The following is a 119219-nucleotide window of genomic DNA, read 5'->3' on the forward strand; positions in this document are numbered from 1 at the left end:
ACTGGCTTAGTCAAAGTTTGTCAGATGGCGGCAGAAAATGATTGGCTGGCGAAATTATTTTTCGTTAATGGTAGGCCTAAACATATTGTGATTCATCCGTTTATTTCAGATAGGTTGTTATTAAAAACCATTAACAAAAAATAATTGTTCATCGATGTTGAAAAACGGTCAGTAAATTAAATTGAGATAAGATTCTGTTTTTCGCTCCTGCCAAGATGTGAACACGGGTCTCCGGCGCTGCAGACAGGGGTGTTAACGCTGCGCCACTTGACATTGTACTAAAACTGTGTTAGGATAGGTATTTGACTTGACGTAACTCAGTCAGTCCAGCAAATATGTAAGAAAATGCTTATACATTAGTCTGAGCTTTAAAAGATAGCCTACAAATAGAAGATAAGATATACAACTATATACAACAATGAATGTACGTAGTCATACGCGCCCTACGTACATAAATAGGCTACGACGAAAATATGTTTTACACCTGTAGGCCTGTCGCAACGTTTTCAAAACAAACTCGCATTTTACCACTGTAAATCGCCTCCATAGACTATGCCATGTAAATGAAAAATAGTTATTAAAACAAAGCACATATATAATACATATTGCACATATATAAACGATATGTTTTATGGTAAAATATTATTCTCATGCCCGACTGACAGGAAATCCTTGCGACATCTGCTGTGAGAAAAGAGAATAGCAGCCTGGACAAAAATGGCCGAACGCGAGACAACATAGTGTTGTCACATAAGTGAGCGCAAAATAGCTCTAAACTAGCTTGTACCGGTGTGCTTTTGATCATGTAAAAATTCTGGGTGACAAAACACGCGTATTTAGGAAAAGTCGTGAACGTAGGGTCCTGGAATTTAATCGAGTGAAAATATTTTTTTTTTTTGTAATCGCTGCGGTCAAATGACCGCAGCCCGGCAGTTCTAGGTATATCTAGGTCAAACCCACACGGCGCTTCTAGGAATACGCGTCAGCGGTCAAATGACCGGCGCTTGGCGCTTCTAGTGTTAACAGCAGGCAAAAACTCCAAAAAGCTATATCTACTGATAAGGTAATGTTTCACGATTCCCGCGAGATGTCTTGTCGTTGACTTCTTGAAGTTGCATGATTTTCTTGTTAGCGACGTGCTATGGCCATGCTGTATGGCTATGTTAGGTAAATGATTCCCCTATTCCAAGTTTGTTTGCCATCAAATTGGCTTAGTAAAGGTTATATTAATGTGAACATCTTGCATAGTGTATCTTTATATTGTAACTGTATTTAAGAACAGTTACTCATATTTTGTATTTTGAATATGTAATCCTGTTATATGTATTTCGGTACTTCCCAACGCTGTTCATTCCATGTAGGACAAAGTGATTAATTGGTATCATACATTGGTTTATAGTAGGGCTGGGCAAGGTAACGCGTTACGATCAAGAAACGCCGATAATTATTTTATCGCGCATTAATGCGGCGTTTTTTTTAATATATATATATATACTGTAAAAGTCTGTTGCTCACAGGCTGGTAAAAGTATGTTGCTAACTGCTGCCTTGCTTACAGGAACTGGGAAAGGAAAACAATAGGCTATTGGCAGATAAACAAACCAACAAACATGGAGCAGGGTAGACCAACGGAACTTTTACATGGCCATTTTCATTTCAAAGTTCTTTCAGACGGCGCAATCGACAGAAGCAAAGTTATTTGTAATCACTGCAAACTAGAATTTCTTATCACCGGAGTAGGGTGACCAGACGTCCCGAAAAATATCGGAATAGTCATGACAAGCAGTTGTCCCGAATCCTGCCCTAATTGTCCCGAAAATTATAGTCTACTATAGCAGAGTCTCAAGTAGCCTAGTTATTGCCTGATACATTACAAACTGTTAATTCAAGGCTGCTCATTGCCTGTATGTGTGTTATGGGGGAAATGTGTGTAGCATAGCCTACTCGCGCGAATTGATAATAAGCTAATTTTCATTCATTGTTGACATGGAGGCTCAGGCAGCCCCGGGACCTGATGAACATGCCGCTAAAAAGCACAAATGAGTGCACAAGTTGCAGCCGTGAGGACAGGGAGCAGCCACGAGAAGTGATTGGTCGTATAAAATGAAAGTTGCTGATGTCTGGGTTACACAAACAACAACTCATTGGTTATGTTTTCTTAATGACCTATAGGCCTAAATAAAAAATAATTTTGACATTATACCAGGCTAGGCTTATTACAACAAGTATTATGGAAAGATCTGACTACACGTTACAGGCTTTACCAAAAAAGTGCGTGTACAATCAGCTTTACATTTTATTTGTTTTGATTACATTGTTTAAATTGAGATTTACACTAAATCATTTATATAACTGCTACTGTATAAACAAAATGCTGATGTTTAATGTTTGCAGAAAAAATGCTATGGCACTTTCATTCATATGGCAGCACATTTAAAATAAAAATGTGCTATACTACTTTTGAATTCATTATTGAGTTTTGTGTATAATAATGCGATTAATCATGATTAAACAGGGAAAACATGAGATTAATTGTGATTAAAATTCTTAATCGTTGCCCAGCCCTAGTTTATAGACAATACTGTACTCACAATTATCTTTATCTGCTATTATTTATTGTTAAGAGAGAGTTTATTTTGGTTAGTAATCAAGGATCTTTGGTTTAATTACTATTATTTTTTTTTTAAAGATTGGAGATGGATTAAGACCTTTGGCAGTTGCAAGTGTGCTTTTGAGCTGGCCAAGCAGCAGAGCTGCCCAAGCATACTGAGGGTTTCAACCCTTTTCTGTATGCTGTGATTTAAATGCTGTGCTCTAAAGCTTTGCCAAGAACTGCCAAGAATTAGTTGAACTACCAAGGCAGTCATTTTGACTGTTGGAATTTAAACTCAAAATTTCATTTAAAAAAGGCACCCATCAAGGCCTTTCTAGTGTTAATAGATGCATTCAAGTTCCGTCATCATGTAAAACAGGGTTGTTCTTATTGCTTTCACACAGTGACATTTTGTACTTCCATAGTACATGTTTTAGTAACTTATTTATGCAAATGTTAATATTTTGTGGGCCGCATGAGCCTTTTCTTTCCCCTGGTCTATAAATCAATTAATTTCTTCCCTCTGGCATGCACTGTCCACTATCAATTGTTTTGGCACACTCTTTTTTGCTGGGGCCCATTGGCCCCACTGTAGTCCTATAGGAATAATAATATCTTCACAAATATGTCCCCTAGCCTCCCCAAATTTTCCAGGATGGAAGATCAACTCATAATAAGCATGTGTAAACAATTTAAAGTCTGTACTAAATGTCTCTTGACTTTTGAAAGGGCCCTAGACTTTGGAAAAATGTGCATTAAGTATGATATTGAGGGTATGGAAAAAAACCTGTTAATGTTTTTCACTTGGTACCATTTTCTATTAGAATACATCAATATATTAATGTTTTCCCACAATCTGAAAAAAAATCTATTTTTTTATTGTAAATGTAAATTATTTTGGTGTTCTCAAAACACCTGTAACTACAACTATTTATTCTGTGAATGGGACTCAGTACAATATTGATACTTTACACACTAAATGTCCATATACTTCACATAAAATGTCATGGTCCTACTACCTACCCCACATAGCATTTCAGGTGCATGAAAATGACAAAAAAATACAAACACGTTTTGTTTTATCCTTATTATTGTCATGACCATTCGTTTTGGAGACTTCATGTTTTCAGACAACATTAACAAAGGATTATATTTCTAGAGAAAATACTCAGTGATGGCAGGTGTGTCCCATATAAAGAGTTTTGAGACCCTCAATATCACTTTTTTTGCATGTTTTTTTTCAGAAACGAGGGACTTCTATACAACCAATGAGACTGTGGTACAAACTTTTAATCATTGAATCTTACTGAGAACATGCTTGTCTTCCATTCTGTAAAGTTTAGTCAGGCTAGGAATAATCCTTTTTACAATATGAATGTCCAAACATGGCCTCCAAGATAAGGTCATTTAGAGAGTGTAAAAAAGCAAGGGCAAAAAGACAAAGAACAAAAATATTTCACAGGTTTTAGTTATGGAACCTAAACATGGTGTAGAAACACTTTGAAGAAAATCGAGTCGGTGCTGCAACCATTTTCCTGAATTTTGCCTGATTTCACACGGAATGACTCATTTAGCATGCTTTAGGTGAGGTGGTGTGGCCTGGCATATCCCAATTCTGATTGTGGTATTTGCTACTGACAATAAAAATTGTCCTTTTGCAGCTATCTAGGCCCTCAACCCAAGGACGATGACCACAAGCCCATGGGACTTCTAACAACAGACCTCTAAGATCACAAAAGCACTCAGAAATGTACATGTTTTTAAGACCACCATTCTGTTTTCAGACAGCCTCACAAACTACTCATAGTTTATTTTTATATGTAGTCCATTGGGCTAGTCCACTATATTGTAACAATTCTCTTCACTGTTCCTTTTGTATAAGTTACTTCAAGTATTCACATGTCGGACCACCTTTACATTGTCATTAACACTGGTGATGCTATGTGTAAGCTCATATGTTCTGTCTTGATTCTATTGGCTGTAATGTTGAGTTGTAATCAACTGACAAGTTGTACGCAAGCATTTTCTTTCCTTATATTTTGTGTTGTTTTTAAACTTTTATTTTGCCTTATGTAGCTGTACTTGCTGGAATTATGAATAGTATGTAAATTGTCTTGCATACCAAATGCAACATGCTGCACTGGTCTTGAATTTCAGTGGTATGAATGTACTGTTGAGAGGCACCTCACAAGAATCAGCTATTTTCTTTTACCTGAAAGGACTCTAACTTTACATTGATATTGTCTTCTGAAACAAATGGAGCCCAATGACGCAAAGGCTGAAGTCTGTGGATTATCCCAGTTAAGGTAATCTTAAATAAAGCATTTTCATTACCTATAGACTTCTGAATAACAGTGTCCTACCAAATCTATTGAAATGTAACATTTAGAGGCTACAAAAAGAAACTCCTCTTTGTTTTGGTCATCTGTAGCAGCAGTAACTGCTGAATCTCATATTGCTTGCAAAGATACAGTAGATCAGATGATCTAGCAAATATTTTTCGATAGTTGGTTCCTTTTGTAATGAGCAGCATTTGAAAAATAATTGTTGCTGGAATTATCATACAGGTACATCTGAAGTGGAATGTTCTAGAATTATTGCACATAAAGTGAACTGTTTCAAGCCTTTTTATGTTTTAATATGTAAGGGATAACGTCCGACGAGGTGACCTGTTGATGGAAATATATATGTATAATTTTTCAGGAGCTGTAACACCTAATCGAGATTAAAACAAAAAAGGCTTGAAATATGTCACTTTATATGTAATGAATCTAGAATATATCCAAGTTTCACTTTTTGAAATAAACTGTGGGGGAATTTTACTTTTCCACGATATTCCAAGCTTGAGATACATCTGTATTTGTTTTATTATTGAAATTAGATCCAGGGATATGAAATGGGAACTAAGTATAATCTCAATACTTGCCATTGTGTCTGATGCAGGTAACCATTGAAGCCACACTGAAGTTCTTCCATAATGCTGTTTTTATTTCTGTTTTTCTCTTGGTCTTGCAGGTGCTTTTGATCCATATGAAATGACTTACCTGAAACAGTACTAGAATTGTCGCCTTCTTTGATCGACTTAATGTATTCTAGAGGAATTCCTGTGAACAATCTGGGATATTCTTTAAGGTGAAGTTCATTGTAGCCTGCTCCAGTGCTGGAAATGCTAGTTTTGTAGACTGTCTAAATGGTCTAGGTACTCTTAAGGGTATAAAACAACAAAATGGAATCTGGTAGTTATAGAGTCTAAAAAGCAAAGCTCTACATGTTATCTGTTCACTTTTTATTATAATGCTGGCGAAGCCAAGCGCTATATTGTCATCCCTTGAATTACTACCCTCGCCCCCTAGTGAGGGTAAGAGAGTATTGTAATCGCCTCCGTCCATCTGTCTGTCTGGGTGCTTCTTAATAGGAAGCACATGTTTGTTCTCCTGTTCTGTTCCTGGAGTTTGAACTAGAAAAACTCAACCTTTTTTGAAACAGCAATCTTACACACTTCCTAACCATTCGAAAGCAGCATTCCATTCATTCAAAGGGAGGATTTTTTTATTCAGTATTCGAGTGAGGAAAGGGGACAAATGGATCTAGTGTTACTCATGTAATTTTGATTAAATATGACTCTATTCATCTAAATATAAAGACTGAATTCATTTCTGTCTATTAAATCCAATTTGTGGGAAATAATTGTAGTTATAGTGAACAAAGTATTAGGCAGGACAGCATGCATTCAAATGCGTTCTGTCGTTCTGTAATATTTTACTAAACAAGTCAACGGCAACCTTGATTAAAAAAAGAAAAAACTTGAATTGGGAACATTTCTTAATATTATATAGCCTATGTTCTTGACCCAGTCTTGAATTGAAACCGTAGTTTGTTTGTGATTGTGAATGTTTCACAATTGTTGTCCGATTCACCAGAAAGGCATGATGGGAAATGCTGTGTGTGCGTGTTGGTATGTATGTCTGTGTCTGTATTTCAATAACAAGCAATGATTGTTAGCCTCTCTCTAGCTGGGTTTCCATTACTCTGCACAAAACTGAACAGATATTTTTAACAAGTCGATAAAAACTGTGAATGCTTGTTGTTTTTATGAAGTAATACAATGCATTAAATATGAGTTTCATCTTCTTGTGATAGTCATTTCAGGTAGTTTTGGTAATGGATCGCCCCAAATCTAACAAGTTTGGGAGTTTAATTTCAATTGCATCCAGGCTCCAGTTCTACAGTAGGTAACAAAGGAACTTTTACTTTCCAGTGTTTCCATATTTTTCTAGCAGTGGTGCTGTTAGTTGCAGACAGTTGGTAACCCAGCTAAGCTAGCGGGATCCAGGGGCATGATCCTCTATTAGAAAAGTTTGAAAAATCACCCTGAAATGATCACTTCTGGTGAGTTTTGTGGAAAGAAATGGATGGGTTTAGTTAGACTTACAAATACACCTCTGTCTAAAAGTATTAGAACACATGCTTAAAGTTAAATATAAAATCATCTTTTGGAAATGTATCTTAATGCTTTAAATGAAACAATGAGGAAATATTCAACCTTTAAGGACATTAATTTTCTTTGTGAATGAATAATGTATTGTAAATAAATAAATGTTTTCCTTAAAATACAGGGGGTCATAAGTATTGGAACGTCCATGTTAAATTCCCATAGAGGATTTTTGTTTTGCCATTTATTTCATGGATCCAGGACACTTAACATACTAAGAGTTTGGCATGCTTTATGTCAGTTATTAGCTGTTAGCTAATTAGCTGATTTGAATTGCATTGAGCTCAATGAGAATGAAACCAGCTAATTAGCTAACAGCTAATAACTGACATAAAGCATGCCAAACTCTTAAGATAGTTCCTCATTGTTTCATTTAAGGCATTAAGATAAATTTCCAAAAGATGAATTTATATTTAACTTTAAGCATGTGTTCTAATACTTTTGGACAGAGGTGTATAACATAACAATCAACAGATTTAATAGTGCATTCGTTTATGGTTTAAAGGTTGGGTATGGAATTCGCAAAATGGCCGGCAGATTTTGAAAAATCACAACCCAAATGGTTCCTCCCCCCGAACTTGGACGCACATTTAAGCACGTCTGTACAGCACTATCTCCATACAATCGCTCACATCACGCTGTGAAAAAAAAGTTGCCTATCACAAAGTATGATTATTGCAGCACTTACTTTGAACAGATCACAAGCGAAAGCTTAGTATCATTTTGGACAGGATTAGTCATATTTCATTACACCAATCAGTACTGATGTGGTAAAATATTGGAAAACAGCACTGTCTGGGAAAGCATACCTGTATTAAACAAATGGCCCATGTTGCAGTGTTACAAAAGTGAAGGCTTACTTCAAAGTTGTCAGAAAAAAAACTAACTGAGGCACTCCTGTATTATTTTTTATATATATATATAGATCACCTACCGTTTCCCAGAGGGCAGCAAAGTCTTCAGAAAATATAGCAGCTGCTGTGCCTTCTTGACTAGAGAGGTAATTTGTTGTTCTTTATCAGCCCCACATAAAACATGCTCCCAATACCAAAGATACAGGAATATACTTTGACTTTACATGTGTAGTACACATTGTGTGCATACTAGAAGCACAATAAATATGCGTTCACATTTACATGATAATCCACTCATTTAACCAGACAGTGAAATCAAGGAAACATTGGCCCTGAATTTAACAGTTCACCAGGTCTCCCTTTGGACGGTGTTTAAGCCATGCAATGTAATAAAATCATGAATTTAAATCAAAGTATATCATATTTACAGTCTATATTGCTCTGCGTTCACCCACGCAGCCACTGCTCTCGCTTGAATTACTCCGGGACCAGGCATCGCACAGACATGACACGCATATCAAATGAAAGAGGAGAAACAGAGCTTTCCATTGTTATAAAAACAGACGAAGTGCATGTCAGATAAAAGAGGAGAGCTAGAGCTATCCACATACACCAAATACAACATTCTAGGCCATAAAACAGACCAAGTGACAGCAAAATAATAACTTAATTTAGCTCCACTTAGTCCGCGAATGATGAGGCAGAGAATAATGGACTTATATCTATGAAAACTGCTGGCTTTGGGCGATTTTACTTATTTATTTTCCGGGGATGTATTCAATGCGGGAGGTGTTGTACTGTAGGCTACTGTCAAGGCCGCGCCTAAAGAGCTGGGGGGAAACCCTATATGTCATGCAGTCATCCTAAGTTTGATACCACATGTCAGTTTTTATACGTTTCCCTAGAGTTTATTGGGGGAAACAATCCCCTTTGGGTTCAGGGCTAAAAGTTGTTTTTATTCTTACCAGTAGGCAGTCTACTACTGAATAGGTTGAACTGTGTGCGTAGTGCGACGAGAAATGTTCGTATTGCTGAAATAACTTTTAATGACCAACCGTGTCCATTACGAACTACAGATATTTATAGGCTATTGTTTTATTTTAGTGTTTTTTGTCCACTACCCATGGCAAACATAGTTTAAATGTTCGCCATTACTTAGGCCTATTTCTTTTCGGCTTTCACAAGATACAGCTGCGCCGATGGTTACCATGAAAACTTGCCATGTCTACACAGAACTGCTTTCACTTCCCCGATTTGCGCACGCAACAGACACATAACCATATCAAGAAGTCTTCACCATGACATTTTAAATGTGAATCTTTGTTATTTTACACAATTGGATATAGTTATGACATTAATAGCCTATTAATGACCTCATGTCGGAATGGCACGTTGTTTGGAAAAAAAAAGTTAAATACCGCCACTGCGACCATGAAAAAATAAAATGTCGGAGTGATGGGACTTTTTCCCATAAAGAGACATGCCTCCACTACGACAATTGGACGTCAATGTCGGAGTGCTGGTATGTCAATTTGGCTCAATTTGAAGAAGGAGCTTACTGTGGAGACTAACCATTTCGGTTAACTGCATAGCATGGTCAAATGAGAATTTACCTTCTATGTTTCATAAGTAGGCCTACCGATCTCAATCTAGGCTATGCAATAAGGTTTCACAGGGCACAGTCAATGAATGAAATCGAATCAAAGCGCCTCCCGCAAACAGCGGGTGGAAATCCCTTTCAACGACATGAAACTTAATAGTGAACCTTCAAATACCCCCCATATTTCAGTGTCCATCAGTCTCAACATTTAGCAACATCACCAAACACTCCAAAAGTAAATTAAACCCCAAACTAAACCGAAAACTAGATCTACTGCTTTTAATAGCCGGTGCCGCTAGAAATAAAACGCATGTCTCGCTGGTTTCACAATAAAACGTACGTAACAAATAGGTCCTGCCTGGAAATCTGCCTCAAATAAATGCCTTTGCTTTGCACAGCTTAAGTAGCCTAAATAAAGACCATAATTGAGGGTTGATGGTACGATCTATATAGCCTGACTCTCGCCAGACTCCTGTAGTTCCGCCATGCTCCACCAGAGGCGTTTCGCTGAGCTCCACACAAGGGTCTGCGCTCGAGGGCAATCCAAACTCCTTCCAGGGAGCAAAAAATGATGAACCAATCAGGAGCGCCGAAGCTTGTTGTTGATTCAAACAACAATGGCGGCACGCAGCGAGGAGTCTAGTGCTGACATTGATTCTGCTATTTCAACTTTTTTGTCGAATCTATCGAGTATTCATTCTTTAAAAGATGAACAGAGAATGGTTTTGAAGACATTTATTGGTGGCAAGGATGTTTTCACTCTTCTTCCGACCGGGTTTGGCAAGAGCTTGAAGTAGCCTAGCACGTCATTCAAGATAACGGACAAGTGGTTTATCAAATCACATGCAAGGATGTTTTACAAGGCCCCGCCTTCAGAAATACGTCTCCTATCTAGAAGTCCCAGATCCTTGCGTGACGCTCAGCGAACTACAAGGATCTGTCGAGAGTCAGGTTACGATCTATAGGCCCTACCGTGCGTTAGGCTAATTATTTTACGAATACTCGTTCTTTGTTACTTAAGCAACTGTTATCTTGTAGCCTTTATTGTAGCCTACTGTGTACGTTGTAATAAATCCAAACTAGCCAACAGTGTGTGTGTGTGTGTGTGTGTGTGTCGGTTTATGAAGCGTAAGAGGTCACCTATCTAGCTATCCGGTTTAGTCTACCGTAAAACCATGTCCCTTACGAGATCAGACTAACAAGCACTAAATGCGCCCTCTAGTGGGTGATTTGAATTTCCTTGAAGACACAGCAATTGAGATCAAGGTAAAATGCAGCAGCAGGTTAAACCATAGGTGCATATGACACAGCAATGGAACTTAAGTCGTCACGTGACTTCTTGCGTCACCACCGAGTTTAAAACCGTGTTAAACTCCAAACTGGCGACAGAGCAATTGCCCCTGAAAGTCTAGACAGGGTTTATACATACTGTTGGGAATAACAGGTAAAACTGGTCCTTACTGGTCTTGCATTAGAGCTGAGGTATCGTGCATGGTTGATCTTTTAATATACCTAAAAAAATAGCCTGCATATAATGTCACAGTTTATTTCAGTTTTGAGATACTGCACCTAGTTTTACAGGATTCTTTCTGAGGAACAGTGGACAACATACCCTTCTCCCCTACATATTTACACACCTTAAAGATGCCTACCTTCTAATTCTGGATTTAGGGTGTGTGATTTTTTTTAAGGCAGGCCTATTTCTTCCCACTTCCTATTAGCCAGAATTGTAAATGTCAGGTGGAAGAGGTAGAGACTGAAAGCAGGACTGCCTACACATAGTTTTGTATGAGTCAGCTACACACACCCATGCATACACTCTTCCATTTATCCCCACCCCTGTCACCTCACAGAAGGATTGAACTTTGGATCCAGTTAAGTTCAAACTGCACAACATAGAGGACTGATTTCTCATATCAGCAGAACAACGTCAATGACTTCCTAAACGTTTCAGAAAAAAGGATTAACAGAAGGCCAACTTTTGATTTTCAAGTGGGATTCGTACACACAGGTGACTATCAATAAACCTTATTTATAAGATTTTCATAGTATTTCTTATATGTTTGGTCTGTCCCAGTGTGAATGCAGCCTGTCACTTGGTTTAATCTCAGTAGCTTGCCTTGGCTCTTACTGTAAAGTGTTGATACTGGAGTAGATGACCGACAACCACCAATGGCTCAAATCCATGTCTGTGTCGTATTGTTGAAATGGTCTGATGAAAGGCTTAAGAAAGTTTCCTCATTTGTGTGTGTATAGATATTTGTATGTAATTTGTGTTCTCCTCTCCCATACATAATAGGCAGAGTGTCTTTGTGGCTTGTATGTGTATGTCCCGGGGAAATTCACATGGCATCTTGAATAACCTGTTCAGTTTTCCACAGGTGTGTCCTTGAGAGGTATTGTGTTAAATCAAAAGCACAATGCTTCTGACATTATTTCACCCTACGTGCATTTAGGTGAGAATATTAGCAGCCACACCTGACCATGTCATTTTGTAGTGCCTAATGTCTTTGTTTTTCCTCTAATTTACCAGCAAAATCTAAAGTAGAATATTGTCAAAAAGAAGAAAAAATAAGACATAATATGAATGACAGTAGTTATAGTTATAATTATAATTATTATAATGTTATAGGCTACAGGCCAATCTGGCTATCATACAAAATATGAATAATCACTGATCTCAACTAAAGCTGCTTCAACATTATGATTCATGACCAATTTAGTTTATCTTAGCATCTTAAGGTCAATGAGAAATGTTGCACACATTTATCATAGGAAATTGGTTGAGAAGGTGAGGTGTTCTGAAAAATAGAATGAAAGCATGCAGCTGTACATTTCACGTTCAATTATATTTTGTAGAGGATATGTGTCCTCTTTGGCATGTCATTGACCAGATGTTTTACCGTGCTGTGGATCATGGATCACCATGCAGACACAATGCCATCATTGAGTAGCTGTGGGGTGTCCTACGAAGCTCGATTAGTTGCTTAGCGAGGTATGTTGCGCTCAAAACCAGGGTATGCTGTCATACGAAAGTGGATTTGTTTTAGCGTCGCTGTATCACCATGGTATCTTATGCTCGCAACCAAACCTGCTCGGGAGCGGGTTATGTGCTTAGTTATAGCTCAAATCGTGAAATATCACCGCCCTCTGACCAATTCTAACCAATCCATTATCTTGACAAACGAAGTTATCTCACGTGTGCTAATCTGTCAAACTTCTAACAGGTTCAGCCCCGCCTCTGCAAACATTTTGAATCTCGAAGGCGCTTTTAACTATGTTGTGCGTGCAAATATGTCACTACTATGGACATGCATGCCATACAATATCTGATGACCATCGACTTTTTGATGTTATAGGTTAGACACTAAAAAAGACCACCCTAGATTTCGCTACCGCTCATAAATGCGGAAGTAATCGTTTTTAAACCTAGGCTGTCTTGTGCGTCTCCACGTTTCCCGATTGGTCAAAATCACCCCAACCACGAGAACGCGCACAGATCTGAGCTGAAAGCCTAGTTTGACACATTTATCACATACCTGCTGTCGTAGGATCACTTAACTTAATACCCGAGTTGAGGCTTTGTGCAGCCTCGATATGTCTAGATAACCTAGATTTGTCTAACTTGCTTCGTAGGACACCCCACTGGTGGAGGTTGCGTGTTTGTTTACCTAATACCGCCATGGACAATAATATATTAGCTCTGTGACTAGTGGAATATTGGACTGTTATTGCGTGAGGAGCCAGACTAGCACGCAATAAGTTCAGGCTTAAACAAAGCTGACTGTATTGTTTGGTGGTTGCTACACCACTCCCCTCAGTGTTGTATTTGTGTCTAAGCACTTGTGAAGATGCGTATGCGTATTCTGATGTGAGTATTTGTTTATGTCTTTTCAGTCATAGCACATGTTGCACAATTCAATTCAAAAACACTTTGGCCTACCTGGCTCCTCTACCTTAGCTTCAGTATTCCACAATCACAATTTCAAACCATCTACAATACTATAGATTCTGCCTTTCAACTTTGGTCTGCTAGTGGCATATTATCTATTAAGGATCTCTATGACAATGGGACCTACATTGTCTTTCTCTGATCTGTCTGCTAAATTTAAGCACAATTTAAGTCATCTGACCTTTTCAATTTTTTCCCCCCAACTTAAGCATTTTGTTCAGAAACATCCTAATATTCAATCTCTACCCACAGACATTACTAGACACTCTTCTCAAATTATTCGGTTAGAATGTTTGATACTCTTCAAATGGCCTATGATTTTGTGGCAGATCCACATCCCTTCTCTGCACTTTTTGGTATTACATGAATATTCAAATTCCAACAATACCCTATCAGCTAAGGCACAACATTCCTTTTCCTTCTGCACTCTAGTCAGGCGATGGATCAATGGATGAAGGGCGTTTTAATCTAAAGTATAAGTATATATACTTTTTTGATCCCGTGAGGGAAATTCGGTCTCTGCATTTATCCCAATTTATGAATTAGTGAACACACACAGCATGCAGTGAATACACAGTGAGGTGAAGCACACACTAACCTAGATGGGTGAGCTGCCTGCCCAACAGCGGTGCTCTGGGAGCAGTGAGGAGTTGGGTGCCTAGCTCAAGGGCACTTCAGCTGTGGACTGGTCGGGGATCGAATCGGCAACCCTCCGGATACAAGCTCGAAGCCCTAACCAGTAGGCCAAAGCTGCCTCTAAAGTTGGAAAGGCTGAGATTTTTCCTAAGGGGCTCTCTATAGAGATTTGATCAACCTTTTACTTAGGAAAAATATTGCAATTTTGAGCATTGTTATTATGTCATTCTGCTGTCCCATTGTGGATATTTTGTATTGTTACTGATGCTCAATAAAGAAAATAGCCCCAGCTATTACCCCATATTGGCCCGTATTAGGATGATTGGGTCACACTATGGAGCTAGGGAAACTCTAAACTTAACAATATAAAACAACAAAAAAGCATATGAACACAATGTACTGTACTGTATAAACCAACATTTATAAGAAACAACCAAAGGAATGGCACATTTTCAAAATAGTTTTCTTTGAGAATGTTGATTAACTAGTGACATGGCCTACTATTGCCCTTTTTCATTTTTATTGTAATATATAGAGTTCAATGATGGTCTTTGAAATATTGTTGAGTGCTGATCAAATGGCACAGGCCTATGTTTGCACTGACTCCTTTACATTTTCATTGGCTAGCCTAATTATATAGTAATTTTACTACTTGTCTTTGAAAACTGAAAAAAAAAACATGAAAAAAAGATTTTTGAGAATGAGGATTAAATGTTGTAACTGAAACCATATGACTTAGTTAATTTTATACAAGAACAGAATAGAATTGAACAGAATTGAGTTCGGCGTTTTGGGTCCTCAACAGTCCCAGTTTCTCATGTGGCCCCTTGGGGAAGTTAGTTTCCTACCCTAGCTTTACATTTTCTGCCTATCAACATGCATTAAACTATCTGTCTATCAACAACTTTAAAACAATCTGTCTATCAACATTAATTTAATATGGAACACCTAATTTTGGGGTGTTTTGCCCGCATTGCACATCATCTACTCAGGAGGGCACTAATGGGTGAGTCGTGAGCGGCACCCCGATCCATAACCGGTGCAGTAGGCAAAATGTGTTTGATCATATTTACTGAAACCGACCGTAGACTATATGCTCCAACAGCATAACAACATAAATCAGATGGTTTTGGGGGGGGGTAAAACATGCTTCTACCTCCACCTAGACTAGAGCCTGTTATTTTTTTGCAAAAATCCACCACTCCCAGTTCTTCTGGTCCAATACCTCTGAAGCTTGCCAACAAAAAGGAGCCAAAGCTGCCATCTTTGCCTATATAAGGAGATCCGGGTGTTAATTGAAGCTAACTACCTACAGTATGGCAAGTTGCATTGTAAGTTAGCTCTGGGCTGGCGAAGATGAAAGTGTGCCGTCTTCACGTACCAAAGATCACAGTATCCACTCGAGGGATGAGGACGGGCAGCCGTGGTGTACTGGTTAGCGCATCGGGCTTGTAACCGGAGGGTTGCCGGTTCGATCCCCGACCAGTCCACCACGGCTGAAGTGCCCTTGAGCAAGGCACCTAACCCCTCACTGCTCCCCGAGCGCCGCTGGTTGGGCAGGCAGCTCACTGCTCTGGGTTGTGTGATTCACCTCACTGTGTGTTCACTGTGTGCTGTGTGTTCACTAATTCGGTTAAATTGGGTTAAATGCAGAGAACTGAATTTCCCTCACGGGATCAAAAAAGTATATATTCTATTCTATTCTATTCAAAACTGTGTAGAGCTAAACAGCTGCATTTCCAAGAATTTAACAGGTGTGCTAATTCAAAATTCTCCTGTTATTTTCCCATAGAAAAAAATCTTAAGAAACCAGATCTCCTTATTTGGGCACAGATGGTAGCTTTTTTGTAGGCGAACTTCAGAGGTCTGTAAGGGCAGGACCATGGAGGTATTATAAGAACTGGAGAAAGTGAACAAGTCCCGCCCCCATTCATTTCAATGGGAATGCTAGGCTAGTGAAATTGCCAAAATTGAACGATTTTTCCAGGCTTCAACATGGCGTTTCAAGGGGCTTGTTTCCAGTGCCTTTTTACTTAGCCAACTTAGCCTACAGTGCCAGGTTACTGATTGACGTAAGGTACAGAAGGAGAGCTTGTGCCCACACTAAGCTCGTGCATTAGCTGAGAGTGGAACAGCCACCAATCAGCATGAGGAAAACGGCACCGGACATGATATTTCTGGAAAATGATGACGAGGAAGTGCCTTGCTAATTGGCGAAGCTAATCAGTCAAATCCAATATTTCAATATTTCCCCCTAAAATGTCCCGTATTTGAATACTTTCATAACATTAGCCCTACCATCGGACCTGTCAGTCTCTGTACTGTTGTCCTGTTGCTACCCCCTTGCCCTTCCAGCGAAACAGATGTTTTCCAAGCATCGTTTTGCTTGCTTGAAGGCAGGGCCGGTTCTTCCTACAGGCCACAAGGCGACCGCCTAGGGCGCCAATTGGTTGGAGGGCGCCCTAAAGCATCTTTCTTTCTTTTAACAACATTGATGAAAAAAATAAGAAACGCTGGAAACGACAACAAAAGTGTGGTCTCATTAATTATAGCCCAATAACTAAACCCATGTAGAAAGACGCGTCCGGCCTATGATTTCGACAGGCTAATGTGTGTGTGAGCGTGTGTCAGTCCATCGTAACAGTCTGCATAATCTTTGCAACGTTACATTGGTAAACATTGTTGCAATGTCATATCTGCCTCGTTTTAACGTTTAGCTATATGTTACTACAATGCTGAAGAGAAAGTCATTGTAGGTCCGGTTCCAATAAACGAGTCCTATGGCTGAAGCGTGTTCTTATAAAAAGTCTTGTCTTCCAGTTAATGTTCTTGAATGTTTATTGTAACAAACAGCACAGTTCATACTCATAAAATTGACACGACCAACACGGCTAGAAAAACCGTGGAACTCCTAGTCCTAACATCTCATGCCGTGCATCATATTCAATCACGTTCTTAACCAAAAACTAAAACGTCTTAAAGTGACATGCACCTGATTAAACAACATGTCACCTTGGGCCTACAGTGTAATCACACTAACTAAAGTTACACCAAATTATATCCTGACATCAAATAAAATGTATGCATTTACATAACAGTATTTAATAAATTTTCTCGGCGGTAACACCCCCCAGTGGGCATTTGATATCAATTTGACATCAATATGACATCGAACATTGACGTCAAAATTACGTCACGAAATAGGTCTAGAATGAAAGTCATATTGACGTCAATGTACTGATGTCAATTTGATGTCAAGATTTTGACCTCTGCTGATGTCATTTTGATGTTATTTTGATGTCATGTTTTGTCGGGATTTGATGTCAATTCAACATGTATTTGATGTCATGATGGTTGATTACGTTTTGATGCTATTTTGATATCATTCAATATCAGGCTTTGATGTCAATTCAACATTTATTTGACATCAAGATGTCATGATGTTGATGTCATTTCCATGTCAAGTTTTGTTGGCATTTGATGTCAATTCAACATTTATGTGATGTCAAGATGTCATGATGTTGATGCATAGGAAGACAATGTTTTAATGCTATTTTGCTATCATTCAATATCAAGCTTCGCTGTCAATTCAACATAAATCAGAAATCAAACATTGATGACAAAAGTATGAACATTTATTGACAAATTTTGATATAATTTCAATGTCAAGAATCACTCAGGACAGGATAAGAAAGCGTAGACCCCCAAACCAGACTGGAGCCACTTGTGAATAACCTGTAACACAGATACATAAATGTACATTTCATTAGAGAGCTTTTCGGTAGAGGGTAGGTTTTATTACAGCAGACAAAGGCATTTAAGCATGTTGACATTTACCTTCACTTCGTCCTGAACTAGTAACACCAGTTACAGAGGCATATGGTTATTTTTATTATTAATGTTTAGACCAAAAGTCAAATAAATCAAATGTAAAACTGTTTAGCTTACTTCACTTGGGTGGCAGGACAGGATGAGAAAGTGTAGACCCCCAAACCAAACTGGAGCCACTTGTGAATAACCTGTAACGCAGATACATAAATGTACATTTCATTAGAGAGCTTTGAGGTAGAGGGTAGGTTTTATTACAGCAGACAAAGGAATTTAAGCATGTTGACATTTACCTTCACTTCGTCCTGACTAGTAACACCAGTTACAGAGGCATATGGTTATTTTTTATTATTAATTTTTAGACCAAAAGTCAAATAAATCAAATGTAAAACTGTATAGCTTACTTCACTTGGGTGGCAGGACAGGATGAGAAAGCGTAGACCCCCAAACCAGACTGGAGCCACTTGTGAATAACCTGTAACGCAGATACATAAATGTACATTTCATTAGAGAGCTTTTGAGGTAGAGGGTAGGTTTTATTACAGCAGACAAAGGCATTTAAGCATGTTGACATTTACCTTCACTTCGTCCTGAACTAGTAACACCAGTTACAGAGGCATATGGTTATTTTCTATTATTAATGTTTAGACCAAAAGTCAAATAAATCAAATGTAAAACTGTAAAGCTTACTTTACTTGGATGGCAGAACCCCCAAACCAGACTGGAGCCACTTGTGAATGACCTGCAACACAGATACATAAATATGCATTACGTTTATCATCAGAAAGAAATGGCCAAATATTTATCATAACCAATAATACACCCCATTAAAAAATGCATTATATTGGGATCCACAGAATATGGTGCTGATCATTTTAGCTCCTCTTCCCATATATTCTAAACATTCACCACAAAGTGTCTGGTCTGTGCCAAGGCAAAGCAAGGACATACATGAAGTCAACAACTGCCTCTTCTATTTTGCCTCTTCTCAGTTAAATCTTACTCCAAGGAACGTTCAATGTCATTAAATGAACTCGTAGACAGACAGTATTTCTACGTGAAAATTTAAAACAAATAGCCTCGTGCCCTTTGTGCATTTATATTTCGTAAAAGTTAGAGAGTAATCTCTAGCAGCTACAGTTCAATCTAAAAAGTCACCAGGAAACACGTCTGGAAACCGGACTTTTTAGATTGAATAGTAGGCCTGTTTGCTGGTTTCTAACGTGTACAAAATATAAGCACGAGTCCCAAAGCTATTTGTTGTTGCCAGCAGAGAATGTCGAGCTATGACGTATGTGTTTGAGCATGCGGCAGCTGGTTAGCGCTACCTTATTAGAACTAGCAGGCTACTGCTAACGTCATTCATAATTTAAAACCATTAGCTAGCAGCTAACGTTATCCCGGACTGGTGAACAATGTGAAATCAGCCTCCCTCCCAGAAAGAAATGATGTTTAGACACATCCGAATTGGCCTTTGTTTTCTTAAAGACTCCCGAGTCCAACATCTAAGCTTTCATAACGTTAACAAAAACTAGTTTTCCTGTAACTTTAATGCTATCGTTAGCTAACAAGCTAACGCTAGCTAACGCAAGCCAACTTTTGTTGTTCACAAACACAAAGTTAGCGTTAAACCAAATTAAACGTTGCTCATTTTAAACTCAGTTCTGAGTTTAGCTTTCATTAAAAGGGTAACAAAGCCCTAGTTGGACAGGATTTAGCCCTGTCTAAAGTGGGCTAAATTAGCTTGCGAAAGCTAGCAGCTAGACCGTAGCTGGTGTGTAAATATGAGCAATATCTGCAGACCAGCAAATTTTCGGATAATATCAGCAAATAAAGCTAGATAAGTAGGTTACTTGTGTTATGGAAGTACTTTTTCAGTGGATAGACTCGGTAGCTGCATAAATAAAGCATATAGGAGCATACTTACAGTGGGCCTTCAGACGCCGCTGTTTCGTCTTCCACTTCATCAACGAGAAATTTGAAAACTGAAGGAGCCGTTAGGACTGGAAAGGGCGCTTCGATGTGCGTATCCGCACGGAGTCCGCCGCAGAGGGTCCGTTTTGGAACCCTCTGCTGTGTGGGTCAGGATGTTGAAAAACTCGCGTCGATTTACAATGAGTAGGCTAATAATATACCTTTTCAGACATTTTAACAGACGTTGTTTTGACATAAATTTCACATCAATTTGACGTCTTATTTCCTGACATCAAATCAACGTTGATTTAATGTCAATAATATAGACCTGAGATGTAGGGACCAGAAAAAACATGTTAGATTGATACCTTTGTTGGGCCTCTTTACAACCACAAGGAAATCATTACAAAATATAATGAAATTATGCATATTTATGCACGTCATACATGTTGGTCAAAATCTTGACTACTTGTTGATGTCAAATTGACGTCAGGATGCCAGCTGGGCCCCGAACACCCGATACGCGCAAAATCTCAGTATCGCCTAGGGCAGCCAATGGGCTAGAGCCGGCCCTGCTTGAAGGCAACCTTAGAGTGATGCTGGCCTTTTTTTAGATATCACCAGCGTGGTGGTTGTGAGTGCACGATTTGACGCCAATCTATGAGCAAAGTCACGTTAGACCTAGCTTTACAACTCGCTTAGTTAATGCAGCAGTTATGTCGAGGGGCGGCACCAAACATGCGTTTGAAAATCTCACAGCACGCAATTGGATAACACTACAACCAATTACTCTGACTGATTCTGGACTTTGACGCAATTGGATAACTACGACCAAAGCCGAAAGTTGTAGCGCTGTCATCATCAGTTCAGCTCGCCTTTGTCCCGCCACGCCGATTTGAAATGTGCATCATTGCTCGTGGCCAGAATATCTTGCAGACACAATTCAAATTGTGTTCTCGCGAGAATTCTGGATTTCCAGGGTAGTATTTTGGGTAGGTAACCCGGAAAATTTCCCTTTTTTTCAATGTTCAATGTTGACAGCTATGGTCAACATCCATTATTAGCCGTTTACTGACTGCACAGATAGCCGGCGATGCACGGGCTTCTAGCCGGCTAGTCCCGATTGTACTCACTGATAGCCGGCTAATCGCCGAGGTGATTTACGCTGCCAATTGTCCTCCCCTGAGGGTACACATATTGCCGGTGCGACTGCAGTGAGCACGCGAGCCGGCTATGCGGCGGCTAGCTGAGACATGGGCGGAGCTGTCAACAACGAGAGTTGTGCACACAGTGCTGAAAGACTTAAAATCAGCAAACAGCTGACTGACTGTATGCTGAGCACAGCTGTCAGATCATCATCATACTGTTCACATATTAACACTGGTCCTTGTGGTCCATCTAGCACACTGTTCTTTCAAATGTCAATTAAATCGCCAAACATCTCAGCATTTATTTATTAATTGCTAACATATTGGGAAAACATAGCCTATCCTGCTTTATCTACAGCCAGGATAAATTAGCTAGACCTTGGCTAGCTTGCTCAAATAACCATTGACAACGTATTTCGTTAAAGCATGTAGGCCAGGCCTATATCATACCCACCCTAAGGTTTAAGAAACATAACGTTGTCCAATTTTAGTTTAATGCATTTTTCTGAATTGGAGAGGTCTCCTTATGAGGGTAGGCTCTGCATTTTAAATGGCTAATCGCTAATCGCGATTAGCATCGTTGGTTTAAACTTTGCAGAGCTGTTTTGTTGTTATCACAAAAATACTGATTGTAACTGCTGTTAGGAAGACAGTTTGGAACCTGGCAGACGTGAGGCAGTGAAAGGTATAATGCATAGTCCACGCGGAATGAGTGGAGAGTTGATATTGTGACGAGGCAAGAATTACTCTGTTAGGAAATGTTTATTACCAGATGAATATGAGGAATGACATTACATGGAAGTGGCCTGTTTAAGATCCCCGTGGCTATATCCCACAACATGGGTGGCATCCCGTAACATAAACCCCTTATCCCACAACACATCAGCTGACTTGTCTAGTACACCTATATAATGCGTAACCGTCAACTATCTTATGACAACAGGCTGCTTAACCATCTTAGCCGTAGGCTACATCTCCCCCTTGCATGAAGGTAACACAAGCATATCCGAGCCGCGCTACAATATTGTGTCACATCGAGCTAGCAAGTCTAGCTAGCCACAAACAACAGTGCATACCAGACTGTATAGAACAGGTGCATACTGCATAGGCTACTAATGACACTTTTTTACGGTCAGTGAATAGCACCGAGTGAAAATCAATGTTTGCTTTATATCTAGTGACAGTGGTGATGTCGTCAGTTTGGATAAGTAGAGTAAACTTAGTCAGAAGATCTAGAAATATCAAACGGAGGAGCAGAGAACTTGACAGAGAGCTGCACCGCTGTTTTGAGAATTGTGTGTTCACACCGCGGGCGACTTGAGCTTCCAAAGATTCCGGAAGTCATTCGTTTTCAATGGAAGCCGGCTTCTCTCAGCTGCCAGCAGCGACCAATCTGTCGGCGTCGCGTTTTGGGCGTCTTGAGCGACTAGAGAAAGTTGAAAGTGGTTTAACTTTATGGTAATGAGCTATGACGCGGTTCAGCGACCAAACGACTTTCAACGAACATAGAATGCTACTACGTCAGAGCGGCCAGGAGCGGCCAAAGCTTCCCAGCTTCCCACGGCGTCCTTTACAGGGCGTCCAGGGCGATTTTGGAAGCTCAAGTCGCTCTTGGTCTGAACACACAGTGACAGTAGTGTCACGAGACTTCGACGCCTATGTTGTTGTACGTCACTGTTCAACTTCACACCCAGTTCTTACATGTTTACGCCTACACCGAGGCGGCTTTGGAATATCGCGCCTCTTGTCCTCACTGACCTAGCCGGGGAATGGCCGGTTAAACCTAGCCGCGGATGAGGCGGCGTTCAGTCAGTTAACGGCTATTATTTGTCTATCAACATTCATTAAACTATCTATCTGTCATCCATTGAATTATCTGCCTATCAACATCCATTAAACATTCTCTCCGTCAACATCCTTTCAACTATGGATATATCCAATTCTAGGGAGTTTTTCCTTGCCCCTGTTGCTCATGGGCTCTCTTTGAAGGTTTGACGCTCAGTGAAGCGCCTTGAGACATGTGTAATGTTTTGGCGCTCTATAAATAAAATTGAATTGAATTGAATTGAACTATCTGTCAATCAACCTCCATTCAACTATTTGCCTATTGCATTAAGTCAGTCAACAACTACATTCAACTTTTGAACAATCTACTTTTAAATGATCAACATTCATTAAATTATATATCAATGACTTTTAAACTGTCTACTTTTATAGGCTTTTGTCAATTTCATAGATATATACAGTGTGGAGCACATGTACAGCGCCCTCCACAATTATTGCCACCCCTGGTTAAGATGTGTTCTTTAGCTTCTAATATATATTTTTTTCCAAATAATATAGGACCACAATGAAAAAAAGCGTAAAATCCAACCTTTAATACAAGTGCATTTATTTAGAAGGAAAAAAATCCCACATTAAGAAATAATTATTCTTCATAAAATCACCTGTTCCACAATTATTGGCACCCCTAACAATTCCTAGGAAATAAATGTAATTAAAGTATTTCTGTCATTTCTGTCATTTCTACAGTAGTTTACAAAGTCAATCAGAGTGTGTAGGAACATTTAATTAGTAATTCTTAACATCCTGTTTCCCTGGGCTATCAATATGACGTGACACAGAGGCCATTTCTCTTCAACATGGGAAAGACAAAGGAACACACTGTTCAAGTAAGGCAGATGTGTGTCGACCTTCACAAGTAAGGCAATGGCTATAAGAAAATAGCCACTCGCACACCTGCCCATATCTATGGTCAGAGGAATCGTTAAGAAGTTTAAAACAACTGGAACAGTGGTAAACAAGCCTGGAAGAGGACGCAAGTTTATTTTGCCACCACGCACAGTGAGGAGGATGGTAAGAGAAATAAAAAAATCTCCAAAACTCACTGTTACAGAATTGCATCAAATGGTTGCATCTTGGGGTCACAAAGTCTCCAAAACAACCATCAGGCACTATCTACATGCCAACAAGTTGTTTGGTAGGCATGCACGGAAAACAACCTTTCTCACTCAAAATCATAAGCACAAACGTCTGGAGCGGTACTGGGCCTTCAACTGGGACCGTGTGCTTTGGTCAGATGAGACAAAGTTAGAGCTTTTTGGCAACAAACACTGTAAGTGGGTCTGGCGTAACAAAAAGATGAGTATGCAGAACAGCACCTCATGCCCACTGTGAAGTATGGGGGAGGATCGGTGATGCTGTGGGCCTGTTTCTCTTCCAAAGGGCCTGGGAACCTTGTTAGGGTGCATGGCATCATGACTGCTTTGAAATACCAGGACATTTTAAATCAAATCGGTGGCCTCTGCCCGAAAGCTGAAGATGGATCGTCACTGGGTCTTTCAGCAAGATAATGACCCTAAAAATATGGCCAAGTCTACACAGAAATGGTTCACCAGACACCGTATCAAGCTCCTACCATGGCCATCTCAGTTCCCAGACCTCAACCCCATTGAAAACCTGTGGGGTGAGTTGAAGAGGAGAGTGCAGAGGAGAGAACCCAGGTTGTTGGATGATTTGGAGATTTTGTGCAAAGAGGAATGGTCGAAGATCCCTCTTTCTGTTTTCTCTAATCTTGTGTAACATTATAAAACAAGATTAGGTGCTGTTTTATTAGCAAATGGGGGTTGTACAAAGCATTTACATCAGGGGTGCCAATAATTGTGGCACACATGATTTGATGAAAAATAATTATATCTTAATGTGGGATTTTTTTCTTTCTAAATAAATGCACTTGTATTAAAGGTTGCATTTTACGCTTGTTTTCATTGTGGTCCTATATTATTTGGAAAAAAAATGAATTTATCAGAAGCTAAAGAACACATCTTAACCAGGGGTGCCAATAATTGTGGAGGGCGCTGTATATGATACCATGCTAAAACATGAATATAAAATCATCATTTGACAATTGATCTTAATGCCTTAATTCAAAAAATGAGTAAAATTCAAGCCAAGGACAACTTTTTCCAGTAGGCCCATTAGCCTGTTTGATTTGCATTGAGCTCAATGAGTATCAAACAGGCTAATAGGCCTACTGGAAAAAGCACCATGCCAATCTCTAACTATGGTGAAGGGTATGTGATGATGTGGGGCTATTTTAATTCCAAAGACCAAGGGAACTTTATCAGGATGCATAATATCCGGGGTCCATGAAATAGCTGGCCTTAAAAAATAAAAATCTACCTGCCCCTATGTTAGGTTAGGTTTACTTTGTTAACCCTATATGTGTTAAATTCCCATAGGGTTACATAGGGGTTCAAATACTTCCTTCCGTCTAGCATTTAGGAAGAACATTTATTTATTTACGATACATTCTTCAATCACAAAGCAAATTGGTGTACTTAGCGGTTTTATTTTTACTCATTTCTTGAATTAAGACATTAAGATCAATTGTCAAATGATGATTTTCTATTCCTCTTTTTAGGTAACTTTCTCCTCACTTAATAGATATATAGTCTATATATACAGTATATATATCAGGCCTAGCTCAGATTTGACTGGGGAAAGTCCATTTTTCACAATTTGTAAGTGTTTTTAATAAAGGAAAACATCTGAGATGAAGTCCATATCCTTTAACGGAACGACTCCTAGAGATCAATCCTCTAGTCAATTTATGATATTTTTGGATAATACAATTTTATCAATAGAGTGGTAGAATGCCAAGAAGCTAAACTAGCAGTAGAGCAATTGCTCCATACTCTTTAACTAATACAGAAGCATTACAGTGGGCTCACTTTACAGATGTCCTAAATAATTTCATATTACAGTGGGATGCCTCATCCCCCCTGTATGTTCTTGAAACGTTTCTTAGCCTTTATTCTAACAAAGTAAACCTTTGACAGAAACCTCATCACTCAGTCAATGGAGCTGTTATCTATGGTCCCTTACACACCTGAATTTTATTACCTCACATGGACTTTGCTCGAAAAAAGACACATTTCCCCTCCCTTTTATTGGTCTCATAAAACTAGCATCATCTTTTTTTATGAGGAGTGATGGTCATGTGCTGTTAACCTAGTGTTGCTGAGTGTTTGCTACACATTTGAACAAATAAAGGATCAGCGGTGGGTGTGTTCAGTTAACATGGTAAATGCTCCACAGGGAGTTGATGCACACCCAGGGGCAGTATCTCATATGGGCAATATGGGCAGTTGCCCAAGGCACAGGGATCCCACAGGCCATGGACTTTCTGTTTCTGTTCTATTCCAGACATTGGCTCAGAAGTCTTGTTTCATTGGTTTGATTTGCATTGAGAGATGATCTTATGGAAAGTACCCCATGCCAATCTCTAGGTATGGTGAAGGATATGTGATGTGCGATGCGATGTGGGGCTATTTTAATTCCAAGGCCAAGGGCACTTTGTCAGGATGCATAGTATCCTGGATCCATGAAATAGCTGGCCTTTAAAAATAAAAATCTGCCTGTCTCTATGGCAGTTTAACATAGGGGGGTGTACAGTATTTATTTATGCCCCCTGTATTTTAGGGAAGAACATTTATTTATTTTTTATTTTTTTTTATATTTAAGATACATTTTTCAAAAGATTATTGTCAACTTTAGCATGGGTTCATAGACATAGACACAACTGTATATTACAGATGGTCTGTGGCAAAATGACCCCACATTACCACGGAAAACTAATTCTATCTGAATAAAGTACCCTCAATCTTTTTCAGTCTGCATTTCTACTGCACAAGAGGCATGATCAAATTGCATAGTTCAAATGACTGTACACTTGGATAGTCCTTCAACCAAGCAGACCCATCGGGTGCGCTTGATGGATAAGTTAGTTGTGATTGGTTCCAGCAAACGTGGACAGGAAGAATGTGCAGGTTTCCAGCCTGAGCTGCAGGGCAAAATCCAATCGCTGGCAGATCAGGCAGGGTTTACCCAGTCTAATCTGAATTGTTTTCTCTGAAGTTGTGTCCAGGTTACGCAGGCTGATGTTTACTGGTGACATTGTGGTAAGGCTACGCAGGCCTGCCTATGTTTACTGGTGACGTTGTGGTAAGGTTACGCAGGCCTGCCTATGTTTACTGGTGACGTTGTGGTAAGGTTACGCAGACCTGCCTATGTTTAATGGTGAAGTTGTGTTCAGGTTACGCAGGCCTGCCTATGTTTACTGGTGATGTTGTGGTAAGGTTAAGCAGACCTGCCTATGTTTACTGGTGACGTTGTGGTAAGGTTACGCAGGCCTGCCTATGTTTACTGGTGATGTTGTGGTAAGGTTACGCAGGCCTGCCTATGTTTACTGGTGACGTTGTGGTAAGGTTACGCAGACCTGCCTATGTTTAATGGTGAAGTTGTGTTCAGGTTACGCAGGCCTGCCTATATTTACTGGTGATGTTGTGGTAAGGTTACGCAGGCCTGCCTATGTTTACTGGTGTGTGTCCCTTGTTCCTTTGTTTTGGCCTGGTGTTTAAGCTGCTTTCAATTTTGTTCAGATGTCACTTTAGCATGACTGACTAATTAGCCTTGCAATGATCATCATGTGAAACACCGGATCCCCCTTTGAGAATCACTGTCTGAGAAATCATTTTCCCAGCAGAAATAAGTATGCTTATTAAGGTGGGATGGTTTACAGTAACATAAATTAACTATACGTGCAGTGTATTAGCATTGACCTTGTAGGAGCGGAATAGATATGGATATGCAGTTATGTGCAGTGTAGTAGCATAATATTAGTAAATATTAGTAAAAGTAATATTGATACATTTTGTTAGAAAAACAAAATAAATAGGAATATTCAGTATAATCATAAAGGCAGATATGTACGGTATGTCAGGTGTGCAGTGTAGTAACAGTACCATTGCAGTGTAACAGTAACATTATATAGGAGTAGTAATAATAGCTCAGAAATTCGGTTGAGAATTCAGAAGCCTCCTTTGAACCTGCAGTTTTGGGTGCAGAGAGACTTGTCAGGTCAATCGATGTCAGGTTCATGGCCGCAGCCATATTGACATGGGGGAAACAAAACATCTCCGCCATGCAGCGCCATAGGAACCCATTCATTTTTTAGTGAAGATCCACCGGTCTTCAGGTACCTCGTACGGGCATCTCGTATAATCCAAACCGACCTAATTCGATTTGTGTATATATCAGGCCTTAGTCTCTCCAGATAATGACTCAAAGTATAAAAATGACATGTTAATTAAAAGTTTGACTTATACCTTTTGACGCTAAATTGAATGGGTTCCTATGGCGGAGACGATTTTCTTTCCCCCATTCCAATATGGCGGAGGACTGTGACGTAGGAACCTGACATTGAGAATAGTGCACAATCCCTATGTTCCCACGGCCCTATGCTCCCAGGGTCCTATGTTCCCCAGATTAACATGGTACTGTAGGTAATAGGAACATGAAAAAGGGTCCTATTTTCCCAGGGTGTCGCTTTGACTACTGGTTTTCACATCAAATACACAATAATCGGATCCTTAACCAGTCTGCATTCAAAGAGACATTTCAGATATGGCACATTTGCCAGTTGTTCTTATGGATTAATGCAATTCTTTCAGACTAATAAAGATGAACAAAAACAGTACTTTATAATATATAGTATATATTAGTTGTCTCTCCTGCTCCAACTCCCCTTATTTATCGCCTCCCTACTACCCCAATGTGTTTATTTGGCCCTATTATCCTTATACTACTACAAATGTGGCATGAGAACTTTGCTGTATTCTAAAGTATATACAACAATAAAAAAAAAGCTTGAAACTCAGTGGAAGCACTATAAGCAAACGTGAACACTGCCTGCCTTCTGCATGTAAGCTTGGCATTCATTAGCTTGGTGTCACAATTGAGTCCAAGAAAAGTTTTTTTCTGAGCAGATGTAAGAGAAGCTGGAGAGCTGGCCACCAGAAGCCAATTATCCAGAAAAAGTTCAATATAAATTCCCTTGTGTGAGAGGGGTGAGAGATGTGTGTGTGCACTTCAAGAATGTTCATAGAGAAAGTAGCTGAAATGGTAGAGAACTCTCAAACTTTGTTCTTGAATGTGACCTGCAGAACTGTGTGTGTGTGTGTGTGTGTGTGTCTGTGTGTCTGTGTGTGTGTGTGTGTGTGTGTGTGTATGTGTGTGAGAGAGAGAGAGACAGGTCACTTTAGGAGAACATTGTCCTACAGATGCATGTGTCCACTCTCAGCTATCCAGGTACCATGATTTCCAGCTTACTTATGCTACTTTGTCTTCAACAGGTGTTGCAGTGAACTAGGTTGAATTTAACTTCACAGTTATGGAGAATAAAGAGACAAGTTATCATCGTTCTTCGGTCATCACGCCAAGGGTAACCACCCAGTTCAATCAGTTCCTGCCTTCCAAAGACAAAACATCAGGGTATGTTCCAGCTCCTCTGCGAAAAAAACGTGCTGAACGAAATGAAGACAACAGACGAAGCTGGGTCCGCCCTGGGACAGAAGAGCAAACGATGTTCAGGTAGACATTAGCCTCCTTTTCCCAACATAAATTTATATACCAAGATAAAGTAAGGTGTGGTCGAGGGAAATACCTTGCCTGTATGGAAGTGAAGAACAATCTGATAACTGAGACATCTGGTCAGATGTCTCATACCTCCAGTGAAATCCTTCCACTGGTCTGCAAGACATGGCAAATCTTTAGGTACCTGTAGCTTTTCAGGAAGTATCACATGTGTCCCAGGTTTTATGTTTTTTTCCCTAAGAGCATGGTTAGTCCCATAGTTAGGACTATACCACAGCAAAATTATATACTATACACCTAGTCAATAAACTATCATTTTATTTGTTTTCAAATCAATAATTTAAATCCAAACCACTGGTACTGTATTTAGCAGGTGAATATAAACTACTTGAAATAACATCAAGAATCAGCAAATTCAGCAGTTACAAATCAATTATGTCAAACCATGTATAACCCCAAATTATACGTTTCTTAATTTATTTATGTTGTTAAGGATAGAATGGGCCAACAAAGCAGTGTAACTTGTTAGGTGCAAACCAAACCATGTAAGCCAATAAGTTTCAGGTTGGAATACAGTTGTTGTCTTTCTTTCTGTAACTGCACTGCACTGCACTGTGATTCTGACTGCACTGAGCTGTGAAAATTAAAGTATCATCCTAGCAACAGTAATGGGTTTTAAGCTAGCCATCTCACTGAAATAAATCAATTCAGTAAAGAATTCAGTTATGTTGATTAAATCTTTGTCTCTATCATTTCAAGCTGAAACATTCAAATAAAACATTTGGTTTGTGCAACTAGAAATATTTCTTTCTTTATTCATGGGATAGGAGTAAATCAATGACTGACATCCCAGTGGAGCAGAATTCAAGACCAAGGTATGAGGAGCTGCAGAATATGCGTCAAAAATTGAAGGAGAGTGAAAATCACTGGCAAGATGTAAGTATGTCCTCATCAGTGACACTAAATACAAATAACATATTGACCGTAGGTATGTTGATAAAAAAAAAAAAAAAAAAACGGTAACACTTTACTTGACGGGTTCATTCATAACATATTCATAACAGCTGTCACGAACTGCACACGAAGCATTCATGACCGATTCATGAAACATGACTCAACATTCATACCAACCCTTTCATGAATGTGGAAGACAAAACGACGAAAACTTGTCAAAATAAAAGTCCAACAATCTAGTAATCCATATACAGGGTATTATGAATCCTCTCCGGCGTTTGTAAACATCTCATGAATATTTTGTGAAGTCTACTTCAAATGTCACTTTACTCTACCAGTTGTGAAGTATTCATCATACTGAAGTGAACTGACCATCTGTGGACCTCTGAATGGTTGGACATTCCTGTTTTATATATCTATACAGTCATTGGTGAGGACAATTATCAGAGGTTACTATCATAAAATAAACAGACAAACAAAAAACTAAATTCTCCTGGACTTCCCTGTTGACTAAGATGTGACATGATCAGGTTGGCTAAAACAAAAAAGACAGCTGCTTTGCGATTGTTGGACTTCTATTTTGACGAAGGCGAATACGTTTTTGACGTTTTGTCTTCCACATTCATGAAAGGGTTGGTATGAATGTTGAGTCATGTTTCATGAAACAGTCATGAATGCTTCATGTGCAGTTCATGACAGCTGTTATGAATGTGTTATGAACGAACCCGTCAAGTAAGTGTTACCATAAAAACTAACATGTAGAGAGTATGGTAAGTCTAATCAGTCCAAGTCCAAGCTGAGTGATACAGTATATCAGATGATTATTAAATCCAAGAATTTACTAGACTTCAAGCAGCTGCTGCCAGCTGAAGTAGCAACACACAGAGAGGTTGAGCTGTTGGAAAGGAGGACAACAACTATTATGCTGTGGGAGGGCAGTTAGTGCTGAATGCTGATGCAACAGCTGAGATGGACTGCAAACACTGAGATGTGTAGAACTAGGGGGAAATAAACATTCTCAGGACAATAGGATTCCTTACAATGCATAGAGGCATAGGCACACATCATACTACACAGTGTATAGAAGGCCAAATGCATAGTATAGTAACGAAGTAGAACTAAAGTACTCTACTTAAGTACTGAAATGCTGTATCTGTACTTTACTGGAGTATTATTTTTTTCTCCTACTTCTACTTTTACTTCACTATATATTTTCGATGAGTTCAGCATACTTTTACTCCGATACATTTTTTATGTGCTCCATCGTTACTCATTAGTGGTGTGTCGGTCACGAAAAAATCCTTTCCGTATTGCTCACGAAGTTCTAGTCACACTGATGCGTGTCACTTGTTGACAGCACGATCTTAGCTTTCCGATGGTATTAAATACTGTAGTTGCTGTAATTAGGGTTCGCGAGAAAATCAATGTGAATTTAGGCTACATGAGAAGCATTAATTTGTACAATAAGCCATTCTCGAGTAATCCCGTTTTTAAATTGCAACACATTTCTTCTTGGTCTCCGACTTCAGTCTGTGCAGCACCCCACAATAACTAGCCTACTACTTGAATATTGTGTTCTTCCACTTGTTTGGTTTAAGAACATTTATTTAAATTACATAAATTACATAGAAAACACTAGAAAAGCACTCCGAGAGCACAGACCTCCGCCAAGCGCCTTAGTTCCCCCTACATTTGTGGTTTGCACCAAAAATAATAAACACTTTTATGCAATCACCTTTCTTCAAGCCGTTCTAGAGATATAATGCGCAAAGCAATAGATATGGCTGTGACTTTTATTTTGACACACTTCAACAGGATGTGTAGTTCAGGGAGAGCCAGATTGTATGCTTAGAAGCTTAGAAGCTGAGACTAGAGCGGTAGATAAAACAGAGTGGCGATACTCCCATAGACCTCCATAGGAAAAAATGGCAGTGCTTTTTCCAGGCTATTTCCTCGCTATGGGACTTTTGGAACTGTTTACAGCCAATCTCTTGGTAAGTAGTTAATGAGTTAATTGATTACACCTTCCAGCATCTAGAAGTACATCCCACCCTCCTGCAATTCAGCCATTCAGCGCAGGTTTTTTGGAACTTTTGATTGCGTGGCGGCGACATCAAAGCGTGTCGCAACTCTCTCTCTCTATAGCCCTTTTTCCATTAAAAAGTTAATTCGCTTAAAAACGATGCGCGTCAAAAGTTAGAGCGACAAATGTGATGGAAAATGGCTTATATCGCTCTAACCTCGGTTTTGTCGTGATAAGTTAATTCGCTCGCCAGAGGTGGTTTAAGGAGAGTTAAATCGATATAAATGTGATGGAAAAGGTTTAAGTTACTGTGACGCCTGCTCAGAATGTTCACAAAGTCGGCGCAAAAAATTGAGTTCTGTCTCGCGCATATAAAGACGGTCCTCACAATGGTGTACCACTCGCTACCTTTGATTAATTCGCTAGAAGTGTTCCATTCGCTACAACTGCTGATGGAAAACCATCTAGCGCAGTAGAAATATGCGCATTAACAGGGCTCTGATGACATCATTTTGATTCGCTAGAATTGTTCTTTTGAATGGAAAACCGTCTTGGCGCTTCTTATGTCGCTAAAACATAATTCGCTTTAAGAGTTAATGCGCTTGAAAATCTGATGGAAAAAGGACTTATGGCTCTGGCTGAGACCATTGGATTCACAGGTGTTCTGATTAGCCTGGGAACTACTCTGGGAGCTTAACGAGCACAGCTGCCTAGGCCATTATGACATCACAGCCTCCACTCCAAGTCTATGGGGGAAGATATAACAGCCTTATCACGCAATGTTAATAAAGAATCCTTTAATTTAAAAGAATCCTGTATCCATATCACTTCCAAATGTAATGGTGACTTCCTTGGGTCATTTCAGACCTTCCCTGAAAATTTCATCGAAATCCATCTATCACTTTTTGAGTTATCTTGCTAACAAACAGACAAACAAACAGACAGACAGACAAACAAACAAACATACGCCGGTCCCCGATGAAAACATAACCTCCTTGTCGGAGGTAATAAGCATCGCTTCCACATATTCCTATGCATTATGCCTATTCTAGACTAGCCGGATAACCTGACTGAGGCCTTATTACTCTCACATAGACCCCGAAGCCGCCGCCAGGCGCCGCCATTTGCGCCATTTAGAATTTCAGCCGCAGCCAGCCAATAATTTCGTAAGCCAAATTGAGCCGCCATCTGATAAACTTTGGCTGAGCCGGTTAGAATTTGCATCAAATAATAATGATATCATATAGACACACACATACGAAATAATTAAAAATAACGAGCGATTGCTACACGAGATATAGACTAGAACTAATTTCCCCCATTGGATTCATCACCACAGTCCTGTGCTGGTTGCTACGATACCGAGACTCAAAGTGAATTGACGACCAATTAAAACTGCACGTCTTCCACGCGATGGACTCATGGATGGACCTCACGTAGATAGATTCTAGTGGATTATTTATCGTGCTCACTCAGATGAAAATGGCGGAAAGAAGCAAGCAAGGTAAATGTAATCTCACGTTTCACATTCACACACTTTGCTAATTCCTACATAGGCATACTCAAACCTTTGTTGAATCTTCAGGGCCTGGTTGCACAAACACCCGAAGTTCCCGAACTAAAGATTGATGATATGAACCAAATATTTTGGAACGGAGGGATTTATATTGACTGCGATATTATTCCACCGTTTACAGATTGCTGCGTTGCTAGTTCACGACGCATGCTTCAGTGTACATTGAAATGAAATGTGCCGAACGTTGTGCAAAATAATATAATAACAATGTGTGCTTCAATTAACTATGAAGTTGGGCAGCGAATTGTATGTCATAAATAGATGCAATGCAAAACGTTATTCCGTGAAGTTTAAGACGTGTGCATATATTTCTTACACAGCAGCAGGGATATTTATGTTAGGCTACTACGGTGCCAATTGAATGCGCCTAGCACTATAGCTAATATTGGCAAATAGCTCAAGTAGATTAGTTCTAGCTATAAATCTTCACTTTAGGTGTTTCGTGCAACCATTCTTGGAAGTATGAATGGCTTTTTTTGTCAGGACTAGAATGCCATTGTTTCAGGACTAGTGTTTTATGGATATTTTTGTTCTCTTTTAGGACGCGGACTTAACAAATATATCAGCACACCACGAACACATCTTCTTAAGGATTCTGGTGTAACATGGAGGCCTCACAGTGTTGATTCTGCTCGTAGCCTTCGTTCACATTTTTGGACTTATATGGGCGATCTGTATGTGAACAACAATCGCATTGATGAGAAACTCTACTGCAAACTCTGCTTTGAAGCTGAAATGAAAAAAGATCATGGAATGCTATCAAAAGTGTACAGCTTGGGAGAAAAAACATCAAGTGGAAACTTCCTTGCTCATGCAAAAGCTGCACACAAGGAGAGTGCAATATTTCTCAAAGACCAATCGAGCAAACTGACTAACTGGATCCAAACTGTGCCTAAAGGAAGCCCAGCTACTTCCCAGTTTGATGTTAATCGTGACATCGTGTTGTGGCTGTGCCAAGACCTGCTTCCTTTTGAATTATTAGAAAAGGAAGGTTTCCAAGCTTTCAACAAGAAAAATGTCCATCTGAATTTGCCAACCAGTAGAGCCCTTGCAACAACAGCCCTGCCTGATGTCTACATGGGTTTGAAGTCCAAAGTCAAAGAACAACTGGCAGACATGGTCAGTGGTACTATAATGTTAGATGGCTGGACTGATGCACACCATCGATACCCATATGTTGGTGTGAGAATCTGCACTGTAGATGCAAACTGGAATTTCCCTCTGTTTACACTTTGTGTTAAACCTGTAGAAAGTCACACATCAGAAAACCTTACAGTGTTTGTAAGGGAATTACTTGATGAATTCCTCCCCAATGACAGAAATGTGTTGCTCTTTGACACAACAGATGGGGCAGCAAATATGATTAAATTGTCTCGGTTACTGGGCCATGAGAGAGTAACATGTGTAGCACACTGTTTACACAACTTACTCATAACAGACACTCTTACGAAAATCCCTGAAGCGCAAGTCTTAATTTCTCAATGCAAAGACATTGTCAGTGCACTGCACTTCAAGGCACATCTAATAGAGGAATTTAGGTTGGAGCAGAAAGAAGCAGACACATTTGCCAAGATTCAAGACCTGCAGCATGAAATTGATGCAGATTCCAATGATCCAATTGATGAGATGGATGATGCAGATGATTGGCAGCTGGGAACTAAGAATTCAAAACAGGGCCCACAGACACACAAAACACTGAAGACCACAGTGCCAACACGTTGGAACAGTGTCCTGAACATGATCAGAAGCCTCGTCAGCTTGGAGACAGAAGTCACTGAAATCCTGAAGAGGATAGGAAAGCCCTTGTTATGCCCCCTTCCTGATGACATCGAGCTACTTGGTAACTTAGTTAGCTTTTTGGAAGACTTTGAGAAATTCACACTGATTTTAAGTGAAGTCAGTCCAAACCTGAGTGCCATACCACTAATCAGGGCTCGAATCAAGAAAATCTGTACAGTGACTCCCAGAGATCCACCACTAATGAAGAGAATCAAAGAACGAATAATGAAGAATATGGACAAACGAATCCCCATGTCAGATCTGGTTAGAGCCGCTGCAGTGTTTGATCCAGCTGTCAGAGATATCGCTATGACGAAGGATGAAAGCAGGGAACTGCTGCAGAATCTCCATGAGAAACTGAACTCCTCCAGGTGACATTGACATTTCAGTGTACTTGCTAACCACATACTTTCTTTTCTTATGTGTTTGATTTTGCATTTGCCTTATGCATATATTTCACTTTTCAGATTCAGTTCAACTGTGTTTGGGGTTGGAGATGAGACGACTACGGATGGTGGTTCTGGTGGCCCTTCTGGCGGGGATGGTGACCACGATGTGGGAGGCAGAGCAAAACGCCTGCGACTAGAATTGTTAGCAGAGGCGCAAGAAGATGCAGAAGCTCATTCTTCAAATTGTATCCTTGACCAAGAGATAGATGCTTTTCTGGCCATGAGAACAAGAGACCAAGGAGCACTGGACTTTTGGCGAACCCATAGCAATACTTTCCCCATACTGTCCGCTATGGCCAGGTGCTACCTCTCCATTTCACCAGGGAGTGTGCCGGTAGAATGCATGTTTAGTTCCACTGGCCTTCTGCTCAATGGTAAACGATCATCACTTGCTCCTTCAAGGTGTAATATGATAAGCTTCATCCATGATAATGCCAAGTTATTGTATACAACTTAGCTTAATTACATTTAGCCCAAACACAACACATTGTAGGCTACTTGAAAGTTAATAATGAAAATGTAGTAGCATACATGTAACTAAATAAATATGTACATAATTTGTGAAAGTACAATCTGGTGAGGTTTTTTTATTACATTGTATTGCATTTTGTAGAAATATGGAGAAAGTCATGCATTGCTTGGAAATATTGAGATCTAGTAAATCAGTATAACATAGACTGATCTGTAGACATGAAGTGGCAGCTTAAGCCATTTGCAGCCATGAACATTTTGGCGGCTGCAGCAGCCATTTAGGTTTTGGCTGAGCCGGCTAGCCAGCCAATAACTTCATCAGCCAGCCGTTATTCTCAAAACAAATGGCTTCGGGGTCTACTCTCACATTCTTTTAAAGTGACAGGCACTCAATTAGACAGTTGACATTAAAGATTTATGTAAGTCAATATGACAATCATGTAAAATGTGTCAAAATAAAAAATCAATATCAAATAGTCAACATACTATGTATTTTAACTAATTGTGCAGATCATAAATAGGCCTAATGTAAACTTTATCTAAATTTCAAGATGTTTGAAATACAAACATATGATATGAAGCCACCTTTTCACTGAGTGTGTTTGGGGAAGTATGCCTTGTAATGTCTGGTCTCCACTGGTGTGGTAGGGCTCCCAAATCAAATCAAGAAAGTATCAAAATTCTTAACTTATCTTAAAACAATTGTGACACTATAGTATTATCATGCATTTTTCAGATTTTTCATGCTATCGCTCCTGACTGATGCATTAGATAGATAGATAGATAGATAGATAGATTGGCTACAGACGATCAATGATTCTGTATACTGTACCTGTTATTGTATTGAATGTGAGTTGTATCGGTCATAACCTCCCTACAAATGACATTTGGAAACCCTTACAGTTATATTTATTCACCTTGTTTAACTACTACCACATGTTTATAGCCTAGGGCCTAGGCTATGGCCCCCGTGTGTCTACCAAGGGCCCTGCACTAAAAGATTGTGCTGATACCTTTTGCACCCATCTCGTTCGCAAATCAGCTAATTACACAATACTTGTACTTTTACTTGTAGTACTTGAGTAGTATTTTTTAAAATAAACTATTTGCAATACTTAAGTACAAAACATGTTTAATACTTTAGTACTTCCACTTAAGTACGGTTTTTAAAGAGCATTTCTACTTCTACTCAAGTCACTTTTTTGATAGAGCACTTGTACTTCTACTCAAATCTGGATCTCTAGTACTTTATACATCACTGGCCAAATGTAATATCAGTAATAACAGTAATCTTTTGTGCTGCATGAGTAAATAATAAGAAATACAGTGTTTTTTCTTTTTTTTCTTATATGATACATTTTCTCCTGTGATATGAAACACTTAACATATTCCCTCCACCCCATTCCATTCTTAACCACACAATCACTGAAGTTGTCATGGTTGCATTGTATTTCATTTAGGATAAGCTATATCAAAGCAGGTAGAAGTAACTGTAGTCACTTGACATTTCTGAGGATTTACATATTTCCACCAGGGCAGTGGTATAGAAATTCTTCAGTGGAGGCACCACACTAGTTAATCACGCTATCAACATCTTCTTACCTTTTCTTCTGTTATTACTATTCTTTAACTTTATGGTAGACAGTGAGTCCAGCAAATCGAGTACCTAGGATCCTGTTTATGTTTATGAATGTGACTCCAGTATATGTTGAGACGTAAGGGTGGAAAGAGGGGTTACATTTATATAATGCAAATGATTATGTTAACAATGTCATTGAATATGTTGTACAAACAAGAAGAACGAAATGGTAAACTTTTACGAAATCATTATCCACATCATAGTTTGATGCTGTCTGGGGTTATGGACTTGACAGTTTTGCATGGAATTGCCCATACAGTATATCCATATATATATATATATATATATATATATATATATATATATATATATATAAAGATTTGACACATTGCAGTTTTTTAATGCTGGGGTTATTTATAAATCAAAGAATTATGGGTAGATGTGGGTGAACTGTGCAACATGCAGTTTGTGGACAAGAGGCAGACGTAACAGACAGATATTTGTGTTTGAGGGGGTGGTGTGTATGTGTTTGTGTGAATGTCTTCATTGCTGGTGCCGTTGTGGGTCAACACAGCAACATGCCGTTTGTGGACAAGAGGCAGATGTAACGGACTAACGTTTCTGTTTGAAAGAGTTAACACATTGCAACTTATTCAACAGTGAGTAAACTGCGGATATTCCCGCAAAGCAGAATAGCTATACTCCTAACATTACTCGTATTTGTTCTAGAAACATGCCTAGTTCCCTAGGCTCCCTCCTTCCTTCAGTGGTTACGTGTTTCATGCTGGCTACACGTGAACAACTCATACTTAATTTAACAAAAGGTCTACAGACCTTAGAGATGTAAATTTCATTTCCATACATCAAAGCGTTCGCCCGTGGCAGCCAATCAAATTCGATGGCGAAGCCTCCAAACAGGAAGTGAGGTCAAATCTCGGAAACGCTTTGAGGTGTCAAGACCATATTTCACGGGATGATTTTGGACACCATCCAAAGTAGCCTCTGTAAATTTGGTGTAATTTGGCCACTAGGGGGCGCCGTAATTAGCAAAAATGCATTTAGGCTCATATATCTTTACGTGTTTGGGATGACATCTACATTTTTACATTGGAGGTGCTCTGGGACATACCACTGGTGAACTTAGGCAACCCGTGACGTCAGTGTAAGAATTCGGCAATCGAGGGCAACGCCACCAAACTCGAAGCAGCTTTGCGTCTTAGCCAAACTTTAGCGTTTTGACCTGAGGGCGAGCGGTCGCGTCTCCTGCCGGAGCGCTGTCGCGGCGCGTTGGAGCAAGCACACTTCGCACTTTCCCACCGGGTAATGCAGTCTAGTTTATATTTGAGGGTGCGTGTTTAATCCTGGATGCTCTGGCCCTTGGTTTGGCATGCTTGACAACTAATTTATATAAAAACTATTTCGGGACCTCTGTTCTACAGAGTGACAAAGGTGCTTATTACGCTTCCTTTGTACATCTGCCCTGTTGGGATAACAGCTATGAACATGATAATAGATAAAAGCTCCCCCAAGCACGTTTCTCTCTGCTTTCATTCTTTGTTGAACCCTTTGACAGTTTTGTTTTGTATCCATAAACAGGATCTCACTAAATGGAAGAATCGGCGGAAAAGTGTGAATTGTGACATTGTGAGGAAGAAGGAGGAAAGGGAGAAGATTGAGCTGATCACCACTGGCAGAGGAGTCGAGACATCCACAACATATGAGACGCAGGAGGAAAGGTAGGGCTGCAATGTGTGGATGCATTTAATAAACGTTTAATTAGGGCATGTGTAATATTGGAACAGTATTATAGGGGTCCAAGCAGAGAAACTGAGGGAACTTGTGACGATCTTTTGGACTGTTTATTTGTCTTTATTTCAAAACGTTTGTTGAGGCTATTCCAGATAGTTTGTTATTAAAAACCATTAACGAAACTTAATTGTTCGTTGACGTTGTAAATGGACATTGAATTCTGTCAAAGTAAGCAGCAACCTTTCGAACCCGGGTCGACTGAGTGCTAGACGAGAGATCTAGCGTTGCGCCACTCGCTGCTTCTCACCGCTGCTAGTTTGTTTGGTAAATTTAAATGTGTAAGACAATGCTTATACATTAGTCTGAGCTTCAAAAGACACAACTAGGCTATAGAAGATATACAACTTAGAAGATACTATAAATGTACGTAGCCTAGGCATACTAAGTAAGCCCAAATAAATCCATAAGAGAACTTTGCCCAAGTTGCCCGCAGATGAATGATTTGGCCGATTCAGGCCGAAACTAGGCTAATTTAAATTTGACGAGTTTCATCTGGAAATAATTCATAACAATAGCTTGATTTGGCCAAAACTATAGGCTACGACGAATTTCAGCTGAAAATATTTTTTTACACACGTAGGCCTGCCTAATAGAACAACGTCGCAACGTGTTCAAAGCAAACTTGCATTTTGCCACTGTAAATCGCCTCCATTCATGACTATGCCATGTAAATGAAAAATACTTCACATATATAGTACATATTGCACACATATAAACTATATGTTTATGGTAAAATATTATTATCATGCCTGACTGAGGAAACTTATACGAGTGCGAAACTTATACGAAAAGAGAAGAACAGTCTGAAAAAAACATGGCCGAACGTAAAACTGCAGTGTTGTCACATTAGAAGAGCAAAATAGCTCTAAACTAGCTTGTACCGGTGTGCTTTCGATCGTGTAAAAATTCTGGGTGACAAAACACGCGTATTTAGGAAAAGTCGTGAACGTAGGGTCCTGGAATTTAATCGAGTGAAAAGATTTATTTTTTTTGTAATCGCTGCGGTCAAAAGACCGGCAGTTCTAGGTATATCTAGGTCAAACCCACACGGCGCTTCTAGTAATACGCGTCAGCGGTCAAATGACCGGCGCTTGGCGCTTCTAGTGTTAAAACAGCCTAGGGCTCATAGGGCTAGTGCAGGCGCACACTTTATACATAGGCCTAGTCAAGTCAAGTCAAGTTTATTTATATAGCACATTTCATACACAGAGGTCATTCAATGTGCTTTACATAAACAAAAACCAAACAGTAATAGCAGATAAAAGCATAGATGAGCAAAGAGTAGTAATAATAATAATAATAATAATAATAATAATAATAATAGAATAAAAAAAAAATAAAAAGAAAGCAATAAAGAATAATTAACATAAAAGACTTAAGGTGGAATAACTAGAAGACAGGTCTGTTTTTAACAGATAGACTTTGCCAGGGTCTAATTTAGCAAACCAGTGATAGTGATCCTTCTCAAACACCCAGAGCATTTGCCACTCTTTGGAGATTCGTTGACGTAGGCCCATCTGTGTGCGCACACAATATTTCCTTTCTTACTGGGGAGACCTTAATGTCCAGGGCCGATAGCTCAGCCGTCCCTGACGCTGACTACCACCCAACAAAAACTATCCCCAAACAGGGGCCCTACTCACCTGAATCTCCCTTTGCCCAACCAGGGGCAGAACGTAGTACTTAAAAGGAACAAACCAGTACTACTCACCGTGCAATTCTCCGTCATGTTGAGGGATCACACACATCAGGGCCTACACATAAGACGGTCCATGTGAGCACACTGAATTTAACTACTGTGTCATTATGGCACAAACAGTCAAGTGAACAGCTGCATTTACGTTAATTAGCCTAGCCTAAATCATCATGATGTATTTCTAATAAAGGAACGGCAAATTAGCATGTTACCTTTAGCACAAGAAAATTATTCAATAAATAAATAAATTGATAAAAAATGCCACAAGTTTAACCCCCCCAATGGTAGACCCAAAGTTACGCCCTTGCAGCCGGCTCAACACACAGGGCGAGTTGACCAATCACAGTCTTGTGTACAAAGTTAAAGCAAAAACATAGCCTTAATTCTCAAAATAGTTTTCTTTGTAATGTTGATTAACTACTCACATAGCCCACTATTATCTGTATTTTGTATAGAGTTTATTTAATGACAGTCTTGGTGGCTTTTTTTAGCAGTCTTGTAAACTGAGAAAAAAAGGATAAATAATAATAAAAAAAATGTCAATGTCATTTTTTTTTTTTTTTTTGAGAATGAGGATTAAATAGGCTACTGGACATATATGAAATATTGCCGTTTTAACTTTGTCTTCCTTACATTTTCATCTTTTCTTAGTGGTAACCAAAACCATACGATTTACTTACAGAATACACGTATAGAACTGAACATAATTGAGTTCAGACTTGAGTTTTGGGTCCGGCCCTCCTCAACAGTCCCAGTTTCTCATGTGGCCCCTTGGCAAAATTAATTGCCCACCCCTGCTCTAGAGTAGCAATATATTTATATTTTACTCTGCTGTTGTAAATGGCAAACTTCTTGTGACTTATCTCCCCGTACACAATGAAATGCTTTTGTTGTGGTGGCGAAGTATTAACAACAGGCAAAAGCTCCAATCTCCAAAGGGATATATCTACTGAGAAGGCAATGTTTCACGAATCTCACGAGATTTGTCGGGTCATCGTTCTTGAAGTTGCATGGCTGGTTTTCTCAGTTGCAACTCACTAAGTCCATGCTGTGCTATGATAGCTGAATGATTTGCTTATTACAAGTTTGTTTACCTTCAATTTGGCTTTGTAAAGGTTATATTAAGGCAAACACACACATACAACATGCATGTACAAAAGAAAGCACATTCAAATGTCTCATAGTAGGCAGCGCCTCGCTGCCGTGATGGTGGCTACTCGCCCCGTCACAGACATATGTAGAGCATTTTAATACTTCAAAATAACATTTGATAAATGTTAAACAAGCTTTGGTGTGTGGCTTAGATGTTATAAGCAGTTAGATATAACATCCAGCATGACTGAAATCACGCACAAGGCAGTGTGGGTATACACAGGCTAATCGTTCCCGGACCTTTATTGTTTTTTTATTGTTTTGTTTTGCTTTTTTCAGCCAGGCATAGTGAATAACACAATCACATTGCACAGTTATTTCCTCCACTGTTTTGTTTCAGAGAGAAGGAACAGAAGAGCCCTTTCAACAAAGGATTCAGACGCTCAGCCCCTCAGTCATCAGAGGAAACAAAGCCAATGTCAAAGGGCAGGACTATACCAGACTACAAAGAGACAGACAATGATGTATTTGCCAAGGTCACACCAGTCTCCCTCTCTGATCCAGCCAGAACAACAGATTTATCCAGCTCTTCCACACTGGAATCAGAACCAGCTACCCTGTCCTCTCTGCCCTCTCGAAGCTTAATCCGATCACAAACACTGTCCAGCCTACCAAGTAAAAACAGTCCGAAAGCACAAGATCCCAGCAGTTTCAGCAGTAACAGACCCAATTCAAGTATCACATCTATTGTTAGCAACCCCAAAAGTGTGGCAGTCAAAAGTGGTTGGGAGGATCCAGGGTCGAACAACAGTTCTGATAGCACCATTTTGCCAGAACAGCCCACTTATTCTTTTGGGAAAGCAGCAAAAGATCCCAGTTTAGCCTATTTCAACAAAACTGCGGTATCAACCTCTCTTCCCCCAAATGCTCAAAGATCCAACAGTACAAGACTAACATCTGTGGTTACTCCCCGCCCCTATGGAACTCAGTCTACTGGACTTACTTCCTTACCTAGGAAATCTACTGTGAGTACTGCTAGCCTTATTTGTTCTGTGGAATTTGTAAACATGTTACTTGATACTCATGTCCCCTATTTGGAATCTTTTGAAATTATCTCCCCCCAGCTCCCGATTCCTGAATCTTTAATTTAAATGTAAATACAATAATCAACTCAATGCTGTGACTGCACAGCAACCATAACGACAGCAATAATAATGTCTTGTTCGCATGTGAAGACATTATTATTGCAATACTAAATACATTATTAGTGCGATACAAAATCGTGTACAACTAGTAATATGGAGAAAACACTTGTTTTAAAATGTTGATAAGAAAATAAGAAAATGATGCCTGTAAAATTTACTGCAAGCCAGGTGAAAGAGATTTGCTGATTTTTTTTTTGTCCACCAGGAGGTGAAAACACTGGACCAGGACCACTTTGGTATCAAGCCTTTCACTCGTGTCCCCCAGTTGAACCAACCCATAGTTCCAAGTGATGGGAAATACCAGCAGGAGATGGATAGGAGGATGACACAAGAGGAGTGTAGCTCATCTCTAGTAGGAGACCAAGAAAGGCCAAGGGCAGAGCAGAGGAAGAGTCCTGCACAACAGTTGAGCTTGAAGAATACAGATGAGTTCATGAAAATGAGCATGGAAGATGAGAGCACTGCAGAGATGAAGCATGTGGACGAGATGGAGAAATGTTGGCTGGCAAAGGAAGATGAGGCTACAACACAACAACAACACATCATGCTTCAACCGCAGCAGCAGTGGTTAGACAGGTGTATTATGTATTCTTGAGCTATCAAAAATGTCCATTATTGACTTAATGCCTCCTATGTGTTTAATCTTATGTTCCACCAAGTATTGGTGTGTATGGTATGTATGCACTAGTGATTTTAAAATTCAATTACTTAGTGTAGTCCCTTATAAACACAAACCCTCACAAATTGATGTAACTGAAGCCCAGGCATTATGACATTCATTTGTGATCCTGGTGAAGCTGAGAGAAATGGGCCCATCTGACCAAGCTAACGTTTGATTTGATTTTAGGGCAAAGTCAGAATCCATGCTGGCCATTGATGAAGTTGAAAAACCCAAAGGTTGGTTTATTTCATGTCTGTCTGATTGATTCTGTTCTAATATGCCAATGAGAATTCAGCAAAGTAACATGTGATGACAAACATTTGTATATCACACTTAATGGTTTGTTTGTACTTTGTGTCTGGCTTCTGTTTTTGCTAATACTTAGCTCAGGTTAAAAATAGGGGAATGACTGAATGGCTTCTTGGAGAGGAAATGAAGAGAAAGAGGAATACTGAGGTCCGCAGACAACTGGCTGCTGCAGAGCTGGAGGCTGAAAGGAGAAACATTGTTAATGCTATGAGATATAGACAACCAGAGAAAGGTGTGCCACTGGCCATGCCTAGAATGCAAAGAAATCAGTTGACTTTAACTCAAATCTAAATGTAACAATCAACTTGAACTCAAATCTAAATTGTCTATGTACTGGAATTAATCAATAGGAATGCACCAAATCCTGATTTTTAAGATTCTGCCGAATCCGACACTGAATAACTCCGAAACCCAGTAATTCCTGTGACACATGCATAAATGCAATACACGTCACCAAAAACTGTGAAACTGTTGGGAAAAGATGCCATTTACAACACATGATTATTGAAGCACTTGAATTGGTCACAGACAGGCTTTTTCATGTTTGTCTTGGGAGAACGTGCACCAAAGTCTGTGAGTCCGGACATTAGGATTGGGCCACTCCCTTTTGATCCCGTGAGGGAAATTCGGTCTCTGCATTTATCCAAATCCGTGAATTAGTGAACACAGCACACAGTGAACACACAGTGAGGTGAAGCACACACTAACCGGGTGCGAGTGAGCTGCCTGCTCAAGAGCGGTGCTCGGGGAGCAGTGAGGGTAGGTGCCTTGCTCAAGGGCACAGCTGTGGACTGGTCGAGGATCGAATCGGCAACCCTCCGGTTACAAGCTCGAAGCCCTAACCAGTAGGCCACAGCTGCCCCAGGCCACATCTGCTATTAATTTGTTTAACTTTTTCATTCACATTATTGGAAGAAATTGATATGAAAGAAAAAATATGAAATGGCACAGCATAAAATCGGCCGAATTCTAAGACAACACTTGGATTTCGTACAGTCCTGCCAATCGAATAATTCTCTACATATTCATTGCTTCTCTGATTTTCCATTTTTTTAATTGTGATTCATTTGGTGTTACATTTCTTATTAATCTTAAGTGAATCTGATTTGATAAAATGATTGGCAGTCCCAAAGACATTACAGAAAGCATCCTATGATATGTTAGCCTGAATTTAACCCCGGCCACAAAATTTGAGGTCTGGAAATTCAGTCTGGATTTGACAAGCATCTATGAAAACTTGAGAACTGTACGGAACAATCAAATTGTCTGTGCAGGCTTTATACAGTGATGGATAGATGAGCAATGTTGCCTTTTCATTCACATGACTTAGGCATAGATTGGTTTTCTTTACAGCAATAAGCTTGTCACTAGAGAAGCTAGACGTTTAGGTTGCTGTTGTGTCTGTTGTTGCTATCACCAATTCTTGGGAGTTTTTCCTCACCCCTGTTACTCATGGGCTCTCTCTGAATGTTTAACACTCTGTAAAGGGCCATGAGACATGTGTGATGTAACCAGGTTGTAGTAATAGGGCTGTCTGTGACCAGATGGCAATATGTTCTATTCCAGTGTATTAAGATTAAGGGTGGTAAGCAGTGACGTCAATCAATGAGGCAGAGAGGTTCTAAATATTATACATTTATCCACAATAAAATGGATGAATCTCAATTCATTGGTTGGTTACAAAAACATGTATAAAATGTATGCAACAACAGACAGTTTTGACACTTTAAGGTAAAAAAATGGCATAGTGTCACTTCAACAAAAAAAATGTAAACAAGTTTTTCAGAGATACATATTCTACAAATAAATATTTGTTTTAGGCTGTCTATATCAACTTGGGCCAGGTTTTGTCAGCAATATCTCATAGAGGAATACTATATTGCCAAAATAGCTCACCTGCCTTGACTCACATATAAACTTCAGTCACATCCCAGACTAATGTTCAATCTTAAAGGAACACTTCACCATTGTATCATATTAAACTATGTTATTCGCTTTGTAAAGGAGTGCAAAACAGGTCCCAAACGCGCTAGGGGAGAGCAGGGTCAATTGAAACACTTTTCAGTTTAACGTCTTTTTCAAAACAGGTGAAAGGGATACAAATAATGTTTTCATATGATCAACAACTCACATGTGTCCTCTCTTAGTTACCAGTGTAATTTCATATACACCTTGAGTGATCACGTTGTTTTTTAACTTTGAACGTAAGTTGTCATTTGATTCAATTGACCCGCCCAGTCGGGTCAATTGAAACACATGTGCGGGACGAATGAAACAGCATATTGTAAACAGAAACCATTCACTTTACTCTATGTTTTATGAAACATACCTAACAACATACTTCTGTACTAGTCATGGCTAAAATTTCACCTGATTCTTCAAAATATAAGTAGGTCAAAAAATTTATTTTTCCATTTGCGTCAATGTCGAGATACGCGTTTCGATTAAACTCACATTTCTTCATTTTATACCATGCTGATGACTACATTTCCATCTAATTTACTTATTCCCCGTTGTAAGCCTTGTTGAGGGATTCACAATTGATCTTCCTCTTTTATTTTGAAACATTTTTTTTTTTTTGCATTGATAGTTCGGGACGATTGAAACAACTGTTTCAATCGTCCCGACAGTGCTAACTAACACTTAAACATATTTTGCTTCTAAACCTCAAAATGCTGACATTTAATACTTTCAGACATGTTTAAGTAATGATTAATCTCTCGTATGGTCATGTGATCATTGCATGAAACAATAAACACGAGTTGTGATCACAAAAAAATTACCGCACATAAGATTTTACTTGCCGGTGTCAAAAACAGGTTTGCGGGGATAACGTTGGAATTCGATGACGTCATGGCACGAGATTTCCCGTGGTTGGCAAGTCTTGTGTGTTGAACAAACTGACGACATATGACATTTCAGATGTGCATGGTTTTCGAGGAAATCGCTGTGTTACTTTCGTCCCGCGTTTCAATTGACCCGGCTCTCCCCTACACAAACACGTTGGAAGTTCTCCCATTACTGTACATGCGTGGAGAACAGTGGATCAGTAGGCATGTGTAGTTAAATGGTAATGTTATTAGGAGAAAAAACACAATTTATCTGACTCCATAAGATGAACATTGTACCTCTAATAAATTACCAAATAACTAGTTTGTTATATGGCAGAGTATGGCATGGCACACTAGACTTTAGAGATATGAAAACTGGTGGGAAAATTAACCATGTATTAGGCATTGAGCCTTTGAATGTAAAAGTAAAGTAATCAATAATTATCCTTAAACAAAGGAACAAAAGGAGAAAGTAAACTTAACCTTATAACAAACAATAAACTTAAAACTTAACAGGTTATCAAAAGTTACAATGTTAAATACACCAGATAAGACATTGCATCAAATAATGAAAATAACAAACCATAAAGAAACAAAGAGATAAAAGCCTCTTTCACATTCAGAAACGATACATTAGCGTTTAAGAAATAGCGGGTTCAGGGGATTTCGCAATGTGAAAGGTAGACGTGTTTTGGTCCCGGGGTTGTCTGAAGCCGGTTTCAGAGGCGAGTTATGGGAGGCGTTGCCTAGCAGCATGTCACACGCAATTTGGGAGTGAACAACATAGACAGTAAAAGATATGGACAGAGCTATCACGTAGACGGCAGCAGAGACCGAGGAAGCAAATTTCAACGGTTTTTTTAGGTCTTCTTATTTCGTCATAGGTCTCCTGCGCAGGCTCAGGTGTCGTACATGTGACGTAGGCACGTAGTCTGACCTATGGCGACGCTTTACTCTCGCTGGACGCATGCGCCTTTAACACTTTAGCATTGACTTCGGAAAAACGTTAATTACTCAGCCGATAAGACAGTTACGAGATTATTATGTCAATTTCACAATGTAGTATGTACCCCGACAATAGAAAATGTTCATATAAAGGCTTAAAACGCTTCAGCTCTAACGTAATTTGATGTCAAAGTGGCGCTTACGCCCCATAGGATTCAATGGAATGGCCAGCTAGCCACGGTCTTCTCGTTAGCATGGCGGCCGCCATACTGTCTACACTCTCAGAACGTTCGCTGCCCCCTTGGTGAACAATGACGTTAAGCATGCTTTGGACCCATGCTTGGACCTCGGAGATAAACTGATAAACACAACTGTCATGCTAGTGCTACGTGGTTTAGTTTCCAAATGATGGCGGGCCACTTGTTATGTTATTTGAGAAATTAGGTCCTTTTGTCTGTTGAAGTCATATTTTTGTTGAGTTGTGTTGAGTCCTGAACAACTGATGCTCTGACAGTTAGCTCGTTGGCTAGTTAGCTAGCTTCTAGGCAAACATTCTAAAAAGACGTGCTGGCAGCAGACGGTTTTGGTAACCTAGCAACAATAAACACTGGACCGAAGTGCTGAGAAATGGAGGTTCAGGGAACTCTCTGCATAAAAACGCGATTGTTGGAGTCAGCCATAGATATATGGACACAACAAAGTTGTATTGTCTCTTGTGTGTTTCCTGTATTTTACCCTCCTGCCTTGCCAAATACGTCATCTGTCACACACCCCTAATAGCGGGGTTGACCTCTGTTCCTTTCATATTCAACACGCCTCGGCTCTGATACTACCCCCCGAGACGGGTTCGATTGCCGAGGCGGGTTGACTCCCCACCCCGTGTCGTCAATGTGAAAGGAACAGCCTTAACGTTAAATTTGGCTGATTTAGCGTTAAATTCGGTGAATGTGAAAGGGGCTAAAGAGAGAGAGAAAGGGAAAGGGAGAGAGAGAGAGAGAGAGAGAGAGGAGAAAAGAGATCAGAGTGATCTCTTACCCAGAGCCAAGAAAGAGAAGAAGAGCCCGAGAGGTCAGCGTGACTTCTTGGTGAAGGGTATAGAAGAAGAAGAGAGTGAATGAATTGAAGAGCTTCCCTTTTCATTCATCCCGCCACCCCCGACTCAGCAGGACTTCTTTACCTGAGAGTGGGTGTGGTGTGGGTGTGTCAATGAAATGTGGCAATGAAACCATGATCAGGCTGTTGCCCACATTACAAACTATTAATTGAAGACCAAACATGAATGCATTCATTCACAACATACATTTTACAAGTATCAGAAGTTGTCAATTTGACTTTCACTGTATAGATGGAGGAAGTGGTGATGGCTGCTTGATGGGGTGCCGGCCACAGCCAGCTAAAACAATAGCGAGCTATCAAAGTCTCCCATAGATGTAAATTAGCACCAAAAGGCATTCGTTTCTATTCTGCCTCAAAGGAATGTAAAAACCTGGCCTTACAGCTTAATTAAGACGAGTTGATGCATACCTCTCATGTTTCAATGCGTGCACTCACTGGCTCTGGTGCGCGGCGCAACTTTGATAGCACTTAGCTAACCCAATGCATTCATTAGGATCCAAACAGAGATGAAGTTAAGTGACCAAACACCTCCATGTTTTCCCTATTAAAATACAGTTACACGAGTAATCACACGACCAAGTATGGTGAGACGAAATAAAACGTGGTGCATTTCTAAGCAGGTAAAAGGGATAACTAGGGAATGACGTAGTTTAATATGAAAAAACGGTGAAGTGTTCCTTTAAAAGATAGAGCTTGGTCTGGTGATAGCCAGGCTACCATACAGTTCAGCAATCCAATTAAAGGACTTTGAGGGGCACATTCAAAATAAAACTACATTTCATAATCACATTTGATTGTTCTTTAATTTGCGATTTGTGTTCTTTTCTATAATATCATTGAGTAGTACTCAGTACTAGGTTTTCTGTCTATTAAGTACTAAAATAGCTATTGGCTGAAATCAGAGCACAACTAAAATCTCTATAGTTAAGACAATGATGTAGGATTTTAGTGGATGTCTGCAATATGCCATTCTGAGCTGGTAATTATCCCATGTCATTTTTGGTAATTTCTTCTCACTTTCAATCTTTTAAATTCCAGTGGTGAACAGTGGTGGAGACTCTTGGAATAAGGATCCAAAAAGTGAATTTTCATCCGGCTCCTTGCAGGACAGCTGGAGGCAGCAACAGGCCAGTAGTGCCAGCAAGGAAGCTGTGGACCAAACTAGGAGGTTTGTTCTGTATTGGAAAATGCATTATTACTGGATGACCGTCGCACCGCGAAGTGGCTATAGGTTTAAGAATTCCTGTGACACTGAAAGACCATTGTTTTTCGTTTTGATCTGTCGAAAAATGACCCAGGTACTGTAGTATTACAGTTTTTCACAAATTATTTCATACATGCCCTCAAATTATGTCCAGTTTTAGAAAAAACTTCATGTACTACACTGCAAAAAATGAAATCTAACCAAGTGTAATTATCTTATATTAAGGTCAAAAATCTATTTGGTATTGTTTTAAGTATGAAAATACTTACCTAGCGCTCTCTCAAAAGATAATTTCAATTTAAGAAGACTTTGACTTAATTTAAGGAGTCTTATCAAGATAAATTCACTTATTGCATGGACAGATAATTTTGCTTGTTTTACGACAAATTTACTTACTGCATGGACAGATCATTTTGCTTGTTTTCAGGAAGAATTGACTTAAAATAAGTCAATTAAGTCTTAAATTAAGTCAAACTAGATGTACCGCAAAGCGATACACAATATGACCGCCGCTCAGTCCTGCACATTCTCTCCGCAAAGATCAATGTTTGTTTCCATCACCTACTCCATCCCCTACTGCAACTTTTATGTATGTAAATGAGTGTGTGCATGTGTGCGCTTGCTTTTGTGTATGAGTGCTTCTCTGTCTATGAGTGTGTGTCTGTTTGTGTCTGTGTTTCTATTTGTCTATGTGTATATGTTCACTGTGTTCTCTGCCGTCATTGTGACTCCAATATCAGATAACACACACACACACACACACACTCTCACACACACATTCACACATGCGCGCGCGAGCACACACACACACACACACACACACACACACACACACACACACACAGGCACACACTCACACACACGCACACAAACACACACTCGCACACGCACACACATACACACACACTAGCCTGATTACCATCGACTTTCAAAGGCTCTGCGAGACTTTAGTCTGACCAAGAGCCTGTGCTAACACGGTTTCTCCAAGCGCTGGTTGACCCGCCTCCTTTAAGTGCCTCGATTTGCTACTGGTCGATGTCAGAAGGCGGTTTGCCGAGTTTAAACCAATAACAACACTCTTTCCTCTGCCTTGAACACACCTCTACCCAGAGCCGTTGGAGCTGCTCAAAGTTGATTGGTTTTCGACCAAAGGGGGCAGTTCCGCAGATTTCGGGAACTCAGAAATCCTTCCCGATTAGCAGTTGACCAGACCAGCGACAGCAAAAGCCGAAGGTGTTACGTCACTGGGAGGGCGTGCCAGGCTACACACACACACACACACAGGCACACACTCACAAACACGCACACAAACACACACTCGCACACACACACGCACACACACACAGGCACACACGCACACAAACACACACTCGCACACGCACACACACACACACACACACACATACACAGGCACACACTCACAAACACGCACACAAACACACACTCGCACACGCACACACACACACACACACACACACACACACACACACAGGCACACCCACAGAGAGAGAGAGAGAGAGAAAGAGAACACACAGAATACACACAGATAACACAGAACACACACAGACACAGAGAGAGAGAGAGAAAGAAGGAGAACACACACAGAATACACACAGAACATGCACATTAGATCTTAGATCGGGCCCAAAAAATCAAGCCCGAACCGGCCCGAGCCCGTGCACGTTGTGTCCGAGCCCGGCCCGACATATTAACTGTAATTATGAGCCCGAGCCCGATTTAAACCCGACACTTTTTTAAATGCGTGAGCCTTATAACTGACGTTCTCAACTACAAAATCTGAATTAGGCCTATCTTAATGAATAATGAAACAAGGACTAAGCATGTAAACTTCGTTGTTTGTTTATTCTGAAATGGATCACAAATGGATCCGAATGAAGAAACGCAAATGTCAAAACGAAACGCCAACGCAAATGTTGTCACTGTCCACGACTTGTTCGAAACTCTTCCATACGTCCGACTTTCCTCCAGACTTGCTCAAAGTTAATTCTCCTGATTTAATTTTCTTCTTTATATCGTCCATCTCCATGTTGCGCTTAAGCTAGGCCGCACAATGTTCTACAGCAGAGCAGCAGTGTGATGCGTGCCAGTGGAGGAGACCGTGCGCATAATGCATTTTGTAACTTGCAACTTTGTACACATTTTGTTACTTTAGCCTACTTTGCTAAAAAACATATTTAATATTTCGGATAATGGCATAGTCTCCCCACCCAGTTAGGCTAATAAAGAAATTATATATTTTTTTTAAAAAACACAAATGCTTGATCAAAGGCCCGACCCGGCCCGGCCCGAGGATAGTGGCAGGAAATATCGGCCCGACCCGGCCCGCGGGTCGGGTCGGGCTCGGGTCGGGCTCGGGTCGGGCTCGGGCTCGGGCAGAGAATCTAACCTCTAATGCACATACACACATACACACATATACAGACATGAAAACACAGAAACGCACCCACACACACAGGCTATAGTACAGTGGGTACGGGTTGAGAATGCACCTTCTCCCGCGGGACTCCCGAAGAGATCCCGCAGGCCGTCAAGCCGATTTTTTTCGAGGCTAAGGCAATGTACCCAAACAACCACCAGGTGGCAGAAAGTTTCATCCCGCATTTCAACGGCATTTAATGATGAAGACCGCATATCCGTCAATAGTCGACTCCTTAATCTCATTTAATCATTAAAATGAAGGTGATGACTGGCGAAATTATTCAAACGACGTTTCAATAAACCATTGTTGAAATGAATGAAAATGGTTATAGAAAATCGCCTACAGCCTAACGCCGACACAGCTGATTCTTTGATTGATTCTAAGCTGTTTTGATGTAGGGGATGGGTAAACTGGCGCGCTACAAACATGCAATATTAATCAAATGTAATATTAGTAGGACTAGCCTACTTAGACACTTTAGTCATAGGCAACATTGCCATGTTAATTTGGGCTAGAAGTGCTTGCTTGTGGTGGCGCTCCTGTCCGCTGCTTCTCCCGAATTGTGTGGCAAATTTGTCAACAATCAGCTTAAATGTCAAATCATATTTATTTCTCTTTGTCGTCATGGTTTTGGGGGAAACGCGGAGAAACGAGATGGTCAGTCCTCGTATTTTTTCTTCGCGTTTCGTTATAAGAAATATATAAGTAAAAGTTAAAGTCTTCTTCCGTATTGAACAGATACGGGACGCTCTTTGTTCCGTATTTTAAGGAACTACTCAATGCACACACACTACAATGAAAAACACACAAAGAAAACACTAAACATATAGCCTACAACCTAATGACACTTTAATGCAGTGTTTCTCAAACTATGGCCCGCGAAACGTGGAGACTGCTGCTGGTCCGCGAGACATGGAGTGAAATTAGGTCCGGTGCTTCATCTGATAATTTGCTGCGCAATTGACCAAGCAACCGCGGACCGACAGAAAAAGAAAGCAAACGTTGCTGCTATCGGGAGGAAATGCTTGCTAATTTGATGTGTTTAAACATAGAGCCATACAATTAGGTGTGTCTGTTATTATGATAATTTTCGAGCATAACTGCTTGTCCATAGCTCAGTGACAGGTGTTAATAGCCTTGCCATAAGCACTGCTGTGGAATGCAGGTGCAGGGCTTTTGAATGGGGTGAGAGGACAAATCCTAAGAATGTATTGTTTTTACAAAGTGCCATTATCATTGCCATATTCTCTTAAATCATAGGCTATATATTTGAAAATGAGTTGATTAAAGGTTTCTAATGGTGTTTCTATAATATGATAAAAGCAGAGATTGAGATGTGTGTTTGGAACAGTTTTTCAAATCCCCCGGGGGGTATTTAGACTCCAGGGTGTTAAGCACTCATTCACAACTGTCCCATCGCTAAATGCTCTCTTGTGTTGCGTGATCACACAAGTATACCCAGAGACGGTTTATAAAGCGAGACAAGTCATATGAGGGTCAATTCCGGTTACCCTGTGACGTAGTGCCACTCCCATTTAGGAGGCAAACGGGAGGCAAACGGGATAAATAAACCTTATCTCAGATTATGACCATTCCCTTAGCCCTACATTCAGCAATGCAAGTAACAAACCCATATTCTACAAGGCACACGTCTTTCTAACATTCCCACATTGAAATCGTATTTTCCAGCGTGATAAATACATAATAACTTTGTTCACGACCTGTCCCTCCTGACCTGACCTGTCTCCGCTAATTGCGCGGGCCACCTGTTATCAACGGCACACTGCTTCTGCTGCTTCTACACTGGTCTAAACCGATTACTCGTCACTGATCACGCCCAGATAGGAGGCGGAAGTGGGATGGCGGGCACCATTTCATTCCATTGAAAACCCCGTTTATGATTCATCTTCCTAACTATACGATCTTTGGTATACCTGTCGTAGTGTGCTTTTAATTTGATAGGCCTAATTATTATCTCCGCCAAGGAGGTTGTTCTCATCGGGGCTCAGTGTGAAAGGAACAGGTCAACCCCTTATTTGGCAAGGCTATCATTAGGCTTACTATGCATGGCTGTAGGCAGCTGTGAGGCCACTGAGATCTGGACCTCATCGGTTTTGAGAGCTGGAAATACATGTGTTTGCTAAATATCGGTATATTGTTGTGCATGTTGCGTTCGCGACTCGGGGAAGTGAAAGCAGTTCTGTATAGACATTGCAAGTTTTCGTGGTGATCATCGGCGCAGCTGTAGCTGATTGTGAAAGCCGATTGGAAATACATAAGTTTAGAGCGAACGTTTCAACTATGTTTGCCATGGTAGACAAAAACACTCAAATAAAACAATAGCCTAAAAAATAACTGTAGTGCGTAATGGACACGGCTCTATATCCTAAATAATTTTCGAGGTTCGCCATTTGGTAATATGACCTATCCTTACTGACAATAATTTTTTGGGCACGAATGAATGGGTTTGCCCTTAGTTTAAATGGAGGCCGGGGAGAGCGCGCGGCAGCTATTGTTATGTATGGAGCTGGCTTCACAAAGTTTTGTGCGTTTTATATATATATATATAGAGAGAGAGAGAGAGAGAGATTCATGCATGCTGCATTACCGTGACCCTTAGCCTATACCTTGTGGATGTTTTTTTTCTCATTGGAATACAGCAGGACAGGATGCCTTTTATCTATCAAATGCAAAAGCTGAGATTGTTGGAAGGACTAGGCTACTCAACAAACTTGTTTATCGTTTCTGGGAGATCTCGTTATCGTTTTGGATTGTCGGATTTTATACTTATTGTATATATAGGATGAACAAAGTCTATGGATTTGCTATATTAAATTCAGTAGCCTAATAATTAGGCTATGTGCCACGTCCGATTTCGCAAGTGGTGTAGTAGGCTACATTTAAAAATCGACAGCCGTCTGTGAGATCCATTTCATGAAGAGCAATTGTCCTGGGCGATCATTCCCCCTCCCCCACACTCGTCTAACCAGTTCACTACATTATAGACTACCTATATGCGGCACTGAGGACGACTGCCTCCCTCCCCTCTTCTCTCTCGACACTTGAGCCCGACACTATGTCAATGTAAAAATGTGTGTGAGTGTGCGCTGAACCACGAATTCACATATTAACTTTTCTTTTCAGCAGACATCGCAAACATAAAAGAAATCGCAAAACAGAAAATCTTTCATTTTTTTAATAAAACGATGCCTATTGTCTTGATGGGTTCCGGAGAGGTTCGTGGAGTGGGTTTTGAACCACGGTCGCTGGCGTACGATACATATGCCTCAACTAGTTGCGCCACAGCTCAATCTAATCACTGTCATGCTTAGCCTTGCCAACAAACATACGGGATTCAGTCAGTCGAGTTTATTTATTCGCGGCATGCACTTGAAACGCTGATCAAAAGTTCTGACATGTTAAACTGACGTTAGTTATTAATTCACCACATGATAAAATGCTGTCATATAGCTTGACGCCCAGCAGCCTATGGTAGTCTATGCCTATCTCTGAATCAACATGAACATGCATACGATACATAAGTTGCTAGAAACTTATTTTTGCGGAGCTAGGCCTGCTAGTCGATGGTTACAATGAATCACTGAACTCACTGCCCTATCGCATATCTGACCATCCATTGTTACAATGTTACAAAATGCGCGATCTTCTCCATGCATGTAGCCTACGTTTATAAGTAAAGTGACAAGCATAGGCATGTATTAAGATTACTGTTAAATACATTTTATTTGTCAAAAGTGGTGGGGACAAAATCTGTGATAACAAGTGCTGGGTACATGTAGGCTACCCAGCGTCGCCGGTTAAAATGAACATGACTCCGTTTTAAAATAGCCTATACACATTTCTAAGTATTCCTAGCATGTAAATGTAGCCAAAATGTCCATCTTGTCCATCTCTTTCGTCTTCGCCTTGACATTGACAATAATAGCCTATTCACTAACTAACGTCAGTTTAACATGTCAGAACTTTTGATCGGCGTTTCAAGTCCATGGCGCGAATAAAGCATGACGGTGTTAACAATCGAGCTGTGGCGGGTTTGGTTGGAGCATGTGCAAGGTGCGCCAGCGATCGGAGTTCGAAACCCACTTGAAGAACCTCTCTGGAACTCATCAAGAGAATAGTTGTCGTTTTATTAAAAATCGTGAGATTTTCTGTTTCTGTTCTGTTTTCTGTTTTTCTGTTTTTTTATGTTTGCGATGTCTGCTAAAAAGAAAAGTTAATAGCTTATGTGAATTTGTGGTTCAGCGCACACTCACGCACATTTTTACATCGACATAGTGTCGGACTCAAGTGTCTGTCGAGAGAGAAGAGGGAGAGGCAGTCGTCCTCAGTGCCACATAGGCTATAGGTAGGCTATAATGTAGTGAACTGGTTAGACGAGTGTGGGGGAGGGGGCATGATCGCACAAGACAATTGCTCTTCATGAAACCTGCAGCAGGCCCATTCAAAAGCCCATCCACCTCATTTGCATTTGAAAGAGCCAATCACTAAAGTGACACATTTAGTCTGGAAAAAGTAGCAGGCTAGCCTACTTTATGAGTTTTTTTGACCCCTCTAATAAATTGCCTATAGGCCTACTACGATATGGAGGAAGGGCTGCCTAACTGTTCATTTGTACTGTACAGTTTTTTCATAAGATAAAATGTTTACGCTATTTAAGTTTAGGATTTGGTAGACAAGACAACCTCGGAAAAGTTCTTCAGATAAACATTTTTTTATTGAATTAAAGGAAAGAAAATGTATGTATGGGGTTTCGGGGCTTGCGAAGGCATTCGTTGATCTTATCGATGCAGTCCTTGCGGCCACTTCTCCCCATCGTAGGAAACTTTCTGTTTAGTGTTGACAACACAAAGGCCTTCACGTTGTGTGGCAGTGCTTGCTTGCCCTTCGATCCATCCCAGTTGGTGGTTTTGCACCTGTCCCTGAGTTATAGTCTATATGAGTAAGCGCTTATGCTCTAACCGCATAATAAAAGAAGCACCTGCATTCCACAGCAGTGCTTATGGCAAGGCTATTAACACCTGTCACTGAGCTATGGACAAGCAGTTATGCTCGAAAATTATCATAATAACAGACACACCTAATTGTATGGCTCTATGTTTAAACACTCTGTATGGCTCTATGTTTAAATTAGCAAGCATTTCCTCCCGATAGCAGCAACGTTTGCTTTCTTTTTCTGTCGGTCCGCGGTTGCTTGGTCAATTGCGCAGCAAATTATCAGATCACCGGACCTAATTTCACTCCATGTCTCGCGGACCAGCAGCAGTCTCCACGTTTCGCGGCCCATAGTTTGAGAAACGCTGCATTAAAGTGTCATTTGGTTGTAGGCTATATGTTTAGCGATTTCTTTGTGTGTTTTTGAGTATTGAGTAGTTCCTTAAAATACGGAACAAAGAGCGTCCCGTAGCCTATCTGTTCAATACGGAAGAAGACTAACTATTACCTATATATTTCTTATAACGAAACGCGAAGAAAAAATACGAGGACTGACCGTCTCGTTTCTCCGCGTTTCCCCCAATACCATGGCGACAAAGAGAAATAAATATGATTTGACATTTAAGCTGATTGCTGACAAATTTGCCACACAATTCGGGAGAAGCAGCGGACAGGAGCGCCACCACAAGCAAGCACTTCTAGCCCAAATTAACATGGCAACGTTGCCTATGACTAAAGTGTCTAAGTAGGCTAGTCCTACTAATATTACATTTGATTGGTAGCATGTTTGTAGCGCGCCAGTTTACCCATCCCCTACATCAAAACAGCTTAGAATCAATCAAAGAATCAGCTGTGTCGGCGTTAGGCTGTAGGCGATTTTCTATAACCATTTTCATTCATTTCAACAATGGTTCATTGAAACGTCGTTTGAATAATTTCGCCAGTCATCACCTTCATTGTAATGATTAAATGAGATTAAGGAGTCGACTATTGACGGATATGCGGTCTTCATCATTTGGAAATGCGGGATGAAACTTTCTGCCACCTGGTGGTTGTTTGGGTACATTGCCTTTGCCTCGAAAAAAATCGGCTTGACGGCCTGCGGGATCTCTTCCGGAGTTCCGCGGGAGAAGGTGCATTCTCAACCCGTACCCACTGTATGTGCTGGTGCGTGTGTGTATTTATGTGTGTGTGTGTTCCTGCATGTTTGTTGCACCCAGAGCAACCATTCTCTTTTAAAACATATACATGTATATTTGGAAACTAGTTGATTAAAGGTTTCTAATGGTGTCACTTATATGTTTCTAGGACAAAAACTAGTAGAGATTGAGATGTTTGGAACTGTTTTTCAAATCCCCAGGGGGTTAAATACCACCATCTACAGGCCGATGGGTATACAGTCCTGAATGTACACATAAATCCATTTATTTTACAGCCCCCCATGGATGAAATTCCACAGAACTTGGCATACTCCCAGAGGGTGTCAGGTTAATCATACACATGAAATTTGGTGCAGTTCATAACATCTCATCTGAAGATAGGGGCAATTAAAGCAATATTACATTGCATTTTCAATTTTTACCATAGGGGTGCAAATCACAAATGACTGAATGGTTATAAGCTAAGTTGATGCGAGCTCTTGAGACCAACATACCATAAACATTTTGTCATCCTCTGTGCCACGGTTCAGGTAGTTATGTAGGAAAATTGTTGGGCTTCAGGCGGGGGCAGCGCAGGGGTGGAGTGACCCCCAGGGACGAAACGAATTTTTTCCGCAGAAGCCTACTGGGGCTACATGCCCACCAAGTTTCATGTGCCCCGGTGTTACGGTGTCCCGGGAATCGTTGACGGAAAATTCAGAATTGATGACGGAATAAAATAAAATAAAAAATAAAAACTTTGACAACAACTATATGACCGCTTCGCTAGCTACGCTGATGATTTCAATGATTTCAAAAGAAAGCACTAGGTTAGTGTATTTGTACTGAAAACAATACCAACTAGAGTAGCAGAGAGCATGGCTACCTCCACCTGCATCGTTCTTCCTAGGTTGTCATACATTTGAACCTAAACTATTCAGATCGCCACCACGTGGCCATACCATGCCATTACACCATGAAGATAAATACATAAACACCTCTGGAATCCCGACAGAATTACGGATCAGTCCCAAAATGTAATTGTTTCTTCCTTGGGTCTAGGGCTGGGCGATATGGACCAAAAGTCATATCCCGATATATTTAGGCTGAATATCGATATACGATATATATCCCGATATTTTTCCCGCAAAGTAGCTGCTAGAACAAAGCACCCTTAAAATTTTATTTAAGGCCCCCTTAACATAAGATCAGTCACACAAACACCTCTAAGTATTCTCCATTTCTCCTTAACATTTTCCCTCATGTATTTGAGTTTTCTCCTTATTATCTTAAGAAATCCCTCAAACCGTTGCACAAATGTCCAGCAGCCTAAAGGAAAACCCATATTATTATCTGAGTCAATGCTGATAAATGTAGTTAATTAACCACTTTTAACAATTGAAAATAAATAAATATTCTGCTAATATTACTCTTCAATCAAATAGGCCTATCAAAAGTTATGTCGTTTATTTAGGCCTAGTGGTAACATAGCTTGCTCAAGTCGTCCTAACTGATAGCCTACCATTATGAGCTTTGGTTTGGTTCACCAGGCAACATGTAACAAAAATGTTTTGGTGCACAAATGGTCTTGCTCTTTGGATGACAGCCAGAGGATAATATCTAACTAGCTAGCTATAGTAGTTAAATTCATGTCTCAGGATTTACTTGATGAATGGATAAATGTCACCGAAAATTATCACGGTAAGATTATAGATCATTAAGCTTCAGGCTATTGTGTTTGGTGGATTGCTTTCTAATTGCATAACTTATTAGCAAGCTAGTTAGTTGCATATGTTGAACGTACCTGTTGAGTTATTTATCGCTAACATTAGCTACTGATAGGTCCATTAGATGTACAGCATAACATCGTGAAATTAACGTCACTGTTCTAAGGTGCGCCGTGTTTGGCTGCGTCACCCGTCAAACTGGTCAAAGTTTATAATCAGATTTGTCGTGTTATTCGCTATACCATTTTATAGACAATATGTGCTCATATCTTGATATTATTTTGGACAGTCAGTCCCGCATTTCACCCTCAGAAAAGCATGCACATATTAGCAAAACGAACAATCTCCGTGGGAACTGGAATTTGTCGTGCCAGAAAATCCCTTTCAATGCAAATGAAAATCTAAATAACTTAACGAATTTCCTTACCTAAGGATACCATTCAAGACATTTTGTGCAACACCCTTAAATAAATTCCTCACATAAGCCTTATGGTTGATAGCCTACTTAAGGGACACAACTTAGGTGCTGTGTGCAACCCCGCTCTGTGTCAGAAAGAGGAGGGGCGGGCGCGGGGAGCAGCGCATAGAGCTCCGGCCAGCGGCTTGCCTGGAGCAATCAAAGCGCAAATTTGAACTATATCGGTATATACGATATGGTCTAATTCCATATCACATTTTAAAAAATATCGATATATCTAAAATATCGATATATCGCCCAGCCCTACTTGGGTCATGTCCGACCTTCCCTGAAAATCTTATCGAAATCCATCCATTACTTTTTGAGTTATCTTGCTAACAGACAGACAGACAAACAAAACAAACAAACAGACAAACGCCGAATGGTCCCCGATGAAAACATATACCTCCTTGGTGGAGGTAAACTAGTTTATTTACCTTGATATAAAATGAAAACACTTGGTTAGATTTTATTAGACAAGCAGTTTTTGCAGTGTAGGGGTGGATGGCACTTTTAAAAACATAGAAAGCACAATTGAAGTTTTGTTTTTCTAACATCAAAACTCAAACTGATTTTATTTGTGTTGGCATTGCAGCAGTGACGTGCAATGAGGTCAATGGCAGGCGAGACACCGGACAGAGAGAAAATAGAGATGCAACTAGGGATGTAACGATTACTGGTGTGACGGTAAACCATGATAAAAATGTTGACGATAACAATTACCGCGTTCATTTCTAATATCATTATTATCACGGTTGATACTACAGTGTGGTAACCGTGTGTTTAATTCCTCCCAGCTTCATCCGAGCCTGTTTTTGACACAAGCTGGTAGGCTACTATGAAACAAAACTTTACCTTACTAATTCTGTTGTCTAACTGATGGATTTAACCACGATTCAGAAAAGGCTACACCTGCTTTTAAAGGGCGCAACATTTTCACCCCAAAATGTGCGCTGTAGGCCTATCATGTAGGCTACTCTGCGTCTTTTTATGTAGGCCTACACGTACACATTAAATCTATTCCACTAACGTTATAAGGAGAATGCTGTGAAGTTTTATGTTGAGAGCTGGGTGTCACTCATTGAATATAACAGATACCAAACTCCAAATCATAAGTTAAGCTATAAGCAGCCAATTTAACATTTCCAACCAAGGAAAAAGTGAGCACAATACACGGTAACCTGCCTACAGTAGGCTATGGAATTTAGTTCATTTAAGCCTACTGTTGTGTTTAATTCAATTTCCGAAAAAAGCCACACAGCCCATTGGCAAACTTTTACATCTTGCGAAAGTTCCATCTAGGTAACTATCCCATTAGCTCACGCGTCATGTCTATCATTAATGTAGCCTAGCCTAGAGCTCACCAAAATCATAGAAGTTAACATTGCAAGACACTTATCTTTTATATGATCCCAGCAATATTTTCTTTGACTTGTTAATTTTTTTGAACATTCATTTTATTCAATGAAAACGGATATCCTTGAACTATGCGTGACTACTTTCCTAAAACCGAATGAACCCGGTTAATATAATTACTTCACGTATCTCTTAAAGTGACAGGCACTCAATTAGACCTACACAACACCCCTGTAATGTCATTAAAGACAAGTGTAATAGTTTGAAAATCAATATGAAGTATTCAAATTACTGAATAGTTTTAGCTATAAGTAATTATGCAGATCCTAAAATATTATAAACTATTAGCAAAATATATAAAGTTTATGAATTCAAAATATGCAATAGAAACAAGACAAGCCATTTTCTGTGTGTGTGGAGGGTTGAGCAGAGACGAGGATTGCCACTGCTGTGAATGATCGGTATCCTGAAGAAGGCAGTAAGGGTTTGCCTATATTTTTAATGTAATAAACACTGTCACACTTTTTTGAAACTATTTCAGCTTGTGTAGGCCTACACCTATCAGTGTTTTCTTATTGTACACACAATTTTTTAAAATACCGCGATAACACCGAAAACCGTGATAATGTTGGTCACTATAACCGTGGGGTTAAATTTTCATACCGTTACGTCCCTAGATGCAACATAAAAATCAATCTCCGCCTAAAGAAAACCAGTTTTTTGAAGTGAATATCAGCTTGGAAACATAACATAGTAGCCTACAAGTTTAAAGCTTGCAGTGCGAGAGTGCAATGCTGCTCAAGTTATAATTACAGTGCATGAAAATGCACTGTACTGTTCTTCCTAGGCTTCTTCTTCTTCTTCTTCTTCTTCTTATTCCGCTGACCAAATTCATTTTTTCTATTCAGCTTGAACCGTTTAACCTAGAAACTTCATTCAAACGTTGCAACGTAGGTCTTCAATAGGGGCATGCTGCTATGTATTTTTCAACTTTGTAACTTTTATACTTTTTAAACTATAAATTAAAAACTATTAAACATTTCCCCATAGACTTAACATTGGCCTCTATGACATCACAGTCGGATCGTTAAGCAATTAGAATCTTATGCCAGGTGGCCAGCCCCACCTGCAGCAGCTCTCTCTCTCTCTCTCAGGCTTTAAGCATACAATCTCTCTGTGAAGACCACATATCCTGTTAACTGTTTCCTCTTTCCACAACAGTTTCAAAATAAAAGTCCTCACTGCAATAATACACTATTAAATCATTGAACCATTGAAACTACTCAACTATTTAACTGTTCAACCATTCCAACTGTCAGTTATCATCAACTATGCCTCCAGTCAACTACATGAGACCTCCATGTACCTAGCAACCAACATAGCAACCATTAAAATTAAGCGTTTATGACCGTTTCCATAGCAACCAACATGATTTTACTACAGTAACTTCTTTATTCCCGATAGTGGCAGCCATGGATACCCTATCAACAAATGTTTCAAAATAGAAGTCCTCAGTAGCAAGTTAGCTAGTTAGCATGGTTAGCATAGTTAACATTGTTAGCATAGTTAGCATTTTTAGTATAGCTGCTAGAAAAGATTAGCTAAGTCAGCTAATCAACCTAGTTAGCATGGCTAGCATAGTTAGCATTGTTAGCATAGTTAGCATTTTTAGCATAGCTGCTAAAAATGATTAGCTAAGTTAGCTAATCAACCTAGTTAGCATTGTTAACATAGTTAGCATTGTTATCATAGTTAGCATTGTTACCATAAATGTTAGAAATGATTAGCTAAGTTAGCTAATCAACCTGGTTTGCATAGTTAGCATTGTTAGCATTTTTAGCATAACTGATAGAAATCATTAGCTAGGTTAGCTAATCAACCTGGTTAACATTGTTAACATAGTTAACATTGTTAGCATTGTTAGCATTTTTACCATAACTGTTAGAAATCATTAGCTAAGTAAACCAATCAACCTGGTTATCATGGTTAACATAGATAACATTTTAACATACCTTTTAGAAATCATTAGTTAAGTTACAACTGGAATGTTTAAGCTTTAAACTGTCTACCTTCACACATCAACTGTCTTTAAACTATGCAACCACCATGATTACCCTAGCTACACCTTAGTAACCATATCTACATTATCTATCTATATATTTTTGCATTTTCATGCACTGGTAATTCCTTGGAATTGCATTTCTAGTTCAAGGTAGAATTCTCAATAGTGGCCTTTGGTTCTATTTACAGTGCATGCAAATGCACTGTTCTGTTCTTCCTGGGCTGCTTCTTCTTATTAGAGTGCATGGAAATGCACTCTACTGTTCTTCTGTTTCTTCTTATTATTACAGTGCATCAAAATGCACTGTACTGTTCTTCCTAGGCTTCTTATTACTCCGCTTACCAAATTCATTTTTTCTATTCAGCTTGAACCGTTTAACCTAGAAACTTCATTCAAACGTTGCAACGTAAGTCTTCAATACGGGAATGCTGCTATGTATTTTTCAACTTTGTAACTTTTATACTTTTTAAACTATAAATTAAAAACTATTAAAAATGTCCCCATAGACTTATTGGCCTCTATGACATCACAATCGGGTCGTTAAGCAATTAGAATCTTATGCCAGGTGGCCAGCCCCAGAGCCATATAAAGAGAGAGTTGCGACAACCCGGATACAGAAAATTCGGTTTGTGACGTGGCTCGTGTAACTTCAAGTAGTTCAAATCATATTCAAATAGTTCCCGGAAGCGATTTTGACTGTTCGTTAGAATCATAAAATAACCGTCTTTTACTGTCGGTTAACAAGTGTTCGATCCTAACTTCCGGGAACTATTGCTGAGAAAATATGGAACATTAGCGTCAATGGAGTTGTCGCAACTCTCTCTTTATATGGCTCTGGCCAGCCCCACATGCAGCAGCCCTCTCTCTCTCAGGCTTTAAGCATACAATCTCTCTGTGAAGACTACATATCCTGTTAAACTCTATCCTCTTTCCACAACTGTTTCAAAATAAAAGTCCCCACTGCAATAATACACTATTAAATCATTTAATCATTGAAACTACTCAACTATTTAACTGTTCAACCATTCCAACTGTCAGTTATCATCAACTATGCCTCCAGTCAACTATATGAAACCTCCATGTACCTAGCAACCAACATAGCAACCATTAAAATTACGCGTTTATGACAGTTTCCATAGCAACCAACATGATTTTACTACAGTAACTTCTTTATTCCTGATAGTGGCAGCCATGGATACCCTAGCAACAAATGTTTCAAAATAAATGTCCTCACTAGCAAGTTAGCTAGTTAGCATGGTTAGCATAGTTAACGCAAGCACCTGCTAATCCGTTCACTATCAAAACGCTACGTTCACTAATACAGGCTAAAGGGCCATGCCATTAAAGGAGGGGCCGCTCATCTATCCCCCTACATTTCTGTAATAGACTTGACCTAGCAAACGTATTTGCGATTCCCAGGAGGCTTTGCTGTTCTATTTTGAATTTATTTGTGACCAAAAGAGTTAAGAAACACTTTAATAATATATGAACAATTAAATCAAGACACCCAAAGGCTACATACCAATGCACTAATGAGAGAGAACTGAGATGAATAGGCCTGTAATTATATAAGGTAACCATGACTAAGGTATATATCGCAACTGAATGGTTTATATAGTGGTTGGCTTCCTCACGTTGAAAATTGAACTTTGGGTGACTTCTTAGGGGACTGAAGTTCGACCAACAAACTCTTATGATAGTAAAAAAAATGCAGGGCTACTAGCGGCCGCTCAGGCCCGTCATGGGCCAAATGAAATGCAACGTAGGCCGGCCGGCCTGGCGGGAAATGTCCCGAATCTCCCGATTACCACTCCGCCCCTGATATGGACCACTCCTCATAGGACCCTTACAATAAAGTTGGTTAATCCGAATTAATATATAGTAATATAGGCCTAATAGCCATCAGCGTTGGGCCCGGCCCCTTATAATAAAGTTGGTTAAGCTTAATATATATTAGTAATATATAACAATCAGTATGGGGGACCCACAGTTTGATAGACATTTTAGTAGCAATTTATAAATATTAACAAATGGTTAGGTAATGACTAGTTTGCTGTTTATTATGGCACCTTATTATAGTGTTACTCTTTACAGATAGTGGAGATTGATTGTGAAGAGTGACTAATCAGCCAATTATCACTATTCACCAACAAACCTTGTAGTCTGTCTAAGGAGAGGGTAGATTTAGCGTAGATGTAGCGTATCTTTAGCGTATCTAAATAATTTATCGAACACCTTCAGTGAAGCAGTATGAGCTATCTCAAGTCTCCTGTTCTTCTATTATCATTTTTACATGTACGTGTCAGACATAATGGCAGTGTTAAAATTGTGAGATTTACAGTAATTTAAAACAACCAGATTTGTTACTTATGCACACATTACGAGAACAACTGGCTTTTATGCAGAAGTGTCTTCTAATTGTTAGGCTATACATGATTTCATGCTACAAAAGTTTTCATCATGATTCAGCTGTAAGAGTAATTTTTCCCAAAGGTTGTGTCTGCACCTTACCAGATATTAACGGGTAAATACTAGTCATTAGCCAGGTTTTTTTCTCCTCATCAACACTCTTCTTATTTGTGACATAGGTCAGTCAGTGGCAAGAAAATCTGTTCATTCTGTCAGAACCCCCTTGGCAAAGGAGCAGCCATGATCATAGAGTCACTGGCGCTGTGTTATCATTTGACTTGTTTCAAGGTGAGAGGTCAGACTGCTTTGAACACATTTTCACATTCATATATCTCTGAGATGTTTTGCTATTCACCACTGATGCTCCACTGACCATCACTCCCCTTTTTCATTACAGTGCAACAATTGCCAGTTTGAACTTGGTGGATCAGAAGCTGGGACTGAGGTCAGAATAAAGAATGGACAGCTCTACTGTAGCTCATGCTATGTGCAACTAAAAGGTAAGCCTCTTGTTGATTATTTGAGAACATCTTTAACAAGATGGCTTGCATCCCTCTTACTGTTCTTACACACACACACACACACACACAGACACATATATATATACTGTATGTATGTGTGTGTATATACTGTACATAATAGGGGTGTGCACGGATGATCACTTAGTCGGTTATGCTAGAAGTATACTCGACGCGCCTGACCTGTCCATAGACCTAAAAGAAATGGACAAACAGACTCCGTTGTTCTCAATGGGAGGGGGCTGAAACAAAAATCCGTTTACTTTCCATCGAACTGCGCAGACTCGTACTCATTTTGTGACGTTAGCCATCCTGTACATTGCTGTAACTCGTCTGATAGACCGGATTTCCGAACAACTGTCAATCCATTATTAACGTTTGTTTTTAATATTATTATTATGTTTACTTGCCTCTAGGTAATGCTTTACCCTATCAAACAGTAGGCTAACGTAGGCTACACGCTTTTTCCCTGATCTTGCGAATGACTTTCAGTCATGGTTTTCGTGCAGGCTGGACTGAGCTTCTTATCCAAACATTACGGGGAATCTCCTGTCGAACGTTAGCTTCCCTCCAACCGACATGCTAACTATACTTCATTACGGGAAACCAACGTTATATATGGGGAAGTAGTGAATTAGTTTTGCCTTCGATACCCTATATAGAATACACAGAAGCTATAAGGGCGACACAGGGCACATGTTACATGAAGTTATGGGATCGCAAAAAAATCTGCAATCTATGGCCGTCCATGGGAGTTAGCAGACTGTTGATCACCAGCTCATTTCGTGTCTCTACTTCCGGGAATATGCCTGTCCCCTTGGACCTGTCGCGCGACAATGTGACGCAAAATTTACGTAATTTCCTGTGTCGTGCGCCAGATTTGAGCCTTGCGCCGACGTGTCTTGCACGGAAGACTTGAAGTCAACGGCGCGCGCCAACCTTGGCTTGCACGACAACTAGGAAGAGATTGAAGCCAAGCTCACGGAGCCAGTGTCCTTCTACAGTCATCAACCACATAAACCACATTCAGCCATTATCATATAGCCTATCCCACATCTTAAATAGCCTAATCCCATTCATTTTTAAAACGACTGTAGTCATGAAGTTTGAGTGCGAGTGTGACGAGTGACACTTGCCTGTGCTTTTCATTGAAAGCATCCTGTCAGAAAATGTCTAATAAGATATCCTGCTCATGAAAGAAAATGTCAGGTGAAAGGGAACATTGGATCAATGATGTCAGACTGTGCCAAAACTTACCGATGAAGGTAATTTATTAACAACATAAGGTACAGATGGTACGGGTTGAGAATGCTCCTTTCTTTCCCGCACATCGGGACTCCCGAAGCATCGGGACTTTGTAATTAAAACTGCAACCGCAGGGGGGCAACATAGACCGCCCTAATAATATGAAGGTTCGGCTCATGGAAAAACCTGAGGACGCCGCGCTGGTGACAAGCGGAGAAAAGAGACATGACGCTCGGCATGTTAGATTGCAGTTGCAGAGTTTTCGAATGTTTTACAGCCTACCTAACAGCTCTCTCACTCGACGTAGCCTATAACTTAGTCAGTCCAGCAGAGATGCCAGAGCAACGTTTTGGTCAATGGAGAGGGAGAGAAATGCTCCGCATATCCGTCTCATTTAATCATTAAAATGAAAGTGATGACTGGCGAAATTAATCAAACGACGTTTCAATAAACCATTGTTGAAATGAATGAAAATGGTTTTAGAAAATCGCCTATAGGCCTATCAGAAGGAAATAGCCTTCAATTCAACCTGAAATACTCGAAAGGCAACCTTAGATTAATTCATGAATTCATTACGGTTACAAGACCGCATTTCCATGAATAGGCTATTATTGTCAATGTCAAGGCGAAGACGAAAGAGATGGACAAGATGGACATGTTGGCTACATTTACATGCTAGGAATACTTAGAAATGTGTATAGGCCAGGGCTGTACACTGCGAGCACCTCGTCGCAAATGCGAGGAAATATATATTAGTACTAATTGAAAATATGAAATGGGAGCACAGGTGCGAGTACTGAATTCAACCCTTTTATTCGCATTTTGCTCCTAAAAATCCACACCAAGTGGATCAAAGGCTAGTACAATTTTCACGCATCATACAAATTTCATAGTTGACAACTCTAACGCTCCTGGCTGGAAACTCACGCTTTCAGCATCAACCTCGCTGTCTCTCACACACGCAAGAAATGTCACTCCAAAACGGTCCGTTTCTTTTTCTTCAATCTGTTCGTTATCAGTTGGTGACTTTGTAGCGATTAGCCTACCGTTGAAACGGCAAACCATGATAAGAATGTTGACTATACAGCCTACAATTACCGTGTTCATTTCAAATATTGTTATCACGGTTGATAAACACGGTGTGGAAACCGTGTTAGCTTCACCCCAGCCTGCATTTGACATAGGCCTGGTTGACTTCTATGAGAGAAATCCGACTGATTCTATTGTCTAAATTATGGATTTAACCACGATTTGGTGTAGGCTACACCTGCTTTAAAAAGGCGGAACATTTTCATTGGAAATGTGCGCATCATATAGCCACTCTGCGTCTTTGTATGGAGGTTACATTCACATTAATTCCATTCCACTAACGTTATCAGGAGAATACCGTAACGTTTTATTTTGAGCTCTGGTTGTCACTCATTGGATATAACAGATATAGCCTACCAAACTCCAAGACGAGTCATGGTAGAGTAAGTTAAGCACCCAGCCAATTAAACATGACCAAGGAAAAAGTGACAACTCACGATGCCATGCCATGGTAGGCTACCTAAATCATAGAAGTTAACGTTACTGGACAGTGGACACTCATCTTTTCTATTACACCAGAAATATTTGTCTTTACCTTTGTTCGTTTTTTGAACATTTATTTAATGAAAACATGATGTATCCTTGAACTATGCTTGACTCTTTTCCTAAAACCGAATGAAACCTAATTATGTTCACGTACATCTTAAAGTGACAGGCACTCAATTAGACCTACACACCACCCCTGTAATATCATTACAGTGTAATCAATATGAAGTATTCAGTTTACTAAATATTTTAAGCTATAAGTAATTATGCAGATCCTAAAATGCTATAAATTGATAACAAAATGTATACAAATTCTGAATTCAAAATATGAAATAGAAACAAGACAAGCCATTTGCTGTGTGTGTAGGGTTTGAGCAGAGACTATGATTGCCACTGCTGTGAATGATCTGTATCCTGCTTAAGGCAAGAAGGTTTTCAAGGAAATTTCATAGTGCTCCTAAAATTTTTTCTGTGCTCCTAAACTTTTTCATTTAGGAGCACCTGTGTTCCTAGTGAAAAAGCTTAGCGTACAGCCCTGGTATAGGCTATTTTAAAACGGAGGCATGTTCATTTTAGCCGGCGACGCTGGGTAGCCTACATGTACCCAGCACTTGTTATCACAGATTTTGTCCCCACCACTTTTGACGACTGAAAATAAAATGTATTTTCATTTTGATGTCTATAAACGATGTGCTTCTGACCATCCGTTTTTGATCGCCAAAAGAGGGACCATAATCCTCAAAAGGGAAATTCCATTTTAAAACATTGCGTTACATTCATGAAGTCCACTCTATCTAAAACATCCCTACTGAAAAAAATAGCAAGAAACCAATTTATGTTGGTAGCTGGTTTTAGCTGTTTTTTGCTGGTTTTCCTCCACCTATTGATGGTCTTTGCTGGTATAACTGGTTAGGCCACCATGTGGACATGCTGGCGTGACCATCTAAGGAAGCTGGTCATGCTGTTGTGACCAGCCTGTCGTGTGGGATACAGCTGGTGTGAGATGGTCATGCGGGTGACCAGCCTACCAAGCTTGACATTGTAGGTGTAAGATGGCCATGCTGGTTTGCTAGAATGACCAACATAAGCTGGCATGACCAGTAAAAACCAGCAATGTTTTACTTATTAATTTAGACTGGCAAACTCAAGAAAGCTTAGGAATCAGGTTTTATTCTTACAAGCAGAGAGGGTAACATTAGCTTTAGCGCTAGTCTGAGGAGGCCATGGGCCCTTGGATTGAACCAAAGACCCATGGCCTGCAGCATGTCTTCCTTCTACAAAAGTCAATCTCTCCTTTTTCTTCTTCTTCTAATTCATCACATTTATAAACTTTTGAACAAAGGGGACAGGGCGCCAAAAACAAGGCAAGGTCATTGGTTCACTTAGATGGCTTCAGTCACACCTAGTCACACCTCCTCACTCTGATTAGGCTTACATGTGGAGGGATATCATATATGTCACTTACAGAATATTCCAAACATTCTTACACTAGAATCATTACAATCCTTACACCAAGACTATCATACCAGACATGAATACATTTACATTTCATGACATAGATATATTACATCAAGGTAGAATCCTTTGTCTTAGGGCAAGTTGGTCTAACATTTCAAAGGAATGTTGGCAATTAGCATTTCACAGGGGGGAAGGGAAAGTTACAACAACATTGTGTGTTGTTCTGGCTTGAAAAGAAAGGGCTCCTTGGTTGGGGCTCAGAATAGTATAAAACTCAAAATAATACTCATAAATTATTACCATCAGTTCCTAGACGCTAGCGGGAGTGGATGGGATTTTCTTTTAGAAAAAATATATCTCGGCCCAGGATGGGAAGTTGGGAACTTAGTTAAATGCCTTCAATATGCTATGCATTTAGGTCTGCTCTATTGCTTCTAGTGGTCATACTTTATTTTTTAGGATCAGTTTAATTGTTTTGAGTTTGTTTGTAATATGGTGATAACGAACTACAGTAGCTACAGTAGCATTTGAGGTCACCAGTTTGGGCACTTCATCTCCAACTGATCAAAACGGCAATTTGCTTAAAGGGATATTACGCCATTTTTGGAAATACGCTCATTTTCCACCTCCCCTCAAGCAAAACAATCGATATTTACCTTGTTCCCGTTCATCCAGCCATTCTGTGAGTCTGGCGATACAACTTTTAGCTTCAGCCTAGCATAGATCATTGAATCGGATTAGACCATTATCTTCTCGCCTGCTAGCTTCATGTTTAAAAGTGACTAAGATTTCTGATAATTTTCCCATTTAAAACGTGTCTCCTCTCAAGTTAGAAAGTGCAATAAGACCAACTGAAAATGAAACCTGGCGTTTTTCTAGGCTGATTTGACATGGAACTACACTCTCATCTGGCGTAATAATCAAGGCAACTTGCAGGCGCAGTGATATCGTACGCAGCATCTGAAAATAGTCCCCATAGACAACAAGCAGTAGTAGTGCCAGTAGTTTGCACTTGTAGTTGTAGTCCATTTATGAAATGAAACGAGCAATTACGTTTTTTTTTAAAAAATAAGGCGAAATAGGGTCTGATATTTTCACAGTTAGTAGATTATTACAGTATGCAGACTGAAAAATATTTTTGGTGGATAAGATCGCTGTTATAGCTGCGTAGTATTTATTTGAAAAGTCGGTCTATGGGACTTAACATTGGAGCTGCTCTTCGCAACCGCTTGGGGCGCTGGTTTTCACTTTCCCTCCCTATACAACGTTCCCCGTGACGTCATATTGTCGCACGACAACGACGCCTTTAGCCGTTCAAGACATGCTAGTGGAATATGACTATCCCTTGGATTCTAAAATGCACAGGATGGAAGGAAATGGGCTCCCATAGCATGACATGGCGTGGCATGTAGCATAGAAGTCTTGTTATTATTGTTGAAGCACTAGCACGTCATTGTTAAGTAAGTTAGAACTTTTAAGTGGATCTGAGACATTTCCCATTTTTCATTGCTGTGTTGTATTTGAGTAGCCAACACAACAGAGAAATGAGCAGAAATTAGAAGGGAGACCACTGAATTCACAGACTAATGAAGGAAAGGCTTTGCACTGCATTGCTAGAGAAACTGTACGTCGTTGCACCATAGCAAAAAGGTGCTATCCACCTTATGTTCTAATCTAATGCACTCTCAAAGGAGCAGTGGTATCGGTGTGAATAACCGAATTCAGTTATTCAAATATTTGAAATGTAATAATGCCATCATTGTTTCCTGGTAACTGATGAGACTGTCTGCATTATTCTTTTACAATGGTCATTCTGGATCCCCTATAGCTGGTCATCCCACTGCCATGTGATGTTCTTCGCGGAATGCTGTTTCAGGAGGAACCAGTTCAAGAAAAAAACCCATATGAACCCTGGCTTTAACTTTATTGATTTTATAGTTGATAATGGTCATTGGGCCAAATGGTGGTACAACAACAATGTGATGCTTTTGGATGTTGGATGTTGATCAGCTTCAGGAAATGTAATACCGTTATATTAGCCTTCAAGGGATTTGTTATCATTTTGACTTCCATCCAACTCATTCTTAAGCACATTCATGCAATTTGTCTACAAAAAACAAATTTCAAATATTTCCAGTCAGGAGTTCAATGGTAACTAGATAGTGTCAGATAGATTTCAATGGGCTGGATTCTTTTGATAATTTGATTTATGTTGCCTTACTTTTGCAATTTAACGTTTTCTGAATGAGAGTGAGGTGTATGAAAGTGTTAAAGTTGCTTGTACATAATATAGGATGGGCGCATGCACCTGCAGACATTGTTTCAGTGCAGCACAATGTCTGCCAGTTGTATTGCCTGTTGTTATCACTAACATTTATTATTTCTCTGTTTTGACTTTAAAAAAATGCATAACCCTAGAAATAAGAGGGTCTATAATAATGTTTGCTTTAATATGAGATGAATATGAGGGTTAATTACTGTGTTGTGACTGGTGTGGTCTTCTAAAGCAAGTTGATCCTCCATTCACATTCAGTACAGCATTATGAATTCAACCAAGTGCACTCATACATATCTTTTTGGGTAACACCTTATAATAACTACACACAATTCATCATCTATTTGGCATTTGTAAACTATTAGTTAATGGTTTGTTCATCATTAGTAATTCATTGTTCATGCATAATTTATCATCAATTAAGCATTTGTTCACAAAGTTATGATTGGTTTGTTCATAGTGAATAAGCCTATTTCTAACATATGTATAAATTGTTGCTAATACTATATCATGCAATAATATTTTGTTAAGGAAGTACTATTATCATTATTTAACAGTTGTTATTATGCACTAATGATTAGTAAGGATGTGAATACATATTTTATAAATCACTTCCTAATGCTATAATTCATGATTAACTCAGGAGTTAGAAGTGGTTAGTTAATGATATTTTGTGGCCTCATCTAAAGTGAGGACTTTTTATGCCTTGCTACACATTTGCAAATGAGTTGTAAATGCTACATTCACATTTAATAATTAAGCTGCCAATTTTATCTAGAGTGACATACACATGTCAATTAAACACAAACCACAGAAGCTGGGAATCAAACCCCCAACTGAACAGGCTACAGAGTGATAGCCCTGCTCCTTAACCGCTACACTACCTCTGCTATTATTCTGAAATAGATGAGATCTACTTTTAGCTGTTTTAAGAGAACTACTTTCCTGTTATGCATATGACTACATTTGATGTAGCACTAAGCAGCACATTGATACAATAGTTAGAGAGTGATAGTATGCAAGTAATTGTCTGACGTATACTGAAGTGAAGTTAACCTAATAAGGACATTGTCACTTTACTCTGGTGTTTATTGATTGTTTGTTGTGAAGTGAAGAACACAACATCTGCTCAGTTAAAAACACATAAAACTATGCAAGAGTGTCTTCTACTACACACTGTTAAGCATGTTATTAAATGCTGTGGGTTTTTTTTTAAAGCATAATTCCTAAATTAACTCTCATCTGTAAATGATGCATATACACAATTTGTTTTTAGTAAACACGCGCAGTAGTGTATAGTGGATAAGGCACTGGGCTAGCATGCTGTAAGCCCAGGAGTTGGGGGTTCAATCCCCAGATGCTACCATTGTGGCCTTGCTCTTTAATTTCATTGATAGTGTAAGTCTCTTTGGATGAAAGTGTCTGCTAAATGAATAAATGCTACTGCAACCTTTATAACTCATTTGTAAATGTGTAGCAAGGCATATACAGTCCTCACTTTAGATGAGCTCTCAAATATCATTAACTAACCACTAACCACTCCTGAGTTAATCATGAATTACAGTATGAGAATTAACATACATAACAAGGAGTAATACTTTACAAATGATTATCAAAGCATTTATTAAACGTTTGTAACTGGTTGAATGATTTCATTTATAAATGGTTGTTTCATTATTTATAAGGTATAAACAAACATTTGTTCTATTTACTATGAACAAACCATTCATAGCTATGTGAACAAATGCTTTACTGATGATGCATTATGCATGAACAATAAATTACTAATGATGAACAAACCATAAACTAATAAGTAACAAATGCTTAATAAATGATAAATTGTGTGTAGTTATTATAAAGAGTTATTTGTATTCTCCTACAGAGGTAAAGGAGTATGGAATCATTTAGCTAGTTGACAACGAATCAGTTTTCTCTCTAGAGCCTTTAAAACTACTTTGGGAACCAGTGACATTTATGAAATTGACCATTGTTTTTATTTCAGAGCCATTCGATTTAATTTTACTTTCATTTGCACTCTGTCAAACAACAGACATACTTTGGGAGATGGGAAATAGGCTTTAAGCAATCTTAACCCTATGAGTTGGAATATTGTCAGATGTAAAGATCAAAAGATGTTCGTTGTTCGATGAAAATGTGTTCATCATTAAAAAAAAAGAAGAAAACCTCTGTGGTGTCACTTTATTTGTTAAGATAAACAAGAGTGAACCATGAAGGAACCAAGGTTACATATTGATGTAAGAATATATGTAAGTTGAAAGTGCACAGTGTTTCAGTGTTTCAAGTCTGATGTGGATGTCCGCTAAATTATACACTTTTATGCAACAGTATTCCTACCTTGTATGGGGTAACCTAGCAGTAAACCATCTCAACACATACATGTGTCTAAATTTGAAATATTGATTAGACTTGCATAATATCACATAAGCATCTGAGTGAGTTTAGTCCTGAAAAGGTGCATGCGGAGATTGGGCCCATTATAAGAATTTATGGCAGGCTTGGAATCCTTCGGGATCCAGGGATTACTTTCCCAGGCACATCTTTCAAATTTGGACTGCAATGCACCATTTTCATGCAGTGAGACAGAAAAAGTAATCCTAAATGGAGAGCCACATCTCTGACTCCTATGAGCATTACCCAATATGGTTATTATGGTCATGCTTATGATATTTAGCAGACACTTTTGTCCAAAGTGACATACAGATAACAAAAATACATAAACAATTTAAAAGATGGTAATAGGCTACTACAAGAATTTCAGCAATAAACAATAATGCCTATTCAATAATGAAAATAACTACTGTAAATTGTATTCAATTCAATCACTTTGTTTATCTCCGAAGGGCAATTTATTCATGGTCTTTGTAACATTTAGCTCCAAAAAGGAGCTATCACACCACTCCACAAACTCACTGAGGACAGGCCCTTGGTCTTGGACAGAACCAGACAACAGGGAAAGGAGAACATTCTCAAAGGAGAACTAGATTCACAGCAAACTTCACTAGATGACGATCAGCATGGCGGCTTCTACAGTCACCTGTGTACAAGATGAAAAGCAGTGGTGAGAGGACACAACCCTGGTGTGAGCCAGTGGACGTGTATCTGATGACCGAGAACCTCTTGTTGACCAGCACCTTCTGTGTTCTTTGGGTGAGAAAGTCTGTGATCCACAGAATTGGCTGATGATCCAAGTTGCAACAATTCATACAATGCATCATACAATGCATGTGCTATGTGTATATAATTATTCTCATATTTTTGTGTCAGAATAACAGTTGGTATGATGCAAGCTGAGTAGTGCAGTAGTTTTAAGTAGTGTCCTCTTAAAATTATTTTTGAGTAAAATACACATTGTTATACTGTTGACAAAGAAGGGAAAGTTATTACTGTCAAGGTATTACAGAATGCCTGTGTCATATTACATAACATTACATTACATTTGGCTGACGCTTTTTAACCAAAGCGACTTACAACATGGTAAGAACATTTAAATTCTAACAACAATTAGAAACCACAATAAGAACATCAATGAGTGTAGTAAGTGCATCAATGAGTGCAATTGAGAGGAAATGTTCTCTGAAGAGCTGGTATGTTCCTACTCCAGTAGGAACAGGTAGTGCGTTCCACCAACGAGGGACGACAGATGAGAAAACTTTGGATTGGCCTGAGTGTGCGGTGGAAGAGCTAGATTGTTGCTCGGCTGTTGCTCGGCTGAGGAGTGCAGCGGTCGTGTGGTGGCATATGCCTGCATGAGGGCATTCAAATGCCAGAGAGTACTTTGTAGGCAAGCGTTGGAGTTTTGAATTTGATGCGGCCGGCCAACGGTTGCCAGTGTAGCTGGATGAGCAATGGGGTGACATTTTGGGTTAGTTGTAGAACAAGCGTGCTGCTGCATTCTGGATTCAGGGGTTTCACTGTGCAGGCTGGGAGACCTGTCAGGAGGGCATTACAAGTCAAGAGATGACTATTACCTGTACCAGGAGTTGGGTAGCATCTTGAGTCAAGTAGGTCCTGATTTTCCGTATGTTGTAGTGCATAGCGGCATAACCTGGCTACTGAGGCTACATGATCGGAGAAGGTTAGTTGGTTGTCGAGAACGACTCCTAAATTTCTTGCAGTCCTGGTAGGTGCAACAGACAAGGAGTCGATTTTGATGTTGATGTCATGATATATTGTAGGTTTGGCTGGGTGGACCAACAATTCTGTTTTGGAGAGGTTTAGCTGGAGGGGGTGTGCCAGAGATGCCCATGTTTGAGAGTATAGAGAGAAGGCTGCTGTGATTTGTCGTGTCAAGCAGAATGAGTACTGATGACTGAGCGGTCGCCCTGGCCTCCTTTAAGGCTTCTGTTACAGACAGCAGAGCTGTTTCAGTGGAGTGGCTGCTTTTGAACCCAGATTGATTTGGACCCAGAAGATTGTTCTGTGAAAGGAATTCAGAGACTTGTTTGGAAACTGCTCGCTCTATACCTTTGGATAGGAAAAGCAGTAGTTCTCAACCTGGGCCGCTTTGAACGCTGCTGGGAACGTGCCAGATGTTAGGGACAGGGCAATGAAGTCCGCTGAGCCTGGAGCGTCTAAGTGGATGACCAGCACATAGAGTTTCTCTTGGGCGGTCATCGTGATGGCATGGTATTCAAACGAGTCATATTTGTTTGAAGGCAGCAGCGGAGTGAATGTCCATTTGTTGGAAATTAGCAGCCCGTCCCACCTTCTCGTCCAGTCATAGCAAAGCGGCAAGTCCAGATGGTATGAGCCCCAGCGTCCTGGAGGCATGTAAAACTGGTATGAATGCAATACAACATCACACAAACTCATCAGAAAGCATTGAATAGCATGTTAAAATATTAATTTGGGCATGGCATAGTTCTGATGATTATTTTGATAGGACAGGCAACAAATTAAATGGCGGCATCTGTCAGATACTAAGCAGAATATGGAAATAAATGCGAAGCAGTTAAGGCACCAAGGTCATAGTGGCCTGTGAACTTCTGATTTTTAAAAGGGCATGAAGCTTACGCAAGCAGAGTTTCCCTTTTAGGAGTCTTTAAAAAGTGTTAAAAGTAATTACAATGATACTTGTACTCTCACACAAGGACTGCACTCACTGATGCTTCAGAAACAGTTCCTTTTGAAACTGTACAGTATGACTTGATTGCATGTGGCTGACTTCTTCCTTTGGCTTAGCTAAACAAAGCAAACAAAATGTTTCACAGTAATGTCATTAATACAAACTAAATTATTATTTTTTTTTAGATTATTAATAAATCAAATCAGATTATCCAGATTATCCTTTATTAACTAGCAGCTGATGTTCATGTTCTTCGGGTTCAGTGGTTGGTAAGATGGGTTTGGTTAAACTACAGAAGGACACACTGCCCTTGGGAGCTTTTTCTTGATTCTTTGTCCATAGGAGCCTTTTTGTCCTTCTCTCTTCTCCTCATCCTGGACTCTGCCTTGCACACATGTGATTTGAGAAGCTTCTGCTGTCTGCATGTCACCCAGCACATCTCTGCTGCACCACAGACTCTACAGTAAGGCCTGTCATCCTTGGAAACTGAAGCTTTTCGAAAGCACTGGCATTTCAAACCTACATGTGAGCAAACACATACATATTGGCAATCATTCTCATATATGTCAGGACTGTAAGGCACTGAGTTTGATGCCTCTGGAGACCCACTGGGTTTTTGGTAGTCTGACATGTATGGCTCAGTCTCATCAGGAGAGTGTTTCATGGCTGGAGAAGTCTTCACTGATTCTGACAGAAGTTCTGTCATAGGGTGGGAAGTCTGTTCATTTGAAGCGCTCTTTGTGGAGGTCTTCATCTGCATCATCACCTGTCTCTGTTCTTCTTTGCTATTTATTTGTTGTCCTTTATCTGTTTGGACTGGTGGTGGATTCTTACTTGAATTAGCATTGTTTGAAGCTCTAGCCATTCTGCGTCTCGGGGGGACCTCTTCACATAGTTCTGCCATAAGGTCCTGCCTTCTCTTGAGATGTGCTTGTCTTTCTGCATTCATATGCTTTGCCTTTCTTATTTGTCGTCCCCGGAATCGCACCAACCTTCTAGCACTGCCCTGGGATATTCCTGACAGCTGCACCAGTTGCCGCATTGTGCAGCGGTTAAGGTCAAATGCTCCCCTCTTCTTGTGAACCATACCTCCACAAAGTAGAGGGAAGAGCAGTCAGTGAACCCGGAAGACTAGGAGAACAATTCACAAAACCACCTGAAAGCTAGACAACAGAGCATTGTGACATCATTGACTTAGACCATATCAATGTTCCATTTTGCATCATAAACATACATTGCATTCTTTATTTTATAAATCAGAATAATTTTATTTTTTTCCACACAAGTAAAATAAAACAATGAATTTGACTTGGTGCAATGGTGCAGGACTCAAACAAAGTATCTAAAAGGGACTAGTGGAGATATTTATGGCTATGGTTATGATATTTGGCAGATGCTTGCATTTTGTCGTTTATGAACACTACATTAGTTTAAAATAATGTTTTCAAATAAAGGTGAAAACTACATTAAGCATAACATTAGTAATAATAATGATGTCTCACTACAGTCTAAAATAATGCATTCATTTTGATTAACCTTAGGCCTATCAGTAAGTGCCATTCACACATGCGGCCTACTTTTTTTCTTTTTTCCCCCCAGTAGGGTTAGAATAGAATAGAATAGAATAGAATAGAATAGAATAGAATATATACGTTTTTGATCCCGTGAGGGAAATCCGCTTCTCTGCATTTAACCCAATTTAACCGAATTAGTGAACACAGCACACAGTGAACTCGGAGCAGCTGCCCAACCAGCGGCGCTCGGGGAGTAGTGAGGGTTAGGTGCCTTGCTCAAGGGCACTTCAGCCGTAGACTAGTCGGGGATCGAACCGGCAAACCTCCAGTCACAAGCCGATACCCTAACCAGTAGGACACGGCTGCCCCAAGTACAAGTTCAAGTCTATTGTCATGTACTCCAAAAAATTATTTATAAGTAATGAAATTCCTTGTACTCAAGTGTCCATTCAACTTAAAATAAAATAAATAAATAAATAGACACTATACAAAAAAGAGGGGTTGGGGAGCACCAAGGGACACCCAGGAGCAACAGGGGCAAGGAAAAACTCCCTTGTTCAGGAAGAAACCTTGGGCAGATCCACGGCTCAAGGGGCCAACCCAACTGCCTGGGGTCATGCTAGTAGAGGGAGCATGTAAGTGTGTGTGTGTGTGTGTGTGTGTGTGTGAGGGCAAGGGAAACCTAAGGGCAGGCATGAGTGATGTCTAGTGGTGTAGGCCTACTGTATGTAGGGGTTGGAGGGTTAAGGGGCAGTGTATGTGTGTACTAGGGTACCCAGATCTATCACCATTTGATCTATTAATACTTGCACTGATTTTATTTTTAAATAATAAAAAGACAAAAAAGCATCACACTTTTTGACATGTAACTCACCATAGCAAGCCACCAGCTGGACATGCCTTTCATATGTGTGTAGCATGGAAATAAGAACCAGCCAAATGCTGGCTGTCCTCATACAATGTTAAATGTTAAATACAGTATATCCAGATATCTATAAATATTAAAAGCAGAAGATGTAGGCTACACAGTATAGTCAGATAAAGTTGGATAGCTCCAGAACCCAGACCAATGGATTGTGTCTTAAAGGAGCCACACTATAGCATGAGCGCTGTTCTTTTGAACTTTAGTTGTGTTGCTACATTGGTGGTAGGTCTAGAGAAAAAAACATGTTGCAATAATACTGATAATTATGATCATTTCAAGTGTACATCAAGTATAGGCTATTGGGATATATGTCAGAGTGGTGAGGTATGGTGCTTTGCACATCTAATGAAAGCTAAGATATCACCAGAGCCCGTCTACGGAGAGCCTTGCCACTCGCTATTAAGTCCCATTGTAACGACTTTTGGTTGCAGTTCCACCAAAATTCCACTGGGGGCGGTCGTCGGAGTGCAGAATGAATGGGAGCCTATAGAGCTCCCCAGTCCCGCCCAGAGCCTTGTCCGGAAGTAAAAATCCAATACAATTTCTCCATTGACAATTGGAGAATAAGCCATAACATCGTAACCGTCCATGGTAGACTTAAAACCAGCTACGATGTGACTAAGCGATTCTACCTGCTCATATAGATGTCAAAAGTTAATGGGGGCATCAACCTTGTTTTGAGAAAACAATGCTTTATTCACGATTTAACGAGAGAGTACTACACTACCCGACACCCTAACGTGTAAAACTCATAGACTGTATACAGTCTATGGTAAAACTGGTGAAAGCAGAGCCTTTGATTGGTAGAGATCGCCGTTGCCATGGCAATGCCAAACAAACTGTACTCAGCTTTTCCCGCGCCTATCGTCCAGCTTCGTCTCGCTGGAACTTCAAACTTAAAATGGCTGCAGGGCTGATCAGGACCGATGTGTGGTCTTCCGAAAAATAACGGTTTTCTCATCTTGAAGGTTGAATTTACTCAATGGAAACGGTAGGAAGTAATCATCTTCTTTTCTCAGATTAATATGGAACCATGTTAAACTATCTTTAGGCTGCAAATGTTGGAAATGTGTGTACGTTTGCAAAGCATCCTGGGATTTGAGTTCTCTATCTCGGAATTTAAGATATGTACACAGTCTTGTACCTTTCGCTTTTTTTAAATTTTCTGTTCATTTTTTCACTCGAAATTATAAGTTATATGCTTATGAGTCACATCGTAGCTGGTTAGCCTAAGGCATGGTCTAAAACTCTTTATATCCGAATTTTTCCAGAAGTCAATGGGCGAAATGAATGAGAATTTTACTTCCGGACAAGCACCTCTCTCGGAGGAGGGGCGGGACTGGGGAGCTCTATGGAGCTAGACGGCTAAATTTGGCTCTTTCACCCAATTGTCGTTGAGAGATCTCAGATTTGATTGTAGTTTTTGCAAGTTCAACATAGGTTATAGGTCAAAAGTTTAATGAACGAGTACTTAAGTCCTTCCGATTTCTTACAGGTTGAGTTGTTGCCCATACCACGGTAGCATTCTGCTAATAGACCTCTGAAGTTCGCCTACAAAAAGGATCCAAAGCTGCCATCTTTGCCCATATAAGGAGATCCGGGAGTTAATTGAAGCTAACTGCCTATGGTTAGTTGCATTGTAAGTTAGCTCTGGGGTAGCAAAGATCAAAGTGTGCCGTCTTCACCTGCCGAAGATCACAGTATCCACTAGACGGCAGTGGACAAAACTGTGTAGTGAAAAACGTCTGCATTTCCAATGTCATCATCCCCGCAAGAGTTTAACAGGGGCGATAATTGAAAATCCCCATGTTATTTTCCCATAGAAAAAATCTCAAGATACCGGATCTCCTTATTTGGGCAAAGATGGTGGCTTTCTTGTAGGCGAACTTCAGAGGTCTATGAAGCTTGAGTGTATGACGTCATTTACATTTTAAAAGACGTTTTAAAGCAAACAAGTGACTCTAAAAAATCAAACACCACACAATGCGTAATTTCTTTGCATCCCCTTTCGAGAACAACATTCAAATTCATTGACAAAAAGTGGATTTTGAGGGGTATTGCTCCATAGACCTCCATGCATTCTGCACTCAAAATGTGAGCGCCTCTAATGGAACCAGCGTGGAACTGCAACCATTTCAAAACCGGAAGTATAACGACAGTGGCAGTTCTCCCCTTATTAGACATTCTCTGATATCACTTTGTTCAGATCTCCAATCTCTGATTATGTTGAGGACATCAGTGTCCCTCAGGTAAAATGGCAAATTGGACCCATATTTTAAACTATCAGCTATTTACTATTTGTCTCTAATTAGTTTGTAGGCCCTATATTGTTTCATTAAGGTATTACAAAAGATACTTCTGGTATTACGATTTTAAATGTGAAAACTTATAGACACAGTGTCGGGAGCATTTTCTGGTGGCCAAGAAATACATCAGCTGTTGGACCCGAAGTGGCCGAAACACAGTACAATGGCGCAATCTAGCGGACATAGCAGCAAGATAGTTTGTTTAGAAGCGCAAGGGGGGAACTTGCAACTCCTACCAACTCCAGTCGATTGTGTTTTTCTTTTCCAGTGCTGTTCCTTTATACATTGCGTTTTTTAAAGTTCTAACATTCGACATTTGTTGATCAGAAATCTGACATTTGCTTTGGAAATAATCGTTTTCGAGATGAATGGGAGTCAATGGGAGCCGTAAATCTGCGACTATCGGTGACCAACAAATATTTTGCCGGATAGCGTACGAATGACGGCCATGATTGTTGATATTATTGTCGCTGGCCCTGTGCTATGTCTACACAGCATTCTCTCGATATAACGTTTAACCAGGGAAAAGGAACCGTGCTGCTAATTTCAAAGGACAGCATTTGGTAACGTTAACGTCATAACCTGCTTGATGATATGTAAGTCGTTGTGTTGTTTTGCTAGAGATAAGATGATGAGGTTCATTCATTGTATGACTGTACCTGTTTTTGCTAGTAGGCTAACAACGATTTTCTTGGTATAACGTGAAAGCATTCCAACTAACTTGCTGTTTAACTTAGTTGAGTTAACCTCAAATTATGTTTTAGAAGAAAATTACGTTTCGAAACTGATGTGTGAAGTGTGGTTGAAAATGGCAATGTCACGTGACCACGGTTTCGAGAGCAAACTGATGACATTTAGCCAAAGTCCAGAATTGTCTCTGATTTAGCCTACACTTCAATCGTAGTGATGGCCGTGTAGCCTACTTCACAAAAGTAACTCAAAATGAATGTACTTGAAATATATTTCCGAGGTCAGAGGTGTCTTCCTATATTATGTACATTGTGGCCCTTTCCGAAACGGATCCCTACTCACTTCGACTTTTCACTTCCTTTTCAAGTCCACTCGTGGGTGCGGAGAACACTCGCATTTGAAGGGTTAGGGGGTTAAAACAGCGCTACATTTCGGATGCGCTTGAAGGGAGAAGGAAGTTGACGTCATATTCGTTTTCATAGAAATTATGAAGCCAATATATATTAAATCGCCAATTAAGATGTTCTGGACACCCGTAGAAGCCGTCGTCGGAGGCGGCGCGGGAGCAGGCGCGGGCAGCGCGGATAGCCTACATCCCTCTTCTCTCCTTTCATTACTATGAGTGAGGAGTTGCATTTTATGCTTTATTTAACATCAAATTATAAAAGTGCTGTAAATGCGACCTGCACATGTGTTTAAATATTACAGCCTACTTCTGTACGATCTTGCTCATTTTACTGAGTATCAAACTAAACATGAGTTGTTACAATGTAGCTTAAATCACGCTTTTGACTGTAAATGCTGTCATACGGACCAAAAAACAACTGGCATGGACATACGCGAGCTGCACGAACACTTGAAAACGGTTGCACCTGCGTTTCAAGACAGCATCGATGCTGACTTGCTCCTGGAGGCGTGGTAGCCCCTCTCCCTAGGCACTTCACTCGTCTCAAAATTCGTTTCGGATTATACTTAATGTGGCGGACCCTCACGTGAACGCGCAAACGAAGTGGAAGTGTGTAGGACTAGGGTTTAGGGATCCGTTTCGGAAAGGGCCAGTATCTCCAATAGGGCTCGGGATCATGACGTGAAACTTTGCGGGCGCAGCCATATTGGCAGCTTCACTCCTTAAGTTTACTATGGATTTACTCCCGCCTATATTAGTGTGTTCCTGTTACTTAGTTTTTGCCTTGTTGGTCGTATGTTGCTGTGTAGTGGAGGAGTGCCGGAGTAACGGGTGGAGAGCACGGTGTGAGCCCATCGAGGTGGGATGCAGAGGGTTCGCTGGCCAGTCTCTCTGCAGGGCCTATAACATCTTGGGCATCACAGGGGCCAGTAAGCGAAGGGCCATTAAGGAGGTCACAGAGGCAGCAGAAGTTGCCTCAAGGTGGCTGTGGTTAAGGAGAGGAGAACCATGGGTGCGATAACGCTACCTGGACACAAGCTAGGGCCTGATCAACCCCAGCTGGGTCTGGGTGAGAGTGTATGATGCTTGAAAGACCCGAAACACTCTGTGACCCCAGGTAACATCACTGATGATGTGTCCAGTTTGCATCAGTCGATGTATGTTACAAGGCAATACACCGAGGCAGGAACTCCGCTGACACTAAGTGTTGGTGACAGAGGTAGCCATACCGTACTGTATCTCAAGTAATGGCCGGGATTTGTATTTATTGGCTGCGCAATAACTTAACCAACACAGCGCACATTGAATGAATTGACTCCATGCACTAAGGTCTCTACATTTAAAAAAAATTACCGGGTGTACAGATGTTAATTTCAATTTCAATTTTAATTTTACAAAACATTACACATGTCTCATGGCGCTTTACAGAGTGTTAAAGAGAGCCCATGAGTAAAAGGGGCAAGGAAAAACTCCCTAGAATTGGAGATACATATAGGAAGAAACCTCAGACAGATCCACGACTCAAGGGCCCAACCCATCTGCCTAGGGTCAGTTACAGTAGAGTAGTATTTTACCCAGGAGATACACTGTAAAATTACTTTCGTGTAAGCTCAATACTTTCCAAGATACAGCCAGTTGCACAGGGGGAGGGGGTGTGGATTTTATTTTGTTCGGCCTCTTTTTAGTAGCATATATGGAGTCTCAAATGTTACTTGCTGGTACATAAATAGGATAGTATCTAGCAAAATCGTCACGTTTGGTTTGGGTGATCCTGCATGGTCATAGCTGTCCCTCAAAGTTGATCAAAATGTTATTTGAGCTTTTGGCTGGGCTCTTTTTAGGCCTCCAACATAGGCTCTTCAGTTATTTTCCTTATTGAGAAAAGCAATGAACTGAAAATAATGTGCTAGTTTTCATTTAGTGATGAATTGCCTTGCATACTGTATCGTTAATGAGAGGGAAGGTTTCCTCTTTTTGTGTTGTTGTAATGAAGGCTGTCGTGGTTGGAGAGTATGGTTGTGACCTTGGGGCACAAGAGTTTAAGAGTCATTGCACGAGAAAACCAGGCAGAACAAGCAGGAGGTGGGAAGAAGGGGGTCGGCCAAATCGGCTCATACTTTGTATATGTGATAAGTATGTGGAACTATGAACAGCCATATACTTAAAACCCTCCAGCTCTTTTTTGTTATGGAGTTCTGGGACCCCTCTCAGAGACCCTCAAAAATCCAACAATTCATGGATGAAAATGACTGAAATTGCCATTTCTACCCTGATTATCCTGATAAAGATATGAACACGAGCTTTATGTTTCCATAGAGCTTAGGTAGAATAGTTTTAAAGACCAAAAGGTGCACTAGGGGGTTATCTGCACCACTGAAAGCAGAATTTTCATCCCTCTAAAATTGGTCATTTTTAGGAGGCATTATCTCACATTCGCAGTGGCTTTGGTGGATGGTTTTACTGTTGCTGGACAGAGGAACATCTTCTGATTCAAAAACAATGGTCGTCTAATTGGGCCACACATAATGTGCGCCGTGCCAGGAGGGTCTTTCCGGTATTTTTTCCGATTTTGGAGTATAATAAACCAGGTAATAATATCTCACTATAGGGTAATTTATGGTCAATTTTTGTGTCACTGTATGACAAATTGTTAAAGAAAGCTTTAATTAACTAGAAAAGCACTCAAAGAGTGCAGACCTCTGCATGCATTGATGCTCTTGGTTGTCATACATTTGAAACTAGACTATTCAGATCGTCACCGAGTGGCCATACCATGCCATTACATCGCAAACATCTGGCATTAAATCTGTTTGTGATGTAACGCTGGGTTTCCACAGGGCATGTCACCACGCGAAATACGCCTGTTAAAATTTCGCCCGAGGGGGGTGGTCGCACACCTAGCGTTTCGGTTGAGTGACAGGCAGGATACTCGTTGAAAACGGTGGTCAACAGTAGCTCAACAGGTTAGCTTAGTGGTTAGTTAGCGAGACAGTCTAGTGCTTCAGATTATATCCAGTGGTTTATCTAGCCCAAGTATGTTCAAGTGGCATACACACAACAATCCGTTTTAATGTTTTTATGTTGACAACAAGTCATGTTGTACAGAAACACGATAGTAGTTCATTTCAGTGGGCTAGCGATTTAGCTGCTATGTGTTTTCAATGGGTTATAATGGGTCAACTAGCTAACAAGCTAACTCTACCGTTAGAGAGCTTACGTTAACCTACAATGATCTGTGTGTCCTGAACACATTTATGTCGCACATAAACAATAAACCGTATCAAAATAAACCATTTAAAGTGGTCAAGAAACCTTAATTCACATTTAATATTTCCAGTTACGACCCCCGGGCTGCCGCCATTGTTTTCTGATTTTTTTGTAACTCCCGCCTCTGTGTACAACGCAGGCTCCTGATTTGCTCTGAGCGGTTCAAATTTGCATAAAGTTGGGAGATCGCCAACTTTGATTCGCCCCATGAGGCGAATTCGCTTCATTTCGCCCTACTGGAGCGAATTTCGCTTCCCTATTCATTTTCAATGGGCGCGAGGCGAAATTGAACTTGTGTGGAAACCCACCGTAATGCCATGTGATGGCGATCTGAATATGCTTTATCATAGGCCAAAACACGACAAATTCTGCTAAAGACCCTTCTGGCACGGCACACATTATGTGTGGCCCAATTAGACGACAATTGTTTTTGAATCAGTAGATGTTCCTTTCTCCAGCAACAGTAAAACCATCCACCAAAGCCACTGCGAATACGAGATAATGCTTCTTAAAAATGACCGAAATTTAGAGGGGGGGACATTCTGCTTTCAGTGGTGTAGATAACCCCTCGGTGCACCTTTTGGTCTTTAAAACTATGCTACCTAGGCTCTATGGAAATAAACCGCTCACAAAAAGTAAGGAAACTTGACTTTGGCCCATTATATCTCCCCTTTAGTAATACCAACCAGTAAAGTGTTTCATATCATTTTTATCATTGATTTGTCATCTTTACAATGAGGTATAGCTTGTAAGCATAGGGCAATCATGGGATGAGCAACACAAGCAAACGTGTAAGTAGTGCCAACGAAAAATGTGCCAAAATGGCCTGTTATGCTATTGGAATTCACCTTTGTTACTTCAAGCATTGACGATTGCACCCTCCCACAGAAATGAGGAAAACAAAACATGTTAGGCATACATTTGTTCATTTTATACTCAGTGTCAGGGTCCTCAGTAGCGTGTAGAGGATCCATATGCAGCCACAACAGCTTGGCACCTTCTTCTCATGCAGGTCACCAACCTGGCTACATTCTGCTGTGGGGTGACATCTCCCTAACTCGAAAGACAGACCTTGCTATCATTGAAGGCCATCATCATGCAGTTAGATACCGGGATGAGATTCTGGAGCCAGTGGCAATTCCATATCTCCAGAATACGGGACCAATTGTCATCCTCCAGGATGACAACGCTCGCCCCCATAGAGCTGGGATCTACCTCCAGAATTTGGGAGTGGAGAGGATCCAATGGCCTGCCGTGAACACTTGTGGGATCAGCTTGGGCATGCTGTACGTGCCAGAGTCACCAACAAAACCAGGTTGGCTGACTTACAACAGATCCTTATCGAGGAATGGAATGCCATCCCACAGCAGAATGTAGCCAGGTTGGTGACCAGCATGAGAAGAAGGTGCCAAGCTGTTGTGGCTGCATATGGATCCTCTACACGCTACTGAGGACCCTGACACTGAGTATAAAATGAACAAATGTATGCCTAACATGTTTTGTTTTCCTCATTTCTGTGGGAGAGTGCAATCGTCAATGCTTGAAGTAGCAAAGGTGAATTCCAATAGCATAACGGGCCATTTTGGCACATTTTTCGTTGGCACTACTTACACGTTTGCTTGTGTTGCTCATTCCATGATTTTCCTATGCTTACAAGCTATACCTCATTGTAAAGGTGACAAATCAACGATAAAAATTATATGAAACACTTTACTCGTTGGTATTACTAAAAGGGAGATATAATGGGCCAAAGTCAAGTTTCCTTACTTTTTGTGAGCAGTTTATAAAGCTTATGTTCATATCTTTATCAGGATAATCAGGGTAGAAATGGGAATTTCAGTCATTTTCAGCCTTGAATTGTTGGATTTTTGAGGGTCTCTGAGAGGGGTCCCAGAACTCCATAACAAAAAACAGCTGGAGGGTTTTAAGTATATGGCTGTTCATAGTTCCACATACTTATCACATATACAAAGTATGAGCCGATTTGGCCGACCCCCTTCTTCCCACCTCTGCCTGGTTTTCTCATGCAATGACTCTTAACACGAGTCTCCACGCATAAAATGTGACCCGACTTTGCATTCAAGTCATTTTGTCTCAGTAAGATGTCAGGATTTCCAAATATTCCATATGAAGGCGGCATTATAGGCAGTGGCTCACAGAAAAATCCCTGAGACAGGTGATTGTAGATTGGTTCAGATCAATGACCTCATCCAAGAATAACTTCAGAGCAAAATTATTCAGAATGTTTTAAATTAAAATTGTTTTCTAGCTGTTATGTAGTAAAACAACATTTATTAAACAATGAAGAACTTTACAGTCTGTATGAATTAATTGAGTTAATATAAAATACGTTATGATGTGTCTGACGGAGTCAAAATGAAATTATGAAGTAAATAAATATATAGAAAAAGTGTTTTAATATAGAACCTGATCCCTTTTATGTTGTTGGCGCTAAGACCTGAATCTATATACACAGCAATTTTGAATTAAGTAGGATTTAAAAAATATTGAAGACTTAAAAAGTGGTTTTGTCCCTTATCTGAAGAATAAGTTAGATGTTTTCATTCGATTAGATTTCATTTTCACTCCATTAGCCATACCGTTTCAGTGGCAGAAGGTATCCTATTCTGATGATTGTTCCCCAAAGTTATCTGTCCATAGTAGACTGAAGCAACATAAGGCTCCCACCAATCAGAGTTCAGGAAATCGCAGATAGGCTGTTGACTTTAGGCTACTACTGAGCCGGTCGTCATTTATCCTATTCCATCGCTTAAATCAGGTTAGCTTGTGCCTTTTCTAGCATAGCAGCAACTCGAGCTAGGTAAAACAGATCGTTTTCATTTTTTTTCTGTACTGAAATGTTTGAAGGAACAGAGAGTCACAGAGACAAAGCACAAGACTGCATGCAACATGGCACAACAGCAAAACCATCTACAAAGAAGTGTGACAACTCTTGATGAACAAACAAATAAGGAAATAAATATGGTTTTAAATATGTTTTTTTTACACTACTGTAGTTAAAAGTGTTTTTAACCTGCAAGTTTCTATTAGATGTGTTCTTTTAACCCTTTTCTTCTTTTCTTTTCAGATTGCGACATGTCATTCACAATGACCTCGGATTCCCCTGCTTTGGGTGTCACAGTTGGTGGGAATGTGCAGAAATATAGCAACAAAAAGAAGAAGATTCTCAGTGCAGAAGAGTATGAAGTCTTTGAGCTGACTCAGGCAGCTGGTATTATTTTGGACCAGGAGGTCTTTAAGTAAGTAACATTTGAGTCACTAGATTAGCCTCATTGTCATAAAATGCAAAGTAACAGTGCATTTACAGATTACATTGTTGAAAACATGCAGTCAATTGTACGAAGCAAACATTTTCTTTCAAAATGACTTGGCTTTATTTTACTGTTAATAGTTTAAAAGTTTATTTATATAGCACATTTCAAACACAGGAGTCATTCAATGTGCTTTCACAAAAGCAAAGAGTAACTGTAAACTAGAAAATGTAATTCCATGGATGAAATTACCATTGCATGTAAATGCAAAAAGGTTGCTGTGTAAAACATTGCATTAGTTAAAAAGACAACATATTGTATGACACAGTAAAGAATAGATACATAACAATAACCCAATTAGGCTACAGTTCCACTGAAATTACTTGGAACCCCACATTTAAAAAGTGATTTATGAAAATGCATTAAGATTGTGGATAGTAGCCTATTTTGGAAAATAGCCAAGGCAAACTCTTCATTTATTAGAATAAAAGACTGAGATGAAGTTGCCAACTTACTTGCAAGCGCTGACACTCTGACACTGTTTAGTAGCCTATGAAGTTCAACTACAGTGGTAGGATAGCTTGCATAGGTAGCCTACATATCTACACTTTAATGCAGGTAAAAAGTAGGATAACCGATAGGCTTAGATCCCATTGGAATAGCCTACGGAATACAATCTCAAACAACGTCAATCAACGATGATGCAGCAACAGGTAGGATATTATCTAGCAAATGTAACGTTAGCTTACAATAGGCCTAGGATATTTTATGTAGGCTAGGCTACACAATACATTACAGGATGACCTAGTATTTAGGTTCTTCGAAGTGTTTCCAAGTGTATGACTATCCTAGGAATGTAGGCTACAATAACAAAGGTTTTTAATTTGTGAATGATATCGAAAGCTTTAAATGATTGCCTGGCTGTCGCTATGTGAACGTTAGGTTTGACTGTCTTTAGCTATTGATATATCGTTAGCTAACCGGTTACGGTGACGACAAGCAAATCAAGTAGCCTAGACTATGGCAGGAGACAAGACGATAATGTCCCGCAGCTGTGGCATGGTAGAATGTTTTCACAGCTGTTACAGCTTAATGAGCACCGACGTAACAATCCATCTCTGCCGCCAAAGCGTCTCAACTTTAACTCTATGGGAGATTTTAATTATTTTATCGTAAATATCTTAAAAAGTATAAAGTTCACAAAATGTGAAAAATACATTTAGCAAATCTCCATTTCAAGACCTTTGTAGGAGTGCTTGAATGACGTCAAACGGTTCAGTGGTTCTAGAGCCTTTGATCGTTGATTTTGGTCGGAAGAAGAATAACTATAATTTTAAGAAGAACAGTGATAACAGTACATTGCATTGACATGCAATGTAATAATAATACAATGTAAATAATAATACAATGTAAAAAAATACGTATTGAAAAGAAAACATAAGACACAAGATAGAATGATTAAAAGACAGATTCATAATTTGTAACTCGGTGATAACAGGGAATGCATTTGATCAATCAGCTCAGGGATTCCCAAATTGTGGTACGCGCATCAAGCTAGGTCTTGATTGCAGCATTGAGTTGCCATGGTTACTCCGGCCTAACTGCTGGGCCCCTTATTGCTGCTTGCAGCTACAGCGCCCTCCACAATTATTGGCACCCCTGGTTAAGATGCGTTAAAAGCCTTAAAATAAATACATTTTTTATTGTAGAAGCATACTCTCACACTGAAAATTGTAGAAAAATGTAACCTTCAACTCAAGAGAATTTTAAGGTGGGAAAAAAATCCCTGACTGAGAAATAATTATTCTTCATAAAATCACCTGTTCCACAATTATTGGCACCCCTAACAATTCCTAGGAAATAAATGTAATTAAAGTATTTCTGTCATTTCTGTCATTTCTACAGTAGTTTACAAAGTCAATCAGAGTATGTAGGAACATTTAATTAGTAATAGGGATGGGAATTGATAAGATTTTTCCGATTCCGATTCCATTTTCGATTCTGCGAAACGATTCGGTTCTTTATCGATTCTCTTATCGATTCTCTCATTTGGAGAAAATAACAAATCGATCAAGTAGCATCAACTTTAGTTCAGTTCAGAAGTGAAAAGAGAGGCTAGAGGTAGACTAAAGCCTACCTTACACTGACAAGATTTGGGAAAGATTCTTGAAAGACTGTAGTCTTTTGAGTAAAGTCTGAATGAGGGGCATTAGTTAAAAGACTACAATCTTTCAAGAATCTTTCCCAAATCTTGTCAGTGTAAGGTAGGCTTAAGACATGTACTGCCAGCCTCTGAGCCAGTCTGCCCCTTGTCACAGTCATCTTCTAAATTAAATGCATGAGATGGTTGCGTTCATTTAATGTTAACGGTTAAATAGCAGGTGCTACAACTAGGCAAATGGCACATGAACGGTGAAACAGAAAAAAAGTGTTTGTTTAAAAGTAGGTACTATGCTAAACCAAACCTCTATAGTTTCAAAGGTCTATGCTAAACTATAACCTACCATATATCCTCAAATTATGGCTAGATTATTTTTATTTGCTTAGGCTGCACAAAGCAGAGGACTTTATTTGGGGCAGACGTGCACTGGAGACAGGCCGTCTGCGTGTTTCGTTGTGAGACATAGGCATACCGGTAGGCTATCAAAATCGAAAGATTTTCAATTTGGTTTGGGATTTAATTAATTTTGGACAGTTTGCTTATATTGCTAAATGTTGTGACTGATGACCACTGAAAGCTCGGGGGTATTTGATGCATCACGATTGCGTTTCATGTAGTTGAAACAGTGTCGGTATTTCCACCTGCTGTTTATTACGAGACAGAGCGCCGCTTTCATTCATTCATTGAATGTGGGTGCTGTAGGCTTATGGAAACCTTATTCAGTAGGCATTAGCCAAGTAGCCTATATTGAGTATTTAGGTAGCCTATGCATTATTTAGCCTACTTTTAATTAAATACGTTGGCTTGAATGCCTCCAATTGTGTTTAAATGTCGTCTGCTTCAGCCTCAGAACGGGGCGGCAAGCGAGTGTGTTGGAAACCCATGGTGTACAACGACTTTTAATTGACAACAATATCAAACCAACTAATCAACAATATAAAATATTAAGAAGAGCTCTTATTTATTTCAGTTAAATATAATTTCGGGTCATAATTTAAGGACTGTAAGCAACGTTTGCAATATTATTTTGGCTGCCAACACACGTTGCATAAAGACCGCAAGTTTTATCTGCTTTGCGTTCACGGGCTTAGCCTAAAGCCTACTCATTCCATCAAATAGGTAAAGACACATGATAGAAACAATACCTTTTTTCTTGTTCTGTTGCTTCTTGATTGCCCTTGCACATAGGCCTAGCCTACACAAAGAGACCAAGAGAGGAGGACTTATGGCTATCGCACCAGTCCGCTCAATTTGCCTGTTTCTGCCAAGACGGCTATTCAGCTTTCTTTCTTTGATTCTTTAAATGTAAGCCTTTAGCCTATTACTTATTAGGCTATTATTATTATTATTATTAGGCTATATCATTTATCATAATCATTATGAAGTTTAGCTACTGCTAAACCCTTTTGCAGAGGTGCTGGCGGAGGTTTGCGCCCTCCGAGTGCTTTCAGTTTTGGACTGCATTTGTGCTCTAACGTCAAATGTACTTAGTTTAAATAAGGTTATTAAAGTTAACTTTGAGACTGATTGGGCAATGGGCATTGAACGCTGGTGTATACTTTTCTGCATTAGCCTTATGAAGTTTTGTGTGTTTGTCATGCATCGATAGGCTACATGTCATTGCGCAACCACTGATTGATTTCTTCTTTTGGTTCGGTGTAGCCTACTTACAAAGTCATAGAACTCACTGTAGCCTACGGAAATGTTTCTGCACATTGGTAGTATTTCCTCCTGTTGAAGAAATATCCACTTTGCTTTGTACTTGCCCTGTTGTCATCCTTTCGGGTGTAAACCCATTTGTGCTGCATCCATGGCAGTCAGCTGCGCTGAACTCGACGACGCCACGGACGTCGCCACGACGCCACGACGCGTAAGCTACGCAACCTGCGTGGCAACGTCCTTCGTGCCCATTGGAATCGATAAGGGAATCGTTTGCAAAACTGCCAAGCGATTCCAAGGAATCTAAACATGGGGAACCGGTTCTGAACGAGAACCGGTTTTCGATTCCCATCCCTAATTAGTAATTCTTAACATCCTGTTTCCCTGGGCCATCAATATGACGTGACACAGAGGCCATTTCTCTTCAACATGGGAAAGACAAAGGAACACACTGTTCAAGTAAGGCAGATGTGTGTCGACCTTCACAAGTAAGGCAATGGCTATAAGAAAATAGCCACTCGCACACCTGCCCATATCTATGGTCAGAGGAATCGTTAAGAAGTTTAAAACAACTGGAACAGTGGTAAACAAGCCTGGAAGAGGACGCAAGTTTATTTTGCCACCACGCACAGTGAGGAGGATGGTAAGAGAAGTAAAAAAATCTCCACAACTCACTGTCACAGAATTGCATCAAATGGTTGCATCTTGGGGTCATAAAGTCTCCAAAACAACCATCAGGCACTATCTACATGCCAACAAGTTGTTTGGTAGGCATGCACGGAAAACAACCTTTCTCACTCAAAATCATAAGCACAAACGTCTGGAGCGGTACTGGGCCTTCAACTGGGACCGTGTGCTTTGGTCAGATGAGACAAAGTTAGAGCTTTTGAGCAACAAACACTCTAAGTGGGTCTGGCATAACGAAAAGATGAGTATGCAGAACAGCACCTCATTCCCACTGTGAAGTATGGGGGAGGATCGGTGATGCTGTGGGCCTGTTTCTCTTCCAAAGGGCCTGGGAACCTTGTTAGGGTGCATGGCATCATGAATGAAATACCAGGACATTTTAAATATTATCAAAATCTGGTCGCCTCTGCCCGAAAGCTGAAGATGGGTCGTCACTGGGTCTTTCATCAAGATAATGACCCTAAACATATGGCCAAGTCTACACAGAAATGGTTCACCAGACACCGTATCAAGCTCCTACCATGGCCATCTCAGTTCCCAGACCTCAACCTCATTGAAAACCTGTGGGGTGAGGTGAAGAGGAGAGTGCAGAGGAGAGAACCCAGGTCGTTGGATGATTTGGAGATTTTGTGCAAAGAGGAATGGTCGAAGATCCCTCTTTCTGTTTTCTCTAATCTTGTGAAACATTATAAGACAAGATTAGGTGCTGTTTTATTAGCAAAAGGGGGTTGTACAAAGCATTAACATCAGGGGTGCCAATAATTGTGGCACACATGATTTGATGTCAAATAATTATTTCTTAATGTGGTTGATTTTTGTCCTTCTAAATAAATGCACTTGTATTAAAGGTTGGATTTTACACTTTTTTTCATTGTGGTCCTATATTATTTGGGAAAAAAAATGAATTTATTAGAAGCTAAAGAAAACATCTTAACCAGGGGTGCCAATAATTATGGAGGGCGCTGTATATTTTCAATATTTCTTTCACACACATACTGTACAGTGCCCTCCAAAAGTATTGGAACACATGCTTAAAGTTAAATATAAAATCATCTATTGGAAATGCATCATAATGCCTTAAATGAAACAATGAGGAACTATTCAACCTTTAAGGACATTCATTTTCTTTGCGAATGAATAATGTATTGTAAATAAATAAATGTTTTCCTTAAAATACAGGGGGTCATAAGTATTGATAAAGTCCCCTTGGCCTTTGGAATTCAAATAACCCCATGTCAACACTATACCCTTAACATACTAAGAGTTTGGCATGCTTTATGTCAGTTATTAGCTGTTATAGCTAATTAGCTGGTTTCATTCTCATTGAGCTCAATGCAATTCAAACCAGCTAATTAGCTAACAGCTAAGAACTGACTTAAAGCATGCTTTACTCTTAGTATGTTAAGGGTATAGTGTTGACATGGGGTTATTTGAATTCCAAAGGCCAAGGGGACTTTATCAGGGTGCATAGTGTCCTGGATCCATGAAATAACTGGCCTTTAAAAATAAAAATAAAAATCCTCTATGGGAATTTAACATGGGCGTTCCAATACTTATGACCCCCTGTATTTTAAGGAAAACATTTATTTATTTACAATACATTATTCATTCACAAAGAAAATTAATGTCCTTAAAGGTTGAATAGTTCTTCATTGTTTCATTTAAGGCATTAAGATACATTTCCAAAAGATGATTTTATATTTAACTTTAAGCATGTGTTCTAATACTTTTGGAGGGCACTGTATGTCATTTGCAGGAGTGCAGCTAATCATCTGTTTCTCGCACTCTTGCAAAAGCACCTCTCTCATCCTGACTGCAAATAACTTTCTAAACTTGTTCTCCACGTCTCATGGGACTTCAGTGATAGTTCAGACCTCTAATGTCACTGATGTAACAGTGCTTCAGCTTGAAAAGATCTTTTCAGTACCTCTCTCCACCTTTTATCCTGATCTATTCTGCTCTTTTGCCCTCAGGATAATTTTGGACCTGCTGAAGATGAACGTGGCTCCTCTGGCTGTCTTCCAGACATTAAAAGCCATGTGTGTAGGCCAACGAATCATTGATACTTCAGCTGGAGACACCTCTTCAGCTTCATTCTCCACCACCCACCCTGAGCCCAGAGGTCAGCTCTTAAACAATATACAGTTACATTCATTAGAGCTTGTATAATCATACATTGTGAGTATAGTAATTTGCTGCACTGTGGTCAAAGGCCCATAATAAAATGGTCTAAATACTGTACGCCAGATCAGTAAAACATCTCTTGTAAACTCACATAATTATGGCAAAACTCTTCTGTGAGTGAGTTTTTGTGTCATAACACTACACACAATCATTTGTTCACATCAATCACATAATGCACTGATAGAGCTCAACAGTGACTTCCCACTCCGGTAGGAATCAAATTAATTATAAGCCATGAAATTGTAACCGTCCAATATCCCCTCAAAATTAGACTGATAAAACTGATACATACTTAACATAAGTATAGATTACCCATGTGCACGTGACAATCCACGTGATGGCATCATTTTGTATTTCTGTGTTGCAGTGCGGACCAAAATGGCACAGACTCACACGGAAAAGGGAGGGAGAGATGGCTCCAGTCAGCGGGTACCTCGTCAGTCCAGCACTAGTAGAGGGCTAAAAAATACCAAGAGCCCTGGAAGCAGCAGTTCCTCATAGTACACTATAAATGTGATCATTCTTTCTCACATCAGTTTCTATGTGGATCTGAATGTTGGTTTACTGTATGGTTGGTTTAATGTTTTTGATTTCTGTATTCAGTATTGACAATAAAAAAGTTGTGCTCGGACTGCATTTGTTGTAATGAGATATTCATTCATGGGTTCTAAAATCTGGGTATAAAAGCAACACCATGGAGTTTTTCAACCTTGGTGAACACATGCTGAAGTTGACTATAAAGAGGAATATAAAATCATCTTTTGGAAATTGATCTTAAACAAAAAAAAGAAGAAATATCCAACCTTCCAACATCAGTTTTATGAATAATGTAAATACATAAATATTTTCCTGAAAATACAGGGGTTATAAGTATAAGTGGAATGTTAACCCTATGTGTTAAAATTGCCATAGACACTGCACCTTGATAAAGTTCTAGTAATAATTTCTAGTATTGACTAGAAAGCAAACAGGAATCCTTGGATGAAATTAAGTTCAAAGCACCACATTTCACTAAGGTATAGCCTACCTCATTTGTCAAAATCGGCAGTACAGGTCTAAGGTTTCATGCATTAAAGGAGTAGTTCAGTATTTTACACTTTAAGCCTGTTTTCTTTATTGCCTAGGATGCAAACGAGTGTTTGACACCGAAATTACGACGGTTGATCCTGTTTCTGCATGTAGTCTGGACGGCGTTGCGGGAATGGAATGGAGACAGGGTGATTGGCAAATAGCAAGAGGTTTATTCCTCAAAGGCACAGGCAGTCATCACGGAGGAAAAAGAAAAACAAAAAAAACTCCAAATAATAACTTCAAATCAATAATTAAGGTCTTGAAAATAATACTTCAAACTATCAATAAGCAAACAAAAGCAAAACTGGTCCCAGGCATTCTCTCTAGGTCTTTTCACAGGTATGCACAGGTGCTGTCACTACCTCACCTTAGACCCAACTCCCTTCAGACATCTCCCACCAAGCACTTATTCCCATGGCTCAACCCATTGCACTCTTGCACAAATCAATTATCTCTAAAAATACACATTTTCCTCTCTAATATCTGGGTAGATGACATGACGTGGCTTTTTCACCGTCACAGAAGATAAAACACAATTCATTTCACATTTTCACATTTTCAAATACTGTAAAAGGTTCAACATTTTCTTGCTTTACATGAATTTGTTGTTTTAATACCTGAGTTATTTATCGTTTTTTCAGAACTTTGAGCCAAACCTTAAAATTGTCCTATGGTGTGATGGTAGACAACATAATTATATAAATATTAACTTTTATAAATAGAGGAAATAATGTTTAAAAATGTTAAAGAACGCTCCTGGCATAATTGTGCAAGTGTCTATTTTACTAAGTGGCAATCACTTTTCCCATACATACATTTCTAAAATGGTAGAAACTCCGTAAAGTTCGTCACAGAAAAAAATGTCCTTTGGTGTTATGCAATAACCTGAGGTTAAGTTGGCCAAAATCATGGACAACTACATTTAGTTGAAAGACCCCATTCAAGGTCATGTGACTGAAGACCCCAATGGAGCCCTGGAGCAGTGAACATGGTGAGAATTTCTCTCAGAATTGCTCAAATATTCAACTATGTTTTCAGACCACTGAAGTTGTTAAGTTTTTTTGTCCTTTGGTGTGACACCCCTAAATGCCATTTTTGTATTCAAATTTGTATTTTTAACAGCAGGACCATGTAATATTATGCAAATGCATGATGTCAGTTGCTAATGACAGCTCAGTTAGTATTAGCATGGTCATTAACTGCCACAAAAGCTTAAATGTCCTTTGGTGTGACAGGAAATGTCCTTTGGTGTGACACCTAATAATGACTTAAATTCAAATATTTATTGCTGTTTTAGAGACGACATACAATGTTCTGAAGTGTTACTAAAACAACTATAATATAAAGTACATAAATCTAAAACTTTTTTTTTTTATAACAGAAAGAACCTCCCTGCAGGACCTGTGGCCCAACCTGCCCCGGAACTTCCAGTGTTGCCACCAACGAATAGAATGTCATTGTAGATAATTGTGTCAAGTATGATTAAAAACTGCTCTAACAGCTGAAAAAACAGCCTGACCAGCTTAAGGTGGTTTGCTGGTTGACCAGCTTGTTAACCAGTTTGTTTGGTTAACGATAGATGGTTAACCAGCTATAGACCAGCAAAAGTCTTGCAAAAACATACCTGCAGCTTACAATGGTAATTCTGCTGGTTTTGCTTGTCGTACCATCTCACGCTGGTCATTTTAGTGGGTGTTGCTGGCCTACATTGCTGGTTTTTACTGGTCATGCCAGCTTATGTTGGTCATTCTAGCAAACCAGCATGGCCATCTTACACCTACAATGTCAAGCTTGGTAGGCTGGTCACCAGCATGACCATCTCACACCAGCTGTATCCCACACGACAGGCTGGTCACACCAGCATGACCAGCTTCCTTAGATGGTCACGCCAGCATGTCCACATGGTGGCCTAACCAGTTATACCAGCAAAGACCATCAATAGCTGGAGGAAAACCAGCAAAAAACAGCTAAAACCAGCTACCAACATAAATTGGTTTCTTGCTATTTTTTTCAGTAGGGATGTTTTAGATAGAGTGGACTTCATGAATGTAACACAATGTTTTAAAATGGAATTTCCCTATTGAGGATTATGGTCCCTCTTTTGGCGATCAAAAACGGATGGTCAGAAGCACATCGTTTATAGACATTAAAGGCCTGGCAGTCCATATTCACTAATTTAATGGTGTGATTTTGTCAGGTGCTGGACACAAAAGGGTTGTTCTTATGTCTCTTAATCAGTCATGGGTGTGTTTTGGGCGTAACATCTTTTAAAACAATGAGAATAATATCTATAATTTCCTTTAACAGCAAACAATGCAACTTCACACAGCAGCAAATTTGAAGGAATCTGCATGCACAAAAGACTATATGGAACAGGGATTCCACTAAGCCTTGCTTTACTAAAACCTGTTTGTGACTAGCAGAGTATAGCCTACATGCATCTGCACTCACCTATTATTTGAACTCATAGACAAAGTGAAACTTCACCGTGGTTTCATAGTCGACAAATTAGTTCAACACAGTTAAGTGCTATTACTATTGACTGACAATGGGTTATCATAAAAAAATAGCCTGGAAAAAGCAACACTTATCCAACAAATGTCCTCCTTTATCACTGTTACAATAAACACTACATATATTCTGACTCACCTCATGCAATAACTATCTTTGTCCTTCAGTGTGACATTTTGTCCTATAGTGTGACAAACATAAAACAACAGAAAAACATCCTTAATTTTAAAACATACTTTTAAAAAAGCCAGGTTTGGCATGAGGGGAGCTCCAATAATAGCTCCTCTTAGAGAGGTACAATTTCAAACAGTTTTGTAAGGTTGGCGGAAAAAAATTTATCGACATTCATAGGAAAAAGTCAATCAAGTTCATCTATTCATGGTGAAAATGATTGTAATTAGTACTTTTAGGTGAAAGAAATATAATTTTAAGAAAATAATGATTTAATAATGTGACCAATTCTGTTTCATGTATTTTTTAATGTTATTCAATATCATTTCTTAGTACTTTTTAAATGTCACACCATAGGACACATTCACAGTGCAGATGAGTGTAAACGTGGAAAAAAATATGTGAGGTCATTGACAAAATGAGTGACCACTATTATTTTCAGATACTACAGTTTCCATACTACATAAATATTTGTATTTTTTCTTTAAAAATTATGTTTTCCAAAAAAAGCACTTTTTCTTGGCCAGATGTCAACTACCCATCTATACATACAGTCAATGCAATTTTACTAGCCAGGGGTGCGTTTCCCGTACAACTACGTAGGTTAGCTTTTTACCAACATGGTACGATGCATCGTTCAACTAACCAACATCCAAGTTACGACTGTTTCCCAAAACTGCTCCACCAACATAGTACTTTGTTAGTTTGAACCAAGTTGGTTGCTACCAACATAGTTCGGACTACAGTAGCAGATGTTTTCGGAGCATGTCGGGTCCTGTCGGCTAGAACCGTATGCACATGAAGTCTAAATTGTAGGCTAACATTGCCTGACATGAGTTATGATTTTTGTAGCCTACACTCCTGGGCCCAGCCTAGTTATGATATCATAGGCCTATTATTAACAATAATCATTAAAATAATTTGTAGGCTATTATAAGAGCTAGTATTTTTAATATGCTATATGTTTTCATTATTATTATGGATGATGATGATAATTAGTAATCGCCTAATAGTAATGGGCTAAAATGAATAATAACCCCAGCGTGTATCTTATTCAAAGTAGGCTAGCCTAGGTTACTTAATCAGTGAAGCCTTCAAATCGCCAAACCGAGGAAATGTAAACAAATAAATTACGCATTTATTGAAACACACCGAATACATTGGTCGATAAATCATTAGCCGATTGCACTTCATTAAGTTCCATACGGTGGCGTAAAAGGATAGACACTAACACTATGTATCCTATGGTCATGGGATCAAACCTGGACAATGCTTGCTGCAAAATGATATTGGAATTTTGATTTTCATTCAATAATTAAAAAAGGTCTATTGATTGCAAACTATAGTCCTGGTGTTAACTAATAATTGGAGCCCTAACCATATGCTTAATACCTACCTTATAGGCAAACATGAGCCTAGGTCTGTTGTCCAGGGCCTAGGCTAAATTAAAAAGAAATACATTATGTTCTATTAAAACTGCCATGGTTGGATTAGATTAGATTCAGTTTGATTGTCGTTGAGCAGAGCACAAGTACAAAGACAACCAACTGCAGTTTGCATCTAACCAGAAGTGGGGGAAAAAGCAGAAAATATAGTGTCATAGACAAAGTGTAGGTGGTGCATAGACAGAACAAGAAATATAGTACAGTGTAAACAGTATACAGTTGGTTTACAGAAGGTGGATTAGACTAATATAAAAGAAAATAATATGTGCAGTGTATTAGCAGTAGAGCAGAATAAATATAGTAGAATGTTGAGCATGTGATCACACACAATTATTTTAAATGAACAGATACAATGTTGTATCTATGATTATTATTAATTCAGTTATGAAGTTGTGTGTTGAATCACAACCACAAAATGACTGTAAATATATCACAAATATTAGGCATACTATTGCTCAAAGCGTTGAAGGATCTGTGTCAGGATCTGTGTCAACCAACATAGCCACACACACACACAGCCACACAGCCACACAGCCACACACACACACACACACACACACACACACACACACACACACACACACACACACACACACACACACACACACACACACACACACACACACACACACACACACACACACACACACACACTGTTACTGTATGTGTTGCTGTTGTTGCCTTTCTGCTGCTGAGATAGTAGCAAAGTCTATACTGTTGTTTTCAAAAGCATATCTATATTCCCTGGGTGGACTGACATTTCAACACCTACTTTATTCCATCAACCTCCTATGATAACAATAGCATGTTAACTAAATAGTCCTGAATTCTGAAACCTAGACATGTAACTATGACGATACTGCATATTGTTTGAAGTAGAATAAACCATGTAGTACAGCATAAGATGGGCCCCCAGAAAACAAAACAACAGTGTTTAAGAAATGGATGATGTTACTCCTGTAATGAAACATCTCTGATGTCCCCTTGCCTCCTCCATATAGCTCATAATGATCATTCACAGTCCTGAGACATTAATGTATGGACTACATACATATGACATGACAAGTCATGCCTTTCTTTTTAGAACAGGTGTGTGAAATCAATGAAGGGTAATTGCAATAGGCTACAGTGCAATACATGTTGATCATTATGCACATTATGCTACTGGCAGCTTTTTGGAGGTGTTAGGGCATGGCCTTGGGCTAAGCAAGGCATCAGTCAGTAGAGCTGTGACAGTGGTCACACAGATCCTGTTGCAGCTCACTGACCGGATGACCTTCCCGACTACACCAGACGACATTACCCAAGTCAGTGGTGGGTTTTATGCCATTACTGCACGACATGGCCCTTCAGGATGACGTCCCACTGCCAGATGATGTTGGTGGAAGAGGTCATTCCAGCAGCTATAGTGCAAACCTTCCTGATGGCCTGGAATAGACCCCGAAGCCATTTGTTTTGAGAATAACGGCTGGCTGATGAAGTTATTGGCTGGCTAGCCGGCTCAGCCAAAACCTAAATGGCTGCTGCAGCCGCCAAAATGTTCATGGCTGCAAATGGCTTAAGCTGCCACTTCATGTCTACAGATCAGTCTATGTTATACTGATTTACTAGATCTCAATATTTCCAAGCAATGCATGACTTTCTCCATATTTCTACAAAATGCAATACAATGTAATAAAAAAACCTCACCAGATTGTACTTTCACAAATTATGTACATATTTATTTAGTTACATGTATGCTACTACATTTTCATTATTAACTTTCAAGTAGCCTACAATGTGTTGTGTTTGGGCTAAATGTAATTAAGCTAAGTTGTATACAATAACTTGGCATTATCATGGATGAAGCTTATCATATTACACCTTGAAGGAGCAAGTGATGATCGTTTACCATTGAGCAGAAGGCCAGTGGAACTAAACATGCATTCTACCGGCACACTCCCTGGTGAAATGGAGAGGTAGCACCTGGCCATAGCGGACAGTATGGGGAAAGTATTGCTATGGGTTCGCCAAAAGTCCAGTGCTCCTTGGTCTCTTGTTCTCATGGCCAGAAAAGCATCTATCTCTTGGTCAAGGATACAATTTGAAGAATGAGCTTCTGCATCTTCTTGCGCCTCTGCTAACAATTCTAGTCGCAGGCGTTTTGCTCTGCCTCCCACATCGTGGTCACCATCCCCGCCAGAAGGGCCACCAGAACCACCATCCGTAGTCGTCTCATCTCCAACCCCAAACACAGTTGAACTGAATCTGAAAAGTGAAATATATGCATAAGGCAAATGCAAAATCAAACACATAAGAAAAGAAAGTATGTGGTTAGCAAGTACACTGAAATGTCAATGTCACCTGGAGGAGTTCAGTTTCTCATGGAGATTCTGCAGCAGTTCCCTGCTTTCATCCTTCGTCATAGCGATATCTCTGACAGCTGGATCAAACACTGCAGCGGCTCTAACCAGATCTGACATGGGGATTCGTTTGTCCATATTCTTCATTATTCGTTCTTTGATTCTCTTCATTAGTGGTGGATCTCTGGGAGTCACTGTACAGATTTTCTTGATTCGAGCCCTGATTAGTGGTATGGCACTCAGGTTTGGACTGACTTCACTTAAAATCAGTGTGAATTTCTCAAAGTCTTCCAAAAAGCTAACTAAGTTACCAAGTAGCTCGATGTCATCAGGAAGGGGGCATAACAAGGGCTTTCCTATCCTCTTCAGGATTTCAGTGACTTCTGTCTCCAAGCTGACGAGGCTTCTGATCATGTTCAGGACACTGTTCCAACGTGTTGGCACTGTGGTCTTCAGTGTTTTGTGTGTCTGTGGGCCCTGTTTTGAATTCTTAGTTCCCAGCTGCCAATCATCTGCATCATCCATCTCATCAATTGGATCATTGGAATCTGCATCAATTTCATGCTGCAGGTCTTGAATCTTGGCAAATGTGTCTGCTTCTTTCTGCTCCAACCTAAATTCCTCTATTAGATGTGCCTTGAAGTGCAGTGCACTGACAATGTCTTTGCATTGAGAAATTAAGACTTGCGCTTCAGGGATTTTCGTAAGAGTGTCTGTTATGAGTAAGTTGTGTAAACAGTGTGCTACACATGTTACTCTCTCATGGCCCAGTAACCGAGACAATTTAATCATATTTGCTGCCCCATCTGTTGTGTCAAAGAGCAACACATTTCTGTCATTGGGGAGGAATTCATCAAGTAATTCCCTTACAAACACTGTAAGGTTTTCTGATGTGTGACTTTCTACAGGTTTAACACAAAGTGTAAACAGAGGGAAATTCCAGTTTGCATCTACAGTGCAGATTCTCACACCAACATATGGGTATCGATGGTGTGCATCAGTCCAGCCATCTAACATTATAGTACCACTGACCATGTCTGCCAGTTGTTCTTTGACTTTGGACTTCAAACCCATGTAGACATCAGGCAGGGCTGTTGTTGCAAGGGCTCTACTGGTTGGCAAATTCAGATGGACATTTTTCTTGTTGAAAGCTTGGAAACCTTCCTTTTCTAATAATTCAAAAGGAAGCAGGTCTTGGCACAGCCACAACACGATGTCACGATTAACATCAAACTGGGAAGTAGCTGGGCTTCCTTTAGGCACAGTTTGGATCCAGTTAGTCAGTTTGCTCGATTGGTCTTTGAGAAATATTGCACTCTCCTTGTGTGCAGCTTTTGCATGAGCAAGGAAGTTTCCACTTGATGTTTTTTCTCCCAAGCTGTACACTTTTGATAGCATTCCATGATCTTTTTTCATTTCAGCTTCAAAGCAGAGTTTGCAGTAGAGTTTCTCATCAATGCGATTGTTGTTCACATACAGATCGCCCATATAAGTCCAAAAATGTGAACGAAGGCTACGAGCAGAATCAACACTGTGAGGCCTCCATGTTACACCAGAATCCTTAAGAAGATGTGTTCGTGGTGTGCTGATATATTTGTTAAGTCCGCGTCCTAAAAGAGAACAAAAATATCCATAAAACACTAGTCCTGAAACAATGGCATTCTAGTCCTGACAAAAAAAGCCATTCATACTTCCAAGAATGGTTGCACGAAACACCTAAAGTGAAGATTTATAGCTAGAACTAATCTACTTGAGCTATTTGCCAATATTAGCTATAGTGCTAGGCGCATTCAATTGGCACCGTAGTAGCCTAACATAAATATCCCTGCTGCTGTGTAAGAAATATATGCACACGTCTTAAACTTCACGGAATAACGTTTTGCATTGCATCTATTTATGACATACAATTCGCTGCCCAACTTCATAGTTAATTGAAGCACACATTGTTATTATATTATTTTGCACAACGTTCGGCACATTTCATTTCAATGTACACTGAAGCATGCGTCGTGAACTAGCAACGCAGCAATCTGTAAACGGTGGAATAATATCGCAGTCAATATAAATCCCTCCGTTCCAAAATATTTGGTTCATATCATCAATCTTTAGTTCGGGAACTTCGGGTGTTTGTGCAACCAGGCCCTGAAGATTCAACAAAGGTTTGAGTATGCCTATGTAGGAATTAGCAAAGTGTGTGAATGTGAAACGTGAGATTACATTTACCTTGCTTGCTTCTTTCCGCCATTTTCATCTGAGTGAGCACGATAAATAATCCACTAGAATCTATCTACGTGAGGTCCATCCATGAGTCCATCGCGTGGAAGACGTGCAGTTTTAATTGGTCGTCAATTCACTTTGAGTCTCGGTATCGTAGCAACCAGCACAGGACTGTGGTGATGAATCCAATGGGGGAAATTAGTTCTAGTCTATATCTCGTGTAGCAATCGCTCGTTATTTTTAATTATTTCGTATGTGTGTGTCTATATGATATCATTATTATTTGATGCAAATTCTAACCGGCTCAGCCAAAGTTTATCAGATGGCGGCTCAATTTGGCTTACGAAATTATTGGCTGGCTGCGGCTGAAATTCTAAATGGCGCAAATGGCGGCGCCTGGCGGCGGCTTCGGGGTCTAGCCTGGAAGCATGCCGGGAAATAGTTGCTTACATGTTTGGACCCCTGTTTCACATATGTTCCTCATGAGACATGACATCAAAATACATAGATAGGTCACAAAGCAAAAGCAATTAGTTAAATTAGGGAAATTCATGTCATGTTTTCACACTAACCACTGCAAACTGTTACACACAACTATACACAATATGCTCACTTATCCAACGAGCCTCATAGGCATAAATGAAGTACAATTACTTGAAAGTTGCTCTTTAAAGTTCTCCAAGCGAGAGGCTACTCAAGTTGACAGGTGTGTAGCCTATGTTGTAGCTACATCATTTAATCATTTAAAATAATTTACCTATGTTCAAAGGTCAAAAACGTAGGCTACAGTGATTAAGAGTTTCCCTTCTACACTCTTAGTGGATAATAAGACACCAATAAATCACTATCACTTCACAGACATACTCCACCAGCAGCCTCCGCTTGGGTCTTGAACCTGCAGCCTCGGCCACGTTAGTCTCACGCTCTACTCACTACGCCACCGCAGTCTTTGTCCCAGGAGATAGACTATGTAGATTACACAGACTGTTATTATGTGCTCCATCCAAAGGCACTTAACATACGACTACAATGTAACGTTAACATACGATTACAATGTAACGTTAACTGTTCATAACAATTACAGGCTCACATGACATTTACGTTAGCATTCAAAAGGTCTATCACCCATAGACAGTAAAGATAACGTAAGGTGTTAGAAAGAAACCACGCTAACACATTAGCATTAGGCTACATACAAATTCACGAATAACAACAACACAGTTAACTGCGGTCGCAGTACCTCACCACACACTGTTGTCGTGTAGAAGGCCAACTCCACAACATTTCACTTTCCACTGCACCCCATAATGTTCTCCAGTAATGTTGTGCGCGTATAGCCTCCGGCAATATCCTACAACAGTAAATGTTAGTGGGATCGTTGGCTACTATGATGGCTACATGTCCATCTGTCCGCTGCATGTCATGTCCTTACTAACCACAAGGGCCGACTTACCAAAGGTCGAGAGGTGTAGTTGGAACTACACAACTTTACGATGGTGGTCACGAACGTTCGTTGCTACTATGCTTTTGGGAAACACCCATGTAGGTCAACGATGCATCGTACTATGTAAGTTCCACCACCATAGTTCAGACTAACGTTTTGGGAAACAGTTGTGTCGTACTTACATAGTTTCAACTATGTTAGTTGCTATGTTAGTTAGCAACTATGCTTTTGGGAAACGCACTTCTTCTTCTTCTTCTTCTTCTTCTTCTTATTATTCTTCTTCTAACGCACGCAAATCAGCTTCAACCGCTTAACGTAGAAACTTCATTCAAACTATGTCGCGTAGGTCTTACTTACGCGATGTGGGCTTTGTATTTTTCAACTTTGTAACTTTTATACTTTTTAAACTATTAGTTAAAAACTATTACAATTTCCCCCATAGACTTAACATTGCTCATTATGACATCACGGCAGCAATTAGAATCTTACGCCAGGTGGCCGGCCACCTGGGCACCAACTGTCAGTTTCTCTGGCTTTAAGCATACAGTCTCTCAGAAGACTACACATATCCTGTTAAACTGTTTCCTCTGTCCACAACTGTTTCAAAATAAAAGTCCTCAATGCAATAATACACTATTAAATCATTTAACCATTGAAACTACTCAACTATTGAACTGTTCAACCATTCCAACTGTCAGTTATCATCCACTATGCCTCCAGTCAACTACATGAAACCTCCATGTACCTAGCAACCAACATAGCAACCATTAAAATTAAGTGTTTATGACCGTTTCCATAGCAACCAACATGATTATACTGCAGTAACTTCTTGTTTCTTGATAGTGGCCACCATGGATACCCTAGCAACAAATGTTTCAAAATAAAAGTCCTCACTAGCAAGTTAGCTAGTTAGCATGGTTACCATTGTTAGCATAGTTAGCATTTTTAGCATAACTGCAAAAAATCATCAACTAAGTTAGCTAATCAACCTGGTTAGCATTGTTAGCAAATTTAGCATTGTTAGCATAGTTAGCATTTTTAGCATTACTGCTAGAAATCATCGGTTAAGTTAGCTAATCAACCTGGTTAGCATTGTTAGTAAAGTTAGCATTGCTAGCATAATTAGCATTTTTAGCGTAACTGCTAGAATTCATTAGCTAAGTTAGCTAATCAACATTTTAACATGAATAGAAATCATTAGTTAAGTTAGAACTGGAATGTTTCAGCTTTAAACTGTCTACCTTCACACTATCAACTCTCTGTAAACTACGCAACCACCATGTTTACCCTAGCTACACCTTAGTAACCATATCTACATTATCTATCTTTTTTTGCATTTTAATGCACTGGTAATTCCTTGGAATTGCATTTCTAGTTAAACTTCTTCTTCTAACGCTCGCAATTCAGCTTCAACCGTTTAACGTAGAAACTTCATTCAAACTTTGTTGCGTAGGTCTTGCTTATGCCATATGTGCTTTGTATTTTTCAACTTTGTAACTTTTATACTTTTTAAACTATTAGTTAAAAACTATTACCATTTACCCCATAGACTTAACATTGCTCATTATGACATCACGGCAGCAATTAGAATGTTACGCCAGGTGGCCAGTCCTGGTGCAGCAGCTCTCTCTCTCTCTCTCAGGCTTAAATTGATTACACCTGTATCAACTGTCAGTTTCTCTGGCTTTAAGCATACAATCTCTCTGAAGACTACACATATCCTGTTAAACTGTTTCCTCTGTCCACAACTGTTTCAAAATAAAAGTCCTCACTGCAATAATACACTATTAAACCATTTAACCATTGAAACTACTCAACTATTGAACTGTTCAACCATTCCAACTGTCAGTTATCATCCACTATGCCTCCAGTCAACTACATGAAACCTCCATGTACCTAGCAACCAATATAGCAACCATTAAAATTAAGTGTTTATGGCCGTTTCCATAGCAACCAACATGATTATACTGCAGTAACTTCTTGTTTCCTGATAGTGGCCACCATGGATACCCTAGCAACAAATGTTTCAAAATAAAAGTCCTCACTAGCAAGTTAGCATGGTTAGCATAGTTAGCATTGTTAGCATAGTTAGCATTTTTAGCATAACTGCAAAAAATCATCAACTAAGTTAGCTAATCAACCTGGTTAGCATTGCTAGCAAATGTAGCATTGTTAGCATAGTTAGCATTTTAGCATTACTGCTAGAAATCATCGGTTAAGTTAGCTAATCAACCTGGTTAGCATTGTTAGTAAAGTTAGCATTGCTAGCATAATTAGCATTTTTAACATAACTGCTAGAAATCATTAGCTAAGTTAGCTAATCAACATTTTAACATGAATAAAAATAATTAGTTAAGTTAGAACTGGAATGTTCCATCTTTAAACTGTCTACCTTCACACTATCAACTCTCTGTAAACTATGCAACCACCATGTTTACCCAAGCTACACCTTAGTGACCATATCTACATTATCTATCTATTTTTGCATTTTCATGCACTGGTAATTCCTTGGAATTGCATTTCTAGTTCTTCTTCTAACGCACGCAATTCAGCTTCAACCACTTAACGTAGAAACTCCATTCAAACTATGTCGCGTAGGTCTTACTTACGCGATGTGTGCTTTGTATTTTTCAACTTTGTAACTTTTATACTTTTTAAACTATTAGTTAAAAACTATTACAATTTCCCCCATAGACTTAACATTGCTCATTATGACATCACGGCAGCAATTAGAATCTTACGCCAGGTGGCCGGCCACCTGGGCACCAACTGTCAGTTTCTCTGGCTTTAAGCATACAGTCTCTCAGAAGACTACATATCCTGTTAACTGTTTCCTCTGTCCACAACTGTTTCAAAATAAAAGTCCTCACTGCAATAATACACTATTAAATCATTTAACCATTGAAACTACTCAACTATTGAACTGTTCAACCATTCCAACTGTCAGTTATCATCCACTATGCCTCCAGTCAACTACATGAAACCTCCATGTACCTAGCAACCAACATAGCAACCATTAAAATTAAGTGTTTATGACCGTTTCCATAGCAACCAACATGATTATACTGCAGTAACTTCTTGTTTCCTGATAGTGGCCACCATGGATACCCTAGCAACAAATGTTTCAAAATAAAAGTCCTCACTAGCAAGTTAGCTAGTTAGCATGGTTAGCATTGTTAGCATAGTTAGCATTTTTTAGCATAACTGCAAAAAATCATCAACTAAGTTATCTAATCAACCTGGTTAGCATTGTTAGCATAGTTAGCATTTTTAGCATTACTGCTAGAAATCATCGGTTAAGTTAGCTAATCAACCTGGTTAGCATTGTTAGTAAAGTTAGCATTGCTAGCATAATTAGCATTTTTAACGTAACTGCTAGAAATCATTAGCTAGGTTAGCTAATCAACATTTTAACATGAATAGAAATCATAAGTTAAGTTAGAGCTGGAATGTTTCATCTTTAAACTGTCTACATTCACACTATCAACTCTCTGTAAACTACGCAACCACCATGTTTACCCTAGCTACACCTTAGTAACCATATCTACATTATCTATCTATTTTTGCATTTTCATGCACTGGTAATTCCTTGGAATTGCATTTCTAGTTAAACTTCTTCTTCTAACGCTCGCAATTCAGCTTCAACCATTTAACGTAGAAACTTCATTCAAACTTTGTTGCGTAGGTCTTGCTTATGCCATATGTGCTTTGTATTTTTCAACTTTGTAACTTTTATACTTTTTAAACTATAAGTTAAAAACTATTACAATTTCCCCCATAGACTTAACATTGCTCATTATGACATCACGGCAGCAATTAGAATCTTACGCCAGGTGGCCGGCCACCTGGGCACCAACTGTCAGTTTCTCTCAGGCTTTAAGCATACAATCTCTCTGAAGACTACACATATCCTGTTAAACTGTTTCCTCTGTCCACAACTGTTTCAAAATAAAAGTCCTCACTGCAATAATACACTATTAAATCATTTAACCATTGAAACTACTCAACTATTGAACTGTTCAACCATTCCAACTGTCAGTTATCATCCAATATGCCTCCAGTCAACTACATGAAACCTCCATGTACCTAGCAACCAACATAGCAACCATTAAAATTAAGTCTTTATGACCGTTTCCATAGCAACCAACATGATTATACTGCAGTAACTTCTTGTTTCCTGATAGTGGCCACCATGGATACCCTAGCAACAAATGTTTCAAAATAAAAGTCCTCACTAGCAAGTTAGCTAGTTAGCATGGTTAGCATAGTTAGCATTGTTAACATAGTTAGCATTTTTAACATAACTGCAAAAAATCATCAACTAAGTTAGCTAATCAACCTGGTTAGCATTGTTAGCAAATTTAGCATTACTGCTAGAAATCATCGGTTAAGTTAGCTAATCAACCTGGTTAGCATTGTTAGTAAAGTTAGCATTGCTAGCATAATAAGCATTTTTAGCGTAACTGCTAGAAATCATTAGCTTAGTAAGCTAATCAACATTTTAACATGAATAGAAATCATTAGTTAAGTTAGAACTGGAACGTTTCATCTTTAAAACGTCTACCTTCACACTATCAACTCTCTGTAAACTATGCAACCACCATGTTTACCCTAGCTACACCTTAGTAACCATATCCACATTATCTATCTATTTTTGCATTTTCATGCACTGGTAATTCCTTGGAATTGCATTTCTAGTTATTATTATTCTTCTTCTAACGCACGCAAATCAGCTTCAACCGCTTAACGTAGAAACTCCATTCAAATATTGTCGCGTAGGTCTTACTTACGCGATGTGGGCTTTGTATTTTTCAACTTTGTAACTTTTACACTTTTTAAACTATTAGTTAAAAACTATTACAATTTCCCCCATAGACTTAACATTGCTCATTATCACATCACGGCAGCAATTAGAATCTTACGCCAGGTGGCCGGCCACCTGGGCACCAACTGTCAGTTTCTCTGGCTTTAAGCATACAGTCTCTCAGAAGACTACACATATCGTGTTAAACTGTTTCCTCTGTCCACAACTGTTTCAAAATAAAAGTCCTCAATGCAATAATACACTATTAAATCATTTAACCATTGAAACTACTCAACTATTGAACTGTTCAACCATTCCAACTGTCAGTTATCATCCACTATGCCTCCAGTCAACTACATGAAACCTCCATGTACCTAGCAACCAACATAGCAACCATTAAAACTAGAAATGCAATTCCAAGGAATTACCAGTGCATGAAAATGCAAAAATAGATAGATAATGTAGATATGGTTACTAAGGTGTAGCTAGGGTAAACATGGTGGTTGCATAGTTTACAGAGAGTTGATAGTGTGAAGGTAGACGTTTTAAAGATGAAACGTTCCAGTTCTAACTTAAGTAATGATTTCTATTCATGTTAAAATGTTGATTAGCTAACTTAGCTAATGATTTCTAGCAGTTACGCTAAAAATGCTTATTATGCTAGCAATGCTAACTTTACTAACAATGCTAACCAGGTTGATTAGCTAACTTAACCGATGATTTCTAGCAGTAATGCTAAAAATGCTAACTATGCTAACAATGCTAAATTTGCTAACAATGCTAACTAGGTTGATTAGCTAACTTAGTTGATGATTTTTTGCAGTTATACTAAAAATGTTAACTATGCTAACAATGCTAACCATGCTAACTAGCTAACTTGCTAGTGAGGACTTTTATTTTGAAACATTTGTTGCTAGGGTATCCATGGTGGCCACTATCAGGAAACAAGAAGTTACTGCAGTATAATCATGTTGGTTGCTATGGAAACAGTCATAAACACTTAATTTTAATGGTTGCTATGTTGGTTGCTAGGTACATGGAGGTTTCATGTAGTTGACTGGAGGCATAGTGGATGATAACTGACAGTTGGAATGGTTGAACAGTTCAATAGTTGAGTAGTTTCAATGGTTAAATGATTTAATAGTGTATTATTGCAGTGAGGACCTTTATTTTGAAACAGTTGTGGACAGAGGACGTAGTGAAACAGGATCTGTAGTCTTAATGAGATTGTATGCTTAAAGCCTAAGACAGAAGGTGCCTCTCATATAGCGTTTACGCGTCCTCTCTCGCTCCTCACTGATCTACATAAAGAATGATGGAGCGGCAACAATGGGATAGTCTAGCCCTTCTTCTATCTTTCTTTATGTAGATCATTGAGGATCGAGGAGCGAGGGAGGACATATAAACGCTGCTTGAGAGGGACCCACAGTAAATACTTTAAAAGTTGTATGTAGATAGTCTAATTAATGTTGATAGACAGAATGTTTAATGGATGTTGATAGGCAGATTGTTTAATAGATATTGATTGACAGTTTAATGGGTGGATGAGTGAATGGTCTGAAGAAGATGAATGGATAGAAGGTTGGATGGAATGTGCCTTATATTCTTGTTAAGAGAGACACTGATACAGCTCTCTGAGAGTAGTTGACACAGGTGTAATCAATTTAACTGGCTAGTCTTAAGAGAGCCAGAGTAGCCTACTCTTAAAGCCTGAGACAGAGTAAATAATTTAAAAGTTGAATGTAGATAGTCTAATTAATGTTGATAGACAGAGAGTTTAATGGATGTTGATAGACAGATTGTTTAATAGATGTTGATAGACAGTTTAATGGGTGGATGAGTGAATGGTCTGAAGAAGATGAATGGATAGAATGTTGGATGGAATGTGCCTTATATTCTTGTAGAATGGAGAGACACAGCTCTCTACTGAGAGTAGTGGATACAGATACAGGTGTAATCAATTTAACTGGCTAGTCAGCCTGAGACAGAGTAGATTGTTTAAAAGTTGAATTTAGAGCGTCTAATTGATGTTGATAGGCAGACTGTTTAGAATGGGTGGATGAGTGAATGGTTTGAAGAAGATGAATGGATATAGGCCTAAAGTTGAATGGAATTAGGAGGACTTATTTTGATACTGTTGTGCGCAGAGGATACAGGGGAACACAACAGAAGTCTTCAGAGAGATTGTAAAGCCTGAGAGAAACTGACAGTTGGTGCCCAGGTGGCTGACCAGCTGGGGTAACATTCTAATTGCTGCCGTGATGTCATAATGAGCCATGTTAAGTCTATGGGGGAAATTGTAATAGTTTTTAACTAATAGTTTAAAAAGTATAAAAGTTACAAAGTTGAAAAATACAAAGCCCACATCGCGTAAGTAAGACCTACGCGTCAAAATTTGAATGGAGTTTCTACGTTAAGCGGTTGAAGCTGAATTGCGTGCGTTAGAAGAAGAATAATAACTAGAAATGCAATTCCAAGGAATTACCAGTGCATGAAAATGCAAAAATAGATAGATAATGTAGATATGGTTACTAAGGTGTAGCTAGGGTAAACATGGTGGTTGCATAGTTTACAGAGAGTTGATAGTGTGAAGGTAGACAGTTTAAAGATGAAACATTCCAGTTCTAACTTAACTAATGATTTTTATTCATGTTAAAATGTTGATTAGCTAACTTAGCTAATGATTTCTAGCAGTTACGCTAAAAATGTTAATTATGCTAGCAATGCTAACTTTACTAACAATGCTAACCAGGTTGATTAGCTAGCTTAACCGATGATTTCTAGCAGTAATGCTAAAAATGCTAACTATGCTAACAATGCTAAATATGCTAACAATGCTAACCAGGTTGATTAGCTAACTTAGTTGATGATTTTTTACAGGTATGCTAAAAATGCTAACTATGCTAACAATGCTAACTATGCTAACCATGCTAACTTGCTAGTGAGGACTTTTATTTTGAAACATTTGTTGCTAGGGTATCCATGGTGGCCACTATCAAGAAACAAGAAGTTACTGCAGTATAATCATGTTGGTTGCTATGGAAACGGTCATAAACACTTTTAATGGTTGCTATGTTGGTTGCCAGGTACATGGAGGTTTCATGTAGTTGACTGGAGGCATAGTGGATGATAACTGACAGTTGGAATGGTTGAACAGTTAAATAGTTGAGTAGTTTCAATGGTTAAATTATTTAATAGTGTATTATTGCAGTGAGGACTTTTATTTTGAAACAGTTGTGGACAGAGGAAACAGTTTAACAGGATATGTGTAGTCTTCTGAGAGACTGTATGCTTAAAGCCAGAGAAACTGACAGTTGGTGCCCAGGTGGCCGGCCACCTGGCTTAAGATTCTAATTGCTGCCGTGATGTCATAATGAGCAATGTTAAGTCTATGGGGGAAATTGTAATAGTTTTTAACTAATAGTTTAAAAAGTATAAAAGTTACAAAGTTGAAAAATACAAAGCACACATGGCATAAGCAAGACCTACGCAACAACGTTTGAATGAAGTTTCTACGTTAAACGGTTCAAGCTGAATTGCGTGCGTTAGAAGAAGAATAATAAGAAGTTGCGGAAGAAGACTTGGAAGAACAGTACAGTGCATTTTCATGCACTGTAATAAGAAGAAGAAGAAGAAGAAGAAGACCGAGGAAGAACAGTACAGTGCATTTTCATGCACTGTAATTAAGTGTTTATGACCGTTTCCATAGCAACCAACATGATTATACTGCAGTAACTTCTTGTTTCTTGATAGTGGCCACCATGGATACCCTAGCAACAAATGTTTCAAAATAAAAGTCCTCACTAGCAAGTTAGCTAGTTAGCATGGTTAGCATTGTTAGCATAGTTAGCATTTTTAGCATAACTGCAAAAAATCATCAACTAAGTTAGCTAATCAACCTGGTTAGCATTGTTAACAAATTTAGCATTGTTAGCATAGTTAGCATTTTTAGCATTACTGCTAGAAATCATCGGTTAAGTTAGCTAATCAACCTGGTTAGCATTGTTAGTAAAGTTAGCATTGCTAGCATAATTAGCATTTTTAACGTAACTGCTAGAAATCATTACCTAAGTTAGCTAATCAACATTTTAACATGAATAGAAATCATTAGTTAAGTTAGAGCTGGAATGTTTCATCTTTAAACTGTCTACCTTCACACTATCAACTCTCTGTAAACTATGCAACCACCATGTTTACCCTACCTACACCTTAGCAACCATATCTACATTATCTATCTATTTTTGCATTTTCATGCACTGGTAATTCCTTGGAATTGCATTTCTAGTTATGTA

General features: G+C 39.5%; 6 protein-coding genes across 13 annotated transcripts in view; 4 read left to right on the top strand and 2 right to left on the bottom strand.

Annotated features, from left to right (window-relative positions):
* Window positions 1–6716, top strand: part of epb41l5 (erythrocyte membrane protein band 4.1 like 5) — a 225250-nt gene extending 218534 nt beyond the window's left edge. Inside the window, exons 25-26 of one of the 4 annotated variants that reach the window (XR_009938816.1) lie at window positions 4254–4898; window positions 5296–6716. Coding sequence is in view for 2 of the 4 variants with exons in the window: in XM_062533705.1 (XP_062389689.1) it covers window positions 4254–4320 (67 nt within the window). In the remaining 2 variants the exon portion in view is untranslated. Of the gene's footprint in view, window positions 1–3836; window positions 3872–4253; window positions 4932–5295 lie in introns of those variants that run through there. The other 3 variants (XR_009938817.1, XM_062533706.1, XM_062533705.1) reach the window with 3 other exon arrangements.
* A 4693-nt stretch (window positions 6717–11409) lies between these two features.
* LOC134078065 (LIM domain only protein 7-like) lies at window positions 11410–76931 on the top strand. Of its 4 annotated transcripts, none has more exons than XM_062533707.1 (12): window positions 11410–11549; window positions 29212–29449; window positions 30280–30388; window positions 39880–40019; window positions 43281–43905; window positions 44291–44661; window positions 44933–44982; window positions 45132–45287; window positions 50986–51115; window positions 67874–67982; window positions 68092–68194; window positions 74319–76931. In XM_062533707.1, the coding sequence occupies exons 2-12, from the start codon at window positions 29250–29252 to the stop codon at window positions 74339–74341; spliced, it is 2016 nt and encodes a 671-aa protein (XP_062389691.1). In that variant the 5' UTR covers window positions 11410–11549; window positions 29212–29249; the 3' UTR covers window positions 74342–76931. The 4 variants fall into 4 exon arrangements, with proteins under 4 accessions (XP_062389691.1, XP_062389692.1, XP_062389693.1 ...); XM_062533708.1 differs by having other exon boundaries at window positions 44291–44652; XM_062533709.1 differs by lacking the exon at window positions 45132–45287.
* On the top strand, window positions 35877–36761 carry LOC134077711 (uncharacterized). The gene is made up of 2 exons (XM_062533357.1): window positions 35877–36155; window positions 36252–36761. The coding sequence occupies exons 1-2, from the start codon at window positions 35986–35988 to the stop codon at window positions 36688–36690; spliced, it is 609 nt and encodes a 202-aa protein (XP_062389341.1). The 5' UTR covers window positions 35877–35985; the 3' UTR covers window positions 36691–36761.
* Window positions 76932–80081: 3150 nt separating the features above from the next.
* LOC134077713 (uncharacterized) lies at window positions 80082–80963 on the bottom strand. The gene is made up of 2 exons (XM_062533358.1): window positions 80461–80963; window positions 80082–80370 (listed from the first exon to the last, which is right to left on the bottom strand). Exons 1-2 carry the CDS (start codon window positions 80936–80938, stop codon window positions 80141–80143), a joined length of 708 nt encoding a protein of 235 aa, XP_062389342.1. The 5' UTR covers window positions 80939–80963; the 3' UTR covers window positions 80082–80140.
* Window positions 80964–85008: 4045 nt separating this feature from the next.
* On the top strand, window positions 85009–99558 carry mzt2b (mitotic spindle organizing protein 2B). 2 transcript variants are annotated; one of them, XM_062533680.1, is made up of 4 exons: window positions 85009–85192; window positions 92048–92219; window positions 98712–98860; window positions 99290–99558. In XM_062533680.1, the coding sequence occupies exons 1-4, from the start codon at window positions 85186–85188 to the stop codon at window positions 99421–99423; spliced, it is 462 nt and encodes a 153-aa protein (XP_062389664.1). In that variant the 5' UTR covers window positions 85009–85185; the 3' UTR covers window positions 99424–99558. The 2 variants fall into 2 exon arrangements, with proteins under 2 accessions (XP_062389664.1, XP_062389665.1); XM_062533681.1 differs by lacking the exon at window positions 85009–85192 and adding an exon at window positions 85672–85908.
* Window positions 99559–105857: 6299 nt separating this feature from the next.
* On the bottom strand, window positions 105858–106742 carry LOC134077714 (uncharacterized). The gene is made up of 2 exons (XM_062533359.1): window positions 106464–106742; window positions 105858–106367 (listed from the first exon to the last, which is right to left on the bottom strand). The coding sequence occupies exons 1-2, from the start codon at window positions 106631–106633 to the stop codon at window positions 105929–105931; spliced, it is 609 nt and encodes a 202-aa protein (XP_062389343.1). The 5' UTR covers window positions 106634–106742; the 3' UTR covers window positions 105858–105928.
* Window positions 106743–119219: the final 12477 nt, after the last annotated feature.

Source organism: Sardina pilchardus, chromosome 4 (assembly GCF_963854185.1).
Source record: "Sardina pilchardus chromosome 4, fSarPil1.1, whole genome shotgun sequence".
Classification (NCBI taxonomy): domain Eukaryota; kingdom Metazoa; phylum Chordata; class Actinopteri; order Clupeiformes; family Clupeidae; genus Sardina; species Sardina pilchardus.

Excerpts from the sequence above, each read along its gene's own strand:
- mzt2b (XM_062533680.1), top strand. Across the intron at positions 92,220-98,711 it reads TTGGACCAGGAGGTCTTTAA|GATAATTTTGGACCTGCTGA; the intron begins GTAAGTAACATT and ends TTTTGCCCTCAG. Across the intron at positions 98,861-99,289 it reads CACCCACCCTGAGCCCAGAG|TGCGGACCAAAATGGCACAG; the intron begins GTCAGCTCTTAA and ends TCTGTGTTGCAG.
- LOC134078065 (XM_062533707.1), top strand. The coding sequence starts at position 29,250 with ATGGAGAATAAAGAGACAAGTTATCATCGTTCTTCGGTCATCACGCCA. Across the intron at positions 43,906-44,290 it reads CCTTACCTAGGAAATCTACT|GAGGTGAAAACACTGGACCA; the intron begins GTGAGTACTGCT and ends TTTGTCCACCAG. Across the intron at positions 51,116-67,873 it reads GCTGTGGACCAAACTAGGAG|GTCAGTCAGTGGCAAGAAAA; the intron begins GTTTGTTCTGTA and ends TTTGTGACATAG.
- LOC134077714 (XM_062533359.1), bottom strand. The coding sequence starts at position 106,633 with ATGAAGAGAATCAAAGAACGAATAATGAAGAATATGGACAAACGAATC. Across the intron at positions 106,368-106,463 it reads GAGAAACTGAACTCCTCCAG|ATTCAGTTCAACTGTGTTTG; the intron begins GTGACATTGACA and ends TTCACTTTTCAG.
- LOC134077711 (XM_062533357.1), top strand. The coding sequence starts at position 35,986 with ATGAAGAGAATCAAAGAACGAATAATGAAGAATATGGACAAACGAATC. Across the intron at positions 36,156-36,251 it reads GAGAAACTGAACTCCTCCAG|ATTCAGTTCAACTGTGTTTG; the intron begins GTGACATTGACA and ends TTCACTTTTCAG.
- LOC134077713 (XM_062533358.1), bottom strand. The coding sequence starts at position 80,938 with ATGGTTCACAAGAAGAGGGGAGCATTTGACCTTAACCGCTGCACAATG. Across the intron at positions 80,371-80,460 it reads GTCAGACTACCAAAAACCCA|GTTTGAAATGCCAGTGCTTT; the intron begins GTGGGTCTCCAG and ends GCTCACATGTAG.